The sequence below is a fragment of the Tenrec ecaudatus genome, chromosome 6 (genome assembly GCF_050624435.1).
Source record: "Tenrec ecaudatus isolate mTenEca1 chromosome 6, mTenEca1.hap1, whole genome shotgun sequence".
NCBI classification, from domain to species: domain Eukaryota; kingdom Metazoa; phylum Chordata; class Mammalia; order Afrosoricida; family Tenrecidae; genus Tenrec; species Tenrec ecaudatus.
The window spans coordinates 136,827,214-136,971,392 of NC_134535.1; the positions used below are offsets into that span (position 1 = coordinate 136,827,214).

The 144,179-nt window shown below is 41.2% G+C and overlaps 1 protein-coding gene across 1 annotated transcript; it reads right to left on the minus strand.

Annotated features, from left to right (window-relative positions):
* Positions 1-9,675: 9,675 nt before the first annotated feature.
* Positions 9,676-106,429, minus strand: LOC142451692 (thyrotropin-releasing hormone-degrading ectoenzyme-like). The gene is made up of 2 exons (XM_075553394.1): positions 105,531-106,429; positions 9,676-10,325 (listed from the first exon to the last, which is right to left on the minus strand). The coding sequence occupies exons 1-2, from the start codon at positions 106,427-106,429 to the stop codon at positions 10,262-10,264; spliced, it is 963 nt and encodes a 320-aa protein (XP_075409509.1). The 3' UTR covers positions 9,676-10,261.
* Between the last annotated feature and the right edge of the window lie 37,750 nt (positions 106,430-144,179).

Below are 144,179 nucleotides of genomic sequence, written 5' to 3' on the forward strand. Positions count from 1 at the left end.
TGAGAATGATGAGGGCAACGAATGTATAAGTGTGCTTTGCACAATTGATGTATGTATGGATTGTGATAAGAGTTATATGAGCCCCAATAAAATTGTTTTTTTTAATGTGCTGAAAAACTCGGCTTATACACAAGTATATATGGTAAATGGTATTCAGTATTTGTACATTCCAATAGCTAAGCAAAAGCAGAAAAAATATATACGGAGGAAGAAAAAACACACTGAAAGGATCACAAATAATCACTATAATATGCATAATCAAGTATTATAAATCTATTACCTCCAATTAAAAACAACAATACAGCCACTGATACAGGGAGAAGACCCAATCACAGAGTAAGTATGGAACTGTAACCACGCTACCGGATGAGAGACAGTAAGCGTGCCTACCTTCAAGGAGAAGGACTGTCGTTGTCATCAGTGCTGTCAGCATGAAGACATAGATACATCTGTGACAACTTGAGAAACTACACAAGCTAACCTCTCTCATTTACAAAAATTCAAAAGGTACTATATCTCATAATTTGTCTATTATAGGAAAGTAAATCGATCAACATACTATATAAAACCAAATGTATAAAGTGAAATCTATGAGCTTTCCCTAGTACACAACATGAAAACTGATCTCCCATCTACTTCTATCTCTTCTTCTCATTCAATTCCCCTCTCTTTTTCTGGACTTAAGTAAAATGAAGGCTGCTTTTAATAGGTATTTCATGTTCTGGATATATAGTACAATGAGTCACTGTTCATAGCCTGGCTAGCAGGTAATTGTACCGTACATTTGTACCGTACACGTTGGTACTTAATTACATCCCATATTGTGTAAGTCTCTAATTCACACATTCCTATAAATATCTCATTGCTTCCTCATCAAAACCACAATCTCCCTGAAGGCAGATATTCTTGTTACAAAATACCAGTTCTTCCTCTAAGATGGCACCTCTGTGCCAGGTGGGTAATGGATCTTCATAAAAGCATAAAGTGTTGAAAAGAAGTAATCGAGCATACGCTTTAGAGAACTTCTTGATATACAGATTTTGAGCAGCACCAAAAGGAAACTGAAAACTATCAGTCTATAATTAATTGAAATTTAAACAGGGTGAATAACAAAATATTCCAATAAAATTCTGACTCACTTTATCTATCACTGAATTAATTATGAAATGTCCATGAAGAAATCACACTTGAAATACTCAAATATATCTTCGGAGATAAAATTAGGAGCTATCATATGTGCACTTTTAGCTAGTTAAGTTTCCAGTTTTTCTATAAAGAACATGTATTGCCTTTAAGGAACTAAAACAACAATAACAACAAAGGAAAAAGTCTTGTATTATTCCTGAGAACAGATCATGGAGTTTGAAATTCCAGATCCAAGTGTGTAATCTGAGTACTTTACTTCATCACCAAATGCCTAGTTTTCTTCATCTGGAAAATGAGAATATAAGAGGGACTATCTCCTAAGGCCATAGTAAAACACTAAATGGGTCAAAATGTTCCATGTCCTAAGGAGTGACTCATATATAGTAAAAGTGATATAAGTATTTGTTGTTGTTATTTTTAGTATGTCTTTGGGATAGGAGGAAAGAGGACAATTTCATTCTTCAAATTTCTACAACACATCCTTTTAAGAAGCACTCCATGCCTCTGAGGGTTCTCATGAAGATAAAATATAAATAAGATAGCTTGCTGTATTGTATCAAGTAGATGATACACTTTTAATTATAATTGAACAGCTAGAAATAGAAAAGATCTGCCAATCTCATATAAATAGATTACCTACAGATAGGTTAATTATCAAATTTAGAGATTTAAAACCAAATCCTCACATGGTGAACACCAATTACATAATTCTCCTCTGGGGTCTCTCCTGGATAAACCGCATGAGGAGAAAATTCAAACCCTTGGGGGTATGTTAACAGATGAGACCACAATAGAAAAACAGACTGCTCAGTACTACAATTGAAAAAGAACTTGGGAAAGAAGGAAAAGAGAGGAGAGAAGGCATTGCAGAGTTTATAATCGAGAAATAAAAATTACTTTTAAGATTTTTAAAATTTTAATATTTGTTAATAGAAAATTTTATTTTAAGGTCATTGGTCATATAATACCCTTACATGCACATTTCGCCTCCATAGCTTAAGTAAAATCAGGTCAACTAGTAGTTTATTATTGGCTCAATTGGTCTAAAATTTGACTTTCTAATGGAAAGTAGCAAGCTCCTTATTCCTCTGGGATTTGGTTGGGGAAAGCAAGTTAAGGCAGCTCTCAGCTCTCAGCTCTGCAGAAGCAGCCTTTGTCCACCAGAGATAAGTATTATCAGAACATAAGCCTTTCTTCCCCTCCTCCTCTTAGAAAATCACTGGGAATTCCTAGAAACCCATTGTCTATAGCCATGCCCCACATCCATTGTCTCTTCAACACATCTATCAGGTATTTGTTGCCAACATCCCCTGCAACTTGTCAAAGTCACTGTGACAGGTAAGTCGCGCCTCATCTTGGCTGGGTCAGGATTCTCAATACGTTCCCAGTAATCCTCCACGATGTGATCTAACACAGCACAACAATTCCCATCTTGGGGTCTGCTTGTGAGTAGACAAGCACAGGTGAGAACATAAAGGCGGGATGCAACCTCCTGACTTAGGTCACAGCCCTCATGCAATGGGAAGGAGGTTTCTTTGGGGAATGTGTCCTACTACTCATGTACTGGTCAGTTGAGGCTGTGGGAAACTGCCTCGCTTTTTGATGGTGGGGATCCAACATCTGGCTCATCAACCCCTGGGGTTCTTTGGACTTCAACCAAAGACCCACTATCTACATTAATGACCCTCGACGTCACCAATAGTTTGCCATTTGGCCTTCTGTGCATGGATTTTATGAACTCTGCAGCCACAAGCCTGACCTCGGACCTCAGACTCATCCTCCTCTGTAGTCATTGACCTTTCTGTCTTCTTTCTTTCTGTGTAATCAGTCACTATAGTTAGGCAAGTCAGGAGAAGCCCCCAGCTTAACATCTGATCCATGCACTTGAGCTAGACTGAACTTACCCATGTCTACAATTGTATGAGGCATTGTCTTGATATCAATTTATCTCTTTATAAGTGTCCCTAGTTTTGCTTCTTTATCTGTAACACAGTCAGTAATTACCTTAACGTTGCTAAAGTTAATTCTCAGTCAGTCCGCCTGTAACATGATGTGTCAGAATTGTCTGCTCCTATTTGAGATACTCTCTAGACATTGTCTATTCCTGGTTTCCTCAGCACCTCTATTAGCAGCTTTGCAGTTGCTGGAATCCACTCAAGGGCATGTAGATGATAGCCTCAGATGACTGATCTCTGTCAGTGCTGCCTTGTCCCATTCTCTTTTCTACCTTCTTTCACCACCAGGGTGAGTGCACGAAGCTTCACATTTCATTAGATACTGACAAATGTATATCTCAAGCCAAACCACTCAGTCAACTCCAGTTTCAAATCCAACATCTGTTTAAATTTCTAGCAGATATAAAATGTCTACCTAAATGTTTAATAGATATGTCAGTCTCTAAGTGATCTCCTTCTTGGACAGACGATCTTTTGTCTCAGCAAATGGAAATTCCACCCTTCTCATTCTTCAGCCCTGGTGCCAAAGTGACTTGCTTGTGGAGCTAACCACAAAATCAGCAGTTCTAATCCATCACCCACACCGAGGAGAAAGGATGACGTTTTCTGCTCCCACAAAGGTTTACAGCCTCAGACACCCAAAGGGACAGTTACACTCTATCCTACAGAGTCACTGAATTGGAATTGACTCAGGGTCAGTGAGTTTATTGATATATTTATGGTTCTTTCCTCAAAACCTTAGAGTTGGTGCCTTGATTTCTCTCTCTTTCACACCTCATACATCTTCGTCAACAAATTCCAAATGGTTCTGCTACCAACCAGAATTGTTCTACTCCTGTCTATGCCACTGTTAACAGCCTACACTAAGTGGCCATCATTTTGGGCCTGAATTTTAACTGCTTTTCATGCCTCTGCCCTTTCCACCTACAACAAAGTTCTTTTATGTGAACCACTGCTGACATTTTCAGATGAACAGTTGGCCTCACGATGTAAAATGTTTAGCAGCACCTCTGGCTTCTAAATGTCAATATCATCTCTCCGCATTTGGGACCATTGCAAATGTCCCCAATACCTCCGAATGTTTTGGTTTTTGGATGGGGCAACAAATTTACCCATGATTAAGAACCAATACTATATAGCATGTCTTATCCAAGCCATGGGTCACCTCAAATACACATGAAAGTTGGATAGTGAATAAAGCCACAGAAGAATCGATGCAATTGAACAATGGTGCTGGCAAACAATATGGAAAGTACCATGAGCTGCCAGAAGAACAAACAAAGCTCTCTTCTAAGAGATGGACAGCAATGATGACTGTGTCCCATTTGAGGGGATCAAATAACAAAACTGTAGTAAGCAGAAACATTTGATGGTGTAAGATATGGCAATTTAATAATAATAATATATAATAAGGTTTCCTGGGGGGTAGGGAGGGCTAAGGAGGGGATAAAGGGGATCTGATATCAACAAGTTCACGGAGAACATGTTTTGAAAATGATGGTGGCAGCAACTGTACAAATATGCTTGATCTAATTGAAATATAAATTTTTATAATATCTATAAGAGCTACCAATTTTTAAAAAATAGAATACAGCTAGAATGCTGCTCAGAAGTGTGTGAGGCAAGACTTCATCTCATGTACTTTGGACATGCTACCAGGAGAGATTAACCCATGCCAAAGGAAATTATGTTTAATAGAGGGTCAAAGAAAAGGAGGAAGAACCCCCAACATCATGGACTGACATAGTGTCTGTAACAACGGGCTCAAAAATAATAAATGATGGCGAGGATGACATAGGAATGGGCCGTGATTCACTTTGTTGTCCAGTAGAATAAAATAACGAGGGAGGTGCTCTCAGCCATCCAAACAGATGAGTTTGAAAATGTTTCCAAGAATGGAATCACAGATTTGACTAATGTATTAAGTATAATGGATAATACTTTGAAGGTTAAAAGGTTGTTTTGTAAAAAAATTTAAATGCATAGCTTAGAAAAAAAAAACCTGGGTTATTTTTGGATACCCGCTTGAATGTTGTCATCAAGTCGGTGCTGCACAGTAACCCTATGCACATCGGAACAAAGCACTCGTCTCCATCCCAGCGTCACGCCTGTCCTTCACTTTGAGCTCACTGTTGCAGTCACTGCCAATCCCTCTCTCTCATTGAGGGCCTTCCTTCTTTACATTGCTGCTCCACTTTACCAAGCATGATGGACTTCTCCAGGGACCGGTCTCTGCTGATAATAAGTTCCAAGTATGTGAGACAAGGTCTTACCATCTTTCCTCTAAAGAGCGTCTGGCCGTCCTTCACCAAGATAGACCAGTTTGCTCTTTTGGCAGTCCGTGGGACTTTCATTCTTCTTTGCCAACACCGTAGCTCAAATGCAGAGAATCTTCTTCTGCTTCCTTATCCAATATCCAACTTTCACACGCACAAAAAGTCACTGAAATACCATGGTTTCTGTCCGCTGTACCTCAGTCCTCAAAGTGACCTTCTTACTTTCCAATACTTGAAAGAAATTTTATGCAACAGATTTACATAATTCAATGTGTTGCTTCATTTCTTGAGTGCTGTTTCCATGAGTGTTGATGATGAATCCCAGCAAGACGAAATGCTTGCCAACTACAATCTTTCTGTTTTTCCTGATGTTACCTATTAGTCCAGTTTTGAGAATCTTGGTTTTCTTTACATTGAGTTGTAATCCATACTGAGGCTGAAATCCTTGATTTTTAACAACTAGAGCTTTAAGTCCTCCTGTCTTTCAGCCAGCAAGGTGTGTCATCTGCATATTGAAGGTTGTTAATAAGCCTGCCTCCCAATCCTGATGCTGAGTTCTTCACATAATCCCGTTTCTCTGATGATTTGCTGTGCAAACAAATTGAGTAAGTAGGACAAGAGGATTCAATTCTGACACACGCTTTTACTGAATTTTAAACCAAGTAGTAGTCCCTTGCTCTGTGCACACAATGTCCTCTGGATCCATGTACAGGTTTCACATGAGCATAATAGGTAGTTCCTGTTCTTCTCAAGGTAATCCATAGTTTGCAGTGATTCATACAGTGGAATCCCTTCACATAGTGAATGAAACACGCTGCACAACAGCTGGTCTTCTCTGTGTTAAGCCAAATCCATCTGATTTCAGCAATGATATCTTTTGTTCAATATCCTCTATTGAATCTGGCCTGAACCTCTGGCAGCTCCAAATCAATGAACTACTGCAACTGTTGTTTACTACTTCAGCAAAATATTGCTTGCATCTGATATCAAGGATAATTTTCTTATTCTGTTGAGTCACATTTATTTGGAATGATTATAAATATGGATTTCTTCCAGTCAGTTGACAAAGCAGCCATCTTCCAAATTTCTAGAGGAGTGCTACCAGTGGTTCATCACTTTGTTGAAACATTTCAATTGATATTCTATCGATTCCTGAAACCTTGTTTTTGGCTAATACTTTCAGGACAGCTTGGATCTATTCCTTCAGTGTCATTAGTTCTTAGTCACATGCTACATCTTGAAATGGACAAATGTTGATTAGTGTGGTTCAATGACTGTGTATTCCTTCTTTCAATGCTTTCTCCATCATTCAATATTTTGCAGATAGAATCTTTCAAGATTGAAACTGAAGGCTTGACTTTTTTAATAATGAGTTATTTCAGTTAAAGATATGCCAACTATGTTCTTTCTTTTTGGTGTTCTAACTCTAAGTCTTTGCACATTTAATCATAATAATTTATTTTGTCTTCTCAAGCTGTCCTTTGAAATTTTCTGTTCATCTCTTTGTGTCCATCATTTCTTCCATGTATTGGGCTAATTTTTCTACTACCCTAAGTCCTTTGCTCAAAAACCATTTTCCCAATGGTGTCTTCTGTGATTTCCCATTTAAAAACCTCAACACCTTATTAGACATAACCAAACACTTATTAGCAATGGTTAGGGTGACATAGGTAATTCATGAAGGCGATGTTCTAAGGCCTACTTTGGTGAGTAGAGATTGAGGCCTGAAAAACTCATGTGGCCATCTAGGGTACAATTACTGGTCTCCTTTGCTCCCCCACTGGGAGGAGAGAAGACTGATAAAAATAGAAACTCTCATGGAAACAATTAGTCTAATAGTTGTATGGGGCATGCACACATCAGCCTTCACATCCATGAAACACAAAGCACTAGGTGGCGCCTGGCTACCACTTCCACCTGCTATGGAAAGGCTTACACAGAAGGCTCGGGTAGAGCAGAGGAGAATACAGTACAGATTCCAGAATCACAAAAGAGACCGGGCTCACAGGCTGGAGAGAGACTGGTGGCACCCTGAAGTCTATGATCCTTAGTCACTCCTCAGGTCTGTAACTGGACTCACCCTTGTAGTTCACGTTTCAGTCACACATCAGACAGGTCTCAAAGAGGGATAACAGCGCTAGTGTGGTAGGCACACCTGAGTATAATCAACCAATTAAGACCCAAAGGGCAGCATTTCCCCAAGGACAAATTTCAGAGCATTCGAAAAGAAGCATGGATGGGAACGGGTAACAGAAAGGAAGTACATATGTGATGGTACATGAGATGAAACAAAATGTGTTTAATTGTTGAAAAAAACTGATGATCTGCTCTGTAAACCGTCACCCAATTCACAACAAAATCAATTTACAAAAAGAAAAAAGTAAAACAAGTAAAAATATGAGCTTCATCTACAGTGCCACACACACACACTTTCTATTCATCCTTTCTGCCTTTGCTAACCCCAAGGTCAGCAGTTCAAAATCACCAGCCACTCCATGGGAAAAAGATGAGGTTTTCCATTCCTGTAAGGAGCTCCAGTCTAGGAAACCCACAGGGGCATTCTACCCTATCCTACAAGGTCGCTGTGAGTCTGCATCAATCTTATGGCATTGAGTTGTTTTTGTTTTGTCTTTTAATCTGTAGCTGATAGGCTATATATTTTACTTAATGATTTAACTTGCCTCAAATTAATAGGTTTTAAATATTAGTATAGAATGAAGTTTTGCATTTTTTATCCACAACTCTATGGCTATCAGAAAGTTAAGTGTCTACAACAGGTGAGTGACCCAACGAACACCTGCAGAGGAAATGAGAGGAGGAGGGAAGGTCGAAGAGAGGGCAGGAAGGGAAGATAGGTAAGGGAAGAGAGGATGGGTGAAATAGACTCTATAGTAAGACAGCCACAGCGAATACCCAAAACGAGTCTGCCTGGGTCATTCATAAAAACCGAGTTGATTCCAAAATATTCCTTTTTTGAAAATACAATTCACAATGTATAACAAAAGCTAAGACTTTGTCAAACTACTTCTGCTTTTACCAAACTTTATGTAGGATTTTATATAGAAAATGTACTTATAATGTCATTAACAGACATATGAAAATATCTATAGAATGCATAGAAACTGAGAGAAATTTTACAAAGCACATGGGCTGTGATATCTTCCCAAGATAACACTGACTGTGCCGGGGTAAAGTCAAATCATTCCATGCCATACACCCTAAAGTATGTTAGCGAGTCACCATCACAGTGAACAGCGTCCATTTCTACAGAGAAAGCGTACATGGTTCGGCTGGGAGTGAAGCAGAGGAGCAGAAATGCTCCCTGCTGCAAGCTGACAGTTACATGGGACCCCTGAAGTTTTAAATTGAGTTCCTCTGCTAATTACCGGCCTGAAAGAGACAAAGAATGATCCACATTTTATTCTCTGCTGAACTTGCAACAAGCACTCGTGAATGGGACATTAGGGTCAAGCTGGGAAGCTCCAGTTTGTTTGACCGAGTACAGAGCATGGTGTCACCTCCCGCGCAAATAAGGTCAGGTACACCTCCCTGCCTTGGGTTCCCACCAGGGAGATGTCAGTGTAACCGGGGCTAACTGAGGACTTGAGAGAGAGGATAAAACAAAAACGCAAACAAAACAGAAAACAAAAAATCACGTTGCCTATGGATTTGAAGTTCTGTGTTTTAAAATGAATTCAAATGTGTACAATCTCATTCTTTTCCATCACATGCTACACCTAGTGGTAAGAGTGTCAACTATTCTGTCTATTTTCTAAACAGCTCATTGTATGACCAGTAAAGCTACACAGCAGGCAGGTACTTTAATGAAACAGGCCTATTCTCTGGGGACAAGAACCTGTGGTTGAAACGCTAGCACTGTGATCATGAAAGCACTTTGTTCTTGCCAATGAGCAATACTTTTGATGTGGATCCTGATCAAAAATCCCCTTGGGAAGGAAAAACGTGTAGCGGTGGGGAGGGGGGAACAAAGGAGTGTTGTGATGTGAGATTTCAAAACAGATTTTCTCAGAAGAAAAAATACCTTCAGCATTCAAAATGGGTATGCATTCTACCTTTCTGGAAAGTCATAGAATGACGTTGCCAAAGCAGCCTCATTGAAGTTAAAGTAATAAAAGTAATTAATTTATTCATTCAACCAACAGTGTTGAGTATACTACTTTCGTGCATGGAAGAAACATAAGAACACTCGAGAACACAATCCCATGACCAGTGCAATTTCTTTCTCTCTTCTCTTTATTTAACTTACTATAACTCGGCATCCAACATGTGGCTGAATGAAAAAAACCTAGGGGCAGCTTACACACTGTAGCCCGGCATGTGAGAGTTAGGAAACAAGCACTAATCAATGGGCACCTCCTCATAGTGTCACAGTGAAGACTTTGGGGAATCACAGAGAATGTGTTTGACATCCCAGCTCCTTCATTTAATGGCTGTCTGCAGGAATAGGAAACTTCATGGTCTCAATTTCCTTAATATAAAAAATAATCGTGTAGCAGTGCCTACTGTACACAGTAGTTAAGAACATGAAGTGTGACACTGCCAAGAACCTTTTACGCATGTTTTTAACAAAGTAGAATTATTTTGGCTATCTTTTAAAATGCTAAACCTACATCAGTTCTTAAATAATTATACACATACTTTGTGGCAAGAATCCAGAAGCACCAAACTTTATTTTACCTCTTGTGAAATCATAGCCTCTAAAAATATAACCCTTAGACTGTTCATGCGTCCTAAGCATCTTAACCAATAAACTCCACCTTCAAGGAGCCCTTCTGAAAAAATAAACAAGAAAATTCTTACCGAGTTTTGGCAAAGAATAGGGCACTTTAAAGTAGTCTTCATAAAACTCAATTAGTCTCTTTGTTATATGGAGGGCGTAGTGCCCGGATCCTCTTCTGATGGCGTCGGGTCTTGCATACAACCGCACCTAAAACATATGCAGACGCAGCACTTTAGCCTTTTGGTCTCAAGTTGTATCTATCGTGCAAATATGAACCTACACAAATTACTTCAAGGACTACAAAAACTAAACAATATCCTTTGTCCATTATATCAAGGCACTTTGTAATTGAAAGAATCAAACTACAACAATTGAAGTAACCAAGGTGAGCAAGTTACAATTTCCTCCCTTTGCAAGACGACAAAGAGAACAATTCTATACCTTGCTTCAAAATAAATATTCAAAGTGATCACTTATGTGCGCCTGTTAGAGATTTGAAGGTATGGTGGATTAATATAATGGGTCCCTAACGATGCTGAAAATAGTCAGGATACGGTGGCTCAGCAGGAGAGAAAATTCATGGTTTGTTAAAGACATATTATAACAAACTTTGAAAGTATTACTGAGCAGGGCAGAAATATAATTTATGCCCCCTTCTTTTCTTTGGAAAAAACCTGTCTTGTTCCCAATCTGCAAACCAGGGATAGAAAATTCTTGCCTGGACATCAACAATCCTCATTCTGGTGGGCACTCTGCAAGTGCTCCTGGCTCAAACCCAGCTGAACATCATTCATATTCCAGCACAATCTGGACCCTTAATATGGATTTTAAATCAAGCACTGTATATTATCTAGTCCTCAGCCAAGAAGGATCCTAAGGCAAGTAACATAAAACTGAACAAAACTAACAATTGTACAGAAAAGGCTAAAATGAGATTAGTTTCCATAAAGCTTTCATAAAGCTATCCAGCATCCTTCTTTCCAAAGGCTAAGTCTATTTTTCACAGATGTGGTCCCTAATCCTCATATCAATTGTGTGAATAAGAAATGTGTATTTTGTACAGCAGTGGAGAGCAGTGTCCTGGGAGTTGGATTTTAGTCCAACTCTGCCACTAAGAACGTGGGATGCTGGTGAGCAAATTACTTAACCTGCTTGGGTCTCAAATGTTCTCATTTATAAAATAAAGGTGTTTGCCACCAGATAGTTCTACAGTGTTTTTCAATTCTAAAACACCTATTCCCAATCCCATTTTACAGATAAAAGGATTTATTATTTTCTTACTGGTGATTTTCCCAAATCAGTATAAAATATTTTATTTAGTATATGTAAATGGATATTTATGTTCATAAAGACTACAAAGGAAAACTGTAGTCCATGTGTAATGGTTAGATCTTATACTAACTTGGTACTTTTGTGGAGGCAGGGGTGGAGTCAAACCTGTCAATCATGTAGTCGCCTAGTGACGCCTCCTTGGGGGCGTGGCTTTTTATAAGCGAACAGCAAGAACTTCTTTCTCAAGCCCGCCGCCTTCCCTGCTTGCCAAGATTGTGTCTGCCTCTAGCGTCAGCCCCATGTGGACTGCAGACCCTGCATGTTTCAACACCCTGCCATTTCCCACCAACCCTGGATCCACAGGACTCTGCGCCCACCTGTGATCCCCCTGCTTCCGCTAAAGGTACTTGTTCTGTTTCATCCGCCTGCCTCAGCTGGGATGCATTCTTGATGTGAAATTGTTTCTTGATATCAAGGGTTTTTTTTTTTTCTGATTTCAAATCCATAAACAATCTATGTCATTGGTTTTGTTTCTTTAGACACCCTAGCCTACCCCATCGCAATATAACACATGATTGTACAGGTGACTCTTTACCATCTATATTAAAAGGAGAGAGAAGGGAAAACCAAAGCAGCTGCTCTTAAGTCAATTCTGAAGCAGCAGCTCGATATGTCCCAGAGCAGACCCGCTCCATAGAAGTGTATCACGGTAATTCGTCTGGAAGTCGTTCCTCGGGACTTCCTTCAACAGAATTTCTGGGTAGGGGTGAGCCAATCGCAAACTATCTGTACAGTCAAGATATAAGTACAATCTAAAAGCCTAGAAAATCGAGGAAAACACATTTTGACTTTAGCTTGAAAGACCTATAATTCAATACCAGATTTACTGACTAACACATTTCCAACAAAAATGGCTGACAGAAATATAACCTCTTCCATCAATCAATTCCACAAATCAGTCAAGATATCTGCAATGAATTCAATAACAATTAACTACTAAAATGATGAAGCTGCTTCTCATGCAGCAACTAAGTTAGATATAAAATTGGGTCCAGTCACCACAGATTTAGTCGGCAGCGGTAGAAAGCCGACACTCTCAGGAAAGCCCATCTGAAAGAGCAGCACATGCCACTCTTGACACTCGGGGAGATGCAGTCATTCCGAGTCCCTGCTGTGCCTGGCATCAACTATTCTGTATACATTCGGTATTTTAGGTGGAATTCCCAAGAGATAGGCCACAAGACAAGTAGGGTGTGTGGGTGATCAGGAAAGAGGCGTGCCCAGGAGATACCTCCGAGGGAATAGGCAAAGCAGCATCCAGAAACGTGAGAATCCAAGCGAGGCTGCAATTTCAGGTGAAATCTGGAGCACAGACTGACCCACAAGGGCCTCGATGATCTGGAAAGTGTGTCCTGCGTGATTGGCTGGCTCCCATGAGCCTGGACCAGGCCTCATTGGCTGCTCAGTGCTAAGGACGGGCATAAAACCTCAGGCACTTCCTGTTCTTGAGACAGCTGGGCAAGGAGCTCCCCTAGTCAATTGCTCTTGTTTTGGGACTCTCAGGTGTGAGCAGTTAGGAGTAAAATCACTAAAACGGAGCAATAGGGACATCAAATAGGGAAGGGGATCTAGCCTATACAACAGCAACTGTCATAGAAACTAATTCACTGTCAACAGATATTTAATTAGCACGTGCTCGGTGCCATAATAATCCGAGAAGTGGTGGACTGCTCACAAAAAGGTCAGTGGTTCAAAGCCACCAGCTAACTGAGAGGTCACCACTTCAAACTCACACTTCAGGAGCAGCATGAGGCCATCTGTTTCCATTGAGGTTTACAGCCTCGGAAATTCTAAGGGACACTGCCTGCCTCTCTGTCCCGCAGGGTCACTATGAATCAGAATTACTCAATGGCAGTTGGTTTAGTTTTTTGATTATTTTTAATAGGGATGAAAAAGACTACAGGAGGAGCAGGTGTGCATGTGTGTGTGAGAGATTGAGAGAGAGAAATGACTCAATGGCAGTGGGTGTTTTGTTCTTTGGGGGGAATTTTGTACCATGGTCAAGGCTAAGTATTTTTTATTTAATGATGAAGAAAACATGGTCTCTAGTTAAATGAGGTACAAAGCATTAAGGTACAAAGATCAGAGATAATATAATCATCATTATTAAAAAGCTTAACATATATTCAGTAATTTAGTATTTGTATTTTTTAGTTACATTATTTTCATATCAACTTGAAGATATGAAAATGTAGGGGTGGAGTCCAGTCTGTCAATCAGGTCACAGCCTGATGATGCCTCCTGTTGGGCATGGTCTTCTCATATGAAGGATCCTGGGCTCTCTCTCTCTCTCTCTCTCTCTCTCTCTCTCTCTCTCTCTCTCGCTCTCGCTCTCGCTCTCGCTCTCGCTCTCGCTCTCGCTCTCGCTCTCGCTCGCTCTCTCTTTTTCTCTTCCCTCTGCCTTTACCCTCCTGCTGGCAAGCCACTCAGAGACCTTCCAGAGCCCTGTGATGCTTCTACCACCATTTGATCCACAAGACTTGTCACCTACCAGCCTGTGATCTTCCTGCATTTTGCATCATGGCTTGCAGCTGTGTGAGTCTGAAGAGGAATTTATGGACTAAGATCAGACTTACAGACTAGTATTGGACATAAGGACTTTATCAGGACTATACTGGGATATTTTATTTATGCAGAATTACTTCTTGATATAAAGCTCTCTCTTACACATATATGAGTGTCCTTGGAATCCACTCTGTCCAGCAAACACATTGTACAAGTAACATTTTCCTGTGATATAAATGGCAAATGTATCATGAGAAAAATATATAGCTTTCAGAAGGTTTGAAATGAAGTAACTAATAAATTCAAGTTAAAACTATAACTAGGACCACTACAAAATGACAGAGTAAGGGTCACTGATTTTAATCTTAAGCACCATCACCGATTTTGGTAAAAATGCAGCTATTTCTATCAATCAACTCCACCAGTCTGTCAAGCTATCTGCAGGACCAGACAAGAAAAGCATGATTGAGTCAATCTGGTTGTTAAGAATTGATGGAAATGATCCAATTCCAGGTGAGGAAATAAGACATAGAAGCAGTGTCTTCATTTATTCATTCCAACATGTATTGCATGCCTGCTGTGTACCAGGCACTTTACGGGAGCCTACAAATAAAACAAGACCACAGAGTGCGTAGCCCTCGAGGTCTGAAGTTTGAACTCACCAGCCGCTCCAATGGAAAAAAGATAAGTTTTTGGTTCCTGTAAAGATTTACAGCCTTGGAAACCAAAAGTGGCAATTCTGCTCTGTCCTATAAGGTCAGTGTGAGTCAGAATTGACTAGATTCATACCATGCACTTCATAGCAGTGCCTAGATGTTGATAAGTAATGGCATGGATTAAGTTGTGTATCCTCAAAAGATGGGTGAGCTTGGCTGGATCATGATTTCCTGTATTGTGATTTTATTACTCCCCCACTTCGTGATCTTCTATGTATAGCTGAAGCTGGACTAGGTCATGGTGATGAGGATTATGTTATGTTTGTTATGTCACCGAGGCAGGATTCAGTGGGAGGCAACAGCCCTAGTCAAGATAAGGCCCCTCGTCCAGTGTCAGGAGAATCCTCCGGGGAGATAAGAAGAGAGAGAGAGGACCCTCCCCACCACAGTGAAAGAAAAGCCAGCAGAGTGTGTCTTTTTCACCGGGATCCCTGCCCTGAGAGCCTAGATTCAGGGAAAGAGGGATGTCCATACAGATGGAAATCTCCAAGGAATGCCAAGCCCACAGATGCTGAGGGCAGACAAGGACTTTGTCTTAGAGTCAACAGAGGAAGAAAGCCTTCCCCTAGATCTGGCATTTTGAGTTCTGACTTCTAGCCCTGAAACCATGAGAAAATAAACGAACTTGTCAAAGCCATCCCGGTGCTTAAGCTGTGTTGTAGCACCACTACTCTTCACGGCATCTTAAATGACACACAGATTAACAGCAAAAGGACAATATGAACATCAAAAGGGCATCTTTTGCTTTTCCTCTCATTCCAACAGATCAACTGATTAATCTCTTGTCCAAGGCCAAGTCCTTATTCCATCCCCTTTTACTTGAACAAAGACGTCACTGCCAAAATGCCTTCCCCGTTTCCTGCATCACCAACTGATGCCTGCCTCCTGGATCATTCTCCTCGGTAGGCACATACTCTGTTTTGTCTCCTTTGTTAAAATTAAAAACCGAAAAACCCTTAACCTCTGTTCCTCCAATTATTGTCCCATATTTCCATTCCCTTTTATATCAATGATACTCAAAAGAGTTTCCTATATTATAATAAACAACATAAAATGTAATATGAACCAGCATGAAAGTGGGCATATAATATAGAGACAATTATAAATGGGGTGTTTTGAAACGTATATCCCCTGCTTTTAAGTTGCTCATGAACTACAACCAGGCTTTTTTTTTTTTTTTTAATTTTAACAATTTATTGGGGCTCATACAATTCTTTTCACAGTTCATTAACCAGGCTTTTATACCCAGAAAACCAACACTAAATCCAATGTCACTGAGTTGATTCCAACTCCATGTTGGGTTTCCAAGGCTGTAAATCTTCAAGGGTGCAGAAAGCCTCAACTTGCCTCCATGAAGCAGTTGATGCGTTTGAAGCCCTGACACTGTGGTTGGTAGTCAGCCCAAAGCACCACCTGGGCCCCCAACAGTCTACCAGAACTAGACGCACCAAAAGTACCCTACTAATGACTTCACAATGCATGCTTGCCCTGTCAGCAGTGCTTGGGACAGGCGATCATGTGTTCTCTTTGAAACACTTTTGTTATTTGACTTCTATTCCCACTTAAGCACTCCCAAGTTTGGCTGGCTCCTCCTCTTTCTTCCCTCAATGGTAGAGAGATCCGGATTGCAAGCCATAGGCTTCTTCCACAGGCTGTCTACACTTAAGATCTTGCTAATCATATATCATATCTAGTTTTCAGATATTAAAACTGAAGACTTTCCCTACAATTTCAGATTTGTAAATGCAGCTGCCAACTGATACCTCCACTCAAATATCTATCAGTCATATTAAAACCAAACCTTGATACCTTGATATCTGTCTCTCTCTCTCTCTCTCTCTCTCTCTCTCTCTCTCTCTCTCTCTCTCTCTCTCTCTCACACACACACACACACACACACACACACACACACACACACACATCCTGCTTCTCCTATAGTCTGTTTCATCCTGTTTAAAACTAATCCAAAAAACAAAGCAGCCACTGTTGAATCAATTCTGACTCATCGTGACACTGTAGGACAGAGTCAAACTACTTCCAGGATCTCCAAGACTGTGAACTGTACATGCTGACAGAAAAAAAACGCATCTCCTCTGTCCCTGGGAGTAGCAGGTCAGCTCCCACTGCAGACCTACCTAAAAGGCTTATTAGTGTTGTGCTTAACCATAGTTAAGTGCATGCAGCAGGACAATGGTACACTTACCCACTCTATGACATTTCAAAGTTTGCATAGACTGGCAATAGAAAATAATAAAAGAAATCTGCATGCAACTTTCAGATATGTCTCTTATGAAAGGCATTTAAAACAATCAGGCAGATAGCCGTGAATCTAAACCAGCCAAAGACCATAAGCTGGAGCTCTTCTGACCCCAGCACTTTAGTAACAATGAAGATAAATCACAGCGTCAGTAAAGGGAGATAGAATGCATGTCAGTCTTGGCTCCATGGAAAAGACATATGAGACACACTCGGGGAAACTAAATTTACACAGTCTCCAGAATGAGCATCAAGGAGGGAAGCTGATCACACTCTATAAATACCACCAAGGTAACACCATAAATAATTAAGGAGAGGAAATATTCGTCATCTCTGAAGGAGCTCTAAAAATGAAGTTTTAGATTTACTTCTCTATTCCCACTTCTTGGCATCAAAACAGCTTTGTGTTGAGAGTTGGTTGCTCCTGCCCAGGACATATTGGCGCAGAAGAGTTGACATGTGGCTATAGTTACTCAGCCCTGCATAAGAAGAAGGACTCTCCTTTGTCCCACAGACCATACAGCTCAGACCCCCCAGCAGTGGAGGGATTAGACCTCTGCCAATCAACACTTCTGAAGCATGCCTCTAACCACCCCAGGGAGCCAGTGTCCAACCCTCCTAAACACAAGAAAAAGAAATTGGATTTGTGGCTTCTCAAAAAGTTAAAAATGAGGGGTCATAGGGAAGAGATGAGTCAGTCAGGGTGCAGTGTGGCACCAATGAAACACACAACTTTTCTCTAGTTCTTTGGTGTTTCCTTCACCCCACTATCATGACCTCAATTCTACCTTACAAATTGGATTAGACCAGAGCATGCCAACTGCTATAGATAAAAGCCCCAAACACAGGGAATCCAGGATAGATAAACCCTCAGGGCCAACAATGAGAGTGGCGATACCAGGAGGATTAGGGGATAGTGGGGGAAGAAAGGGGGAATCAATCACAATGATCAACAAGAACCCCCTCCAAGGGGGACAAATAATGGAAAAGTGGGTGAGGAATGATGGGGGACAAGGTAAGATATGGAAATAATAATCTATAACTTATCAAGGGTTTGTGAGGGTGGGTGCGGAGGGGAGGTAGGGGAAGAAATGGGGAGCTGATATCAGGGGTTCAATTGGGAATAGAATGCCTTGAGAATGATGGTGGCGGCATATGTGCAAATGTGCTTGGCACACTGGATGAATGTATGGATCGTGATAAGGGATGTAAGAGTCCCCAATAAAAGTATTTTAAAAAATGCAATGACCACATAAGACAGCAATTCCACTCCTAGGCATATGTTCAAAAAATTAAAAGCAGGACACTGATACTTATATACCAATGTTCATTGTAGCATTAGTCATAATAGTAAAAACTCGAAACAACCAAAATGCCTGTCAACAAATGAATGGATAAGCAAAATGTCTGTGCATACCTATGAAATCTGCTGTCATCTACGCTGGCTCATGGGGACCCCGTGGATGTCAGAGGGGAAGTTTGTTCCATAGAGTTTTCCATGGCTGAAATTTTACAGAAATAGACTGGCAGGGTTTTCTTCTGCAGAGTTTCTTGATAATTTCAGACAGCCAGCCTTGTAATTATTAACTGACAACTATGTGTCTCACCCAAAGAAGGTACACACATACGATGGAATATTACTTACTCCATACACATAAATGAAGTTAACATACACATACTACAATAGATGAACTTAGAAAGCATTCTGCAAAGTGAAATAACCCAGAGAGAAAATGACAGGTGTTGCACAATCCCACCTAAATAAGCAATAAAGTAGGCAAATGTACAGCGTAGAATGTATATCAGTGGTCCTCAGGCTCAGAGGGGGGGGAAGGAAAGTAAGGACTTAATGTGCACTGAGCTCCAGGTGACCAACGTTTTAGAATAGCACTGCCCACAACTATCCAAAGGAAGAAACACAGTAACAGTGGGTCTACTGCATGTATGTATGTATGTATATATATGTATATATGTATATATATTCTATTTGCTCAAATGAGTGCTCACCATGTAATAACATGGCATTTAGCAACCTGTAAAGTATAGGTAAAACATCTAGAGATTTCATTAAAGTGCAATTCTAAGTAGGTCTGAGGGGATTAGATGTGAAAGTTGAGAACAAAGAAAAATCAGTTTAAAAATATGACTTTGGTCATAGAAAAAATGCTGAATATTGTTTGATAAAACATTTCAAGACCAATTACCTATTCATTGAAATGCCTTTTTTAAACAGAATAAACTATACACATGGAAATGGTTGGTTAGAATACACAAGAATCAATCAACTTTATCTGTGTAAAGACAAGATGGAAAAAGTTCAATTTCATTAGACAAAACAACGTCAAGGAACAGCCATGAAAAGAGATCATCAATGGCTCATATGCAAGTTCAAGTTGAAGCTGAAAAAAGAAATCCATGAAAGCCAAAATAGAGCGTGGATTTAAAAGGCCATCTCAAAAATAGATAGGACACATTAGACCAGATGAGTTGTGGGATCATATCAAGGATACCATACATTGAGTCTCTCTCGGCCCGCTGAGGGCCGCTCTGGCCGGTGCTTCGCCCCGGCGCCTCCGTGCGCTCGGCCAACGGCCTCCGAGAGCGCCCCCCCGAGCGCCCCGGGAGCCAGCGGGCGGCGGCCCTCGCCAGGGACCCTCCAGCGGGCCCAGGGCCCCTTTTGTTCCCCGTAGGACTTTTTGGAAAAGAACTTAAACGAATGGTTTCCATGAGGGGGCTTCAGAAAAGTCGTAAGCTTGAATTCAGAGATGATGGAGTTTTTCCATTTTTTTTAAGCACCCTCATGTACATAAAAACCTTGAACTAAGACCACACCATATATGCTAAAAAAAAAAACAACAAAACTGGAGGGTGTTTTTTGGGAACCAAGTGGCTCTAAATCCAACACATGCCCTTTGAAGCAAGTTAAAGGATTTACTATGAAGCCCAGAAGCAGATAGTGCCAAGTAGCAGGCAGTAGTAGTTACCCATTTGGTGAGTGGGGCAGCATTTCCTTCCCCCACTGCTGCTGAGATGGCGGAAATCAGTCGCATCCAGTATGAGATGGAATACACCGAAGGTATCAGTCAGCGAATGAGGGTCCCAGAGAAGTTAAAAGTAGCACCGCCGAATTCTGACCTAGAACAAGGATTTCAAGACGGCTCTCCAAATGCTAGTGTGATAATGCAGGTCCCAGAGAGGATTGTTGTGGCAGGAAATAATGAAGACATTCCATTTTCAAGACCAGCAGATCTTGACCTTATTCAATCAACTCCCTTTAAGCCTCTGGCACTGAAAACACCACCGCGTGTTCTTACACTAAGTGAAAGACCGCTAGACTTCCTAGACTTAGAAAGACCTGTACCAACGCCTCAAAATGAAGAAGTGAAATGTCGATTGATGACAAACCTCGTCCTGGATGTGTGTCAGCTTCCCAAACAGACGAAAATGATGACAAAATCTGTGCACTTGTGCTCAAAGACTAATGACAGACCATTGAAGAGATGGGGACGTTATCTGAGCTCAGTTCAGCAAATTGTAACGGAAGATTTAGGAATGAGAAGGGACGCTGCAAAGTTTGTTCCATGGGTTCTGACTGACCAGGGAAAAGAGCCGTGGAAACATGCCTGTGCTCTGAAAGAACAACTCTGAAATGCCCCCAACATTTTTCTCCAAGGTCATTACTGGTAAACAGACATGGTGCTATTCTTTATACCCCGAAACCAAACACCAGTCAAGCCAATGGAAGACGCATTGTCACCTTGCCCAAAAAAAAGTTCATCAAGTGAAATCAAAGATCAAGACGATTCTCATTTGTTTTTGTTTTTTGGATATAATGGGGGATAGTGCATTTGGAGTTCATTCCACTACGTCAAACTGTTAATCACACTTTCTGTTTAGAGGTTGTGAAAGATCTCGTAATGTTGTGTGACAGAAGTCTGATCTGTGGCAGAAGGGACACTGCTTTTGCCACCATGACAATACACTTGCTCATGTAGCCATCTCATTGTGCCAGGTTTTGCCAAAAAGGGCATGCCTCTCTTCCCCACACACCTTACTCACCTGACTTTGCTCCGGGCAACTTCTTTTTGTTTCTGTGAATGCAGAGGGACATGAATGGACAGTAATTTGATGACATAGAGAGGTGAGGACAAAAGCGAGGGAGGCGCTATCAGCCATCCAAATAGATGGGTTTGAAAAATGTTTCCAAGAATGGAATCGCAGATTTTACAAATGTGTTAAGTGTAATGGAGAGTACTCTGAAGGTGATAGAGTTGCTTTGTAAAAATATTTGAATACATAGCTTTGAAAAAAAAAAAAAGGATACCATACATTAAAAAGGCAAAGTCAGAAAAATTTTTAAAAATTAAAAACAGAGGGGACCCGGAAATGTGCTTTGGGGCACAGAATGGTAGCTAAAGCCAATAGAGAGATGCTGAATCAAAAGAGTTACACAGAAGGTTTCAAAACCTAGAGGTTGTTATCATGAAAAATTCAAACACCTGGAAATAAACAACTAAGAAGGAAAAACATACCCAATATTTTTCAAGTTGAAAGAACTGAAAAGGAAAGGGTTCAGTCATAATATTGAAAGATTCGGCAAAACAAGAGGGAAACCCTACAAAAGATGGCTTTCCAGAATGGCTGTTACAATGGGCTCATCCATGACAATTATGGAGATGGTGCAAGACCAGATAGTGTTCTGCTACATATAGTGTTGTAATAAATCAAAGATGACCTGGCAATATCACACCAACATCATAGACCAGATACTGAACAACAAAAATATAATCAAGAACTGACAGCACTAAGAAACTAATGACACACCCATTCAGAAGTTTCAATAAATGGCTCCAACCCTGGACACACTCACACATCTGTTTAGAAGATGGCTATCTGTTTGGAAGATAGTAACCAGACTAAAGCCTGAAAAGATGCCTATTTGTTCCCATTCCAAAGAAAGGTGAGCCAATTGAATACCAGGCTTTTCAAAAGTTTGTGAAAAAGAAAAGAGATTAGGAAAATGAATTTCCACTAACTTTTTAAAGCCCCCTTGTACCTACATTATCAAAAAATATCTTTAATATTGAATTGTCTTAGCGTTCTCTATTTTACTTCTCTAGATTCCAATATCCATTGAAGTGGCTACACAGCAACTCAGAGACCAAATCCACGATTAAATGATTTATTAAAGAAGTTAACAAATTGTAATGCCCATAAGAGGTGCTCAGGGTAGTTGCTAACCAGGACATGTGTGTGACAAAGTCACAGGTCTGTTAATACGGCCAAATTGGCGTACCCTTTTGCTGTAACCCTCAATCCAAAGGCAGTCAGCTCAAGCTCTATGGATCAGCAACCCAGCTCTTTTAAGAACCCAGAGGTGCCCCACTGGAGAAGTCTGCCTCCTGAACAACAGCCCTAATCTCAGCTCGGAAACCCAGCCCTCCCCTCTCATGCTCTAGCTCCTGGTGTGACAGCTGCCCCTCTGCTGCGATAACTGTCATCTGGATCCAGAAGGACCCTATGCAGTCATCTCTGGTCCACTCTTGCGTCCTGCTGATAAGGACATCCCTACTCTTCCTTCTCAGGTGATACACAGCAGGATGGCACTCCCAGGAATCCTGTTTTCAATGACTCACAAGTGAATCTGATCAGTATTATCCCCACCTTCTTACCAGACCCATGCATGGAAAGGTTGTTTATGGGAGTTAGAGACTTTGGCCAGAAGAACCACATTAAATCATTCAGTGCCCCTTCGAGTATCACATGCAGTTAAAGCTTTACTGAAGATAATTCAACCATGGCTGCAGCAGTGAGTGGACAGAAAGCTGCCAAAGCTCAAGCTGCGTCCCAAAGACGATGCTGAATTAGAGACGCCATTGGGGGAGTCGGGGGATCCTGGCAAGAAGCAGAGAAGACCAGAAGCTTATTTACCTGTATTTTATTGACTACACAGAAGCATTTGACTGTGAGCATCCTAACAAATTATGGAGAACACTGCAAACAATGACCACTGCAGAACACTTCACTGAAGGCATGCAGAAGCTGTCAGAGACCACAAGGCAACTGTTAGAACAGAACAACGGAATGCTGTGAGGTTTAGAGCAGAAGGGAAATGTGTCTGGGTTGTGTCTATTCCATCTGTGTCCTGAGCAAGTAATCTGAGATTCTGGATGTTTTAAAGAATATGGCGTCAGGACTGGAAGTAGATTGACAACCTGCAATATATAAATGAGATAAGCTTGCTTGCTGAAAGTGAAGAGGACTTGGAACACTTCCTAATGAAGATCAGAGTGTAGCCTTCAGCAGACTGCAAATCCATGTGAAGAAAACAATGGACCCAAGTCAACATCATGATAAACTGAGAAAAGATTCATGTTCTCAAGGCTTTCATTTTATTTGTACCGATAATCAATGTCCATCGGAGCATCAATCAAAAAATCAAATGATCTATTACATTGGGGCAATCTTTTGAAAAAAGAGTTCTTTAAAGTGCTAAAGAGCTAACTTTGAGGACTAAGGTGTGCCTGACTCAAGCCATATTCTTTTCCATTAGCTCGTGTATGTAAAAACCGAGCAATAAATAAGAATTGATGCCTATAAATCATGGTGTTGGTGAAGGATACTGAAAGAACCATGGACTTCCAGAACAAAAACAAGTTTGCCTCAGAAGAAGTACAGGCAGAATGCTCTTTAGATGCAAGGATGAAAAGGCTTTGTCTCGCGTACTCTGGACATGTGATCCAGAAGGTCCGGTCCCTGGTCAACACAGACCGATTCTCACAGAAGTCTACACAGTGGGTTCCAAGATAACAGTGTTTCAGGGTAACCCAGAACTGGACTGCGTTTCACCTGTTGTACATAGGTTGCTCTGTGCTCCATTAAATTGGCAACCCACAATACCAACAACAGATCCGGGAAAGACTTTGAGAGTCTGTTTTTCTTAGTGCTCCTAAATGATCCTGAGGCTGCCGTGTTATGGGCCACTCTTTAATAGTAAGCATCGGAGGAGTTGAGAGTTTTGTGGGAGAGACAGGCACAGAGAGATAAAACTAATCTAACGACACGGCAACAAATAATAGAATTCGCCCTAGTAATGAAAAGAGTGAGGGGTTTGGTTGCTAACTGAAAGGGCGGTAGTTTGAACCCACCCCATTGTTCCACAAAAGAACTACCAGGCCATTTGCTCTATAAAGACGACAGACAACGCTGTATGGACAGCTTTACGGGGTCCCGTGAGGTCCTTGTGGGTCACAATTGACTCAGTAGCACATAACAAGCACAGCAACAACATATTATAGGTCACTAACTAAGCCTGAGGAAGTGCAGTTTCCCAGAGAAGAAAACTCTTCATTCAGTTCTGAAAAATGATGTTATTAAAGATCTTGAAAGGACGCTCAAGAAATTCTCGTGACATTTCCATTCACAGATAGTTAATATGACTAAGTTGAGGAATAAGAGGGATTCAATTAGATCCTGATTGACGTTGGTTGGCCTGGGATTTTACAGTGACTGAACAGAAGACAGTATGGAGCAGAACAGCACGGGCTTTCAAATCAGGTAACATCTCTGAACGAATGTTTCCCATGGGGAAATGGGCACAATAAAACCTGTCTCTGGGGTTGTAGAAGGTATAACAAATGTGAGCTCTTAACATGTGTCACGCTCTCTCCCCTTTTATTGGCATCTAAAATCAATGGCAACTCCAACCTCACCATAAATGCTCTCCCCACCCTCCATCCTTTATAGTTACTTTCATTTCTGATTGCTCTAAATGTGCTTATGTCTCTAAAAAAACACTGAATTTGCAAATTTTCTGTCTTCTAGGGAAAAATGAGTTAAATGTATTATTCCACTTGCTCACTGTTATTATTCTTTAAATAATAGTTCATAAGCCTATTCCTCAAAATAAGTAAAGATGTGGTCATCGTATATCTGCCTTAAGTTTTTCAAGGGAGCTTGGATTTCAAATATTCTGCCCACTCATTAAATAATGATCACCAATTTTTGGTTTAAAAAATGGCTACCACTGACATAAAACAGAGCATAATAAATTGCCACCATGGGTCCGCAGAAGGGTTTTACTAAAAAAAATTTTTTTTAATAATCTCATTCTAATGTTTGTCTTCAATTCCTAACATATAAGGTATGATGGGGCAAACCTCCATGATTACCATATTATCCCTGTACTCAGATTGTGTATAATCTGGGGGTTGGGGGGTGAGTCTGCAAAACCGGTTGCCACAATGTTGGAATTGGTCTGCATAATACCAAACCCAAAACCAAACTCACTGCTATTGAGTCTATTCCAGCTCACAGTGACCCTACAAGGACAGGGTAGAACTGTCACTGTGCATTTCACAGACCCTAACTCTTTATGGGAGAAGGAAGCCCCTTCTTTCGCTTACAGAGTGGCTGTTGGTTTCAAACTGCTGACCTGGTAGTTAGCAACAAATGGATTACCCTTATGCCACCAGGGCACCTTCTTGTGTGCTGAAGGCAGTTATTTCTTCCAGTGACCCACAGACAACACTTGACTCTCTTATTTTGGTTTCCATCTTCTGCTTGCCAGCCAAACAAAGAAAGTCTAGGCATTCTGCTCCCCATTTCTCTCCCATTCTACATGGAACAAAGTATTGTGATCTTAGTTAGAAGTTTGTTTCATGTTGCCTCTTGCAGTGCATAAATCCAGGCAATTATGTGATGGCCTTGCTGTTCCCTTGGTGCATTCTCTTCATACTTGCAGCGTTGGCCTGGTAGTGGCGAATTCCCAGAGCATTTGGTTGCGGAAAATATCGTGATTTTCCACACTTGTTTTTAAGTGACATCTTTCTGGGTAGAGGATTCTTAGTTAGAGATCATTTTTGTTTAATAATTTATACATTTTGTTCCATTGTCTAAAATTGCTGGGGGGTATGTACACTGATTCTATGAATGCTTCTCAGTAAGTTACACTGATCTTTGTCTCTTGCTGCTTTCCGAATTCTTTTGCTTTGGTTTTGAAGAGTTTTATTAGAAGACGGCTGGGAGTTAATCTTTGTCTCTTTTGGTTGACATCCATGGATTGTGTTTGGTTGCAGTTGGTTTGGGCGGGGTGACTGGTTGTGGTTGGGTAGTTGGGCGGTTGTGGCTGTTGGTTGTTGTTGTTGGCTGTGGTGTAAATTCCACTCAGAGTGACCTGTGTACAACAGAAGGACACACTGCCTGGTCTTCCACTGTCCTCACAATTGTTCTTTTCAAGGTCATTGTTGCAGTCACTGTGTCAGTTAATCTCTGTGAGGGCCTTCTGCTTTTTCACTGTGCCGACACGAGTCCGTAAGTCCCTCATTGGACTCATGCAGTCACATGCCATGATGCAGAATGCAAGAAGATCACAGGCCGGTGGGTGCAAAGTCTCGTGGTTCCAATGGCCGTGGATCCGAGAGTTCTCATAGTGACTCACCAGCAGGAAGGTGAAAGGAAAGAGAAAGAGGCGCCGGTCTCCAGGCAGCCATTTATTTCATCGCACCTCCTAAGGAGGTCATCAAGTTGCAACCTGGCTGGCAGGCTATCCTCCACCCACATCTTCTTACAGGAGCCAGGTACAAACAAAAAAAAACCCCCCTAACTATCACATTGTGCTTTTTCAGGAACCAGTCTCTACTGGTGACATGTTCAGAGTACACAAAACTAAGTCTCGCCATTCTCACATCAATAAAACACAAGTAAACTACTGGTAAGGATGTTTTCTTTCATCTAAGATCCAGCAACATCAATGTCATCCCTCCTCTGATTCCTGCTCAAAGTTCTGCTCATGTAGCTTCTCGTATTTGTTTCTCTGTTCAGTTCTGATCATCTCTATGGTTATCGCTTGAAAAATAATATCTATGTCTTTACTATTACTATAGAGTTCTGGAATGTCTATATTAGACTGATTCCTAATTAAATCAAATATTACCTTTTCTTTTGTTTCTTGTTCTTGAGGCTTGTTATTTTGTCTTTTAATTCACTCATTCTACAGTTTGTCTGTTGACCTCTACTATGGTCTCTCTCCTATTATATTACTACTTTGCCTTGTTTTCCAATTTTCTTTCCTTTTTAAGTTTCAGTTTCCTTGTTGAATCTCTCATTTTGTTCCTCCATTTTCTTTTTTAACCATTTCACTAGCATATAATTCACATATAATACAATAATTCAATCATATTTTTTAAAAGTAATACAATCATCACCACAATCAATTTCAGAACATTTACCTCGTGTATCCATTGTCATTAGCTCGCCATTTCCCTACAACCTCCCCCACTGTGCCATGAGGAAACCATTCATCCAATTACTTACTTGATATATTTCTATCTCAGTCGAAATATTAAAAAACCTTGTTGTATTTAGTTTAGTTTAAATTTGTTCTAATTTTAAAAGGCTCAAAAGAGAGATCAAGTGGTAAGGTGATACATTTTTAACCTAATTGTATCTTTAATAATCCACTTTCCAATACACTCCTTCCATTGTTTTCTGTGACTTTTGCTTCCTCCAAACACATTTAGCACCACGGTCTGAAAGTGATTGATTCTTGGCAGTAGTCTGACCTCATAGGATAAAATCTCTCTCCTCCATGCTTTTCTTTTGATTGATCCTTCTCTTGTAATTCTGCGTGCTTTACTATTTTTAGTTAAACCTTGGTCATTTTCCTATTTCTTTTTTAACTTTAAATGTCATACTCTAGTTTTCGGTGGGAACTGTCTCTGATTGACTGACCTGGTAGCACCAAGGTCAAATAACCAGGTGCCAATCAAAAGACTGGGGTCCACACTCAACAGCCTCTGCGTGGGGAAAGACCCCTGCCTTGGAAACCAGCGGGGTGCTGCACTCTGTCCACAGGTCCCTGTGTATCCGAATCAAGAGAGCAGCCATGGACTAGCTATCTTTTCCTGAAAGAAGTCATTATTCAGTGCTGATTCAGTTCCGGATGCTTGAATTCAGAAAGACAACAGGTATATATGGAAATGGCGGGAATATTTAGCTGCCTGGACTGTGATGTAAGCAACAGGGCTTGACTTTCCAGGGCAAAGACTAGAGGGCTCTTTCTTTCCCTCATGGGTGCCCCTTTACCCTCCTGAGTACCCCTTTACAGGCTCTCCGATGGTGTCTCACAGTAGACCAAAAGCTGGCTCCTTCTCTCTGTGTCAGTAACGGTGTGGACTCTTCCCCCGACCCTGCTGCTTGCAGTTCCTCCCTGTCCTGCTGTCCATTTGTCTCGAACCTCAGCAAGATTCAAGTGTTCTCTCGTAGCGGCACAGCCTCCTGTTAACCCCTCTCAGGTTCAAGGCCTATGAATTCCTATCACCAATCCACACTGCTTTAACATACCAGGTGACAGCTTATTCAGGTGAGTTTCTCTTTGATGTCCCTTCTCTGGAGGACTGCCCAATCCCAGCTCAAAATGGCTGTGAAGAAGGAGTCATACAACGTTAGTGGGAAGGTTCTCTCGGCTGCTTTGCCATCGCTGGTCCTCATCGTCCCTGCTGCTGGAGTCACCCCAACTCCCAGGTTCTTAGCTGCAGCCCAGAATTCTGGGGCTTCCATCCATGCTGTATTTATTCACTGTTCGTTGAACAGGGTCACATTAGAGTTAGCCTGCCACCAACAAGGTTGGCAGTTCAAACCCACCAGATCTCCACAGGAGAAAGTTGAGACCGTTTCTATAAAGATTGACAGCCTCAGAAAACCTACATAAGATTGAGTCAGAGCGACTCAAGGGCGGTGGGTGGGTGGTTGCACTGAGCCGGTTTCTGGGGAATGAACAGGGGCACGCGCGCACTGCTTCTTCCTCCTCATTCTCTTTGCACTCGCTCTGCTTTTATGCTTCTTAACTCAATTCAATGAACAGTTTTAATTTTCTAAAAGCCGAACTATAGATAATGGTTACATAGGTGCTGTTATCATGAAACCCCAAAAGTTATTATACTTTCAAAATTTTGCAATTTTTCACAAAAGACTTCAAAATACCAACAAAAAAGGCGCTGAAATAAAATATCTCTAGATGCCAGAATCATTTCATATGTATATGTGCTCATCAGTTTATCTGGATTTCATATCTGTAGTCCAAAAAATTAATTCCTCATAAAGTAAATATAAAATGTCATTTAGGGCTGTGCAGTCTTAATGTTCCCTAAACTTTCTTGCCAGAGCACAGATGTCGTCCTCGGCAGAATATAAAGTCAACACTCTATGACTGGCAAGCTCTAAGCAACACATAGTCACAATAACAGAATCTGAGTGGGAGTGGATTTGGAAATACACAGTTCTTGTACCTGTTCTATCATGAAGAATCAGAGTGAACCTTATAACTACACCCTAAGTCATTTTTACTAAGGCAAAATTCTGGCAAGAAAGGAAAAATCTACAAATGAGCAAAGTGCCGACTGAGGCAATCAGGATGACGAATGATTTGCTGAACAACAAACGTTACAGAGATTTCTGCTCTCTGTGAGCATCGGAATGTGATTATTTTATACCAGACCCCTTGGGATACAATCCACGCTGGAGAGGCGGAGCGAACGACCTCAGTTCTCCTTCTCCTTTACAAAGATTAGAAGAAGAGAAAATAATTAGGAAAACCGTCCAGAGGCCTCTGTAAACCCAGAATTGTACCCATTCCACTAGATAAAAAAATCAAAGGTTGACTTTAGTCTCCAAACAACTGAACCATAAAACACTATTTCTCTATGTGCATCAACACTTGTGTTTGAATTATCCAATGTAATATTTTCATTTTTTTATTTATAAAAAAACCTGTTCCTAAAGGAAAATTTTTCCAATATTGTCTATTCAAAATATGATGTAAATAAACAATGAACAAGATACATTTCAGCTATACCTCAGTGCAAAATCACTGACCCTAAAAAATGGTATGAAGATATTTTTATCCCTATTTCCCATCACTTGAAGTATATTTAGGCTACATGGACAAGAGGGTCAGACATGGTTCACTAAGGACACAAACGGAGCTAATCATTAATGCTTGTGAATTTCCCCATTACCTGGGCCCTTCAATCTATATCCTTCTGCTTTTAATGCCTAGAGCAAGAATGCTTTAGTACCACACTACTGTTTTAACCTTCTTAATGTCACAAATTCCAGAGACTTTCCAAATTGCCTTGTTTCCTAAGTGGATCTGAATTATGTTCACTCTGATTCTCATTCACTGCCACTGAGTCGACTCCAACACATAATGGCATTCTAGGACAGGGTGGAGCTGTCCCTGTCCCTGGGAGTTTCTAGGACTGAAGCCTTCACGGGAATAGTAACTTTCAGCTTTCTCCTGTGGACCTGCAGCCCTTGTGGTTAGCATCCCAATGTGTAATCATCTTTGATTCATTCTCTTCTAATTCAAATTCCTATGATTTAACATTCTCTCATTCAGATAACTTTCTATCTGCTAAAACTTTCTTTCTGATAAACACAGAGCAAAACTCAACCTGGGGCTATTGATTCGGACTAACAGTGATGGAGGACAGTTGCTCCACGGGGTTTCCAAGGTGGAAAGATTTACAGAAACAGACTGCTTCGTCTTTCTCCTGTGGAGCAACTGCATGGCTTGAACTATAAGCGCCACCAATGTGCCGCCAGGTTCAGGACAGCACCAATATATTTGGTAAATATTCAGACAATCTACAGTTTCTGGTGTAATTTGTATTAGGTGTATCCGTGATTCCAATAATCTTCATTCTGCTCAGAGTTCAACTAAAATGCTTTGCTCTGAAGTAGGTGCTGAGGAAGAGATAAAAAAGGAAGGTGTGTAATTAACGGTGGTCCAAGACTGCCGCATACTTACTATTTTAATGTCCTCTTTTCATGATTATGACATGCATTAATCTGGTAGCCCTGGTTATGCTGTGAGGAATGAATATTATTGAAAATTTACCCTGGTGCCAACCTCCATTGAGTATGTAGTGTCCAGTCACGTAAGAGTTCAACATGTGCAAATCAACAATTTATGTACTGTTGGTCTTAGCTAGCCTATACTTGAGTAATTTCCTTTGCTCGATGGTGTTTTTGATTCTAGTGAACAAATGAATGACACTATTAATAGATTTGTCTGATGCCCCTGTTCTGTATCATAAAATGATAACGATGTCTCTAAGGTGAACCAGAGACATGTATTAACCATAGAGACATGAATGGATCTGGAGCTTGCACTTAATGCCAGCCCGGATCTAAGAACAATTAGCTTTTATGACATGGCCCCGCTGGATGCTCATCCACATGAAGAGATCACTGAAGATAAGGATGTAAGAGCAAAGTGTGGTAAAAACGAAAAAACTAGATAGTGTCTGGCAATCAGAAAGACTCACATCTGGAGTCTTAAAGGCTTGTCTTCAAACAAGCAGTCATGTAAGTAAGTGGCCAACGAAGTCCACATAGAAGAAGCAAACCAGACTGTGTGATTCAAAAAAATGGTAAGCAATAAAACTCAAATCTTTCTAAAGGTGTTCCCTCCCCTCCTGGTCTCAGAGCCAAGTTCTGAACACCTGCCTGGTTTGCAGAAGGCTGTGCTGAGAGTAGAAGTCCAAATCCACTTGCAGAGCCCACGTGTGGAATAAGCTTCTCCTGAGTCCCCTCTGACCATAGTCAAGGGATATGAATAGACTTGTTATCCGACAAAGAGCATCGTAAGGTTGATTATGGTGGGTATATTTAGGTTAAAATGTAATATCTTATCATTTGATTACCCTTTTGACACATTGTCCAGTTTTTTCAGTTTGTTTTTTTTTTAAGTGAAGAGACAATATTCATGGACAGAGCTGCCAGTGAATCCTCTCAGAGCACAGATCAGGGCTGTGAACAGCCTTATGCTCATCCAGAGTGCAATGGGAAATAGGTCAGCGCAGATGAAGCTCACTTAAAATGGTCATTTAAAACACCTTATCATTTGAGCTCCTTTGTGTTCTAGTTCTATTTTCTATCCCCTTTTCAACTGAAGTTTTTCTCTGTTTTCCTTTGTTATTGTTGTTAGCTTTGGCGGTGTTGTTTTGTATGTTTTTCTGCATATGAAATCTAGGATATACAAATCTATAGACACAGTATTAATAGTTTCTTGAGGGTACGGCTGGAGAGGCTGGGGCAAATGGGAAGCTAATGACAATGAGTACAACAAAAAAGAAAATATTTTAAAACGGTGATGAGGATTGTACAACTCCTCTTAAGATGGCTGAATTACTGAAGGGTATGATATGTGCATTATATGCCAATAAAACTGTTCAAAAAAAATTAAAAACAGATAAAGCAAATTATTTAAAGGAAAAAAAGATAATTGACGTGCTCCCCTAGAACTAGCAAAGTAAACAGAAACAAATGCGGCTGTGAAGAAAGTAAAGCCTTTGACTACGGTCATTACTTCCTTGAACCGAACATCTCCAGGAACAGATCAAGTCTTTTTACCTGCAGACCACATGGTGGGTTCAGTCTGTGACCTTTGGTTAACAGTGAGCACTTAACCACTACACCACCAGGGCTCTTTCCTGTGTGTGCTGCTGCTAGACGCTGCTGAGGCAACTCTACACCCAACAGAACGGAACACTGCCCAGTCTTGTTCCATCGTCGCGTGTTTGCTGTTTGAGCCCATTGATGCAGTCACTGTGTAAATCCACCTTGTTCGGGTCGTCCTCTTTGCCACTGACTCACTGCTTTACAAAAACGATGCCCTTTTCCAGGGACTGGTCTCTTCTGATAACATGCCCAACGTCCATGAGATGAAGGCCTAAGGAGGATTATGGCTACTCTTCTTCCAGGACAAACGTGTACGTTCTTCTGGCCGTCCATGGTACTCTCAATATTCTTCAGCAATATCAAAAGTCAAAGGCATCAATCTTCTGTCCTCATCATTCAGCTTTCACATGCATGGGACCCACCTGAAATGACCATCGCTTAGACCGCAAAGTCACGCCTTAGACCTCAAAATGAAACTTTAAAGTGGTCGTGTGCAGATTCACCAATGCAAGCAATATGTCATTAGATTTCTTGATTGTTGCTTCCATGAATATTAATTGTGTATCCAAGTAAAATGAAATCCTTGACAACTTCTTTCTTTTCTCTACTTATGATTTTTCCTGTTTGTGAGTATTTTTGTCTTTCTTTTTTATAATTTCATTTCATTATAATTAACGTACAGTTCAATAACTCAGCCACGTGAAGGTTTGTGCAGTCCTGACAACAGTCAATTTTGGAACCTTTCCTTCCTTCTCGTTCCCATTGTTGTTGACTCCCTATTCCATCCCACAGCCCCTTCCCTTGCCCCCGGCAACCATCAGTCTACTGCAGGGCGTTGTCTTCCTTTACCAGTGAACATTTTCAAGTCCTCTACGCTCTCAGCAAGCAATGTTGCGTCATCTGCATATCAAGAGTTGTTCATGAGTCTTCCTCCAATCCTGATGGCAAGTTTTTCTTCTTAGAGTCCAGGTTCTCAACTTATTTGCTCAGCATACAGATTGAAACTTGAGGGTTGATCAAATCATTTCTGCATCCAATTTCCCATGCTGGCCATCAAGGTCACCCACATTTAACTCCGCATCCCTATCCCCTTGCATTGTTCTACACCATTCCCTTAGCTGGGGCCATGTTTCTCACCGCACTTATCTATTGAACTGCCCGTTCATCTCTCGAGCATTTCACACCTGCTCCCTTTCCCACTTACACTCGCTCAAGTCCTACCTCCTCCATAAAGTCTTGCCCAGTTTCTTCAGTCATACCAGACATTATTCTGCCCCTCAGGAAATGTGTACCTCATCAGTCTTTGAGGGCACTCTAAGAGAGCAAAATGCATGGGAAGCATCTCAGATCAGAGACATTTAGTCTATTTAGGAGCAAAGTCATGAAATGCGCTCTATTGGTGTAAAAAGTTCCCTGCGAGTTCAATGTCTTGTATTTGCACTGTCCATGCAGAGTAAAGAAATGTAACCATCCGAGCGTTTTTCATTCCTTGCGTGGGCTATACGGGCAGGTGAACTCTTTTAAGTATTTTCTTTTTTATTTTAAAAGACACTCAAAATTCTGAGGTGTGGTACTTACAACAAGGGTTTTAGAGACCAGCACTTAAAGATCAATCGGCTTCCTACTTATTAGATCGATAGCTTTGGCCAAGTCCTATAGCTTCTGTAAAGCCAAGAGGCTCTGTTGAAAGGAGCACATGATACCTCACAAAGCCATTATAAATAGTAAATGAGATAAAATACATGCGAGCTGCCTACAGAATACATGCTGCATATAAACTCCTCAAATGTTAACCTGGCTACGACAACCACAGACAAGTTTATGTAGGCAATGGTTCTCCACATACACTCCTGAGAGATGCAGTGGCAGCATCACCTGGGAACCATCTAAAAAGGCAAACCCCCAGGCCCCATCCCAGACTTTCTGAATTAAAAGCCCTGGGAGTGGAACCAAAGAATCTATGTTGGGAAAAGCCCTCCAGATAAATCTACTACACACTAAATACTGCCCCAGAAAATCACCAAGTTGTAAGAATTAGATCATATGTGTAAACCGCTTCGCTTAGTGACAAGCAAAGAGATACTAGCTAAATGGTTCCTATTATTTTTATTAAGATATATTTAATCTAAAAGTGCTTTCACTCTACTTCTGAACACATGTCCTGGCCTGTATATCAGTAACTCTCTAGTTGATTCAGTTACCTCGCTGCCTAATTACCAACCTTTGAGGCTGCTCCAAACTGCTGCTCACAAACGATATCCAATTGCCTGCCTAGGAACACCCCTGGGTCTAATTACAGCACCTGACCTCTGGCTGTAGGCGCATGACCATCAGCTAGCCCATCACAGGGGCGAGCACCAGTGGCCTCAGAATGGTGCTCACGCAGCTCCAGGCTGGACACCTCCTCTCGTACCCTTAATGTCACCACCCTACGTACACGACATGCAGGGTTCTGGATTGCTCGGATTTGTTGAGGTTTAGATTTTATTTTGTCTTTGCTTTTATTTTTTGAGGATTAGGGGCCTGAGTTGGGGAGAGTTGCTTTTGTTTCCTTAACAGCCGAATAGTAAAACTTTTCCATAAAAACTGTGTATTGCTCAAGGCCAGACCGTTAAGCAGCTGGGGCATTTTTGGGCACTGCCTGTTACTGATTTTATTTCTTTTTCACTGCACTTGCAAGCAAGTCATTTATCTTTAAGTTAGCAAGCAAGAAATGGGAAATAAAAGAAATATGTTTTATTTAAAGCAGTGTTTGGGGTTTGGAATGATGGGGGAAATGACATGGCCTACGCTGATTTCATTTTCATTCCACTGCACTGACAGCAAAACCATTTATCTTTTCTACAGCCCCACTTCCATCTCTCCTCTTTCCCTCCTGTTTCCCTTGTCTGTCCCCTCCACACCCTACTCTTGTCGCACCAGTGTTCTTGAATTTTGATGAGACCAAACTGGGGGAAAGCAGGACAAGTGATTCCTTTGGGTAACAAGCCCCAAGCTATCCGTCTCCTCTGTGATAAACAGATGGAATAAATAAAACATTATTTCAAGGCATAAATCAGAAGAGAACTTCCTTTTTCCATCCAAATGGAACAAATGATAATCAGAGAGACTGTTCCACTCACTCCCACTACTTATTTTCCTTTAAAATGGAGATGCAACATGCTACCAACTAGCGCTGCACCCTATGATGTAGCTGTAAAGCACAACAGAAACAACGTACAATAGCCTCAAAAACTGATGTTCTTTGATAAGTTCTATATGCTTTGTTTTAATGTAATACACTTTCTTATCATGGAATTGGTAGGTAAAGGTAGGCATTACCAACCTGTAAGGAAAAATGGGTTCAATGTTTTACTATAATTACAGTCACTCTGATTTCCCACTCTGCTTGAGTCATACCCAATATGTATTTCTAAATCAAATGGTATTTTCATAATTTTAAAAACTTGAATATCTTTATTTTTATTAATTGAAGCCTCTAAGGATTTATCTGACCTAGATGGACTCTGTCCTTGTTTTTTATTTAACCTTTAACCTCCCATAATCCCCTCTGCTGGCTTCAGCAGAGTTGACAACGGTCTCTAGTTTCCTATCAGACTTCCAATCAGTCAACTGTGAGTAGGGAAATATGGGCTAGCACCTCAAAGCCTAACAAAAGACAAGAATCTGGTGAGCTTTCCATAAATATTTTTGAAATGTGAACTTTATAAAAGAACTTTGAAACTAGTATTCATATTTTCATATATATTTCCAGTGACATAAAATTAGGATGTCAGAAATTATATATATGATATAAATATATATACATACATACATTTCTTACTGTCAGTTGATTATGACTCATATATAGATGCATATATAATTAAGGTTTTAAAATACACTAGATATTATTAAACATGCTCATACAAATTATAAGCTACATCAATAGCAAAAACTCTAGAGATTGTGCCACTTGAAAAACCGTAGTATAGCAATGCAAGCAAGTCAGAAAGAAGGACAATTTTCCTCTCTGTAAAATTACTTCATCCCACTTACAATCTCATCTTGCCTGGTTAAACTATTTCAACAAATTTATCTCTCACCCAGACCACTTATGATTCATGTGTAGTACCATTTCTCTCTAAAATATAACATGGTGAAAATTTAATAAAATTTCACAAGTATCTAGGGTAAAGATTGTCTGTTTGCCTATGAAAGTCTCCAGGTCATAAAAGTAAAAAGTATTCTCCTATTGTGTCTGTCCATAATTACAATGAACTAAATCACTGATAATCTAAAAGAAAATATACAAATATCTCTGTAACAACACTTTAGTGCCAGCATTTGCAAAGAAAATGAGTGGAACGTTGTTTCTGAAAAGAATATCGATCAAACTTAAATTTGACCCATTAATGTGTAATAAGTGACCCTACTTCAGAAAAGAAATTCCAAATTAGGAAATTACTTGGAACGCGTCAGTAACACTCAGCTTCTATTTTAAATCTCCTTGAGTCTGCACCCCACCCAATCAGTGACTGCCTTCACAGGAATTTAATTTTAGTAGGTGTCCATATGAGGTGATCCAAGAAGTTCATGGAAATTTTATATTATTTTTCACTTCCATTTTGTCAAAAAACTTTTTGAAGCCTCCTTATACACAGCATCACAAAAGCATACTATAATCATATCAAATTCAGAATGGAATTTGCGAGATTGGGTTGGAGTATTTCGGCTTCGAATGATATAATTCATAACCTGACATTGTTCAAACCTAGTAGAGCAGTTTTTTCCTCTCTGATACCCCTGGGTAATTTACAATGTATGTCAATATGCAAAAACCAGAGTGCCTGGTGTTGATTAGGCAAAAGCCAAAACACGCACAATTACTAAAACTGGGCTGCTTGCCCTGCATACACTCCTAGCAAGAAAACTGATGAGAAAACGTGTGGGAGACTAGCAGAAAGGGAAGTCTGAGCAGAACGAATTCCCCAAACAATCTTTTGAAAGTCAAAGCTATATCTTTTATATTTCACCCTGATAGGTAATCAAATAGCTTAGGTGTTAATTTTATGTGTTACATTTTCTTTCTTTCTACTATTAATCCGATAAAAGAGAATAACTGCTAAAAGCTAGCTTCATCTTGGATTTAAGGAGCTTTAAAAGGAAAATAAATAGTGTTAACAATGGCAAGGGGGTGGAGATTGTACGATATGTCTTCATTGTGGTCTCAGCAGTTTCCCACACTGGCAATTTCATGATGGGTAGACGTTGAATTCTGAGAAGAAATATCTCTGGTAAGTGTGTTCTAATAGGTGATCAAAAAAATAATGACAATTTCCCAAAGACTAATAATTTTAGAATATCACTCGTGCACATAACCTAATTACTTTTGTTAACAGCACGGGTTAATGGTATAAGAACAATCGTTCATTCTTTCACTCACTCACTTGCCTGACCAGCACTACTTATTTTTTCAGAAACTCTCCTACCCCTGTGAGGGTCCCACCCTCCAGTTCACATCATATTCTCACTTCCTCAATAGAAGTCTTAATGTGAATTAAGGAGAAATACGGACACTGCCCCTGACTCCCTCCCCTCCGAACTCTATTCCCTCTAATTAAAATCTGTTTCTTTAAGGTCTCCACCTTCTTGCACCTCCTCTCACTGGACACATCTGGTCAGTGCACATTATGAAACATCTTTGCCTCTGTAAGCGGGGAAATGAATAAGGCTCCTCCGAAGGAGCGATCCCACCCCTCGCGTGTCAGTTTGAGATAATGGACGACTCACCGGTGGCTGTGACGCTGTACTTTAAATGCAGCCAGGGCCACCAAAGGAAACGCATTTCAGCGAGCGTTCCCACACAGAGACCCCAAAGCAGAAATCAGGTATTAGCCACTGACCACTATAACGAGGGGAACACTGTTAGCTGCGTACCTGAAGGGGACCAGGCTCCCACTGCTGAGGGATTAAGAACACTGCTCGCTAAAGTGCCAGAAGCTGAGCCCCTCACCTTGGAAGGCCCTCAAAATAAGATAAGGAAGAGCTGCCTTCTCAAGGCAGAGTCCACCATAATAATGTGGATAGAGGAAAGCTTTGGGAAACTTCATTTACAGACAGAGCATCAAAATAAGAAGGAGCTACAAATATCAATTAATAACTAGAACATAGAATGTACAGAGTGTGGGATATAAAAAAGACTTCTCCCCAGCTTTGTCTCCCCCAAAGATATGCCAGACATTAGAGGCTGTTTGCAGGCACATGGTGGGAGGTCAGATGCTTAAGAGATATCCGCCCTGAAGGCATTCAGCCATCAGACTACTGTCTGGTCCCACCACAGGTGGGGCTCACTCCCTGCTGTTAGGGACAATGGAATGCTTCCCCTGAAAGCTTGGAGTCTGCAGCTCAAGGGCAATCAAGGTTAGCCCACCATCATGAGTCTAGGATCTGCCCATCTTGTCACATGTGTACCCCCAATAACTCCCCTTCCTATTGTGCGTATACCCCTAGATTGTCTCCCTCATTACTGTAGTACCTATAGTACAACCCTTTCCTGTGACATATGTCTTTACCTGTAATTAGGGGGCTTGCACACCCCCAAAAGATATATAAGCCTTGGTTAGTAATAAATCTTCCTCCTGCCCTCTCTGCCCGCGCTGTGCATGGACCTGGCTGTTGAGATCATGGCCATCCAGGAGGTGAGCATGCTACCAAGAAATGTGTCTGATTTCTTTATTTTACTCTCTCCCATCTCTCCCATTTCTCTATGACTTTATTATAATCTTTATATAGCTCAACAGTACAACTGTGCTTACTGAACCCATGATTATTTGTGGGGGGCTGGCTTCCCCCACAACAGAGTATGAATCTAGTAAAGTTGAAAGTCACCAAAAATGAAATGGAACACACAGAGATCAATATCCTACATATTCGTGAGCTGAATGGAATGGTTTTGATCAGTTTGAATCAGGTAGTGATTTGGCTATGGGAAGTGGGATAGTGTCAAACTCATCATCAAAGAGAATACTTGAAGCGCTCCCTTGAAGAACAATGTTGTCCGTGATAAAATATTATCTATACATCTACAGGAAGTCCTGTTAATACAACTTGTATCCAAATTTACAAACTAACACTAAAGCTACTGGTGAAGACATTGAAGAACTGTACCAATTTCTTCAGTATGAAACTGAACAAATATGCTATCAAGATGCCATCACAGTTATTGGCAATTGCAATGCAAAAGCTGGCAACAAAGAAAAAGGGGCAGTCATTGGGAACTATGACCCTGCTGACAGAAACAGTAACAGAATTTTGCAAGAACAATGACTCCTTAAGGATCTCTGTAGGCATGGTGGGCTATGCATTGAGCTTCAAACCACAAGGTCAGTGGTTCAAACACACCAGCAGCCCTGAAAGATAAAGATGAAGTTGTCTTACTCCTATAGAGATTTAGTCTCAGAAATCCAAAGGGGCAGTTCTACTCTATCCTACAGGGTTACTATGGACTTGAGTTAACAAATTCTGCAATGCAAATACCTTGTTCAACAACATAAACTGTGACTTGTACACATGGATCTCAACAGGTAGAGTACACAGGGATCAAAGGGACCACATTTTGAAGTTGGAGAAATGCAATATCAGCAGCCAAAGTGAAGCCATGAGCCAACTGTGGAACAGATCACCAATTGCTCACACACAAGTTCAAGTTGAAACTAAAGAAAATGAAAACAAATTGACATCGCTAAAATACAACTTTGAGTATATCCCATCTGAATTTCAAGAATACCTGTGGAACAGATATGCTCCATAGAAAACTAATGAGAGAAAATCTGTCATCTGTAGGTTGACATGAAGCTCATACATGAAGAAAACAAAAGGTGTTTAAAAGACAGGAAGCAAAAAGAGATCAAAATCCATATCAGAATAGACTCTAAAGCTAACTCCTGAACATATACAGCTATAGAAAACTGCAGAGAGGATAAAGTAAGAGCTTAAGGTGACCAAAATGAAGATGGAAGTTATCAAATAAAACCATAAGTACCACATGGAAGTAAAACTTTGCCAAAGATAATTCAACAATAGTCAATGCAGCATATTGACAGGTACCAGGCAGAATTTCAAGCTGGATTCAGAAGAGGACATGCAACAAGACTAACAATGACAGAAGATCCCAGAAAGATGTTTACTTGTGTTTTATTGATGGACTATGCAGAGTCATGAAGCTGTGTGCATCATAACAAACTCTGGGTAACATTGAGAATAACGGGAATTCCAAAATGCTGATATCATAGTGCTTATGCAAAGCCTGTACATGGACTAAGAGGCAGCCATAGGAACATGAATGGATGTACACATTGGTTTAAAATCAAACAAGGTGTGTGTTAGGGTTGTATCCTTCACTATACTTATGCAATAGCATGCTGATCAAAAGATCTGTGAAGCTGCATGATATAAAGAAGAAATTGGCATCAAGATTGTAGGAAGGCATACTAAGAACCTGTGATATGCAGATTATACAACCTTACCTGCTGAAGGTGAGGAGGAGGAAGAATTTGCTGATTAAGATGAAGGACAGTCGCTTTTTAGTATAGGTTGCAATTCAATGCAAAGAAAACAAAAATACTCACAACTGGACCAATGGGTAACATCACAATAAACAGGGGAAAGATCAGTGTTTGCAAAAATTTTATTTTGTTGGTTTTTTCCCCCAAAAACCATTTTATTGGGGGCTAATATATTGTCATCCCATAGTTCAATCACATGGCGCAATACTGTACAACTGCTACCACAATCAGGTTCAAAACATTCGCTTCCTTCTTGAACTCTGACATCATCTCTCTCTCTTCTCCCATCACCCTCAATCATACTCCCAGAAACCCTTATTCTGCCTGCTGTCTCTATAGGTTCATCATTCCTGGATCTGATCAACAGAAAAATGTAACAAAAATTCAAGATAATTACCCCCAAAGACAAATTGCATCTAAAATAAAACCCAGTATAAAAACACAGACGCACACACAACACAGAAAATATTGAAAACCAGATCAGGCCCAACATTCATCACAGGAGCTTACCCTCAATGATAAAATACATCGAAGATAAACCCCGTAATGAAAAAAAGAAAGAAACTACAGAAAATGATGAAAACCAGATCAGGCTTAACAGAGGGGAAATCAGCTGCCAAGGTTTTCACTGCTCAAGTTAGGTTATCATTTTGATCTCCCTAGAGTCATCTTGCCATGCCCTTGGTTTGGCAACCAGTTTCGTCCCATCCCTCAATTATGGATCTAGGGAATCAAGGAAGACTTATTTCCTATGTAGAACTCACAAACGTATCTTGGGCGCCCCCCATCACTCATAGCCTTCTGCAAACTAATGTCTCACAATTTAGGTTCTGATATTGTTGACCTCCTTTGGCTTCAGATGATATGGTTTATAATCCTTTGGTGGTCACTGATATTGGTGTACTTCTAAGTGGATTTAGTTGACATCTCACTTAGATGGCTGCTTATTTGGAAACAATCCTTTAAGACTTCTGATGTTATCTTTTTTCTGATAGTAAAGCACCATCTAATTTCTTCACCACACTTTGATATAGCATTCATATATCCTCGGTTCCCTATCAAGCAGGGCCATGATGTAAGCACTAATTGTTCTCTATAGGATATCGTATGAACCCAAAATCTATTTCTGGATGTATGGATTTTTATCTGCATTTGGCTCCCTTTAGAGACCGCATTGTCAATTTATGTTAGAGAGTCTTATTGATCACCTCCTTGAGGCAAAAAGATCTTCTGTTAATATTGTCATTGATTAGCCCCTGGTACCTAATTTTTTTTAAATAGAGATATCGGTCCAATGTAGACTAACTCCCTATCGCAGGACCTGAATTATTCGCTTGTACAGAATCAATCGTTTCATGGCTGGACGCTACTTATACAAACAATGGGAGTTGGCTGCCAGGGAAAACTTAAAATAATACTCACTGAGAATGTCAGTCACAGGTTTGCTAGAATGATATATATCTTCCTATAGCATATGGGGCATTGATGTGGTAAGACAATGATTGTCAGCCTACTGACTGTTCAATAATCTTGGTATAGCTGCCTTCTGTTTAGTAACCAGGAAATTTAGTGAAATATTTCATTAGGCAAATCTGCCACACAAAACTACTTTAAGGTGTCGAAGAGCAAGCAGGTCACTTTGAAGACTAAGGTGTGCCTGACCAGGCCCTGGTGTTTTCAATTTCCTCATATGCAAGTGAAAATTCGACAATGAATAAGGGAGATGGAAGAATTGATGCATTTTAATTAATATGTTGGAGAAGAATACTGAAAGTATTGTGGACTGTGAGAAGAACAAATAAATATGTATTCAAAGAAGTACAGCCAAATTGTTCCTTAGATACTCTAGTGGTCTTCTACTTGACCAGAAGTGCTGTTCTATTCCATAACTCGACCAGTTCAAATCAAACTAGTCTTAAAATGATCAGTTCATATCACTAAGGTCTTCATTGGTTAATGTTTGTATCGGGCCTTTCTTCCTACTCTGTCTTAGTCTACAAGCGCTGCTAAACCTATTCACTGCGGATGACCCAGTTGGTACTTGAAAGACCAGAGGCATAGCTTCTAGGATCACTGCAACACGCAGCCATCAGAGCACAGCAAACTAACAATCGGGTGGAGGTCTAAATCAGGGTGTTTACATCGGGAATTCCAGTTCAACCCACTGCTGATAATTTCAACATCCATCTCACGTACACTGAATCAGAATCTACATTTTAATAGGGTCTAAAAGAATCACATGAATATCTTGTCCAACTATAGAGTCAGTTTCAATTTATCTGGAGAAAAAAAGGAAATTTTCAACAGGAGGTTAACCAGAAAAAATAGGTTGGAAGATTTTATTTAAATTACATCCATATACACTTCACATAACAATATTAATAAAGATGGCTTTCATCAGTAACAAGGAACAATTTGACACCCAGACTGACATTTGTTTTTAATGGTCAGCAAGAATACATTTTCTCCCTCCAAAACTAGACAATTATTTTCTTGTATGCACTGCATCCAATATTGAGCCTGTAGTCCCATAACCAAGAATCAAATATTCTGTAAATGGCAAAATGCATGTTACAATAATTAGTTATATACTCGTGTATAAACCAAATTTTTCAGCACATTTTTTATGCAGTTTTTGTGGTAAAATTAGGTGCCTCAGTTGTTAATCAGGTCAGCTTATACTCAAGTATATACGGTAGTTAAGGCAAATAAAATGTACCATTAAAAAGAACTGGCAGTCATATTTTCAATTTCACTAAATAATCCTTCATTTCAAAGTAATTACATTTATCCTTATAGAACCTCGACATCGGAGGTTCTCAAACTGTGGGTTGCGACCCATTTGGAGGTCGAATGACCCTTTCACAGGGTTCGCCCGATTCATAAGAGTAGCAAAATTACAGTTATGAAGTAGCAACAAAAATAATGAGGAACTACATCAAAGGGCCGTGGCGTTAGGAAGGTTGAGAACCACTGCTCTAAATAGAAAGATTGACTTGACTAACAGTCTGACGTGGTGGAATGAACTCCAAATGCACTACAAGTCAATGTTTCAATCTGTTTGGGAAGTTAATGGATGTCCAGAATGAGTTTTGTCATCAATAGACATTTCACCTTTTTTTTGAAACAAGGAAAACACTCATACGCTTGAGTTTTTCCCATAGTGCTATCCTGTAAGCTGTGTTCAACATCGCAACAGTTTCTGTGTCATTTTTCCCGAGCAGGAAACAAAACTTCACAGCCACAAGCTGTTCACTTAAATCAACCATCACAAGAAATGAGGTTTGAGAGAAACTGGTTTTATGAAAAAAATCCACTGAGACCATAGAGAACCTCCCCAGGTGACACCACTGGATACACTAACTCAGAGAGAGTTGCTCAATGCTTGCCCAGTGGGGAAAACACATACTAAGAAAGCTCTGCCAGCCCAATTCTGGTTTTAGGGGGTATCCCTTTGTATATGACATGATTTGAAATCAAGAAAGGTGTGTGTCAAGAGTTGGGTCTTCTCACCTCACTTGTTCAATCTGTAAACTGAGCAAATAATTAAGGCCCCTGGATTGCATGGAGAAGAATATGGCATCAGGATTGGAGAAAGGCTTATTAACACCTATGATATTCAGATGATACAACCTTGCATACTGAAAATGAAGTCCAAGGACTGCAGCCTACACTATGCATTACAACTCAGTGTCAAGGAAACAGAAATCCTCACATCTAGTCCAATAGGCAACATCATGATAAAAGAACATTGAAGTTGCCAGGGGTTTCATCTTGCTTGGATCCATAATCAACATTGAGGGCAGCTTAGTCAAGAGATCAAATGCCACATTGCATTGAGTAAATACGCAGCTCAAGTTCTATTTAAAGTGTGAAAAGCAAGGCTGCTATTTTGAAGAATAAGGTGCCCCAGCGCCATGCCATGATCTTCTTCATTTGCTTCATAGGCATGTGAATGTTGAACAATGAATAAGGAAGACTGAAGAAGAATCTGCACATTGGAATTGTAGTGCTGGGGAAGAATATTGAAGGTACCGTGGACTGCTAACTGGACAAACAAATCTGCCTTGGAAGAAGCACAGCCAGAGTGCTCTTTAGAGGCAGGGATGGTCAGACTTCGTCTCAAGTATTTTGGCTATGTTATCAGGAAAGACAAGATCCTGCCACAGGGCATCCTACTCAGTAGAGATGCATAAATAAATTAATTAAATAAAGCCCTCAATAAGATGGATTGGCACAGTGGCTGGCAACAATGGGCACACAAAGGAACGGCGGTGAGGCTGGAGCAGGACCCGGTAGTGTGTCGTTCTGTTGTACAAACCGTTGCTCTGAGTCAAAACTGGCCTCATTTCATGTAACAACATCAGGCCTCTTCTGAGACTTGCCATTCCAATGCTTTGACCATGTTTTTACCAATGCCTGTTCGCATTCTAGATCCCACTAAATTTTAAAAGTCGAGTATCTTTTACTTCATCACCAAGTTTGGACCCATCCAAAACAGTGCGAAAGGCACTACAAGTGATATAAGTAAAACATTCTTCTCTATTACTTTTTCCTCTCCAGCAAAAAAGGATTGTTGATTGCTGTACTTTTCTTATTAGCATAGTTACTCTACTCTTAAAAATACAAAATTCTGTTTACAAAAACAAAATCACCCTTGTTTTCTTTCTTCACAAAAGTTATTTGATCAACAGAAATGTTCATTTGTTTTACAGGCTTTCTTTCCTATTTTCCCCCTGAGATTTGAGTAGAAACATACAGATATATAAATCTCTCAAGATGAAGTCTAAATCTCTTTAGTGGACAGTACTTGAAATTATGTAAAAAAAATAGTTTGGAGAAAAAATGGTGACTATGTGCAAATAAAACTGGATAAACAGGCTTAAATGGAAAAAGATAACATTTAAATTGGAATTAAACCATTTTTATAACAATGTGATGTTGTGAAGTCAACATAAAAATAGGTGTGAAAATTTCTTTGTTTATTTTTTGTACCAAAGACTGGTAAAATGACTATGGGCAATGTGTGATCTGGGAAAAACAAAATCAGTGGCAGAGATGAGTCATGGGGTCTGCGGTAAATACCCTGCCGCCAGTGTGACTCGCCCACTCTGTCTATTCTCTCATCCTCTGTCAACCAGACTCCCCACCACCCTCATTTTTCTGTGTTTATGTTTTTCTGATAAATTTTTTCTTGCAGAATACCCATCATAACAAACCCAACCTCTCTCAACACCATGACGCCTTTTAGCTGCAACTCCATGTGGCTTATTTAAAATTTACGATGAAGCAATGTGATTGGCCCAGTACACTTTTTTGACCCATGTCATGCTATTAGCCATCATAGTCAATTATTTTAAAATGGTTTCCTTTGGGTCAGATTTTGACAGATAGCTCAGTTATTTATTTGTGTACCTGGGCAATAGGATGGGTTTGGGATCACCTGGAACAAACCTGTTTGTAGTTTGTATAAGCACAGCGCCTTCAGAACCGACAGCAAGTAAGTTGTTGTTTTGTTCTAGCAATTCATACAATATTCATTACAAATGGTTTTCAACCTTATTCAAACCCAACATAAAGAGTCGACAGGAGCGGTGTGTGTTTTTAATGCGAAAAATTCTGCTTCTCACCAGATGACTCTAACAAGCTACTCTCTGCCCTCCTCCTCCTCTAGGCTGGAAAGCACGGCTCCATAGGCTCTAATTGATCTCGTTACATCATCTCCGATCTTTGTGTTTCAATTTCAGTATGTTCTCTTACAACTGGTGGTGACCTTCCTCACTATAAGTACTATGCTTTCTATAGAAACATTTTTGTAACCGAATTTCTTTTTCCCTTCTCCTAGCGCATGGGGAAACACAAGTGGTAATATTTTCACAGACAAATATAATTGTAAGAATAGAACTCTGAAAATCTTCATTTACGCCATCCTTTTAAAGATTAAAAATGAAACCTGAGAAACTGACAATGGCTAATTTGTTAGGAGGCAAAGATTAGCACTAGGTCGGCAAGGGCTCCAAACAGTGCTCGTGTATTTCCAGCATCCATTGCTGATGGTACCAGCCCTGGAGAACCCAGGTCCTAGAGCTCACTTAAAGGAGTGCTAGGGACACAGGTTAATGCTCTCAGGTGGTGACCGAAACACAGAATCCATCAGCTTCTTTGCAGGAGAGATGTGGCAATCAGCTTCCATAAAGAGCACAGGATTGGAGACACAAAGGTGCAATTCTACTCTGTCCTAACGGGTCATGTGAGTCGGAATCAACTCAAGGGCAACAGGTTTTTAAAACTCACTCCCAGCTTAGTGTGTGGCGATTACAGAAAATCTTGATCTACTTTTTTTTTTGAGACATACCTGATAAATTCAAGCTCAAAAGCTCATTTATAATTTATCATATGGTGATTACTGACGTTTTCAGATATCCCTTTTAATTCTAAAGTAGTGATAACAAGTCTAATACATGGTGGAAATTAGTCTATTATCTGGTGTTCATATATTTATATATAATCTGGGTAATGTGCTAGTTTCTCAATTTCATTTTTTGATATCTTACCCCGGGGACCTACTATAATAAGATAAGCAGCCAACAGTCCTTTGATGTTCCTGGAATACAGTCCCTAGGAATACCTGTTGTTTGATATCAGCATGTTACCACAACTAGGCAGAAGACAGCAACACCTAACAAAACTGTACATTATTCACAAATAATTATTTATAAATACTGCTTCCTTTGTATGCTGCATGAATATATTAATTGTGCATTTAAAAATATACCTTTGTAATGCATTCATAGTAAAAAGTGCCTTTTAGAAACAAATTTGAATATTTTTAGAACACCATGTATAGAATTTAATGAATATTCACCAGAGAAATGCTTTGTAACACTTAAAAAATAGATGTGCGTTTGCTTTCTACAAAGAACTTAAAAATTTATTCCTTTTTGGGTCCGTGTTGCCTCACACATGAGCCGAATTTCAGAAATACTTTCTGTAACTGAGGTCATGACCTAGTAACCACAACTTATCCTGTCCTCCCTGAACAGTGTTCACCAATATATGTATTTTTAAAATTTTGAATTAATTACCAAAAACTATATTGGGAAGACTTTTTTAAAGGTTTTTTTTCTGCCTTCTCTTTAAAAACAAAACCATTCCCATGTATGCCTGGTAACCACGAGGAGTCACTGACTCGTGGCTGCTGGCTGTATCTGACATTAACCCACCTCCTGCCACTGTGCTGACTTAGACTCACAGTCATCCTCCAGTCAGTTTCCAAGATTGTGTGTGTGTTTATGCGACAAGATGACCTCAGCTGTCTTTGGCTGGTGGGTTTGAACTGAGAAGCTGGAAGTTAGCAGTCCAATGCTTACCTACCGGCCCCACTTGCGCTCCTTGTACAGGACATACAGAAACACGCATCAACGATCTTCCACTGAGTTGACTCCCTCTCGCGGCAAGCCTCCCTGTGTGTGCTATAGTGGAATGATGTCCCACAAGTTTATTTCAAGGGTAGATTGCTAGCCCTTTCATCGGGGGTGTTACTTGGTGGACCTTCACTGCCAACCTTGTGGTTGGCAGCCAAGATCATTAACTATTTGCTTTACCCAGGAACTCCTACAGAACAGGGCAGATGGTTCTTCTAAGTATTGTTTCTCTGCTACTTGCTGTTACCCCTGATGTTGCAGTGAGTTTTCTATTCTAATATTGAGAGAAGTACTTCTTTTACTAATGCCTCCATCGATGATGAGAAAAAGGCAGAGAATCACAGGATTCGTTTTCTTGACCCCTGATCGTTCACATTGGTGTTAAGTTGGTGGCTCCTGTTCTAACGCTGTGACAGATACTCTTCTAAGAAGTGAAAATCAAAACTTGGATAACAATATTACCTCTAGCTCTTTGCAGTTTACAGAGGATTATGCATTATCCAGTGTAATCTTTGCAATAAAGGAAAAGTAGGTAGAACAGATATTTTTATTCTCATTCTACCGAGAAATTCAAAGCTCACACAGATTAAGTAGCTGTGTAAGGCCACACAGCTATTAAAAGACCAAGAAGGATGAAATCCTTCTGATTTCAAATCCATAGCTTTTCCTAACACAATCTACACATGAGTTACACAGCTAACTCATTTTTCTTGCATATAGCATTTTAAAATACTTTTTTACTGTTCATGAGATGGAGATTTACAGCAGAAATCGGTTTTATACTCAATTCTTACACACTTTGTTGCAATTCCCCCCAAGGTACTCTCACGTACACCATTGTCTTCCTGTGTGTCCTATTTCCATTCCTCTTCATTCCCCGTCAGCTAAGCTTTGCCTTGAGTATTTCCTGTTGCTCTTAAATGGTTGATGATTCTAACAAAGGAGTTCAGTTCAAAACACACAGAAGGACTAAGGGCCATAATCACGGGGGTTCCACCTGTATCTATCCAACCATTAGAAAGCCTGATCTTTTTTTAAGATTTTTAGTTTTGTTCGACATTTTTCTCCTGCTCCATCCAGGACCAAACATAATCCTTTTCAGGGCAGTTGGCAGTGGTGGTGGGCAACATCTAGTTCTTCTGCTCTCAGAATTATAGTGACTGATGTCTGCATGGTTCGTTAGTCCATTGGACTAATGGTTTCTCTTGATTTTCATCACTCTTCTTTCCTCAGGTGAGGAGACCCCAAGATTTGCACCTTAGATGGATGCTGATAGTGTTTATGACCCCAGTCACTACTCACCTTAGTAGGATGTAGAACATTGTCTTTGTCATGCCAATTGACCATGGTATCTCCCAAGACTACCTTCTTGAGAGAGCAGGTCCATTCCCTGAGGTTGTTTGGTTATGTCTAAAAAGTTTTGATAGCTTGATCCCCTGTACACTCAGCCACATTCATTTCTGTCATTGAATTCAAGGTAAAATCACATATACAAATAACCTCTGTCAAATCTCTGTATGTACATGGGCTTACTTCCCCCTCCACCTCCCATAGCTGTTCAGCCTTTGTGTCTACACAAGCATGTACTTGTAGATCTCCATGATTGCACGATGGTGTCTATAGTAGTATTTGCCTCTGGTTCCTTTTAACTCTAGAAAACCTCTTACCCTGCTTCCATTATTCTTTAATATATATATATCTTTGTAATAAAGATAAAACTCCCATCTTATGAAATTAGGATGTTTCTTACATATGCCACACAAAAGAGCCCATTTCAGTGGAATAAAGAGACGGTTTGTCAGGTCCTTGTTAGTGCTTTTACAATGACATGTGTGTAAGCCTGTGCAAAGGAGCCCTGGTGGCACAATGGTTTCCAGCTTAGCTTCCAACGAAAATATCTGTAGCATGCAATACTCCCCGGTCCCCACAGTGGCTCCACGGAAGAAAACGCTTCCAACGAAAATATCTGTAGCATGCAATACTCCCTGGTCCCCACAGTGGCTCCACGGAAGAAAACGCCAGATATCTGCTTCCATACAGATTGAGCCTACGAGACAGCTCTACTCTGTCACGTGGAACACACAACACCTATAAGTAGCAACAAAACTGTTGTGTAGGTACACATACACACTCAGGTATTTATAGGACAAACAAGAATGTAAGCGCCTTACCATCTTCCGAGTACCTTACTCGAGTAATGAGACTAAAGAGAACTGAGAAAAGGTGTGTAACAGGAAGTAAAAAGAGGAGAGAATAAAGCCAGAATTTTGATTAGCACTATAATTACTGTTATTGGTAACAGATACTTCATTCAGAACCATATGCTTTCCTCTGAGTTTCCCAGTGACTAACTCAAAGAAGGAAATAACAGCAGCTACATAATTCACCATCAAGGGAGGGGGGCGGTGAATATTCAAGAGAAGTAGAGCACTTCCCGTCATTGATCACTGGAAGTTACTTTTCTCCCAGAGTCCTCATGTAGTCTACCTAGTACACTATCGAGAACCAGATTATTCACAAAACCAAAAGTGAATTAAAAAATAAACCATGGTTCCTTGCCAGTTCCTTATAACATCTCTCAGTAAAAATTGGTTGCACCCTGCCAAATCATGGTTTGTAGAAGCAACCTTATTAAGAACCAAAGTAATACGGTCCATTACTCAGCAAACCTGATGGCCATAGATGGATGGAAGGACAGATGTGTAGACAGATATATAAAATTATCTAAGGGACTATCTAGAAGAACACCTTATGTTTTTCCATCTAAGCATTTGTGAAAGTATCATGCAGAATTATTCAAAGTTAAAAGCCCCAGACAAGATTTTCTTGGCATAAGAATGTTCTGTTTTGCATCCCTTGCAGAGGGGTAGTGGGGAGGAGATGAGTCACTCAGGGTTCAATGTAGCAACAATGAAACTCACAACCTTCCTCTAGTTCTTAAACGCTTCCTCCCCCCAACTATCATGATCCCAATTCTACCTTGCAAACCTGGTTAGACCAAAGGATGCACAGCGGTACAGATGGGAACTGGAAACACAGGAAATCCAGGACAGATTAACCCCTCAGGACCAAGGGTGAGAGAGGCGATACTAGGAGAAAAGGGGGTAGAAAGGGGGAACCAATCACAGGGATCTACATATAACCTCCTCTCTGGGCGATGGGCAACAGAAAAGTGGGTGAAGGGAGACACCAGGCAGTGTAAGATAAAATAAAACAATAATTTATATATTATTAAGGGTTCATGAAGGTGGGGGAAGCGGGGGAAGGGAAAGAGAAGGAGAAAAAGGAAAATGAGGAACTGATTCTAGGAACCCAAGCGGAAAGCAAATGTTGAGAATGATGAGGGCAATGAGTGTATAAGTGTGCTTTGCACAATTGATGTATGTGTGGATTGTGATAAGAGTTGTATGAGCCCCAATAAAATGATTTTTTTTAAAAAAAGAATGTTCCATTTTGTTGACAAAAAGCAAATCCATCATTTTTGACAGTCTGCTGATTGTTTGGTATTATATATGAGATCATGGAAACCTCCTCCCTCAGACCTGCAGAGAGCAAAGGGGGGAGGGGGGCAAGGATGAAATGAGTGGCACTTCTCACCTGTGGACAGTTAGGCCCTCTCTAAGACAGCAGAAAGCACAGTGGTTAGCACGCCTGGCCTGTCCCTGAGTTTCGGTTATGTATCACCAGCAGCTGCTGAACATCTCCAGCTGGCTATCATTCTTGCCCTTTAATCTTCCTTGCGATTCCTGTGTTCCAGATCTATTGTGAGAATCTCACCTCCCACCGCACATTTGGGGATAAACATAGGGAGACTGTCGTATAGCCTCTTCTTGTCTTCGCGCCACCATCTGAGGCCGAGTCTTGTCTAACGTCCGTTTGGATTGCCTCTCTCAGAGCCTACTTCTAGCACCCTGGCCGAGCAGTCAACCAGCTCTCCTAAGCATTTCCTTCCTCATGCCTTTGGTTCCAATTCTGATGGAGTAATATTTCCAAAATAATAGAAACGATTATAATTACTGAAATTTTACTATCTCCCAGACATGATTCTAACTACATATATTATCATCCCATATATTCCATCATAACTCCATGAACTAATCCTATTTTCAGAAAAGGAAACGGAGGCATAATGAGTCTAAATAGCTTGCCAAAGCTCACTCAGCTAAGACAGTGGAGTCTGAATACATAGCTTGCACCACTAAAATCTGGCTGAAGAGACACCCCGGACTGGCCCTCACAGCACAGCTGCAGTGTTGTCCTGTGGGCACAAACAGTCCCAGGGAACACCAACATCACCCAAGGTCACTATGACTTTGATGAAGGGAGAGCAAAGCCAAGTCTACTTCATAATCCTGCCTAAGCATATAAAAAAACAGATGTATCGTGTACTCCGTTAAAAAATGCCAACCACACCCTCTCCCAGCTAATATGAATAATTTCTGCTTTTTCTGAGACCAATCACAGTGTCAGATTTCTTTCAGCACTCCTACTAAATCCAATTTATAAAATTACCAAATTACAGAATTACCTCTGGTTCCTGATAACATCCTTTGACCTACCCTGAATCACCAAATCATATCTTAACTTTTTCTAACATACTCTACAGTAAGAATAAGTCCAGGTTATTCCATTGCAGACGCATTATTTATGGGCTTTGGTTAAAGGATATTGGTGTCACTGTGCAGTACTGATTCTCCTGTTTCCCCCCTGATAAAAGTCCTATAATCACTACAAATTACCTATATGGAAAAGCTCACACTCATTAGCAGGAAAACCCCGTCCTCCTCGTTCTTGTCCATGCCTCACGTCCTTTATTTTTATTCCCCCTTTAAAATCATTTTATTTGGGGCTCTAACAATTCTTATCACAATCCATACATACAACCATCGTGTCAAGCACATTTGCACATTTGTTGCCATCATCATTCTCAAAACATTTGCTTTCTACTTGAGTCCTTGATATCAGCTCATTTTCTTTTTCTCCTTCCCCATCCCCCTCCCTCATGAACCTTTGATAATTTTTTTTCATGTCTTACACTCTCCAACATCTCCCTTTACCCACTTTTCTGTTGCCCATCCCCCAGGAAGGAGGTTATATGTAGATCCTAATGATTCGTCCACCCTTTCTACCCCACCTTACCCTTCCCCTCCTGATATCACTACTCTCATTATTAGACCTGAGGGGTTTATCTATTCTGAATTCCCTGTGTTTCCAGTTACCAGTGTACATCCTCTGGTCTAGCCAGATTTATAAGGTAGAATTTGGATCATGATAGGGACGGGGGGAGGAAGCATTAAGAACTAGAGGACGGGAGCCATTAGAGGGGCCCGAGGGCTCGGTCCCCCATACCAGCTACGTGGACAACTGCCATTCCCCCCAGAAGAATTTACTTTATTTCCCCATTGTCATATAGAAATATATTTATATATGTACATGCTTTTATTGAGACCTTTATAAATGCCCTTTGCCTTCTAGCTCTTTCCTCTATTTCCTTTACTTTCCACTTGTCCCACTATCATGCTCAGCCTTCATTTGGGTTTCAGTAATTCCTCTGGGTTACATTGCCTTTGATCAAGCCCTACCAGGCCGCCTACACTTTCCTTGCCATTGATTTTTGATCACTTGTTGTTCCCTTGTCCTTGGTTTGTTAACACCCACTTCCTTTCCCCCACCTCCTCCTTTCCCATGTCCCACCCCCACCCCACCGGAACCCTGGATCCTGTTGTTTTCTCCTCCGGATTGTTCATCCCACCTATCTTATCTAGATAGACCTATAGAGATAATATGCACAAAAAATAAGAACAACAAAAAACCCAATGACCAAAAAGACAAAAGCCTATAAATAGTTCAAGGTCTGTGTTTTGGTACCCCCTCTGGACTTCCTTGCTCTGCTCACCTTGCTGTTCTGTTGCACACCCTTAGTGTTTTGCCTCGGTGTGGTGGGGTCAGGTTGGGCACAATTCCCACACTGTGTCTCCAGTGTTGCCCCCCGTAGAGCTATGTGTCAGTGAGGGATGTCGTGTGTCATAGTGGGCCCGGCCATATGTTCCTCTCTGTGCATTGGCTGCTCTGAGCAGGAATATTGTCCTCGGGGCTTGGTGGGTCAGGATGTGCTCCCCATTCTTTTCCTCCCCCTCCGTTTACTCCCTCCGTTTACTCCCTCCGTTTACTCCCTCTCCCTGAGCTGTAGATCCAATAGAGAGGTCTGAAGGACCAGCCCCAATCCCAACTAGGTGGGCAGCCCTCCCTCTCCCCAGAAGAATTTCCTTCAGAGGCCAGCACTGAAGGCTCAGTTCTACCATGTGCTTTCTCCTGCTATCCTACCCCATGCCCATCTTGAGCTGTAGCTGTGCTCCCCACATCGTGCCATGCCTCCGCAAAAGCACCTGTTCTACTTTGCATGGTTCTTGCACATTCGACCTACAACTGTCTCACTACCCTGAAGACTTACATGCACTGATTGCTCCCATGCTTCCATTATAATGTACAGCCATTGTACAAAAGTTCACATTTAAGCAGTCACTTTCTCTGTTTGTATCTCTAGTGCCACAGAATACAAGCTACAGGAAGGCTGAGGTTATGCCTTAGCATGTTTTAAGAAAGTAGAGTTGAACACACATGGAACTTGAAGATAAGAAAGCAGCCTAAATTTTGCTTTACCACTTAGAAGTTGCATTGTAGGCAACTAGCTTCAGCTTTCTGAGGCTCAATTTCCTCACACTAAGGAATGACAATACCTTCTAGGATTGTTCTGAAGACCAGAGTACATAGTAGTGTCAACACTCAAGGTGTGTTTAATGAATTTAATAGGATAGGACATGTCATAACTGCACACACTTCTTTTAATGTCTGCTATACACAAATATTTTCATTAAAAATAAATGAATACATCCTACCCTGTCAGAAGTGAGTCTTGATCCTGTATGAACGATCCAAGAAAAGCATGTAGCTTGCATGTGAGAAACTTGAACGATCACTGACTTAGAAATGCACACTACACAACTAGCGCGAAGCTACTTGATGCCACGCACTCTTGCTTCGTTAATGAGCTGTGGTATGTTCGTAATAAAAGGAGACTTGCTGGCACACTGATTGAGGCATTCATTGTTGCTAACCAAAAGGTCAGGGATTCGAACAGCCAGCTGTTCTTCAGAGGAAAGAGGGGCCATCGTCTGCCATAAGGTTTCTCAAAGAATTTCCCCTAGAGCAACCCTTGCTAGTCTCGAGCAGGGGCAGAATCTTGGGAGGCAAAACGTCCCGCTCATTCTTCGAGGGTGTCAAAGGTATTCCTTGAGAATTTACTGAGAAATCTTTACCTCATTCACCCAACAGCCTGAGCTTGCCTCTTCAGGCTTCCTTTTGTTCAACAGGGAAATTCATCTGAGTCCCTGGAGGATGGCAAATCTGCCATTTGGGCATGGTGTAAAGCAAGAGTGCAGAATTTTTCAGGAATGGGTTACAGAGAGGAAAACCAAAGCCCGCATGGAAGAAGCACACCAGCCTGTGTGATCACTAGGTGTCAAAGGGATCAGGTATCAGGCATCATCAGAACAAAAAATTATATCATAATGAATACGGGGGGGTTGTGCGGGTTGGAGCCCCAAAGTCCATGTTTAGGCCACTGGACATCCCCTTACCAAAGGGTTTCAGGGAGGAGACGAGCCAGTCAGGGTGCAATGTAGCAACAATGAAACATACAACTTTCCTCTAGTTCCTAAATGCTTCCCCCACAACCCACCCCCCACTATCATGATCCCAATTCTACCTTACAAATCCGGCTAGACCAGAGGATGTACACTGGTACAGATAGGAAGTGGAAACACAGGGAATCCAGGGCGGATGATCCCTTCAGGACCAGTGGTGTGAGTGGCGATACAGGGAGGGCATTGGGAGGGTGAGTTGGAAAGGGAGAACCGATTACAAGGATGTGTACATTACCTCCTCCCTGGGGAACAGACAACAGAAAAGTGGGTGAAGGGAGACGTTGGACAAGGCAAGACATGACAAAATAATAATTTATAAATTTTCAAGGGTTCATGAGGGACAGGGGAGTAAGGAGGGAGGGAGAAAAGGAGGAACCGATACCAGGGGCTTAGGTGGAGAGCAAATGTTTTGAGAATGATGAGGACAATGAATGTACAAATGTTCTTTACACAATTGATGTATGTGTGGATTATGATAAGAGCTGTATGAGCCCCTAATAAAATGATTAAAAAAGGAAAAGAAAGTATGTAGACCTAGATGGAGAATCTGTTGAAAAGTAATACCTGCACCTTTAGATTTTTTTAAGAAAGGCCACTATTAATTTTAGCAATACTTTTTGACTTAATAATACTTCAAAAAATAGTTTATTTTGAAAATTGGTATCCCCAAGTGCCTTGTGGTCTTTCCAGGCCCCATTAATCCAGCAAAGTCATATAACAAACCCATGACTCAGAATTAAAGCCCAGAAGCCTTATCTCCATGCCAGGGTTCTGGATTTATGTGTGTATAAGGCTATTCAAAAAACATATATACCAGTGTCTTCTCAAGGAAAAAGTTCCTTGGATCTGTACATTGAGAAGCTGGGATGGAAAGTGTTCAGTGGAGCTTGGTTTTGGCCCTATCCCAGCTTTTGCGCTGGCTCGCTGGCAGAACATCCTCCGAATCTGCGAAAATTTGCAAATCAAGGCCAGGCTTCAATCTGCAGCTGGCACAACGCATTTCTGTTTGAAATGGATTTCAGTTGCAGTTTTTTCTGACTAAACTACACATCAAAGGGGGAAAAATGAATGCTTATCCGTTAAAATGACCATGGTGCCAAAGCCACACAATGCAATTAAAACCCTGCGGGCAAGGAGGCTGCATGGCAACAACATGGCAGCACCAGCTCCCGTTTTCCGCCAGCGCCGAAAGCCTACTCAGAGACAGCCATGGGTAAAATGGTGCCATGCTGCCCTCCCTAACTAGAGCACCCAAGGCTGACCAGCAGGAAGGCCAGGCCCCTTGGCAGCCACAGACCCAGTCCCTGCTTCCTGCTGCCAACCGCACTCCAGCAGTTCAGCAGCTGTGCCTCCGAGAGGCCTTGGTTCGCAGATCATCTGCTCAGGTACAGGGAGGCAAAGCAGGAAGTAGTTTTCCAGCTACATGCCCTATATCCCACAGCTCTTTGCTGTTTTAAGTATTTAGGTAGCAGGAAGGCTAGGACTGTGCATAACTAGACGCTGATTAAAATGCACAAGACATCATAAATTATGGTGCAGATGGCTACCTAAACACAGCACACGCACACACACAGCACACACCACACACACACCACACACACACACACTCCATAAAAATCTAAAGTATATGTGGACTTTACAAAATCTAAACTACTCATTCCATAAAACATTACCACCTTGAGGAACTTGTGGAACACCTATAAATTTGCTTATTTTTTCCCGAGAAAATTAGTAGGAAGCAGCCAGTAGCTATCATATTGAAATACTTCCTAACAGCACCAAAGTTGAAGGTAGAAGTTTATCTTGCTCGTGTAGAATATACAAATGAAAGATCTGGGAGTTAGTTGCTGAGAATAACTTGTCACTTAAAAAATATATAAAAGTAAAATGCAGTTTTCCTTTAAATATAACTAAAGTTATTCTTTACTAAAGCTAAAAGCAAAATACCCTATATAAAATTTAAGGCTCTATCTCAATATAAATCTATCAATATGCCTGCTGTCTTCTATGTCTAGCACTACTACAATAGAAATATCACAAGTGGGTGGCCACGGCAAACAGAAATTGTGTGAAAATTCACAGGTTAAGAGGTGAGGAGTCAGCGCTGGAGGAGGGATTTTCTTTGTGTTGGTTCTGTGGACGGCCCTGTCCCTTCAGCTAGCCTCCTGGTTTCTTGCAGATCTCCACGTGGCTCAGCTTCAGTCTAGTCCCATCTCTACTAGCTTGCTTCTTTAATTGCGTCTGTATATCAAAAGAGACTGACTGAAATACCACCTACATAAAGCCCTCGTCATAAACATCGTAACAGAGACAGCCCGCCCCCAAGTGGAATTACACCTACAGGCATGGAGGTTAGGAATTACAGCATATGTTTTGGAGAGACGTCATTCAATCCATAACACCTGCCTGAGCATTTCACTTTTATCTAGGGCGCACCAAATTAATTTGGTAAACTTGCGATGAATACATCACTTATATTAACAGGTATTTGTGGTTCATTGACTGCAAACTTGCCACCAAGCTGAGCATGGGCATTCAATGCAACGTCTTTAGTAGCTTTTCAAAAAGTAGCCCCATTTCTAATCCCAATTCTCAATTCCCGTATCAGTTGCGCCACATCTGAAGAAAGAACACAACACCAAAGGGGAAAAAAATTAAGATCACAGTTACCAGGCATCTTGATATATTAAATCTCTTGCATGTGTTTTATTCATTTGCTAGAACTCAGATATAAGTGCCACCTGCTGCTCCTTTGAGGGCCAAACACTTAAACTGCACAGAACTACACACCATGGACACATCAAGCCTCGAACTATCAGTACTGCTTAGCATTTGAAGCAGTGTGAGTTTATGCAAGTAAAATTAATTTCATATTCATACTCTTGTCTCTGCAATAAATGCTGCCATAAGTTGAAGTTTTATACGGCAAATAGTATATATGAATGCTTCATTCCCAGTGCATTTAGTTTGAGAAATAAGTGCAATTTATAAGGCAGTTGTATTCCTTTTTTTTCTCTTTTTTAAAAGGAAGGCCTGGTGTTCTAATGTTTAGCTACATGTGATAAAAAAAAAAATCAAGCACTGTGAAGGGACTGAGAACTCTATCTGGCTGTCAAACTCCCCTGTTCGCCTGTCACAATTCCATAAACGCTGACGTCCCAGTCACAGACTCTCTCACTCACGGGGGGTGCTGTACTCACAGTGTCTGTGTCACACCGGAAGAATCCCAAATTTAGGAAGTCCCCAATTTTATAGAGAGCTGCACACAAACCTGCTAACCTCTCTGCACAGAATCTATTTGGATCAAGGAAAAAATCTCCCCTGTGCCTCAAAGGCAGAACTGTTCCTAGCTTCTAAAGCTGTTTGCTGGGCAAACACCCCTGAAAAGATAGTCCAGAACAACAATGGTCACAAGACGTGGAGAATTCCCATGGGAACTGTCACCCGACCCCCACACTAGCAGTTCTCAGCTACATGCTATATACTTTCTGAAATATGTTTTTTCTAAAATCTTCCACGCTTTACCTAAAAATAAAGGTTTGAACTAGCGCTGGAAGCACATTTTTTCCCCCAGTGATAAAATGGAACAAAGTTTGCTGTTGACAAAAAATAAAAAATTCCCCTTTGATGATAGAATTAATAACCTTACCACTATTATAGTTTATTTGCCTAATACCATTCTTAAAATGTTCACTTCAACATCTAATGTACATTACATTTTTTCCCAAAATACGCATCTATATTAGTAGTCACTTCATCAGGTGTTCTATAAGGCAAATAAAATATGAAAATTCTAAGAAGCAGCCAAATGGTTTGGCCATTGGAAAGAACAGATACATTGCCTTGTTCCCTGATACAGTTGTTTGAAATTATACATATATCCTGCCAGAAATAATACAATTGTCAAGCTGAACAGCTAAGTCCAAAGTTGAATGCTTCTAATCTAATAAAATTAACCAATGGCTTACATCACAGGAGTGAAACATTCCAAGGGGATAAAACAAGAAAGGAGAGATAGAGGGAGGGAAAACACTTCTTCCTTCTCAAAATTTAAGAAAAGTTTGTTTCAAGACCCACAAAAACATCCTACAAATCCCTTCAGGTATGTAGGCAGTCTCCAGGTCACCCAGGTCTGACTTGGCTGCAGCCTGTACTGAAGGGCCAGCCCTGTGTTGCCTACTAAAAATGAGAGGAAATGGATTGTAGTCACAAGGGATGGTACTTTGCAATGCACATCAAAACATTATTATTAAGTATTATTGTATTGTGTTAAGGATGTTTTAATATATCCCAGGGTACTTCTTTAATGATTTTTATTCATAGAAATATTACACACACACACACAAAGGCAAACATTTGACCGACCTAACTATTGTAACTTACAAAAGAAAAGAAAGAAGCAGGATTGAAAATCTTTCATAAGTCAAGGCCTGCCCAGAATGACAAGAGAAGGAGGAAGGTGGGGAGCGGGTCTTTAAAATAAATTTTAAAATTTTTAAAGAGAGAGAAGGAGGAAGAAGAAAAATAATGCAGAAAAAAATACTTCACAATATTCCTGGACCCAATCTTTCTTCATTTGCTTAAAAAACGGAATGGTCACCTCATAGATTTTCAATGACATAACCATAGAAAGTTAACAGACTGATAACCTTCTTGAGACTTTATTAAAGTTTAAGTGGGTAATAAAGCCCAAGCTGGTACATTTGCGACCTACCGGAAAATGAGTTCACCTGCTCTTGTGAGTGAAGTTACGGGAAATAGTCATAGGCCAACAAAATTACCTTTTTAACACCCACCACACTGTTACATAACAACCAAAGCATCATTTGTTGTATTCTTTATTTTTTTATTATTTTTAAAGCAATGGCTGAGTGCTCTTGGATCATAATTAATAGTAGGCTGCAGAAGTTCTGGTCATTACTTTACAGGAAATGTCTGACCTAAGGTCATCATATTTATTATGAGTTGTTCTAACCTCCTAAATATAGAAAATGAAAAAGCAATTCCTGTTATTTGCTGAACACTTGTACATAATCATAAAGTTGATGCTCTGTGAACAATATCAATGCATTTAGCTAGTAGATAAATGGACCAAAGGAATGACACTGAAGCGTCACCACACAGCATACAGGGAAATCAACGAGGGGAGGCACATTGACTGTGGTCTTTGAAGGTGGTATCTGGCTTGACTGGCTGCATGGCCCTCGAAAGGCTCTGCTTACTTTATGTATGTAGAAAATAGGAATCACAAAGCCCCCTTTAAGGGTTTCTGTCCGGCTTGTAAGATGTATTTAAAGCATCCATAAGTGCGCATGTGGCAGAAACTTAAATACTTGTTAGTATTGTCTTTCCACCTATTTGCATCTATGATAATGCTACAATCTAAAATAGAAGATTATATAATTATCCCAATTTATCAGGATATGAAACTTCCTAGGATGGAGGTACTAAGTGATTTGAAGCTCTACTCGTAAGGAGGTAAGTAATGAGTTTCCTTCTCACCCATGTGTGTGGGAAGAATTTCTATTGCCCATCAATTGACCCTTTTGTAGTCAATTTAGTGTTCTCCAGCTGTATTGCTGGCCATCTACCAAAATGTGTGGAGCAACAGTAGCACTCCAAATTGGTCAGTGTAACAGATACAACAGCACTGATGCTGATGTTATTATTATTCTCCTTTTCATACAGATCAACTGACTTCTCCCCAGCAGTAAAGCTATTTCCTTAGTTCCATTACCATGTCAGCAGTCAACAGGGTTGACTGAGAGGCAACTGAGAAAAGAAACCTCCTCCTTTCTCTGATTTTCAGCAACTGTGCTGCCCTCTAAAAATCCCATCCCATCAGCCTCTCGGGCGATAAATGAGGCCTGGGCCCTGGGGCTCATTAGCACCATCCTTTACCACCTGCCTCGAACCACTCACAAACATGGACACAGCACTCATACACCCACGCATGCCTCCATGGGTAAATTTGGACATACAGGCAGTACCAGGTAACAAAATTCCCACGTAGCGACGAATCCTACTGACCCTTTAATGCAGTGGTTCTCAACCTTCTTAATGCCACAACCCTTTAACACAGTTCTGCATGTGGTAGTGAGCCCCAAAACAAAACTATTTTCATTGCTGCTTTATAATTGTCATTTTGCTACTGTTATGAATCAGGCAACCCGTGTGAAAGGGTCATTCAACACCCACTCCCAAAGGAGTATGACCCACAGGTTGAGAACCACTGCTTTCATGTTATGTGAATTCATCCTAACTTTGAAACAATTGAACCAACCACTACATGCAATTAATTAGCCATCACAACCACTTCAACTTTCAAATCAATGAAAATAATAAGAAGAATTTCTTGCACTTGAAAAAAAAAATCCAAGATCATCAAGTCAATTCCAACTCATCAGAAAGAGTAGAACTCTGCATTTGGGTTCCCAAGTCTTTGCAGGAATAAAGTCTCATCTTTCTCCAGTGGACCGATGGGGGGGTTGAGCTGCTAACGTTGTGGTGATCAGCTCAACATGTCACCCATTCTGCCACCAGGGCAGGGCTCTTCTTGCACTGAAGTAAGAGGACACAAGAACTACACCACTTGTTCTGACAAACTTACAAACTTCACAGAACTTCACATATTTGATATAAATGGAATCCTGGAACAAATAAAAGGGCAGGGAAAGAAAAAAGATCCGTGGTTCCCATGGCCTGAGCGTTGGGCAAAGAGACGAAGCGCAGAGGCACGAAGGCCCGTTGGGGAGTGATGAGCTTGTGCTATATCTTGATTGTGTTAGTGGATACATGATTGCTCACATTTTTCAAAATCCAGAGAACTTTCACCTTAAAAGGATAAATATGATGATATGCAAATTACATATGAATAAATCTGACTTAAAAATAAAACAGCTCACTGGAGAAAGGAAAAGAAAGTAGGGGAACCCACACTAACAGCAAATGCTATAATTTATCCTCCAATGGTGCTCCATGAAGTTAATACACAGAGTTACCACAAATCTTTAAAAGAACTTGCAACATTTTGTACCTGAATGAATTCTTGGGCTGTATGCTATTAGAGGTTGGGATCGACTGAAATTGGTATTGCCGAGGCACTGTCAAATTCCAACGCCACGTGCTGAAGGAAAGAAAGGGACTGAGCACCACAAGAACAGCAAAACTTTCTGTTAATGAGAAATTTAAACGGTTGCCTTCTTTTCTTGCCAATAAAATATTTCTTCGAGGCTGCAGGTTAAAAATATAATTGCATAAATACATAATCAATATTGGTTCACTGCCATCGAGTCAATTCTGACTCATAATGATTCCAGAAGACAGGGTCGAACCTGCCCCCTGTGGTTTCCTAACCTGTAACTCTTCACAGTAGTAGAAAGCCTCATCTTTCTCCCAAGGAGCAGCTGGTGGTTTCATACCACTGATCTTGCATTTAGCAGCCCAACTCCTAACCCACCATGCTATCAGTTGCCTTGAAGTCAGTTATGACTCATGCTGAGCCCATGTATGTCAGTAGAGCTGTTCTCTAATGAATGTCCATTGGCTGATTTTTTCCAGAAGTGAATTGTCTGGTCTCTCTTTCGAGGAGCTTCTAGGTAGACACAAACCTCCAACCTTTCTGTAAACAACTGAGCTCTCGATCATTTGGAAAACCCAGGGACCACATGATCATAATAAAAATCTACAGACTATTTTTAATCTCAACACTGCTCTACATTTATAGCCTTGCCTAGCCTATAACATGTTCATATTCATTACTTTACAGAATTCCTGTGTAATCGGACACACAATTAACACTAAAAATTGTGTTATTATTTGTATATACCACAAGCATATATAGTATATCATTCCATTGTCACTCAACTACGTTCAGGTAAGTTAATTTAACCTACAACACAGCTGACGTAAGCAAATAGCACTGAATGGACAGCTTTCACACTGGCTTTGAATTTAGATATGAGATTTGAACTCAAGTTTTCTGACTCTTAATGGTAATAGAGCCCCCGTGGCACAATTCACCACAGAATATTTGTGTAAACAGCATATCCCATATGTGATAGGCATACATGCTACTCCAACCAATGTACGCATTTTATCCATTTTTAAAAGGATACTGGAGCGTATTGCACATGAACTAGAATAAGGTCACCTCTTTTACAGTCAGTTAATAGCTGACTTTAAGCAATGCTTCTATCTTGAAAGAAAAATAATCAAGGCAGTATGCTTTATGTAAAACAGTAGACAAATAGATCAGTAAAATAGCATTTAAATAGACCAACACAAATCTAGTCTATTGATCTTTCAAAAGTGTGCAAAGACAATCCAATAAAGAAATGACGGGCTGTATAATAAATGCACTGGATTAACAAAACAACAGCATGCCCCAAATATCTGAACACTAGCCTTACATCCTTCAAAAAACTACTTTAAAACAGAGCACTGACCAAATTGCAAAATGTAAAATTATAAAAGTTCGAGAAGAAAATGGGAAAATCTATAAGATGTACACCTGATAAAGGATTTATATCCAAAAAAATACACAAGAATTACTAAAATTCAACAATAAGAACTCAAACGGCCCAATTACAAAATGGGTTAAAATATCTGAGAAGGCACTTCACCGGAAAGGGACACAGGGCATAAGGAAAACGCTCAGTATCAAATGTCAATTGTTGTTGGGTGTCGTGGGTCAGACCTGATACACAGGACAACAGAACAAAGCACTGTTGTGTCCTGAATCCAGGAGATTCCCTGCACAGGGATCTCACATCCAAACAATAGGCTCAGCTCCATCCTTCCTCCTGCCTTTCAGAGGGCTCATTTTAAATGCAGCAGGATGGCATTCCAGGGAATCCTGCTCACAGTTACAGGGAATTCTCAGTCTCTTCCCTCACCTTCATACGAGAGCCATGCAGAAAAGGGTCCTTAGAAACTTTGGGGTTTTGTTTTCTTAACATTGAGGTGTAATCCTTGTTGAAGAGGAGTCTAGCCCATAGCTTCCCAGATTGATTTGGCCTGCCACTGGCTTTTAAAAAAATTACTCAGCACCATCCTCGCAATTAAAAACTTACTTATAGAGCCCATACTCCAGCATGTCTGGATTGTTACAAAGCCCTTCAGGGACATATCACCCACTTGCTGTCAGCAAGTGAGCCTGTGTCACCTGAATCCCACAGGTGTGACTGGCTCTTCCTACCATCTTGAGGCCACAGTTGTCTTCATAAACTCCAGCTGCTCAGCTTCTTTGCACAACGCGAAGACTGGATAAGCACGAAGAAAGGACACAACCCTGACACACCCTTTCCTGGATCTGAAACCACGCAGGACCCTGTGCGTTCAAATGACCACCTTTATGTCTACATACAACCTTGGCTTGACTAAAACGGAGAGTACAAGAAAGCCCATGTTTCTAAATCACATACATTATTTATTACGATTCTAATGAATCATGGTTTAATGCCTTTGCATATTTAATAAAACACAAATAATCATCGTTCTGGTGATTTCTGCTTTCTGTAAATACCCACCTGACACTAGCAATGATACCTCAGAGTCTACAACCACATCCTCTTCTGAGTCCAGCTAGAAATTCTAGCAGCGCCCTGTCAGTGTAAAATGATCTTCAGCAAAATCTCACCTGCATGGAATATTAATGATATTGTTCAATATTTGCTGTGTTCCTTGGATTCACCATTCTTTGGAATGGCACTGACACGTATCTCTTTGCGTTCCAAATTACTTGGCACAGAGTCGTAAGTGCTTCAGCATAGTATCCGCTAGTTGACACATTTCAATTGGTACTTCCTCAATTCCCAGAGCCTTGTTTGTCACAGTGCCTTCACTGCAGCTTGCATTTCTCCCAGTAATACCACCGATTCTTGGTCACACGCTGTCTCTTGAAATAGGTCAACTAATTCCTTCGGTCCGGTGATGCCATGTGTTCCTTCGATCTTCTTTTGAGGCTCACTGCATCACTGAATAGTTCGCCCTTAATGGGTGCAGGGTGTTGGTAAGTGCCCCCATGTGAGTTCCAAATCACAGCCACCTTATTTACAAGAGAAGGCCCCACTGCCCGGTCCTTCACATCACCACACTGGTTGACTTGAGCAAATCCATCTTGCTAAAGATCTTCCTCTTTTCAACTAACTTCACCAAGTATGACGCCCTTCTCCAGGGCTGGTTTCCCCTGATTATACGTCCAAAGCATGAGAGATCAGGTCTTAACCCCTAGCTTCCAAGAAGCATTATGATGTACTTTATTGGACAAATGGGCTGGGGGTGGTGCTGGGGGGGACCTCTGACCCAGTATTTTCAATGATATCATGTGAAAGGAAATGTTGGACAGTAAATAAGGAAAACTGAGAAATGATATCTATGATTATGGTGTTGGTGAAGAATACTGAATAGCTTCTGGACTGCCAAAAAATTGAAAAAAAAAAAAAAAGGTCTTAGCGGAAGTACAACGTGACTGATCCTTGGAGGAAAGGACTGTGAGCTGTCTCCCATACTTCGCACAGGCTGTGCAGGCACAGCAGTCCCAAGAGAAGGACATGACACTGCAGGGGAAGTTGAGGGCTGCAGATGCAATGACAGGAAAGGGGCAGGGGCTACAGCACCTGCCTCAAACAGCAGCAGTTGTGAGAAGGATGCAGAGTGGGGCAGCATTTCACTCTCGTGTACATAGGCTTGCTACGTTGGGGCTGAGTCAATGGCACGCAAGAACCTAACAACATGCCTTGTAGTTGGTGACTGGATGAACTATGGAACATAAAGTCAATTTCAACATGTGGCAACTCAGAGCTCAACCCCTTCTGAGGGTTTTCACGCCTGTTACCCTTCTTTGGAGGGGCTGTTGGGTAAGTTCCAGAAACAACTCTTCCAGTTAAGAGTTTAGGATTTAACTCTTTGTGCTACACAAAAACTCCAGTCCAGCCACGAGACGGAATATTATTCAGCAATACAAAGAAATGATCTAGCAAGCTATGGAAATATATGGGTGGACCTAAAATGCATATGAACTGTATGATTCCAACTCTATGACACCCTAGAGAAGTCTAGTCTCTAGAACCAGTTTAAAAAAAAATAGTGGTTTCTAGGGACTCAAGGGGAAGAAGAAAGGAAATAGGCAAAAGGAGTGTTAGGGCAGTGAGACTATTCTGCAGGTGATTTTGCTGGCAGTCATATGACACTGTGCATTTGTCAAAATCCATAGAACTACACAGCACAGAGTAGGAGCCTTATGTAAATGAGGTACTATACTTAATAATAATGCTGCTGTATTGGTTCTCCAGTGGTAGCAATTCTAATGCACAATGCAAGTATTAATGAAAGGAAAAACTGTATCCAAGAGACAGAAAGGGTACATGGGAGCCCTTTGTACTTCATCATTTTGCTATAAATTGAAAATGATTATAAAAATGGTATATTACAAAGATAGTTTATCATACATAAATTTCTCCATAAGATTGATTTAAAAATAAGCTGATTAAGAAAACAAAGAAAGAATGAATTGCAAAGAAGTGAATTACACTGATCAAAAGGGGTGAGAACATGAACTATGTGGCTAGACACCAAACTGAGAGGTGAGTTTCTCCATAACAAAGTCAGAAAGGGATTAATATGAAATTAGAGAAATGTTTTGTGTTACCAGAATTCAAAGAAGATGGTATCACTTAGTCCTTGTAGATGAAGTTTTTAGGTAAAAATAATAAAAATTCAGAAATGTTTTAGTGAATATTTTATGCATCACTTCTATTTTAAAAGATGAGACATAACATTAAAAATTACTTGATCTACTCCCTCAATACAAGAATACTTGCTCTATTAAACTGACATTCCATGATCCTCACCTTCCCAACACAATCACAGCAGACAAAGTAGGTGCATAAGCAAATGTGGTGAAGAAAGCTGATGGTGCCCGGCTATCAAAAGATATAGGATCTAGGCAGGGGTCCTCAAACTTTTAAAACAGAGGGCCAGTTCACTGTCCCTCAGACCCGTTGGAGGGCCAGACTATAGTCTAAAAAAAACTATGAACATATTCCTATGCATACTGCACATATCTTATTTTGAAGTAAAAAAGAGGGGGGGCGGTCAAAAACACCCAGTGGGCCGGATAAATGTCCTCAGTGGACCACATGTGACCCCACGGGCCGTAGTTTGGGGATGTCTGGTCTTGGGTCTTAAAGACTAGAAGGTAAACAAGCAGCCATCTAGCTCAGAAACAACAAAGCCCACATGGAAGAAGCACACCAGCCTGTGTGATCACAAGGTGCGGAAGGGATCACGTTATAAGGCACCAAAGAACAAAAAATCATATCATTGTGTGTTTACCTTCCTGATATGATTGCTGAAGACAAAAGGGTGCAAAAGTGGTACAGAAAGCTGATGATGCCCGCTATCAAAAGATACAGCATTTGGGGTCTTAATTTGAAGGTAAACAGCGGCCATCTAACTCAGAGGCAACAAAGGCCACATGAAAGAAGCACATCAGCCTGTGTGATCAACAGGTGTTGAAAGAATCAGATATCAGCCATCAAAGAAAAAAAATAAAATTATTGTGAATGAGAGGAAGTACAGATTGGGGGCCCAAGACACATCTGTAAGCAACTGGACATCCCCTTACAGAAGGGTCGTTGGAAGGAGATGAGCCAGTCAGGGTACAGTGTAGCAACAATGAAACACACAACTTTCCTCTACTTTCTAAATGCTTCCTCCCTCCCCTCCCCCTACCCGACTATCATGATCCCAATTCTACCTTACAAATCCAGCTAGACCAGATTTGTACACTGTACACTGGTACAGATAGGAACTGGAAACACAGGGAATCCAGGACAGATGAGGGTGGAGTAGAAAGGTGGAACCACAAGTATCTACATATAACCTCCTCCCGGGGGGATGGAAAACAGAAAAGTGGGTGAAGGGAGACGTTGGGCAGTGTAAGATATGAAAAAATAATAAAAATTATAAATTATCAAGGGTTCATGAGGGAGGAGGGAGCAGGAAGAGGGAACAAAAGAGGAGCTGATACCAAGGGCTCAAGTAGAAAGCAAATGTTTGAGAATGATGAGGGCAACAAATGTACAAATGTGCTTGAAACAATGGATGTATGAATGGATTGTGATAACAGTTGTACGAGCCCCTAATAAAATGTTTTAAAAAATCTTTTAAAAATAATTACTTGATTAAAAAACTGCAACAGCTACTAAGATAACCTGGACAGTGGCTGCTGCTTTTTGACAATACACCCCAGTGATAGCAAAGAACTGAAGACAAAGCAGCTTCTCTATTCCAGGCATTTTAGATATGTAATCTTATTTTACCTGACATGCATAAAAATGTGTTAGATGAAATGAAATTATTTATTTAACATAGTTAAGTAACACGGCTAATATGTAATTATAGCAGAATCAGTTCCAGAAAATGTCAAGCTTTAAAATCATCCTGTATGCCATACACAGCCACTAATCTAAACAAGTAGTTTGTCAGTTTACTGATGACATGATCTTTCTCAGATACCAATTGTCTGAAGAAATCATTGACAAATGCTGGACCACGCGCAATCTGTCCTTCCATTCACTGGCATGTGCATGGAGGAAAATGACCGTCAGCGTATTGCAGCCAGTACTAGAAGGGGGAGTGGGAATTGCCCTGCTCCGAGAGCCTAACCATATTCTTAACCAGCTTTCTCTCCACAGTGATGAAGATCTTCAGGAACGAAAGCAAAAAACAGAATTAGTAGAATCAGCCTTGATTCTGTTAATACCTTCAGATAGTTATTGTTAAATCTCAGAGTCGACACCATATAGAATTGAAAGCATGACAAAATGACTATGTAGGCGATAAAGAATCTGATTTTATTAATAAATACTCTGTTGTGGGTGTGCATACAATATGCAATCTGTAAAATTAATTCTCAACTGTTCAATTAATTACTGTGTTGAGCAGAGTAATTTAGTACTGTCCACTTACAGACTAAATGATCCCAATGTTAATTCAGTTGAGCTTGTTTAGACCTGTGCTCTCTGACAATGAACAACTAGCTCAGCTGTTTCCTATGTATCCCCACATTCTAAATATCTTTTTTTTTAACAATTTATTAGGGGCTCATACAACTCTTATCACAGTCCATACATATACATACATCAATTGTATAAAGCACATCTGTACATTCTTTGCCCTGGTCATTTTTTTCTCCTCTTTTCTTTTTTTACATTTTATTAGGGACTCATACAACTTTTATCACAATCCATACGTATACATACATCAATTGTATAAAGCACATCCATACATTCCCTGCCCCAATCATTCTCAAAGCATTTGCTCTCCACTTAAGCCCTTTGCATCAGGTCCTCTTTTTTTTTTCCCCTCCCACCCCTCTCCCCCCTCCCTCATGTGCCCTTGGTAATTTATACATCGTTATTTTGTCATTTCTAAATATCTTTTAAGTACAAAACAAACCTTAGAACCTTGCATTCTCAAATTTTCTTACAAACCACACGCAATATCTTATATAGACAAGTTTTAAATTCCGCCGCCTGTCTAAGTTCTGCTATCAGAGGCTGCAAAAATCACTTAGAAGACCACTCAGCTTCTATGTTTTGCCCCCCTATAGGAGGGGTTCCAAAAAGCTCATGGAAATTTTTTATTACTTTTCAACTCAATTTGTCCTTGAACTTTTCAAAGTCCTCATAGAGAGGCCCTTTCAAATGTAAACCTGGTGGGTCCCTCCTTTGTTTTTCTAAAAGCCTGAGAATTCCCATCTCCTGCAGGCTGAATAGGAAGTCCTTGCAGTAAACCTACAAGGGCCTCTCCACAGCACACGCAATCCCCCAAATCATCCTTTCCTTTGCGTCAATGCTTTCTAGTAGCACCTGAAGAACTCCAGGCAGCGTTCTGTCTGAGCCCTGTGCATATGCTGTCCCTCTGCCTGGAATCCTCTCGCCTCAGCTATCCGAAGGCTCACACCTGCAGTTCATGAAACCTTTGTTCAAGCGTTCATTCACAGTTCATTGTGATAACCACCCTATTTTAAATGGCATTGTTTTTCTTCTCAGCACACATCACCATTGAACTTACCATGTATTTTCTGTTTTGTCAATCTTCCTCGACCAGAAGACATGTAAGGTCTGTGAAGTTTTATCTGTTTATTTCACCGCTGTGTCCCCAGTGCCAGGAGAAGTGGCTGGCACGTGCTAAGATTCAAAAGGGGGTATTTGTCAAGTGAGCATGATTGTGTGATGAATAAATGACTGACAAAAACACAGAGAAGAACGCTTGCGTTCATGTCTACAACAGCTGAAATGTAAATCTAAAATAAATAAGAAACTAGGGCAAAAGTCAGCTTTACAGTTTAGTACTAGAATTTTATCTTACATGGTTTCTGCCCTGTAAAATCACTGATTTTAAAATGGTAGTATTATGCAGATTTCTAAGAAAGGGTTACTATCCTGTGACTTATACAGGTACTATTCTTAGTCCATGATGACTTTCTGACACGAAATCAAAAACAGATAGAAAAATGAATGAGTACTGTCATTCAATGTAGTCTCAGAAAATACATAAACATGGGAGTGTCAAAATCCTCCTCATTCTTCCTGAAAAACATTAAATTAAGACATTAGATTTAGTTGTCTAGTTTTGCTTTAACAGAAATACTATGACTGACTGGTTCGAGGAAACGAGAATGTATTCTCTCCTAGTTTAGAAACTAAAAGTCCAAATTCAGGGTGTCAGCCCTAGGATGAAGTTCTTACCTCCCTTCAATATCTGTAGACATGGCATCTCCGGGAGATCTCCATGTGTCTTGGCATGAATGTTTCCCTGAGCACAGGTAGCATGTTTACCAGCGTAAAGCTCAGTAGACAGAAAGGGATAGTAAAGAAGGACAAATGGAAAGAGTAAACCTAAGAAGGGTGTGGAAAGGGTGTTGTTACACTGTACACATTGCAGTCAATGTCATGCACCAAAAGGTATATGAACTATGGAAGGAAAATCCAAATTTCTCTGTAAACTGGAAGCCAAATTACAATAAAGCATCTTAGTTTTTTCTCTAAAAATAAAAGATAGTAAATTCAAAATAAATAGTACTATGGTTCTAATAAAATCTTAAACATAAAGGCTTATTGATACTCCTGTTACCAACAGAGGCCAAATTGGCTTTACATATAAATCTAAAGACTCTAAACACTGTAACTAAATTGTCCTGGGCAACTGAGGTAAGTGATAGAATTCAATAGCCTCGTCGCAAATGCCGATAGAATAGAGAGAAACTGTTTTAGCATTTCAGCACAATATTCAGCAACTATGTCCCCATAAACAAGTTGTTCAGGCCTTGAAGATTCCATTTCCTCATCTATAAAACAAGGATGCTCAAAGCAGGGACATCATGTAGTGGCTTTGCCTCTTCCTGGCACCCGTTCAGTGCTCAATAAATTACCCCCTATTATAATAATTGAATGTGCTAAGGACTGCTAACAGTCCATCAATGTCTGTTCTCTTTTGTTACTGAGCCGTAGAACCCCTCATTTTTAGCTGGACATGTGACCTTCCTAACTACAATTTACATTTCCCAACATCCCTTGAACTTCGATATGACAGAGAAGTTCTAGACAATAAGAATTAAACAGAACTGCTCTTTGTGAATTGGGGGATAGTCCTTTGGTCACAATAGGTCACTGCAGACCAAGAGGCAGGGAAAAAAGACTGTCGATGCCTCTCAATCAGAGTGTGCTTCAGAGCTTTCTAACTCAAAGGAAGCTTCAAAAAGTTCAGTCCTAAAACTTCTGTTATCTTTTGAACCTTCTTAGTGAATTGAGTAGAAGGTTACTGGGCAGATCAGTCCTCTACTCCACAAACCATGCTGCAAACCTCACAATGCATCCTGCTTCTCCCGCTTCCTCCAGACTTCCCTGTGTCCTGCTTCTCTCACCCGCTGAGCCGTGTTCTTCGCACACACTGCCCCTGAGCCCTGAGTGTCGGGTCTTCTCCCTCTCTAGTGTGACTGCTCCCCCTATGGTTCTAGCTCAACATTAAGCGTGAGAGTGAATTCATGTCCACACCTGAGGGTTACCAAGGGTCATCGGCTCATACGTTCCATCAGTCGCTATCTGACTAGTAAGCCTGGTCATACTTTTCTTTTTAGTTTTGTTCCAAAAATAAAATTACGTTATTTTCATTACATTTCCCATGAATTTCTGGAGCCCCCTTGTATGCTGTCAAAGCATATGCTCTCCTGCATCTAAAGACTCCAACGCAGCAGGTTTGGAGCTGCATCTATACGTATGAATTTGAGAGAAAAATGTCCTCAGTTTATTCTGATATATATATATGACCACCACTGTAGGGCTACTAAAACATAAGGAGGACCGAAGGCTAATCAATCATGCATTAAAAACATTGTTAAATGCAAGTTCAGACTATTCCAAAATACACCAGCAACCCCCAGAAGCAAACCAGGGTACTCTGAAAATGACAAAAGCCAGATTCGTGTACGGTAGAAGCCTGTCAGAAAAGGGAAACTCAAATCTTTTCCATTAAAATAAGACAAAAGAAAAGCTTACAGGCGTGCAGTCGATGCTGACTCCTAGCAACCCTACAGGAGAGGGCAGAGCTGCCCCTGTGAGTTTCCAAGGCTGAGACTAACTCTTTCCTCCCCAGCAACTGGTTTCAAACTGCTGACCTTGCAGTTAGCTGAGTTTCTGAGACTGTAATTTTTTACAGGAGTAGAAAGCCCTGTCTTTCTGCCACAGAGCAACTGGTGGTTTCAAGCTGCTGACCTTGCGATTAGTGGCCCAATGCATAACCACTACAGTACCAGGGCTCCTTCCGCTCAAACAAGTGACAGAAAGGTCCTAAGATTTTTCCCTGTAAAAGGAAAATACTTGTGAGACTTGGAAAAAGCAAAGCAGTAGTGTTGAGTCCCAACTCTCACGGGTTTCGCTCATAAAATGTTTACTTCTCACTTCCTTTTACTTGTATTTTCTCTTCATTTAAAATAACTATCCAATGAAAATCTGAAAACCTTTCCCTTTTAATCACTCAATTGGTTACGCCAAGCCCTTAAGTCTCTCGCGCTGTAGTCCAGATGTCCTGCCTGCAGCGCCATTTGAGTTCAAGTTTTTCTGCAGACAAAGAAGATTACCAAGGAGTAAGGTGAGTCTCGCCAACCCCTCTGTCACCTCCGAATATAGGCTGGCTGCACACCTCCACACTTTTGCAATTTAAATTCACCAAGAGCCAACGCATTTTTCTAGACTCGGGAGGGTCCTCCCGGCACATGTGGCCATCTCTGAATACACTGCTGATTATCACAGCTGCTGGCGCTGCTGGCATCTAGTGGGCAAGGAAATGCTGATCCACAGCCGGTAACGCGCCGGACAGGCCATCACAACAGCAACCACAGAATCAGTCAGGTCAACATGAGCATGGTCCTGAGATGGAGAAACTGTGTTCCAAAGAGTGCTTAAGGGTCCCTCCCCTCGACAGCTGGAGTTAGAATGCTCAGAGAATTTCATCTCTGCCTCGGAATTAACTCCATGCAGACAGACAGAAAGGGCTTGCCCTGCTTCCCGCTGCGCCTGCCTTGCAGACCTCCTACCGCAACCCGTGGGGGAGGGCAGAAGGAGCAGAAGGGACTCTGCAGACCATCCCAGCTGGAGTCTCAGCCCCACAAGTTAGAGTCACGTGGCAATGGGAACATCACTCCAATCTCCCGGAGCTTCTGTGCCCTCCTCCATAAAATATTGTAAAATAATGTGACAGAAATTTCTTCCTAACTGTTATGAAGATGAAATGAGATAACTGATGCATAATAATCAATAAAGCAAACACTAGGTATTATTTGATTAATGAAACATAAGTATTAGCCATTATTTGGTGAATAAATGATTTATTTTTGTACAGCCCCAACAGTGCAGACAATCTCTTTTCCAGCTTTCGAACTTGCTGTACAGCCCCCCACCCCCACCCCTTCTTTCAGGACAGCCGGACAACTAGCAGGATATCACTCTGCTTTACATACGGCTACTTGTCACAGGCACCTGTGCATGACTAATGCAATCATTTACCTGCTTTATTTTTGTTGTTGAAAATAAACACGGTAAAACAGCTAACTGTAAGTCAAAAAGTATTGATACTACCGTTTCCGTTCATTTGCGCATGGGTTTATTCCAAACAAAATGTATGTAAGCATGTCCTTGGATCCGTGGATGGGTACGGACAAACCCTGTCAGCAATGTCCTTGTGCTGGTCTGATCAGGGCGCCTTCATAAAGGAAAGGGAATAGAAGGTGGGGCGCTGCAAGACAGCGGCGCCCCACAGGATCTGCCGGGCCAATTAAACTCCAGACAACAAAGCCAGCTCCGAAAGTTACAGCCACTGTTTGTAAGGATCCCAGTGGGATAATCTTCATAGGTTTTCTCAAAGAAAAATGCACAATTAATTAGAGTTTACTGGGGGGGGGGGAGAAAAATGAAAACCGTATAGGTGAGAAAGGGCCAGGAAAGTTGTGCCAAGAATTTTCCCATCAAAATACACCTGCTCGGTCCTAAGAGCAGCTATTCGGGAAATCCTAGCCCATTCATCCCACAACCTCGGTCCTGGGCCTCACACTTCCCTTTGTCCTGAAAACTCACAGAACATTTGAAAGAAACCCAATTTGTATCCCTTGCGGATGCCAAAATTATCATTGACATGGTCTAAATCCAAGAGGGCAAAGGAATGCCCCTTCCTCAGGGCAGGCGAGATAGGTACAAACACTGCCTTTGGAAGTATAGATGTAGACAGAAGATATGTCAGGAAGCAATAGCTTCGCATTTTGTAAAGGTTTAATAGAGGTTTCTATGATTTTGTAGCATTACTTTTTTACGTATCCTTACATGCCACTTCCACAGTTAAAAATTACAATTCAGTGACACTGACTATATTCTTCAGGTTGCACAACCACGTTCAGCCTGCCTTTCACTGTTCCCGAAGCTTCCCATGCCACATCTCAAGGTGTGATGAGCTATTGGACCTGTCTACATAGTTCGCTGACAGAGTGCAGTGCTCGCGGCAGTTATTCCACATTAATTAAGCTACACTGAGGCCTGGACTGAAGAAGGATTCAGAAACAATTCTTTTCATGTAAAGTTGAAATGTTATCCCAGGGCGCATTCCATTTCTTCCTCCTAATCCTGACTCTCCTTCTTCCTCTGCTGTTCTTCATGAACCCCATGGCCACCAAGTCAATTCCAACCCATAGCGAGTCTATACTGCAGAACAGAGTAGCCCCTGTGGGCCTCCGAGGCTGTAAGCCTTTGGGATGGGAAGAAAGCCTACTTTTCCTGTCTTGAAGTCACTAGTGGCTGTGAGCCCCATGCTGTGATTATCAGCCCAATTCTTAGCCCACTCCAGCATCAGAGTTCCCATGGTAGGTACGTCGAAACCAGTTATTGTCACTTAGATGCCTGCTTGCAAGCTGTTTAGCACCCTGTGACAAATCAGGGACAAAACAGAAGTACCAGAACCAATGATAAGCCAATTAATTGAATGTCCTATGAAATCGTGACCCCTAAACCTTCAAATCAAAAATCAAACCCCTTGAGGTGTCTGACTCTATATAAGCAGCCTTTACGACGATTCTCCTCTTTCTCTCCTCTCTGTTCCTTTACTGCTGCTGCTATTAAAAAACAGATATACATGCATGTATCACACAACATTTGCTAATTCAACTTCTTACAAATCTCCATCTCTTTAAATACTTCGTCTCTAGTATATTACTGAGAACAAAGTGCCTTGAACCTAAGAAGATCTGATCATCCAACATATGACAGAACTTAGCTCATTTGCTCCAATAACGAGGTTGATTATCATAGGAATAATAAGCACTATGCATTTTTACAGCATTATCCACAGATGCATTATGCTGGGTATATTGTCCTCTCAATCTATGCCTCCTTCCCTTTTGCAAACTCCATCTTTAAACCTGCTCCCACAAAGCTCCCCATTTGAGCCTCCTGTGCACTTTCTCCCCTATTCCATGCACAGCTCTACCCTGTTCACTCACAAGACACACACGCACTCTGGTCTGTATAGTTGCTACACATTGAGAAAGAGCCCTTACATATCAGGCACTTGGATGGGTGCTTCGCTTCCTTGGTCTCTCTTTAAGCCTCTCAGCTGCATTACAGAGTACTTATTGTTATCCTCATCTTCGTAAGAGAAAACTAAGGTTCTAGTCCTGGTTTGGGGCTGCAAATCACAAGGTCAGTCATTCAAAACTATCAGCTGTTCCAAGAGAGAAAGATGAGGCTTTCAACTCGCTAAAGATTTACAGTCTCAGAAACTGACACGGGCAGTCCTACTTTGTCCTCTAGTACCACTCTGAGTCAAAATATACTCAATGGCAGTGAGTGAGTTTCTGGTGTCTGAGACCCAATGCTGGTTCATGGTAGAATCTGAAGTCCAACCCCACTGTGCCAAAAGCCAACGCTATTTCCACGAGCCTCTCACCAATCTACACTGGAACCTCCATGGCCCCCAGAAACCCCACAGCACTGAACAGACTCACTGTATGCTCAGTTGATTCTTTTACAGAGGACTCTTTCAGAGCCACATACTGAGCCTGGACATTGCATCTTCTGTTTCTTTGTCTCCACCACACACTTCTCCTATGTTCATATAAAGGCCTTTCTGGTAGAATTTTTCATTGTCTAATGAACTACTGAATAAATATGTAAATAAAACTCACTCTGGAAAAATAATCTGATTTTGAACAGTTAGTGTGTGTTTGCGCGCGTATGTGTATATATATATTATATACATATATGAAATTCTGTGAGAGACTTCGGCATTAATTCTAGGCATGTGTGGAAATAACCTAACTTTCAGCCTGACTTGGCATTTGAAAGATTTACATTTGATCAGAGACACATATTATAAGTTTTCCATATTAAAGAAAACCTGCCATACTTCTTCATTTTCTTTCACTGGCATGACAGGATTGCGCTGTGTTAAACTGGAAGTGGAGAGAGAGAGAAAGGAGTATCGCATTCTGACCGGCCCTCTACCTGAGGCTTCACAGACAAGAGTAGTAAGAAAAAGTATGAGATAAGGGAGGCAGGGGAAGCAAAAGGGAAAAAAAATAAACCTAACGTGCAGGGACAGTAATAATTTGCCATCCTCTCAGGAAAAATGGTCTAAAATCTGTAAGTTCTCTTTGATTCCCTTTTTACCCCTTTGTCACCGAAATCAAGGCACTCATCACGTCCACATGACTTCCCTTCAAATCGTACCTGGCCCCATTCCTAAGCGCTCTGGATGCCTCCTGAGAGACAGCGAGGGCATGGCACTGGGCTAGGGACCATGCGGTGAGTAGTAGCTAGTTTGTATACCATTTCTGGGACTGGGAATATTATCGCATGTAACAGCGCATATCTTCAAACTACAAAATGAATAAACCGGGATAACTATCCAATGAGAATCATTCCTGAAGAGAAAAATTATGAATAAAAAGAGAAGAATCAAAATGGGAAAAATCACAAGGCTTCAAGGAGGAAGTGAAACTGAAAATTTTCCCTCGAAGTTCTTGTGCCAGAATAATTCTTCCTTGTTAGACCATTTTTTAAGAAGTCTCTGCCTCTTTAACACAGTGTTTCCTGGAACTGTGGGGCATCATGAGCTGAAGCCAACGTGACAGTAAACAGCAGTGACAGTGTGTTCTTGTGATTTTTTTAGAAGACTAATGGAACAAACTGGAGACGTCAGAAGTAAACACAACCACCTATGAACAGCTGATGTTTGGCAAAGGCTGAACTACATTCAGTGGGGAAGAGGTCATCTCTTCATTAAATGGTGCTGGCAAAGCTGGGTTTCTATTTTCAGAATAATGAAACAGGACCCGTATCTCATATCACACAGAAAACCAAAACTCAAGACAGAGCAAAGACCTAAATGTAATACCTACACACTATCATACATAAATAAAAATGCACAAACACCAGACTATAAACTAGAAAACTTTAACCTCCCAAAGATTAAATATTTATGCTCATCAATAACTTTCCCCAAAAGAATAAAAAGAGAATCTAAGGTCGGGTACTATTTTTTGGCAATAACGTATCTGAAAAAATGGTCTGATCGCTAATGTTTTCAATAGAACACTTCAATCCAAAAGAAGCAAAAAGACAACCCATTTTAAAGTGAACAAGACATGTCACCAAACAAGACATCCAGGTGGCTAGCAAACATCAGAAGATGCTCAGGATCACTGGCCAGAAGGAAGATGCAGATTGAAACTACAATGACATATCATCTCACTCCAGTCAGAATAGCACTGATAAAAAAGGAGAACAATAACAAAAACAGCAACACAGAACAACAAATGCTGGAGCGGTTTGGGGAGACGGGGACTTTCAGACACTGTCAGTATGACGGGGCACAAATCAGCACACCCACTGTGAAAAAGGGAATCCACACTTCTCCGAAAGCCAGGACGAGAAATGCCATAAGAGTTAGCAATCTAACTCCTAGATGTAGATCCTAAATAAGAGGCATTACATCAATAGACAAAAGCACATCCATGTTCCCTGCAGCATCAGTCACAATAACCAAAGATGGAAACAACAAAAGAGCCCACCGAGGACGAAACATAAATAAGCAGTGGCACATACATACAACGGAATATTCTGCAATGATAATGACGAATCCACTAAACACGGGTGAATCTTGAAGAGATCATGTGAGTGAAATAAGTCAAACTCCAAAGTACAAATATTGTATGAGACTGCCATGATAAAATGTCCAGAACAGATTTAGAAACATCATTTGATCATTACCAAGGAAAGAAGGGGAATCACTTACTAGACAGCAAACAGGATGATTCTGGTGAAGAAAAAGCAATATACAACATGGAGGAAGTCGGCGCAATGTGACCAAGGCAAAGGGAGACACTGAGAACATCGTAAGCAGAAAGGACAACGGTGGTAAATGCTATGGGGCTCTAGGGGCTTCATGGGTACAAGTCGGGCTGCTGCCCCAAGGTCAGCCGTAGGCTTTCTATGGGGCAATTCGATCCTGTCCAATAGGGTGCTCTGTGGCAGTTAATTTGGCTTGGGTATGTAAATGCTGTAACATATACAATTCTGGAAGAACAGTAATATTGACCAAACATCTGTGAGTGGTTACCTTCTTAACATGTATACTAGCTAAGTGTGGGAGGGCATCTGAGAGTACACATGCATGCACGTGTAGATATCATTAGGGAAATTGGGCGTATGTATACAAATAGGGGCACTTTTGGGGAAACGTCTTAGACCTATCCAAACACCTCAGAGGACTGAGCTATTGGGTTTGAATGTTAAGGACCATCGTCTCGAGGGACATCTGGGTTAATTGGCATAACATACCTCATAAAGATAATTTTCTACATCCTCATTTGAAGAGAAGCTACTGGAGTCTGCAAAGCTTGAGACTGGCCATCACAGAAGCCTGGAGCACCAGATGGGTCACCCTGACGCAGGCTGCTGGCTGTATCCTGGGGACTCAGGCTGGGTGTCACGGGGCCTTGGGACACTGAATCCTGGACCTTTACGTCGTACGGCATGCCCCAGAGGCAGAATCAAAGAGATCCCTTGCAGGAATCCCACCTCAGACGCACCTAGAACTTGTGGACTTAAACCGGAAAATACATGTGTCCAAGGAAGCAGAAAACAGCTGTATCAATTTTGGAGAATTGTTGGCAGGTAGACAAATAAGGTCTTGCTACATCAATGCCTCATAGATTGTGCTAAGATCAAATATTGTTCTGGCAAATATGTGATGATCGTTCTGCTATATTTGGTTTTTGTTTGTTCATAGCAGGGCATACCTCAGGTGCTATGGAGTAGGGAATTAGCCTTCAGAAGAAGTGAAATAAGTTTTTCCTTTTTTTGGTAAATGAAACCCAGGAAAGTGGGGAAGGGGGATAGCAATAAAAGGGAGATAATGTCAGAGTACCCAGGAGAAATCCAATGTTTGGGAACTGATTATGGAAGCAATGGTAAAATTCTGCTTGATGAGATTAAGTGGTATGATATTTGGGTTAATTCCAAAGTAAGAATAAATTGAAAGACCACGTCAAACAAACATACATCCAGGACTGGTTTGGGCATACACTAAATCCCAGTTCCAACTTAAAAATAATTAGTTCGTACATCATGGCCATGCTCAATACTCCAATACTCGTCTCCAGGAAAGGAACATGGAGGAGACGGGTGCTATCGCAAAATGTGGTAAAGAAATTAGATGGTGCCACCTATCAGATAAAATAGCATCTGGGGTCTTAAATCTTGTCTCCAAACAAGCAGCGATCTAAGTGAGATGTCAACCAAGTCCACATGGAAGAAGCACACCATCACCAGTCACCAAAGGATTGTGAAGCATATAATCCAAATTGAAGGGAGGGCTCAGTATCAGAGCCTAAAGCCCAAGAATCTGGTTTGCCAGACGCTACGGATGACATGGGAGCCCGAGATTCATTGGTGGAACTATGCAGGAAATAAGACTCTATCCAGAATCGAGGGACAGGAGGAAAGTGGTCACTAAACGGAGGGCATTGGTGAGTTGAGTATAGAAGGTCAAAGGCAGAAGCCTGCCTGAAAAAGTTAAAACTTGTCAACAGATTCCCCCTAGGATGCACGCTGGACCTGATCTGGTCTCCAAAATCGTATGCATTGGGGATTGTATTGTTTGGCTGGGTTTCTGACTGTGCATATTCAGGGGTATCTTGGGAGTGCAGTATCATTGCAGTCACCCTCTGGAAGCTGCAGTATATGTCTTTTTCATTTTTCAGGTTATGAAAACCAGGACAGATGAACCTATATCGTCAGCAGTAGGATATGAGTTTTGTGGGGGAGGGGGCCACAGATTAGGTAAAGGGAGGCTGTTATCAAGGGGGTCCATACAGAAAAAGATTGTGTGGAAAATGACCGTGGCAGCAAGTGTACAATTCTGCTAGATGTGATTGAACTGTGGCCTGGTTTGATAGGTGTATTAATCACAATTAGTTTAGAAAGAAGACGAAAACTGAAGACTCAAGGAAGCAATTAGTAGTCCAGTCCAAAGGATGCACGGCCCACATGAGCCATAATGTGCGACCAGAGAACCAGGTGGTGCCCAGCCACCACAGTTGGCGCTGACTAGGAGCACGGAAGATGACCCTGATTAAAATGATTAAAAAGTAGGGCAAATTCAAAAACAAAAATAGAAAATACCAGCTTACTGCTCTGAAAGGTATTGGAAGACACCGCAAGGCTAGTTCCCTAAGACAGTGGTTCTCAACCTGTGGGTCCCGACCCCTTTGGGGGGTCTAACGACCCTTTCACAGGGGTTGTCCAATTCACGACAGTAGCAAAATTACAGCTATGGTTATAGTTATGAAGTAGCAATGAAAATAAGTTTTATGGTTGGGGTTCCCCACAACATGAGGAACTGTATTAAAGGGCCCCAGCATTAAGAAGGTTGAGAACCACTGCCCGAAGGCAATCTTCCAACTTGAAACTCAATACGGGGCTATAAAATAAATAACAGCCATGAAGAGCATGCTCTATATTGAGACTAATGGGGCAAAGAAGGATGGAACAGAAAAGCCAGATCAATGGAAAGGAGTACCCAAGGGGAAATTAGGAGATTTCAATTAATGTCACAGAACAATGTGTGTATGAATTAATGATTAGGAGATTATTTTGCTATGTTAATTTTCACTTAAATTAAAGTGTGTTAAAAATAATTCATTGCCATGTTAAAAAGGTATACAGGCATTCAATGAATTTGCCTTCACTCGGCCATGGGCTTTCAGGACTACAGACTTTAGTTTCTCCATATTATTTGACCCTCTACTTAGATAAAAAATAACATTTTTAAGTATTTATCTTTTTTCTTCTATGATGATCATTTCCTCCCACTTCAATATAAAAGTGTGTTTTTGGCTCCTCTACGTACTCAACTTTATTTTCTGAGTCTCCATTCTGCAACTTCTTCAGCATAGTCAAAAGTACACACCTTGGAGCTCAACTACCTGGGCCGGAACCTCACCCCTGCCACTTATGGACCACGTAACCAGGACCAAGTACCCTCACCAATCTCTCAGCGTCTTACTGTCCTCGTCTAGCAAACAGATAACGCAGGTCCTGACACAACCTGTTCACCCTCTGAGGAAAGCCTTATGATCCTTCCTCCCTTTCCTGACCCTTTCTTCTTCTCAAACACCATTCTCTGACTCGCTTTTTAACACCTCATGTTCACTCACTTCCCAGGCTTCAAGACTCTTCGGTAATCATACCGCACTCATTGACTTTCTTCTCTGTTCTTCATCATCTAGCAGTCTACTGACTTTACCTTTCTATGTGCCTTGTAAAGAAAGCCCCATGAGTGGCAGCGTGCCTATCGTGTCTTCAACTACTTCCTGAACCAATAAACATAAAATCTATATTGTCCTGCTGGTCTACACATAGTACACTCAGAGAAGACACTGGTGTCTGCTAGTCAACTGATTAAGGTTAATCAAAATTATTCCATTTCTTATCATTCAAATTCCTATATGTATGTGAACAGCTTATGAATTCTTCCCAAGCTGTTCTCTTTTTAATATGCTTAATTAAGCTAAAGTATTCCAAATATCTCAGTTCATCATTGGTTATAGTTGTTCAACTTATGTTTGTGAATAAATTAATAGCTCTCTGTGGTTTTAATATATAGGGTCAGCAATATATAATTTTATTTTAATGTCAACAGTACACATGAATAATGATTAGTTTCAAACACTGGCCAGTTCCTCCCTAAATTAAATCTAATCAGAGAACAGCAGCATCTCACAGAGCCAGTAAGTTTCCAGCCTGCCATCTGGTCTGATAAGGACATGCAGAAACATTAGTAAGTGGCAACGGCTGAGGACAGGCAGAACTGTCAGTACTTCTGATGGCTTCTTCCACACTGAATGTGCAGCTTTGTTTATCTGCTGAAATAGAAAGGCCTTCCAGGAAGATAATTCCTTGATCTTTCAGCAAATGGTTTTTCTCTTTTCTCCCCTTGGAAATTCCAGACCCAGAAATATCAAACAACCTTCCACCAAATATACTTGTAAGTCTTCCTAAAAATTAATATCCAATCCTCTAGGAATCTTTTGAACCTAGGTAATATTGAACTTTAGACTATGACTTTGCCTCATCATACACTTTATAGGATACTTACCAGAAAATTTTCTCTGTAACACAATTTGTGTCTGAGATCAGATGCAAAACTTTGGCTTTGTTTTCATGTCAGCTTTGACATGAAAGTCCACAAGGCCAATAAATCTTTTTCTTGAGCCTTAAACTAGATTAATCTAGTAGCCTTAACCAAATAGGAAAACAGATACTGGTCAGTAAGAATGGAGAAAATGAACTATTGCAAGTATGTGGGCAAAGGTGATAAGACATTGTCTATTATTCCTGTGCTTCTCCAGAAAGCTCCAGATATGATCTGAATGCCTCTCGGCACAGCCTTTTAATGGTTCCTCTCTGCTTAAAGATAAAATCCAAACTCCTTATATGACCTACAAATCCCTTTGCAATCCCGACCGTGCAGAAATAATCAACCTCATCTCTCCTCACACCCTTCTCTCTACCTGTCTCAACCCGCTGCCGTGAAGTGGAGACCAACTCCTGGCAACTGCATGTCTTGCTGAGCTCCACAGTCCACCCATCCCAGGCAGGGATGAAAAAAGACGTGGCCAAACAATCCTTTAAAGCGAAAATCTTAAAGAACTTAAAGGTAAAAAAGAAGAAAAATAAATCTGAAATTAGGAAAATAAACGCAACTGCAAAGGAAAGAAAATCAAGTCTATGAGGAGGTACTCTGAAAAAGTGAATTTTGTTTTCAAAGCTAGGTATTTAATTTTTTTACAAAACAACCTTATCACATTCTAAGTATTCTCCATTACACTTAATACATTGGCCAAATCTGCAATTCCATTCTTGGAAACATTTTTCAAGCTCATCTGTTTGGATGGCTGACAGCACCTCCTTGATTATCTTCTTCACCTTCCTACATCAGCAAATTGCTGTCCTTTCATGTCCCTCTTCATTTGCAGAAAGAAAAAGGAGTTGCACAGAGTGAGGCCCGGTGAATAAGGGGCACGAGACAAGACAGACATGCTGTTTTGTTGCCCAAAACTGGCACATTGAGATAGCTCTGTAAGTAGGAGCATTGGCATGGTGGCAAAACCGGTCCCCTTCTGCCACAAATCAGGCCTTTTCTGTTGCACCCTGCTATGCAATCTTTTCAGACCTCTAAATAGAAAGCTTGATTAACAGTCTGATCTGGTGAAATGAACTCCCAATGCACTAGCAGTCAACATTTTCATCCATTCAGGAAGTTGACAGACATCCAGAATGAGGTTTGTCATCAACTGACATTTCATCTTTTTTTTGAAATGAGAAAACAACTCATACACTTGAGTATTTCCCATAACACTGTCCTTATGAGCTGTGCTCAACATCAGAACAGCTTCTGTGTCATTTTTCCCAAGCAGGAAACAAAATTTCACAGCCGTACACTGTTCTCTTAAATCAACCGTCACAAAAAAAAAAAAATCCGAGGTTTGAGCTAAATTGCTTTTAAGAAAAAATTCCCTGTAACCAAAGAGAGCCTTCCCAGGGGACACCACTGGGTAAACTCGCTCAGAGCGAGTTGCTCCATGCTCTCCTAGCAGGAACAATGCAGACTACACGAGCTGCCCTCTGCCCAGCGCCGTTCCAGCTTTGGTACCCCTCACATTTAGATGAGCACGCGATTGCCATTAAATCATTATTTCCTGATCTAGCCAGCATGTACCCAACAAGACACAGTCGCGCTGCCCGGATAGGGCAAGATATGACAAAATAACGAGGTATAAATTACCAAGGGCACATGAGGGAGGGGAAAAAAAAAAGAGGACCTGATGCAAGGGGCTTAAGTGGAGAGCAAATGCTTTGAGAATGATTGGGGCAGGGAATGTATGGATGTGCTTTATACAATTGATGTATGTATATGTATGGATGGTGATAAGAGTTGTATGGGTCCCTAATAAAATGTAAAAAGAGAAAAGAGGAGAAAAAAATGATTAGGGCAGGGACTGTACAGATGTGCTTTATAAAATTGATGTATGTATATGCATGAACTGTGATAAGAATTGTATGAGCCCCTAATAAATTGTTAAAATTTTAAAAAAATTAAAAAAGAAAATGATTAGGGCAAAGAATGTACAGATGTGTTTTATACAATTGATGTATGTATATGTATGGATTGTGAGAAGAGTTGTATGAGCCCCTAATAAAATGTTTTTTAATAAAATAAAATAAAATACAAAAAAAGAAGCAGAGGGGCACATTTTCCACCCCAGAGTAATTGGTGGGTTCAAATTGCTGACCATGTTAGTATGTAGCCGAGTACCTAACAGTGGGCAACCAAGACTCTTTTTTTAAAACAGGATTTAAGCGAGGAGAATAATGCAGCTTTCTACTCCCATGAAGATTTACAGTCTCAGAAACCCACAGGAGCTATCTGACTCTGTCCCAAAGAGTCGCTAGGAGTTGGACTCAACTGGATGGCAGTGAGTGAGAGGGAGGACACAAACTATTCTTTAGTCTAGATATGCCGAGACTACACTAGAAGACAAGGGAACTGATGGTCCCCTCTGTAAACACCTGAAATCCTGCTGGAAGACCCCAAGGATCATTTCCCAGTTTGTACAAGGAAGGAGAATAACCTGGTTGTGCGCTATACAATCTAGCACACGCGTTATCGCGTTATCATATCTAAACACACCATAAACATGAATGCTCTACACTAATTGAACTCTTCTGTTTTGTACGTTTGATTTTCAATTCAAGCTCTTTCCCTTAGTTTCTATTCTGCTCCTCAATATATATGCTTCTAAGCCTTAAGGCTGTTGATAAATTGTGGATTATATAACAAAACCCATTATCGTTCATCACTGAAGCCACCATCAGCCGAGGCCCGCCACCAGGGGATGGCGATTTGCGGAGGCACACTCCATTACACCGATATCCCGATGGAAACCTTGGGGCTTGATGCTTGTGTCAGCGCCTCCATTAACGAAATGTTGCCTGCTTACTCCTCCCCTGTTCTGCAAATATGTCCCTCTAGTCTACCATTCCGACAGTTCTCATCCTCTGACTCCTCTTCCTTTCTGTGCCCACTGAAAACAGCTTGTTCACCTACCCTCAGAGACAGACAGGGGTGGGCACATTCCCAGCTCCCTCAATTGCTGCTTTATGCTATTCCTCTTCTACTTCATGGAAAACCTTCTCTCTTATTGGATGGAGTTCACGGCATTCACAAATCCTTTCTGCGCCAGCCCCCTGGCCGTGCATTTCTTCAAGGAGCTGAAGTCTAGCTTACAGATTTCTTATCAATCCCTTCTCAATAATACTGTCTGTTCTAATCTGACCTCTCCATGTACACTCCAGAACTCTTATCTTCATTGCCCCAATTCACCCAATTTGCAGTAGAACTTAAAATCCCTCCAGCTTACTTAGAAATCTGCTTACCTTACCTAGAAAACTCTCTATAACAATCTTCCTACCTTATCCACTTCATCTCTCTATTTCATGAAACTACAGTTTAGTCTCATGTTGACTTATATTCTTCAATCCCACCCAATCCATTTTTCACTTATGTCCCTATAGGCTCCCACTGAAGGTTGGCTTCCCTCTTTATCGTTCTTGACATTAGGACTAATTATTTCTACAACACTAATATGTTGTACTAGAAATCTTGTCCTCTAGACAACTGGCTCTGTATGTCTTGTGAATCCCCAAGGTTGAAAATCTGCATCTCCTCTCTCTCTATTTCTGGGTTAATAAAACTTGCAAATAGGCACAAGAGTGTGCTGGGTATTTCTCTCAGAAAGATGAGTTGTTAAGCATTAGGTGACCCGTGACTGCTATCTGAAAATGTCTTATAAATACAGCTCTCCCATTATCTAAATCATTTTAACTATGCTATGCATGAATACATTTTCCTACCCCTTCAAGGATAAGGGATACTTTTGAAGTCACGTTACTGTTTACACTGATGTTCCAATCAGTCTTGATCCATCGTGACCGTGCGTACAACAAAACAACACTGCCCAGTCCTGTGCCGACCTCACAGTTGCTCGTGTGTCTACACCTACTGTTGCAGCCACTGTGTCCGTCCACCTGCCCCTCCACTCAAACAAGCATGGGGCACCTTTCCAAGAACTGAGCTCTCCTGACAGCACGTCCAAAGTATGGGACTTCTCTCCGTCCTTGCCTCTAAGGGGCATTCTGGCTGTAATTCTTCCAAAACAAATCTATCTGTTCCTTTGGAAGCTCATGGTATTTTAAATATTCCTTGACAACACCACAATTCAAATGCACAGATTCTTCTTCAGTTTTCCTTTTTCAATGTCCAATTTTCACATGCATAGAAGTCGATTAAAAATCCCAATGCTTGGTTCTGGAGCACCTTCGTCACCAGAGTAACATCTTTGCTTTTCACCAATTTAAAGAGGTCTCGTGCAGCAGAGTTACTGACCACAATGCATTTCTGCTGGCTGCTTCCATAAACATCGATTGCGGAGTCGACCAACATGAAATCCTTGACAATTCGATCTTTCCTCTACTTATCAGGATGTTGCCTATTGCTCCAGTGGGAGGGTTTCGGTTGTCTTTACATCGAGTTGTGATCCAGACTGAAGGGGACAATCCATGATCTTCATCAGCAAGTGCTTCAGGTTCCCCTCCCTTTCAGCCAGCAAGGTGTGTGTCATCTGCAAGTCACAAGTCGCTAACAAGCCTTCCTCCAATGGTGATACCGCATTCTTCCTCAGCGTCTCCGTTCTTCTCCTTGGCATGCAGACTGTAAAGGTACGATGGGAGGATACAACCTTGGGGCACAACTTTCTTGATGTCAAAGCATGCAGTGTGCCCCTGTTCGTGGTCCCATGTGCTATGATCCACACAGCCAAACACTTTTGCACAGTCAACAAAACACAAGTAAACATCTTTGTGGTGTTTTCTGATTTCAGGCAAGATCCATTGACATCAGCAATGATAACCCTGGCGCTAAATCCTCTTGACAGAATTTCCAGAATTCCTGACAGAATTCCAGACAGAACTTATGGAATTCCTGGAATTTCTGGAACTCTCTGTCAATGTCCTGCTGCAACACTGTTGAATGATCTTCAACAAAATTTCACATGTAGGTGATATCAATTTTATTGCTGTATAATTTTCACATTCTGTTGGGTCTCAGTTCTTAAGAATGGGTAGAAAGATGGATTGATTCCAGTTAGTTTGCCAAGAAGCTGTCTTCCAAAATTCTCAGCATAAAGGACTAAGTGCTTCCTGTTCTTCATCAGCTTGTTGAAACATTCCAATTGGTACTCCATCAATTCCTGAAGTCTTTCAGTGCTTTCTGTGTAGCTTAAACTTCTTCCTTCAGTACCACTGGTTCTTGCTTATATACCACCTCTTGACATGATTCACTATTGACGAGTTATTTTTGGTAAAGGATTCTGCATATTATTTCCATCTTCTTTTGATGCTTCCTGTAACGTTCTGTATTTTGTCAATGGAATCTTTCAATATGACAAGTTGAGGCTTGAATTTTTCTTTAGTTATTTCAGTCTAAGATATGCTGAGGGTGTCTTTCTTTTCGGATTTCATATTTTATATTTTCTTCTCAAGTTGTCTCCTGAAAAATTCTATTTAGTTATTATACTTCTTCATTTCTTCCATTTGCTTTAGTTACTCTACAAATAGAGCAAATTTGTATGTCTCTCCAGACATCCACTTTGATTTTTTTTTCCTTCTTAGATTTTTAATGACGTTTTGTTTCTTTATAGATTTTTCTTGATGCCATTCCACTGCTCATCTGGTCTTCTGCAATTAAGGGGGCACAGCGTCAAATCTGTTGGGATATTCTCAAAATTCAGCTGCAATATACTCAAGGTCATACTTTGACTTGGGGGGACTTCTTTCAATTTTCTTCTGCTTCAACCTAAACTTAAATATGAGCAATTGATGGTCTGTTCCACAATCAGCCTCTGGCCTGGTTTAGCTGCTGATAGTCAATCAACTTTGCCATTGTCTCTTTCCACATCTATCCACAGATGTAGTCAACTTGATTTCTGTGTATTTCATCTAGAGAAGTCTACATGTCTTCAACCTTTTGTGTGTTGAAAAGAAGTTATTTTCTATTAACAAGTCTTGCAAAATTCTATCATGCGATCTCCAGTTTAGTTCTATCACCAAGACTATATTTTCCAACTACTAATCCTTCCTCTCTTTCCAACTTTTCCATTCTAATTACCATTAATTGCCATTGCATCTGGATTGCATTCTTTAATTTATTCATCACTACCTTTTGAGGTTGGTGCATAAATTTGAAAAATAGTGGTATTGGTGGGATTTGTGTGAATGTGGATCGATAGAGTCCTATCACAGACAGCACTGCACTGCACGCTATATCTTGATGTTCCTTTGGATGATGAAAGCAATGCCTTCCTTTCCTTTCGATTTTGCTGGTGGGAAATAAAATACATAATTTTCTGATTCAAAACAGCCAATATCAGACTATTTCAGCTGAACAGTGCCTAGAATATCAATCTTTTGTGCTTTTCACTTTTAATGACTTCCAATTTTCCTAGATGCATTCTTTGTACAAACCACGTTCCAAGTACTCATTTACATTCGCAACACCTTCTTCCTGTTTTGAGTGAAATGCCCCATCAGAAAACGAAGGGCCTGCAGGCTTTACTTCATCCAGGCCTGATGGTCCCCTCTACTCTGAGAAGGCAGTTCTTCACAAGTAATAGTTTTACTTCCAATGTGAGGGGCTTATCTTCCAGCATAATCTTTTGCTTTTGATTTGCTTCTGTTACTTGGGTTTTTAGTAACTGACAATGTTTTCTGCTATCCATAGTCTTTCCAGAGGCTAATCGCTCTGAAGTGGACGACAGACTAGTCCTTCAGAGTCCATTCTCAGTCTGGATCCTCTCCTGAAACTTGTTCACGCCGAGTTACCCTGCTGGTATCTGAGATGTCAGTGGCACAGCTTCCACATCACAGCCATACACAAGCCACCACAGAATGACAGACAGACAGCGAAATGGTGGCTGGAAGACAGAGTCAGCAATAGCTGGAACCATTTCTCCATTAGACATTCTATCCATCACAGAACCTGTCCTTTTCTCACCACATCCGTGAAATATACTGAGGTTTTCATAGTATGTGTGTTCTTTTTATATTCTCTAATTCCTGGACCCAGTAACCCTGGCCTTGTCATCTCACCTGTTGATAGCAATGCTGATCTCACTTGGAGCGCTAACCCTGACTCGGCACATCTCCCGCACATCCGAGGCAAGTTACTGATGATGACCCAAGGCAGGCACCCACCTCACAGATCTCTGCCTGCCAGCTCAGTGCCTATTTGGCATGACCAGCCTGTCAACAATTCTTAGAGACGATGCTCAAAAAGAACCAAACCCAAACGTATTGCCATCTGGTGAGCTCTGACAGACAGCAACCCTGCATAGTTTCTGAGACTGGAAATCTTTAGATAGCAGTACCCTCGTGTTTCTCCTGCAGAGCAGCTGGTGGGTTTGAACTACCAGCCTTATAGTTGGCAGCAAGGTAGTGACCCACCCCACAGGACCACACAGAGTCCTTTCCTAAAAAGAAAACAAAGATGATTTATGCTTCTTGATAGTGACGTCTTCAGTGTCTAGACTTTGCTGGTTCCATTTTTCCATTTGACAGTCTCCTCAGTATTCTCTCTGGAATCTCATTTCACCTACATCTTCCTGGAAAATTCCTTAGAGGCAATAATAATGAAAGTATCTGTCCTACATATTAACTACCCCAAACAGTTAGAAGCTCCTGAAATTCGGACCTCTCTGAAAGGAACTCCCCCATTCAAACACCAAGTGGACTCTCCCTAAGTACCTACCATTTTTTATACACTACGAACAACCGAACCTACAAACCTGGGTAAACAAAGGAGCCTGCCTCAAAGTGTGCAGACTTTGGCGCTCCAAAGAGGCCAGCCAAACAGCCGATGGACAGCTGTACATCTGTGGAAAAATGCATGCTCCACGTACTTTAAGAGGATCTCGGAAGATGACTAACTCTTTCTGGGTTTGTCAGGAAGTCTCTGCTTACATTCCAAGACAGGCTGCAAGCTAACACATTTCTTACTGTTTGCTTTCTTTTTCTCTCTGCGGTCATTGTTACATGTGCAATATAATCAAAACAGAAAGGCTAATGACAGAGAGACTTTTGTTATCAAACATAGATTTTTTTTCTATGACAACTGAAAAATAAGTCTAACCATATACTAACCTATTTCTCTTATTAAAATAAGACCTAAGTTCTGCTTCCAATGGGAAATAACACAGAATAACTCAATTTTTAAAAATGTACACATTATTTCTTCACTAAAACTGGCCATCAGAATGTGCCTTACAGATCATTTAAAAATATAAACATATCACACGCAACCTCCTCCCTGGGGGATGGACAACAGAAACGTGGATAAAGGGAGACGTCGGACAGTGTAAGATAAGACAAAATAATAATAATTTACAAATTATCAAGGGTTCGTGAGGTAGGAGGGAGTGGAGAGGGAGGGAAACAAATAATGAGCTGATACCAAGGGCTCAAGCAGACAGCAAATGTTTTGAGAATGATGATGGCAACAAATATAAAAATGTGCTTGACACAATGGATGGATGCATGGATTGTGAAGAGTTGTATGAGCCCCCAATAAAATGATTAAAATGTGTGCATATATATGTATATATATAAACATAAAAAAGAAATGTGCCTTACATTCGTGTGTGAATGTGCAAGTGTACACTTTCCAGGGGGTGTATTGTATACACACTACCACTGCATATTTGGTTTATGGTTTCTGTTGTAGTCAATCCAAAGTGAAAATATGTAAAATGCAAGCTTTAGGACTTGCGTTTTCTTCCTGAAGTCCTTCTTTAGAAATGTATTTCTTGAAACACCCACTCCCGTTTGCAAGGATGCAGGAAAAGATATCATGTTCTGAAAATCTCCCTTCACGTGTGTACTTTCCAGACCTAGCAACCATGGATGATCAGTAGTTCAAACACAGGCAATCAATACTCTTGTTATTAATTGGGGACTTTATAAAGGTCACTTCCTCTCTTGGAGTATGCACAGCAATATGTAAAGCCTGAAAATATGGGCAGTCATAGTTCACTGTCTGCATCGAGGAACAGAGGAAGAATGCCACCGTAAGAGAGAGAAAATGAACCAGAAACAGCATTTAGAAGGGCCTATTCTGTGAGCTAAAGTATGTCCCCAGAAAGCGATCATCAAGTCTTTTCCTCAGTATCTGTGAATGTGACCTTACTTAGAAACAGGGTCTTTGCAGATGTAATTAGTTAAAAATCCACCGCCATCCAATCAATTCTGACTGATGGTGCCCAATGGGGCAGGGTAGAGCTGCCCCCTTTGCAGTTTTAATACTTTACCTCTTGACCGCAGCAGGAAGGCACGTCGTGCTCTCAAGCAACAGCTGGTGGCTCGAACTGCTGACCATGTGGTTGACAACCCAATGTGTAGCCACTAAGCCACCAGGGCTCCTTGCAATTATTCAGATCACAACGAAGTGGGTCATAATCCATTCTAAATGAATGGTGTCCTTGAAAAAGGAGAAGCGAAGAGAAACAGAGACACACACCCAGAACTTGAAGGCAGACTGGAGTAATGTATCTTTATGAATCGGTGGAAGGACAAGGACTATTGGAAGGGAAAAAAACTAGAAGAGCCCCCCCCCTGCCCCCCCAAAAAAACACAGACTTTCCCTAGAGTCTTTGAAGGGGTATAACCTGGGGAAAGTGTAATTTCAAACTTCTAGTCTCCAGAACGGTGAGAAAGCAAATTCCTATTATTTTAGGCCACTCAGTTTAATGACCACTTGCTGCAATGGCCTAGGAAACTAACACATGCTGAAATAGGAATCATAAGTTCCCACAGCGCCCCGAGCACTAAGTTCATCCTTGATGTGGACTTCAATCACTTTCTAAAATAAATTCTCTTTTTCTTTAGCTTTGATGGAGTTTTGTTAGCTACTAATAAAAAATGTGACTAATAAAATTCTGTATAATAAGTTACAATGCAACAAATGGGTTATTTGGGTAGTGTGCTTTATGTGCCCAATGGATTGGCCAGGAAGAATGAAAACCCACATTGCCTGTGAATAGTTGGTTCAAAATGCACAACAAATGCTGATAGGAAAAAAAAAAAAGTGGTTTTGCTTTAAACAGGAGGCCTGGTGTGCTGTTGGGTAAGCATTACGCTCCTAACCTCAAAGTCAGCAATTCAAACCCACCAGCTGCTCAGAAGGACAAAGGTGAGGCTGTATGTTCCTGTAAAGATTTATAAAACCTATGAAACTCCACAGAAGGTTTCTATAGTCAGAACTGACTCACTGGCAGCAAATTTGGTGTTGGTAATTACTTTAAATTTTAAAGCCAATCTTTGCTTTCTCAACTTTTTATTTCCCTATCCAAATCCTATCAATTCCTCCTTTAAAATCCCTTCCATATCCACTTTGTTCTATGCATTTTAAGTTATAATGACTTTAGTAGTGATAATACTTAGTCTTACCTATGTGAACTCTCCTCGTGCCATAAAAGCTGCACCAGATTATCAAGAGTATAAATAAACACATGCAGCTTTGAAGGTACCCCAGTGGCACGGCAGTTAAGTGCTTAGCAGCTGGCCAACAGGTTGCCATTGGAAGCCACCACCTGCTCCACGGGAGAAAGGTGTGGCAGTCAATGCCCAGGACACTTACAGCAACAGCCTGTCCTGGTTTGACTTCGCTCGTGGATGCAGACTCACTAGCTCCCAACTGGAACGCAGAGTTTTCACACCAAAGAACACACTGGTCTCCTGAGAGCACTGGGTTGATCTAAGAGGGAAGTATAGAAATTGGATACCCAAAAAGGGAGGACAAAGTAATGACATGGCTGGCTTACAAACTTCCATGGGTATGGGAATATGTTCATAAGAATATTTTGATAGGAAACTTTTTTTGAAAAGAATATTTTGATAGGATTATGATGTAGATATTCACATACTGCAATTATTACGCATAGAATAGTTTTGTTTCTATGAGTGTATAGAATATTATGTTTAAAAAGCCTGGAATATTTTGAATTTTTTGAATTTTAGTTTTTTCCTTTTAAGCACAAATATGATTTTACTATTGTCCTTTTTAAAAAAATTATATTTGACTAAAGAATGGTATATATGTGCCAAGTTGAGGACTGTGATAGTTAGGTTTTCTTGTGTCCACATGGTTCTTGTAGGAACCTGGAGTTTAGTGTATTAATGAGGTCACAGCTTGAATGGAGGACCGAGATAAATGGCTCTGTGAGGCCAGCCTCTTCCTGTCTCTTTCTCCTTGAAGGCAGGCCATACACACTCTCCGTTTCATCTTCCTGTTGACAAGCCACTTCAAGTCATGCTGATGGCAGCCAGAGCCCAGAATGTGTCTACCACTATTGACCTACAAGACTGCACCCACCCCCACCGGCCCGTGATCTTCCTCCATTCTGCCTCACTGCATGTGGCTGCACGACTCTGAAGGGGTATTTATGGACTAGTATTCGACTTATGGTGTAGAATCAGATTTATGGACTTGATCTGTACTAGGCTGGGATGTTAGCTGGAAATATAATTACGTCTTGATATAAAGCTCTCTCTTACACTTAAAAAAATGACAGCATTGGAAATCCTAAGACAGTCTGTCTTACAAGGTTGCTCTCAGTTGGAATCAACTCAAAGCAATGAGTTTGTATTAGCTTTCTATGTAGCTTTAAATTATTCAGTGAATAAAACAAATACTCGAGTGGTCTGGTATCAAGATCCTCTATAATCTAGTTTACATCTAAACTCTTAAATGTATATATCACAAATTCATTAAAGAATTTCTGAACAGATTGATTTATAATCATCAGTGTATTATGTGCCAAATGCTGTGCTTCCGATTTCATATCCATAAAACTGAAATAAATTCATTTTTGTCAAGTCGATTCAGACTCACAGCGACCCTGTAGCATTACTCCATAGGTTTCAAAGGCTGTAAATATTGACAGAAGGAGTTGATGGGTTAGTTAGCAACCAAGACTTAAACACTGAGCCACCAGGACTCCCTTTATTTATGTAATCTCTTCTAATATTTAGAAAAACTTTTGGTAGTTTGAGAAAATTTATACAACTTCTTTGACTCTATTCTCACTGAGAGATGGAGTTTATGCCTCATCCATTGATCATGAGTCACCCTAAGCTTGAAATTAATAAAGTAATACTGACACATGGCTGCATTAGAAATGGTAATACCTTCCTAACAAGAGAGAAAAATATAGTGACAAATGCAATTCTCCATAACTATTTTATAATGCAAGGAACAAATGATGTAAATCTCTTTATACTTGTGTCTTTGGAAAATGAAATCAATAGCTAAGAAGACCAACTACCATGTGAATACCATGTGATCCCCATGCTTCAAAGACGCTCAAGTGACGGAGAGAGGCCACATGTAAACCCCTCGGCTGCCAGCCCCAGGTGAAGTCCTAATGGCATCGGGCCCTCCAGCTATAGATTATCTTGATATCCCAACACTGACACTTCCCAGCTAAGGCCCCAGACATCATGTAGCAGAGATAAATTGCTCCGTTCCAAAAACGATCTGAGTCCCTCACACAAAGAACCTGTGTGTGCCATAAAAAGTATATTATATTGTCAAGTGGTTTGCTCTACAGCAGAATCAGCCAAAGCAAATTTGTATCCATGGAGCATTGCTGTAACAAGGGCTTTTAATTAAAACATGGCCGTAGCTTCAGACATAAGAAGACTATGAGTGGAAACTGTTGATGAGGGCTTCGAGGCTAATACGATAAATGTGGGTAGAAACATAATAAAAGACAAACTTTTTGTGTGGTCACAGAAAGTTTAGCTCTACAGTTGTCTGCAGTATGCGAAAGGAGAAGAAACCCATTCCACTCTTCTTTTCTAGCCAAGGAGCTTCCAGAAAGAGTACTGACAGTGCTACCTGGCTGATCGTCAGCAGCTCTGGTAGTGTAGCGGTGACCCACTGGGGTGCTAATCACAAAGTGAGCAGTCAAAACCACTAAGCACTCTGCAGGAGACACGTGGAGCTTTCTGCTCTTCTGAAGCGTTACGGTCTCAGAAGCTCACGGGGCCAGTTCCACCCTGTCCGCAGCTGCTATGGGTCTTCATCACCTCGATAGCAGAGAGCCTGTCTGGACCTGGCTTATCACTCACTAGCCATGAAACACACACACACACACACACACACACACACACACGTTAAGAACAATCTCTACAGTTTTCAAGTAAAATGTAGCTAAACCATAAACGAGCAGGACTTTCTAGGTTTTAAATTAAAATTGTGTTTCCTTCCCAGACTACAGAGGGCTTAAGATCCTTAAAGTAAAAGCAGCCTCCGAAAAAAAATATTCAAATCAAAGGGTTAGAAAACATGATCTAGTTGGGTGAGCGGGGAGAGAAGCATTAAAGAACTAGAAGAAAGTTGTAGGTTTCATCGGTGCTGTACTGCACCCTGGCGGGCTCATCTCTTCCTTGTGAGCCTTTAATGCTTCCTCCCCTCCACTATCATGACTTCAATTCTACCTTACAAATCTGACTAGACCAGAACATATACACTGCTACAGATAAGAGCCCATAACACAGGGAATCCAGGGCAGGTAAACCCCTCAGAACCAATAATGAGACTAGAGATACCAGTTGAATACGGGGTGTGTAGGGGAGAAAAGGGAATTGATCACAAGAATCAACATACAATCCCATCCCAGGAGGACAACCAACAGAAAAGTGGGTGAAGGGAGACAGAGGACTATGTAATATATGAAAATAATAAACTATAATTTATCAAGGGTTCATGAGGGAGGGAGGGCGGGAAAAAAATGAGGAGCTGATATCAAAGGCTCAAGTAGAAAGAAAATGCTTTGAAAATGATGATGGCAACATATGTACAAATGTGCTTGACACAATGGATGGATGGATGGATTGTGATAAGAGCTGTAAGAGCCCCAATGAAAGTACTTAATAATTTTTTTTAAGTTGGCAAATTCACATTTTCCTCTTCAAAAGCAAGACTCTTTTGTAATAGATACTGCATTGAATTTAATTCCCAAACAAACAAATAAAAAAGAAAAGCTTGATCTAAAGATAATGCTAGAGTATGACTTTATTAAGACCCTAACGGGCCTTTTCAACGTGACAACAGGCTGTTGGAGTCTTTCGATTAAGCCTCTTCCAAGCCTTGTCTTTTAAATAATAGGATAGGTAAGAATTATAAGGGTCTTGTTCTACAGACCCCGAAGGTAAAGAAAGGCTCATCTCAAAGAGATTTGTGCATGTAATTTTGTCTAATCGAGTGGATACCAGTTGATACATAAAAAACCCACCATTTTTAAAAGAATTACAACTGCTTGAATTCCCAGCAATAGAAGCGAAACAATAAAACAGAAGCCTTGCTTCCCAACCCTGCACTGAAACAAACTGAGAAGGTTATTCAACACCAACCACAATCTACTGGTTGTTGTCTGCATAAGTTTTCCTGAGTTTACTGACAAATCATCAAATGGTAAACAACTTTTTTGGAGAATCAACTGAATGTTTTACAATGATCAAAGTTTTAGTACCTGAATTATATACTCATATTCTTTCATGATGTGTAAGTCAATCATAAACCTATGCTCTATCTTTCAAAATGCCACAGTTTGGATTAATAGAAATGTGGCAGTCTCTCCTGCTGACATTTATATGTCCTGCTCACAGCTCATCTTTTGCGGATAAGTAACAGTTTGATTCATTCCAACATACAACACAGTGGAATTTTAATAAAAGAAGAAAACATCTAAAGGGGAAATTATGGTCCAAATGTAAATTAAATTGCAATCAATCACATGAGGCTTATTAATTAATTCAAGAAACTCTCCTCAACAGAGGAGACCATGAGCTCTCTATTACCCCTTGTTACAAGTTCAGCTTAATTAGCAATGTGTGCCTTGAGCACTGCTCTCAGGCATTTGGATCGAATCAACAACAGCATCCAGAAAGATCAGGCAAGAAACTTAAGGAGCAGTAAGTTTATATAAATAGTGGTGGAGTGATTATGAAAAAAATAGTGAGACTGGTTATACAACTGAAGAATAAAGCCGATGTCAATGAATTGAGCAAACTGCCTTTTAAATGTAGAGAAAGGAAGATTTAGAATGAAATATAAAGGCCCCAGCAAGGAAGGTCACGTATCAGGGAGAACAACTCTCAAGGAGTCGAAAAGAGCCATAATAAAGGAATTGGCGGCAGGGGCTCAACTGAATTGGAGAACTGCCATCGGCCAGTGACGTCTGTATCCTCCTATTTTCTCCGTATTTTCATGAAAATGGCTGCTGTAATCACCGTATGCCTGTTTTATTACTGCACACTGGATGTGCAGGGGGAAACAACTTGTCTTCTGACTTGATGGTCTTCAGAGTAGAGGAAGTACACATAAGAGACAAACCCCGAGTGGCAGCTGGGCAGGGTAAGATCCTGGACCTCAAGCTTGAGCTTGAGTTGTAATAGGAGGAGGCCTATTGGTGGTTCGCTCTCTCTGAAGGGTCAGCGGAAATTCGTACAGGGGTGGATAAAATTCTTTAGGACCAGAGAGCAAATAATATACATTTAAAACACTTCCATAAGCTGTTGACCCTTTTCCTATCAAGAGGTGAGGTACACTTTCTCTTCTAATGAATCAGGGCCATCCTTAATGACCCACTTATAATTAGGAGATATTATGTATGTGATACTGAGCAACCCGTAAGGATGCCGGTAAAGGCCACAGTCTCCACCTAGTTCTTTCAGAACACCCCCCTTCGGAGCCCTGAAGTACCATGTAAGAACACAGGCCTGAAGTACCATGTAAGAACTCCCCTACAGAGCCCTGAAGTACCGTGTAAGAAAACCAGCCATTCGGAGATCACCACGTGAGTTAGAAGGCCAGGCCACACTGCGTTCCAAAGAGAGTACCCACAATGAGCAGCAGGTGAGTTCCACGAGCGTGCCAGCACCAATCCCACAGACACAACAAAAGAACCTACACGGAGTCACCTCTCATCATAGAGTGCAGGCTAGCCTGCCTCTTTCCTGTCCAAAATTCCTGATCCATTAAAGGAGAGCTTCAGTATAGCAAAGTGGTTTCTATCTGCCACTAAGCTTTGGGATGGTTTGTTTTATCACAATAGTAACCAGGAAAACAATGTAAATGAAGAATTTGTATTTCTAGTTTTAAAAATGTGAATTAAAGAGAGGTTAAGTAATTAACCCATGTTACACAGAGAAACGAAATCTAAATTCTCAGATCTATTTATAACAAGAATACTATACTTTCTCCCACAGACCTCCCCATTTCTATGACTTTTCTTTATAATATTATTTAAGTGAATACCAAATCATGTTTCTTTTATAAAGTAGATCTCTAGACTCTAACTCACAGAAATTTCTCCCTCTTCTAAACTCTCTTGGACTCATTATGTACAAGAAACTTATTCTCTACAGGTTACACTTGACAGTTAGTGAATGCTACTGTCATTAATTCACAATTAGTGAACTTGTTGATTTTCTTATTCATATTCCTCTTTTTCCTGGTCCTTATTATTGGCCTCCCTGGTGAATTATGGCCCAAGCAAGGGTTGAAAATCCAAATAGCCACTTGATTGAAAAAGGTGAAGTAGACTAGGTACAAAGATGCAGAAGTGGTCTAGATTAAGTTACACATGGAAGCAAATGTCACTTGTAAATGGGTCAATCACAAACTTAAGAAGTATAAAAGCTTCCTGACAATGTGATTTTGTTCACTTTATTTCTAGACCCTAGAGCCTATGAAACTGCCTGACTCTCACAAAGGACATTCAATAAATAACTGTTGAAGTAATAAATGAAGACAAATACTGCCAAGCTAGAATGTAAGCCCAGTGGTACAAGATTTTCCAATTTTCCAAAAGGCCAGAAATAAATACTTTTCTATGTAATCCCTCAATTTCTAAACTTTTACAGCTAATCAGAAAAATAACATTAAGCTGTTTGGGGGTTAGGTAAACAAATCGTGTCTGCAGGCTTGAAGTCTATCTGAAGGCTGCATGTCCGATCTCTGTACCAGTGGGACCTTGGACTGCTTTTTATCTTTCCGATTACTCAGGGCAGTGCCTGGTGGGGGGGGGGGAGGGAGGGAGTAGGTAGCTTAATAAGCAGGTACTGAGGATATGGCTGATGTCTCAAACGTGCCACCTTGAGGCGCTGCTGTCATTCAGCTGGGGTTGACAAAGACACTACTCAACTTCATCGCTCTCATCCCAAAGGAAGGAGTTTCATCTTCGGCTCTGTAATGGCCACCTGGATTTCACATGACTATCCCCCACTCAAGATTCTGAAGCTAAACTTTCACTCCTTCCAGCTGGTAAGGGTTGATAAATGTCATTCCTATCTGTTTCCAGTAATAAAAAAAGAAAGGCAGGAGAAAGAAAACAGATTGAATTTTCAAAGGGTGACAGAAGAAGCGAGACTGGTTTTGAAATCAGATTTCCACAGTATTAAATAAGAACTCCCTATGGCAATTTTGTTTTCCGTTTTACTGATCTTGGCATTTTTAGATTATACAAACTAAAAGTTTTTTCCAATTGACCTTTGATACTCTCTGATAGTGTGCTATTTTATTTTTCTACATAAAAATTATGAAGTCAAATTTTCAAATGTTTACTAATTACTTAGATTCTTAACTCATAAAAAGTCACATCTAAATAATTGGTGTGTCTGATTTTAAACCTTTAGCAACAAGTACAGATGAGTGGGACTGAGAACAATTTTAAGATACTTTATAGCAGTGGTTCTCAACCTGTGGGGGTCAAAGGAACCTTTCACAGGGGTCGCCCAATTCATAACGGTAGCAAACTATGATTATGAAGTAGCAACGAAAATATTGTTATGGTTGGGGGGTCACCACCAGATGAGGAACTGTCGGAAGGTGAGAACCACCGCTGCAAGGGAGCATGCCCGAAGAAAGCACCTCCGGTACCTGCCCCACGTGCTAAGTGACTCAAATCAAATCAAACACCAAATTTTGAAGACAGAGAGAAAACGAGGTGTCTTGGATTTCCTTTCACGAAATGATCTAACCTGTATAGCCTTGAAATGGCCATAAGAACATCAAAAAGCATCTAAAGATTTCTATAAAATGATTATAGATGCAAAAGAAGAACATGTTCCTCTATATCCAAAATAAAATCCCTGATGGTCCACTGCTTAAACTGCTCTGCTGCAAAGCGAGACGTCAGTGGTTCGAACCCACCAACTGCCCCGTGGAAATAAAAGACGTGGCAGTCTGCTTCTGTGAAGAGTTCAGCTTTGGAAACCTCTCGGGCGGTTCTGTTCTGTCCCATAGGGTCACTGCGAGCCAAAACCTACTCGATGGCAGTGGGCTGGGAGTAGGTATGGCCAGTATCCACTGCACTTAGAACAGTAACTACGGTCACATAGACTAGGCCACTATACTTTGATAATGGCATTAATTTCCTTTGCAACCATATTTATTTTAAACCAGGTTTCCCAGAGCTTGCCCCTGTGTCCTTTTGGAGAATGGGGTTTTTAAATGTTATTTACACTGCATTTAGGTGATAAAATTATTACTAACAAAAGTCCAACTTTGACTGAGTTCCTGCTATTAGTCTAAGTAGCCATAGTAACAGCAACAACAACAACAAGAGTTAATATCTGGAACGCTGGTATGATTTTTTTATAATAATTTACTACATTTTCATTGTCTTATCAACTCTAGCATAAACATCCAATACATGATCAAATTAACATGGCCTTAAAGAAAAAGGAACAGAACTCTTAGGAACACAGAATCCTGTAGTTCCGGGGGGGGGGGGGGGGGAGGGGGGGGCAAGAGGAGAGTTTAGCTGCATGGGCACTAGGTTAAACTTTCAACTGAGCCCTTTACATCTGTAGGGAGAACTGAAGGAGTGCATTGAAATGCAAATATGTACCAGGGGTATAAGAAATCAGTTATGGGTCAAGCAGAAACATCTGGTCTTTTTAGGAGTCCTGTTAATTTGAAAGCACTGACCAAAACAAACTCAGTTCCACCAAATATATTTTGGCATGGCTCAAAAACCAGCATTAGTTGGAGGTATTTATTTTACCGCAGCAAGATTTATCAGTAGTGATGTGCAATTTACAGTATTGATATTTTGATATAATAAGCTTTTTTCTCAGCATATGAAGATATACCTTCTATGCCTTTCCCCATATTTGATGATAGTGGGGTTTTTAATGGTTAATCTATATTCTTTATAATATATGGGAAAATGATGGAAAGGGGTTTAAATTATCCATACCTAATGCTACGATTTATCAAGTGACTAATTTATGGGAGACCTTAACTATCATGCAACTATTGAGGCATTTCGGTATTTTATTTATATAACGTGACCTCATAAAACAGAACTTTGGTGAAGTTCCCGTCTCTGAGAGACTAGCAGTTTCTCTTGAGAGTTTCCAGGCACCATAAGCTCAGGTCTAGGGATCAGAAAACCAGAGTTCAAACTCAGCTCTTCACTGACAAGCCTGGGGATCCCAAGTGCGCTGGACTGCTGAGCCTTCGTTTTTGCCGTTGTGAGAATCACTGGGGATCTCCCATCAGTCATTTCCAGCACACCTTTAATCAAGTTGTTTGCATTTTTAAGTTTGTTATGTTTCTACTACTTTGTTATTTTTTAACTCTCACCTGTTCTAGTCATTTAAGTAATCATTTGCTTTAAACGCAATGAGTCAGGGGAAGAGCAAGAATCTTATTCTTTCATTAAAATATACCTAAGAACCTCGTACTACCAGACACTTATTTATGGTAGATTATATTCCCCGCACGTGGTCGAGTGTTGTTTAACACATTTACTCATAGGCACCTAGGAGCCCTGGTGGCATGGTACTCACTCATTGGTCTGCTAAACACTAGGTCAACGGTTCGAATCAGTGCTCTGAGGAGACAGACAGACAGGGCTTTCTACTCTGGTACACAGTTACAGTCTCATGAACTCATGAACTCACAGGAGCAGTTCTACTCCGTCTACTCTGTCCTGCAGGGTCTCTGTGAGTCAGACTTGAGTCTCTGGAAGTGAATGAGTCATGGGCACCTGATGCAATACTGTGAGAGTATGGTATCATTATGGATTTATTATTGTTATTATTCCCAAGTCAGGGGATATATATGGGCTCTACCAAGCCTTGCTGCCTGAACTCAAATCCCTGCTTTGTCGGTTCATCATGTAATCACAGTCAAGATACCTGACTTCCCGATGCTCCCCTTTTCCCATCTGTCAAACTCGGGATATCAGCTCCTATCCTACAGGGCTGCTGTGGGGTTGATAGAACTTAGATAGAGGTCATCAGGTTCAGAAATATTGGCTTAGCTAAATTAAACAACTTCACCAAACCATAAAGTTTTGGAGGAACTGGTGCAATTCGCACCTGTTCTGTTGGATTCTTAAGCACAAACTCTAAACAAGTGAAGGAAAGTTTTTTAAGGCACTAATAAGTAGAATACTGACCAATCTAAAAGGCATCAAAGGCACTCGGCTTTGAAGACTAACTAGCCGTGTTTTCTCCCCCTTCACCACTAGAGACATCTCCAGGGGCAATAACTCTAGGAAAAGCCACTGGAATGACCATGCCTTGATCCTCAAACTGCAGCTCCCGGCGGCGGGGCACTCTTGGCAGCGTGTACCATGCCAACCACCCCTCCAGCCTCTCCGGCCTTGAGCTGTACTAGGCAGGGCTGTGAACTTGACGTTCTACTTTTAGAAAACTTTACGCAGCCAAAGCCCATCTTCTGCCAAGCGTTTGCCAGGGGACGAAGAGTCAGACAGGGTGGACCTGGTAAGAGGAATTTGCCAATACCTTAACGGAGAGGCTCTGCTATGTTGGCCTTAAGCGCTCAGTCATTTTCTTTAGAGGATAACTTGTTAGCCTTTTACTGTCAATCTGGCATCGCTCAAATTACACATACCCCTTAGAAAAGCAGCAGCACTGGGAGTGGGAATCTATTCTAAGGCCCAGCAAGCTTACCCCAGGAGAAGGTCCCAACTATGCAAGGGGGGCGGAATTCCCTGTTTGGCACTGAGTGAGTGAGTGAGTTTGCGGAGCAGACGGGCTTTGGGGACGGGCTTTGGGCTTTGGGGAGTAGAGGGTTTGGGCTGGTGACTTTACGCCGCCACCCCTTGCTTCCCAGAGGGAATGGGACCGAGTCTGGGGGGTGGGTGGCAGGCAGCCCAGAGGGTCCTGAGGGTCCCGCGCCGCGGGGCCCCGCCCCTCCCTACCTTCTCTCCCCGTGGAGCACATAGGAGCTGTGGAAGAAGCCCAGGAGCTCGTTTTCAATGAGGGCATTGTAGATGATCTTCAGGTTGTAATTCCTCTGGGCGTCCAAGGTCCGGTTCAGCACCACCACCAAGACCTGGGTCTGTGGGTAGAGGAAAAAGCCGGCCACGGGCACGGCCCCAGCCACGCGGTCCTCGGCCACCTGCACCTTCTCGACGGCCACCCGGGAGGCGTGCAGCACGACGTAGCGGGTGGCGTTCCGGCACGCTATCTCCACGTTCACCTCGCCGGCGAAGGTGAAGTTCTCCATGAAGGCGGTGAGCATCAGATTGTAGTGCAGCGGCTTGAGGTGGCCCGACAAGCGCAACTGGGTCCAGGGGCGCCGCGGCTCGCACTCCTCCTCCGATGGTGGCCTGGCGGACGGGGTCGCCGGCGTCGCCTGGCCGGCCGCTTCGGACGGCGCCGAGCCCTCGCCCGCGGGGTGGTTGCGCGGGGCGGCTCCCGGGAGGCTGGCGTTGCGGTCACGCGCGGGGGAGCCCGCGGGGCCGCCGTCGGCGCCGGGCGCGCCGCACTCGTCGAACCGCAAGCTGAGCAGCACGGCGAGCATGGTGACGGCGAGCAGCGCCACGAGGGACACGGCGAAGGCCAGCACGAGCCGTTTGTGCACCGTGATGTGGCGCTCCGTGGTGCGGGGTCGCACGCCCACCGAGTCCGCCCACGGGTCCGAGGGCCCCCTGCCGCCCGGCCGGGGCGCGGCGGCGGCGGCCTCCCCCATGGTGGCCTGCGAGGGTGAGCGGCTCTCCGCGGCCCCCTCCTCTGCCCTCTTCTTCTTCCTCCTCTTCTTTTTCTTCTTCTTTTCCTTCTCCTCCTCCTGCTCCCCCCGCTCGCCGTCCAGGGCCATCACGCCGCCTCCTCCGCCTCCTCCGCCGCCCTCCCCAGCACCCCCCGCGGGCGGGCGCCCCGAGCCCCCTCCGGCGCGGGCATCCGGCAGCGCACGCGGGCCCGCGGCGCGACGCCGCCTGGCAGCCGGGAGCCTCCGGCCCGCGCTCTCGCAGGACGGGCGCCGGCCCGGGGCGCGGGCCGCCCCGACTGCCCCCGGGAGCCCCGCCTCCCCCCCCGGGCCGGGCCGCCCGGGGCGGGCTCGCGGACGCGCCCAACTTGGAAGGCGCCGCCGCCGGCCGCCGGCGCGCTACTTCCTGGGCGGGGTCCGGGCGCCCCCTGCGCGGCCGCCGCTCCCGCCGGGCCCTCCCCTGCGCCGCGCTCTCCGCGGGAGCCCGTCCGCCGGCCCCGGGCTGCGAGCCACTGCGAGGCGGACGCCGAGCGAGGGTCCCGCGGGGGGGAAGTTAGGGCTCCCGCTTTCGCCCCCCACTCCGGTGTCGCCGGGGCGTTCAGTGCTCCTCCGGGTGGGCTGCGCTGGCGGCGGCGGCGGCGGCCCCGGGGCGCCCCAGACCAGCACCCCGCAGAAGGGCCCGAGAGGATGGCCAGGAGGGACCGACTGGAGCGCCGCCGCCGGAGGAAGTCCGGGAGCTTCGGAGCCCTTCCGGGAATCTGCCCTGGAGACTCCTTCTTCGCCACCCTGGACACTTTAAGCCGCGGTGGCGGCCAACGTCTCCAGCTTGCCAACCGGACAGCCAACCGCCCTCCCTGGTTTGGATGTGGCTCTGCCCTCCGCAGATGGCAAGTAAGCGCTGAGCGCCCGGCCGGGCCACCCCCTGCAGGTAGCTGGAGCTTCGGGCTGGCTTGGTATCCCCGTGGGGAGAGCTGGAGTGAGTGAGTGTGTGTGCGTGTGTGTGTGTGTGTGTGTGTGTGCGCGCGCGCGCACACAGGCTCGGGTCTATATTGCCAAAGCTACTCTAGCTGCCTTCAGGGACTGAACACCTATTACCCCACCCCCACCCCACCCGAACATCCCCCCCTCCCCTAGAAAGGCAAAGGAGGCGAGAGCGCTGGGCGGCAGGGAAGGCAGGAGAGGGGAGCGGCTGAAAGGCAGAGGCAGGCACGGGAGATTAGAGAGCTTTTCCCCGCTCTGTCACAGCAGACACCCACGGCCACAGAGGGGGTTGCTGAGCCGCCTGCAAGAACTACATTGTAAATCTTCAGCGAAACAAGCCCCGCAGCCACTCCTCTCCCGGAATCTCGAGCCCCACCGCGCTGTCCAAGGATCTGTATTGCCTTCGGAGGTGAACCCCCTGGAGGAAAAGAAGATCCTGTTGGGGAGATTTGGCCTGTCTCAGATTTCACATCAGGCTCACCAGAGGATTTGGAGAGCTGTATGTAAATTGAGATAAATTCTCCATAGACTGTCGACATATATTATACAGTATGATGTGTGCAGGTGTGCAGTACTAAATTGTGGTTAGCAAGGAAGCATTGGAGTCCTCTGGCTGTACAAGCTAGAGAGAGAATTTCCCTCCTGTGTCTTTAGAGTTGAGAAATGATAAAAACATAATACCTAAACATAACATCCAGGACCATATACTTGAGACAGAACAACAGGGTTCAGAGCCCCAATACTTCAGACTTGCTGGAGGAGTAAACAAAGCAATGCTATAATTGGTCGGCATTTTTTCCCCGCTTCACCCAGTCAAGATGACTCTTGTGCAGTTTTTCGGTGTTATCTTGAAGATTGTTACAAAAATGTGTTTGGAAATAAACTTTGTTAAGAATGGTTATAATAGGCCAATATTTATCAAGGCACGGAGCGGCGTTGGCTGGCTGTGGACACATGTCTGCACGGGGAAGTTCTGAACGGTGGTGCAGAGTTTCTATGAGTGTGCATGGGCTGTGCAGGAATAGCTCGAATTGGAAGAATATTCAGAGGACAGCCCCAATAAAATTAACATCCAGGAGGCAGGGGACTGGTGTTTAATAAAGCGAAGTGTTACTGGCTTTAGAGTCCATAAAAATAGTTTTCACAATATAAAGAGAATGAGAGAATTCCTCTTATATGTGTCTTTCAAGTCTTCAAATCCTCAAGGCATTTAAAATGAATCGATATTTATAATTAAATATAAAGTGTACTGATTATGTTCAAAATTATTTTCCTTACAAAAAGCAACATGTAGTGCTACTGCAGAGCTGAAAAGGTACGATGACCTTAAAATATGACCAAAAGACAAGAGATCAAGTACACATCAACTTTGTCCTAACAACAATTATAGAAATGCAGCCCATCGTGCTAAATCTCTTTTCCATTTTTCCCAGATGGAATACATGCCCAGTGCTATACATTCTAAATGTCCATTTAAGCTGCTTGAAAATGATGAAGAGAAAATGTTCTAGGGTGGCTTTTTAAAAGCATGTTGTATGTGGGCCGTTAGCAAAACCAAGGGAAAATGCCACATTCTGTTCAAGTTACTTTTTTCTGCTCTGTTTTTACATCGCTGTGCTCTTGCTGCCCATATGTATCTGGCTAAATGCATTGGAAGAAGCAAGGCGCAGCGTTACCTATTTTGCTTTCATAGCATCACACAGCAGGGGAACGGAATGGTGGGACCCTTCTCAGATCACCTGACCTCATGTTTTAATCTGCCAATTCAGGTTATTGATCTGAAGTCCATGGATTCATCACACGTTGATGATCAGAAAGGTCTGGAACCATTCGCTGGGGTCTGACAGCCGCCACCTAATGAAGAAGTTTACACACTCAGTATTGCTAGTCGTCATGAAAAGATGGGGCACATTTCCGTTCTTTATGCCTTTTCAATGTGTTCATGTTCTTTTCAGTGCTACAACAAGGAAACTCTCAGATATTTTGAGATAAAGAATATATATGTACCAATTAGTAAAGGCTTTACTAAATGTGACTGAATTAATAAATGATTTTTTTGAAATTCAAGTAGACTGGACATGACCTCTTAATGCACTGATTCCCCAAATGTAGCCTCACTCAATAAATTGACTATCAAGGTCAAGTGTATGGATATTTCTGCCTTTCATATCAATGTTATAAAAGCATCCTAGTGAGGTTTTGTTTGATTTTATGGTGTTGTGTTTTCTGAAAGTGTTTTAGCACCCTCACCCTCAGAAGCAGGGTCTTTGGAAAAATAGTAATATCTTCTTAGAACCTGCTATTTCTATCCTGTGTTTCTGTTAGATTGTGTGTCCAACAAAAATATCAAGAAATAATACCCTGATATTTCTACCAAGGAATATTGGTGTTATGGGCCTTCTGTGTTGTGAGCCACTGGGATAAAGACACTTTTGACTGGGCCAGTTCTGGAGCCATGCATTTCCCTAGGGAAATATCGAGCTTTCCAAGTACATGATGTTTTTTCTCAGAAACACATTTATTTGTTTGAATAATATTATGATTTTTCCAGTGAAGTCAATTTTGTGGCCCTAGTTGACTTGTAAAAATGGAAACAGTCTGAATATTTAATATTCATGAGTCCAAAGAGAAGTTATTTTTAATTAAATTTATACTTCACCTTGTCCCTGTAAATGATCAAAATGAACTGCCTTTCGTGAATGTGCTGGCTTCAGAGCAGAGACTTTATGCTTTAATTGTTTACACCTGAGCTCTTTTTGCTCTCCTTTGGAAACTGGTTTGTATGGTGAGGTGCAATTTAAGTGCCCTTGGATTCTCGGCCCCTTCAAGTGCGATTACTGCTTCTCATCCAGAAGCAGCTGTTGCTCAGGAGAAAGAGCTAGATAGAGCCCTAGTCAGCCCCAGCTGCTTACACAACCTAAATCCAGTGACTGAATGAGCTCAGTTTTGGGGGTGACTGACTGTGGAGAAGTGGGACTAGGCAAACGCTACTAGTTCTTAACTTTTATGAAAGACTTAGAAACTGATATATTACCCTCTCTGCTTTCAATAGATTTCTCAATTATCTCCATTGAGAAATGTTTAATTTTTACCTTTTTAATGGGTAAAGAGACACTATAAAATGTTTAATAGCAAATATGATATGGATTGAATTGTGCCCCCTCAAAAGAAAAGGTGGAAGCCCTCATCCTTGTATCGAAATGTGACCCTGTTTGGAAATGAGGTTTGTCACTTAGGAATGAGAGAGGACTCTGATTCCATCTGAGAGACGGTTTCTAAAAGAGGAGAGCAGGCGAGAGGATAAAGTCACTCGAGGAAGAGGGCCACCATGTAAAGATGCATTTCAAAGCCCAGTCACTGAGAAGCGCCCAGAGCCTGCGGAAACTGGAAGAGGAAAGGAAAGATCTTGCTCTAGAGCTGAGGGAGCATGGTTCTTCCAATACCCTGGATTTGAACTCCTAACCTCCACAACTAACTTCAAGACAATCTCTGTTCTTTAAGCCATCTATGTAATGGAGCAGTGGAGCAGAGAGGAAGGATCAAACCTTCCCCAAACTGGCAGTCAAACAGGGTCGATGCGTGTGCTGTGAGGGCTGAGTTCCTGCAGACCACACGCAATTGGGAACCATGCTGACATGAATATGGAGAAGCTGGCTACCGCCATGTGACAACAGAAAAATGAAAACACAAATTTGTTTGAATAATATTATGATTTTTCCGTGAAGTCAATTTTGTGGCCCTAGTTGACTTGTAAAAATGGAAACAGTCTGAATATTTAATATTCATGAGTCCAAAGAGAAGTTGTTTTTAATTAAATTTATACTTCACCTTGTCCCTGTAAATGATCAAAATGAACTGCCTTTTGTGAAATTGTGATGAAATTTTTATTTTGGAAAAATTCATATTATTGTCTGGTTTATTAATCTTTTCATATTGCACAACTTGTTGATTTCACATGTGGCGCCACTGCACCTGTCAGCAGTGGTGAGGGATTTCCACAAGAACGACCCTGGTGGGTAGAACGTTCCTCACCATCTTGAGGATGGAAAGAGAATTGGTTAAAATTAGCCCTAATATGGAAACATGGAAATGTCCATGATGTGAGTAGTTTGTCACTATAGATAAGGCCTTTGATTTAACTGGGAGTTGTCTGACTTCTGTTTGTTTTTAAAGATCTATGTGAATAGAAATTACATCTAAATGTCATTGTCTTTTGTTCCTCACATAAACATTGGTGAAACTATGGAATTGTCCCTTAATCCCTTAATGCATTAATATATTTACTTGTTGTAGGCCATTGAATCAATTTCAAGTCAAGTCAAAGCAACTCCATGGAGCCAAGTAGAACACGTGGTCGGGGTCCCTAAGCTATAATCTCTGGGGAAGCAAATCTGATTGCCAGGTCTTTTGTGGAGCAGAAGGTAGGTTTGAACTTTTCAAATAACTTTCAAGCTGTCATTACCCCACCCCCACTAGCATTGCTATAGAATTATTGAAAGTCTTCTGATTATTCTTACATCAAAACAAGGTTAAGTCTAAGCAGAAAATAGATGGGAAATGTAAGGAAAAATCTGACCAAATATCCAGGGTATTTCCCAATCAAGCATTGAAAACTATACGCACAGAAGAGATAACTGGGATCTCTGGAAAGTTATGTTTCCACCAAGGTGGGGTGTTGGGGGGTCCTAATCAAGGAGGCCTGGTGGCACAACAATTAAATGCTTCACTGCTAACAGCAAGCTCTTTGGTTCAAACCCATCCAGTAACACCACAGAAGAAAAGACCTAGGAATCTGCTCCAGTAATGCATCCGGCCTAGCAAGCCCTATCGGGCAGTTCTGCTCTGGCTTACAGGATCACTATGAGTTGGAATCAACTCAGTAACACACACAGTTGGCTATAGTCCCTGGGTAGTGCAGTTACAGATACAGCTGCTAACCAAATCACTGACAGCGAATCCTCCAGAGGCATAGCAGAAGAAAGGCCTGTTAATGTATACTACCCCCTCCACCACCACCATCCCCCCAAAAAAACATTGATGAAGCACTGTGGAGCTCAGTTCCACTCTGACACTGGATCAATGACAACGTAAAACTTCAGTGTTTGCTCTGGGTTCTTTGTTTTATAAGCTCAGGAGACAAACTCTATAAAAAGGCAAAGTATGTATTGTGGAAATCTTATATATTTATAAAGCTTGCAAGCATAATAGGCACCAGATTTTACACACAGAACAGAAATTGGGTCATTTTCTAGGGATACATTATGTTGAACTAGTCTGAACTAACTAGTCTACTAGCTGAAGAAAGGAAAACTATAAGATACCAACATATTTTTGTCATGAACTTAAGTTGTTCAAATACATAACTATGACAAGAATTAATTATATAAGAATTAGGTAATGGTAAAGGTTTATCGAGGACTTTCTCAAGCTGAAAGAACATTTCAGGCCTCCAACTGCAATGTTGAAAGATTGAATGGACAAAAAATCAACAAAACAAAGTAACAAAATAATAAGGAAGGAATCGAGAGCCAAAAAAACTGATCAACCAATGTTCAGTTCACGCCAGGAGAGAACAGCTGATCAAGAACTGACAGTACTGAAAAAAGAAGTCCAAGTTACACTGAAGGCATCAGCGAAAACAAGGCTCTGGGAATTGTGCAGTTAACAGATAGCAATTGAGCTGTTTTGTCAAACAGATAATACTGTAAGCACACATTCACCTACAGCAAGAAATGGGAAAGACAGACACCTGCTCCACTGACTGGGAAAGACTCACATCTGTGCCAGTTCCCAAGAAAGGTAATTCGGCTCACTCTGGCAACTATCCACCAATATATTAGTACAAGTAAGCTTTCACTGGAAATATCCTTAAGTGGGCATAGCAGTACATTGACAGACAACTGCCAGAGATTCAAGCTAGATTTAGAGAAAGGTGGAGAATGATGGATATTTTGGCTGATGGCAGATGGAGCTTACAGAAAAGCAGAAAATACAAATAAGAAGTCAACCTGTGTTTTATTGATTACACAAAGGCATTCAACTGTGTGGATCATAACAAATTATGGATAACTTTGCGAAGAATGGAAATTCCAAAAGACTTCATATTGCTCCTATTGAGCCTGTGTGCAGACAAAGAGGCTGTACCAGAACAAGAGGATAGCGCATCGTTTAAAATCAGGACTAAGTTACTGGAAGGGCTGTATGCTTTCATCATCCTTACTCCATCTGTGTGCTCAGCCAGTAACCTGAGAAACTGAACTCAGGATTACAGGAAGGCACGTTAACAGCCTGCTATGTGCAGATCATGGACCCTAGCTGGTTAAAAGTAAAGAAGATTGAAAGCACGTACTGATGACTAACAAAGAACGCAGCCTTCAATGTGGATTTCCCTTCGGCATCAAGAAAACACAGGCCCTCGCAGCATAAGCAACACCATGATAAAGAGAGCAGTATGGGAGTGCCAACGATCTCATTTTAACTGAGTGCACCGTCAATGTCCACGGAAGCAGCAGGCAGGGAGCCAAACGACATACCGAACTGGGAATAGCTGTTGCAAAAGACCTATGAAAGGTGTTCAAAAGGCGGGTTCCTCTTTGATGACTAAGGGGAGCCTGACCACAGCCATGGTATTTTCAGTCCCTTGTGGTCAATGAATAAAGAAAACCGAAGGAAAATTGTTACCTTTGATTGCGGTCTTGGTGAAGATCATACTGTGGCCTATAAGAAGAAGCACACCGGTCCTGGAAGAAGTGCAGCCAGAAGGCTCCCTAGAGGCAAGCATGGTGAAATGTCACCTGACGCACATTGGACATGGTATCAGGAGAGACCCGATCAATGGTAACTTCGAACTTCAGTGTAAACTAGAGAGGCAGCAAGACAATGGGAAGAACCTCAGATAAAGCGGCGCCCCAGCCGCAGCACTAATGTGAAACAGAGCAATGCTGTGAGGTGGTGCGGCATTGCTGTACATGCAGTCCCTGTGTGTCAGAACCAGCTCCGCAACTAACAACACCGAGAACTTGCCACGTGCCCTATGGTTGTTGAGCGACTTTAGAATATCTCATTTATCGTGAAAATGACCCCAACAGGATCATTGCTACCATGATCCCTATTTGAAAAAAATGAGACTGAAAGAAATTAATGTGTCTAAACTAATTTAATTAGTTGGTGACTGTCTTAGGTTTCTAAGGCTCAGATCACATCATAAACTGTGGTTAACATATTAGTACAGAAATGTTATGCCATAATTCTAGAAGCTAGAAGTCTAATTCAATGTGTAGACCAGGCCATAGCCCTTCCCCCCCCACTCCAAGTCTCTAAGACAGTGGTTCTCAACCTTCCTAAGGCTGCGACCTTTTAATACAGTCCCTCACATGTGACCCCCTCCCAACCACATAATTATTTCTGTTGCTACTTCATGGCTGTAATGTTGATACTGTTACGAACCAGGCAACCCCTTTGAAAGGGCCCTTTGATCCCCAAAAAGGTCACGACCCACAGGTTGCGAACTGCTACTCTTAAGATCTTTTGTTAAGAACCATATGGTCATATCGTTTGATGCAGAAAAGGCATTTGACAACATCCACCCCTTATTCCTGATGAAAACAATCAACAAAATGGGAATTAGATGGGAAATTTCTCAACACAATTAAGGCCATAGATTATAAACCAAAGGCCACTCTCTTCGTCAATGTAGGAAAGCGGCAAAGATCCCCGCCTAGTGAGTGGGAATCGGACAGAGACTCATCACTCTTATTATTCAACCTTGTGCTGGAATGATTAGCCAGAGCTATTGGACAGTCAAAGGAAATCAAAGAATGTGGATTGGCAAGGAAGAAGTCAAAGTCTCACTACTTGAAGATTATATGATTTTATACATAGAAAATCCCCCAAACATTCAGAAAATTGTTAGAAACAATCTGAGGAGACTCAGCAACGTGGCAGGATACAAGATTAACATACACATAATCTGATCCCTGTGTGCTAATGAGAGCAATACGGGAAGAATATGAGAAAAAGGAATCAAGTAAACAATACTAGTTACAATATCCACACAAACAATGAGACGTACTTAGGAATAAAGGATAAGCCTCACCAGAAAAACCTAGGACGTGTACAGCGAAACTATGCTTCTACAAGAAGCCGAAAGAGAACCACTTAAAGAATATTTATGAATACAATTGCAATTCAGATCCGGACTCCACATGCGTTCTTTAACGACATGAAGAAGACACTACTAACTTCATGTGGTAAGGAAAGATACCCAGGAGGTATAAAAATAAAAAATACTTAAGAAAAGCAAAGGAGGAGGCTTCGCCCTTCTGGACCTCACAACCCATTGTACAGCCACATTATCGAAAACGTCCTGGTACTGGCACAATGACACTGGTACATAGACTAGTTGAACCAAATAGAGATGCCAGAAATAAATCCTTCCACCTAAAGAAAATTTATCTTCAAAAAAGGTCCTAAAACCATCAAATGGCATTAGATAAATTAGATTTCCATTTTGTAGAAGAATGAAACAAGACCTGTCACCCCATGAACAGAAACATACTTAAGATGGATCAAAGACCTAAAAGTAAAACCCAGAGCCATAAAGTCATCGGTAAGAAATCAAGCTGAGAATAAAAATTCCATAGGACCTGGTAATCTCGCTGCTGGGTGTAAATCATAAAGAAGTAAGAGCCGTACCAGGAGCAGACATAAGCACATCCATGTTCAATGCAACACTGTAAGCTGGAACAAGAAGATGGAAAAAACCTAAGTGTAGAAGAACGGATAAAGAAACTGACACAAACACACAATAGAATAGTATGCATCACTAAAACTACCAACACCAAACCACAAATCATGTCCTGGCATATGGAACTAGAGAATATGATGATGCATGAAATTAGCCGTCACAGACGGAGAAGTGTGATATGAGACCACTCTTATAACGAGGGGGGAAACCAAGACGAGGACTTCCATGCTAAAGGGAACAGGCTTTGGAATTTGGGAGGCCATGGAGGAAAGACAAAGCAATGGGCTAGGCTGTTAACAGGTGTTTCATTAGGTGAAATGGAATAAGGCGGTCCACAAGAGGGAGAAGAGAAATCGAGTGGATGAAGGGTGAACTATTGGGACTTTGATTAGTAGTTTAAATTGTTGAATACAAAGTTAGTGATCTGAAAATTAAACACGCACCTAATTTACAATAAATATTGTTTCATGAGTTTTCAAAATTTTTAAAAAATTTAACATTTTTAAAATTGAAAAATTCACGGGTTGTCAGATGCATCCTCACATGGCTGCCCTAAGTCCGTGCTGCTCCTCTTTTACGAGAACACCAGCCACACAGGATTAGAACCCACGCTGCTCCAGGATGACCTCATGCCAACCGAGGGCGTCTGCAAGAATCCTATGTGCTAAAAAGCTACCGTCATACCTAGCAAGGGTTAGAACTGCAACATACCTTTGTGAGAGCCCTTTTCAATCAACAGCTGTGGCAATGCTCAGATTCCAAATCAGGTCATGTTGTTCTGTAACTTCTACAGGTAACCATAATGCTATCCTGTTCTCAGAAAGGTAAGCAACTGTAACAAGTCTGAGTGCATAGCTGAAACTCTTTATATAACTTATGAAGTTGGTGAGACACTGAACTAGGAGTGTAGGGCAGAACCAGACAGCTCTGAGCTCTACTCTTACTAGCGTACAGAAGTGCTACCTGGGTGTTTGTTACGTGAAGTGAATAAATAGAGAATAGTGTAGTGTGACCCTCCGCAGAATAATTATAATTTTATAAAATAATGATTATAGAAAGCACAGCATTATCCATCCTGGATTGAGAACTAAGTAGTTGAAAGAGTTGACGATAGCTTATTTTCATACTGCAGAACAAGCAGTTTATGTGCTTTACAAATCTTAACTTGTGGATGCATTAAAAATATTCCCCTTTGACCCAAGATGGTTTGACAGATCAAATTTACACGATTTGAACGGCGCCTCACCACTTTCAAACCACAGTCAGTATCTGCATAAAAGACATACTGAGTGTAAACGCACATAAAGGTGAAACACATCCTGCTTTAGTGCCTCCACGTACTCTAATCTGTAAATGTTAATCTTTCTTACAGTAATTTATCCCATCTCTTTACATTAAGAGAAAAAAATCATCACAGCCCCTTATTTGATATATAAATATAACTATACTAAGTAGAATATTAAATCTAGCTATCAGATGATCATTGTGGATAAATTGACAAAAATATGGTGAATTAGTGTAGTATTAAAATACAGCTAACATGGAAGTCATATGCCTAGGTGTGATTTTTTTAAAAGCTGATTTTGGCACACGGTGTCTTATTTTTAATATTGTAATATTAAACCCTGTTCTTGCATAGTCAGCTTCCTGGTCAAGGACATTTTAATGTCTGTGTCAGAAGCAGACTTTCTGCTAGAAAATAGTTCATGATGAACATGCAAAATAATGCTAAAAATTTAAATCACATTGTCAACTACACTAAATTCCTACCGGGATACTAGGCAAAGGAGTTGTACTTAGATGTCAGTCCACTATGTCTGTGTGAAGGTGCAGAGGTGGAGTCCAACCTATCCCTCAGGTCACAGCCTGAGGATGCCTCATTAGGGTATGGCCTTTTGCAAGCGAGGCAGGAAGAACTCCCTCTCTTGCCCTTGACTGGCCTCCTTGCTGGGACTCTGCCTGCCACCAAGGGCAGCACCCTGTGGTTCTCCAGAGAACTGTTGGCGCCCCACCTTGCTTCCGTCGACCTTGGATCCCAGTGTTCACAGGCTGATGTCCCTGCGTCCCGCTTCACTTTTCGGTGTCATCAGTCTTGGGCTACCAGAGTCTGAAGAGGACCACGGACGTTGGTTGGACTGGGCTGGAATGATTTCTTAATATATAATTTTATCTTGATAGAAAGTTCTTTTTATAAATATCTGAGTGTCACTGGTTTTGTTTCTCTAGACAACTCAGCCTAACACAGGAATGAATTATTGTGTTTTTTCCCTCTTCAAGTTTTAGGTCTGTGTGCAAATAGCATAGTTCCTTCCCTCGGAACTGAAGAGCAGCTTCTGGTTCACTCCATCTCTTTGCGCATAGTCAGTAAAGCTTGTGCATAGTCAGTAAAGGGAAACTCTTCCTTTCAGCTCATGATACCCTAATTCAGAACCCATCTTCAGTCTCAGGATTGGATACTAAGACTACACCAAATTTGTTTGAGACACACATTGTTTTCTGAGAACATTTCCACACACCCAGAAGGCACTTTTCAATGGCTTAAAAAGAAAGTAGGAATTTGGGAATGCAGAAATATTCCTGAAACTCGAACATTTAGACTTTTGGCTATGGGGTATTATTACAAATATTAAAAATCTCACTAAAAGGATCTTCAAAAAGTTCATGAAAAAATGGACTTGAGAAATAATGGAATTTTCCCAGGAATGTTTGAAAGGCCCCCAGCTCATATAATATGTTGTTACACTGATTGCCTTTTATATTAAGAAACTAAGTGCTGGGGACTATACAAAACGTAAAAGTGCAATGATCATCATTTATATGCCAAACAGTTGACCAGTTTATATCTGTACAAAGTCGTCCCTGCAAAAGGGATCCACAGAAAATGCAAACTGCTGACTCTTGAAAAATAACCAACTGTGTCATAAAATGAAGCATTTTTCCTCTCAACAGTTTGTGGGAGGGGAAAAGCAATGCACCTGAAGGAGACGATTTGTGAATTATTAAATAAAAGTTGACCCGTTCATAAAATTGGTTAATTCTCAGTATAGGATTTATTATGTAAGTCTTCCTTGTATATTCACTTTAGTCATTTTTCTCTTTAGTGCCACCTTGTGGGTTCGCCAGTAACAATAAATACGTAGTTTTTAGTCTCTGGGGTTTGGGGGAAGTTTTTGTCTTCTGCTGTGTTTAAGCTAGTCTTCATCGTGGTGTGGTAAACTCGGCCATTCGTGTCCTCAGACAGCCTCTGCACCAGAAGGTATGTGCCATACCTCTGCAACTGGCCCTTCTGGAGACCAGGATGATTTCTCAGAGATCGGCAATATTGGAGTCTATACAAAAATCGATGTTAATTTACAGGATAATCACCAAACTTATCTTGGATAACATAACTGGCCAGCTCGGACGTGATTTTTCCATAAGAAAAGTGTTTTCTCAATTCAGTATCATGATGTTTCCAACAGTGTCCCATGAGAATTGATTCTAGGTAATTCGCAGCGCTGCTTAATTCTGTTGTAGAAAAGCTCTGGTATCTGATTTCGTCGCTAAGGCAGCTTACTTCTAACATGAGATTGCATTTGCATTGAGTTATCATACTCAGGTTTTTTTTTTCAATTATGCTGCTGCTATGAGAGAAGAAGGAAAAATTCCGCACAATATATTGAATGTCTTTTTTCAGACATACAGGAAATATATATTCCCTAACACGACGGTCCTCAACCTGTGGGTTGTGACCCCTTTGGGGGGTCAAACGGCCCTTTCACAGGGGTCGCCCAATTCATAACAGTAGCAAAATAACAGTGATGAAGTAGTAACGGAAATAATTTTGTGGTTGGGGGTCACCACAATGTGGAACTGTATGAAAGGGTCGCGGCATGAGGAAGGTTGAGGGCATAACATTTTCTACATATTATAATAATCTTTTAAATTGTCAAAGAAAAATCCATGGCTTATCCTCTTTAAAAAGTGAATGTAATCCACATGTGACCTCCTCCCTGGGAGATGGACAGCAGAGAAGGGGGGAAGGGAGACTCCGGATAGGGCAAGATATGACAAAATAACAATCTGTGGATTATCAAGGGCTCCTGAGGGAGGGGGGAGCGGGGAGGGAGGGGGAAAAAAAGAGGACCTAATGCAGAGGGCTTAAGTGGAGAGCAAATGCTTTGAAAATGATTAGGGCAAAGAATGTACCGATGTGCTTTATACAATTGATGTATGTATATGTGTGGATTGTGATAAGAGTTGTATGAGCCCCTAATAAAATGTAAAAAAAAGAAAAAAAAGACAAACGTAAAAAAAAGTGAATGTGTCTGAACTTACTGCTGTGGGTGTATGTGGACACTTTTTGAAATTGTATTTTTGGAGTCATTTAAGAGAAAGTAAAAATCATGTATAGTCTGGTTACTTGGAATGTGTAAATGCTCAGAGTTGAACTCCTCCTAACCTATTAACATTTGAAGGTTGGGCCATGTATTATTCAAAAAGTAATTTTCCCTGGATCTGCAATAAGGCCTCGGACCTGACCTATAACCGGAATGTCTTAAGCTACTGGTTATCAATGCTGGAAGCACACCAACAAAACAAGAAAATGTAAGTATTTTTCTAGGCTTGCTAAAGTCTAATTACAGAACTAGGACACAGTCCAGTCAAACACTATCAGTAAGACTGCAAACCCTTCGAATATAACTCCCTACTCACCTTTGATCTTGATCAAGTCTCACACTGTGCTTCCAGAATTAATACATTGTGTTTTCCATTTCAGGAACTTTAATTGTTCCATTTTGCCCTCATTGTTTCCCACAGATTTCGTACAGGAACAAATTTAAAGATACCTTCAAATGATGTCAGTTACGTTGTTCTCGATTTATCCTGTGCTCGGAAAGTTGCTTTGAAATCCAAACCTAAAATCAAAAACCCCGGAGCTAGACTCCTATACCTTGGACCAAGAAGAGTGCTGAGCAGTTTTTCCTTCATGCTTCAACTTCAGCATTGACATTAGAAGCCTATCTTCTTTCTCGCCCTTACGACCAGCTAGGAACAGATATAAATCTCTCAGCAAATTATACCCTAAGCTTCAGAAACTGCTATGTAAGCCATCTAGAAAACCCATTGAGCAGATAGGGACTGCTGAACTGCAGTGATGAAGTTCTATTTTATTTATGGTAAATAGATACAGGAAACATATTTCATATCTTCTCTGTTACAGATTTCAAGTTGGACAGATCCTAATTGGATTACATTATAGACCAACAGACTTCTACTTTAAAGTCAAATGGCATGTATGGTCTCTGTTCAGTTCCTCTTAAAGTCTGGCTGCACAAAATATATTCCTGACATTCTTTAGCATCTTGGTTCCTTTAATCTTCCAAAGTGGAAAGTGATGAATTTTGACTTGTTCTTAAAAGCGCTAACATTCAACTAGGAAAACTCAGTAAGTGACACCTATTAATGTTCCCTTTTGTCTTCTAGACAGAAAATCAAAGCTATTTAAAGTAAAAGATACACTTAAAATCAATGTGTGCCCACAAGTTAGCATCAATGCTTACAAACCCTCTCTGTGATCATTGTGTCTTATTTGCGTATATATTACTTTATGTATCTAAATCTATGAATAAGAGAGAGGTATCATTTGATGAGAAAGGAATACATGTTTCCATAGGGTCTGAATAGAGACTCTGCTGACCTGTAGTATTATAAAATACTGCGCCACTCTTCCATTTTCAGTTTTTGCCAAGATAGCCAAATTAAACTGATGTGATAATCATCCAAATATATAATTGTAAAACCATGATTGTAGAATCATTTCTTTCTAGCTCCATGAGATTTACCTCTGGTAATTCTGTTTAATGTTCAGAATTCTATAGCAGTTCTCTTGAAATATTCTAAGCAGAAGCTATACCTTTTAGGGTATGCAAATAGTTGCTTCCCAGCAACATTATAATCTATAACCTGTATTATGACTTGAGCAGAATGAGCCCTCCGTTTTGATTGCCTATGGCTCAAAGTGTTAATGTTCTTGAACTGCCTTGTCTGTTATTAGCTAGTTGAAATTGCACTAACCATGAGAATTAATTATGGTCTGCATCTCCCCTCTCTTCAGTAGGCTTTGTCTGCACCTTCCTAGCTGAGAGGGGAGCTTCTGCTACGAAGAATGACAGACTCCCACTGCACACCTTCCCTACTGTCTGCTCCCCAACTCCAACAGTAATCCGGCCTGAGGACCTTTATATTCCGGTGTTACTTCTGAGTTCCTTAATTACTTTCCCCCAAACTGCTATGTTCTCCAGTGTTTTCTCTAGAGGGAAAAATGAAGATACATAGGCACAGGTGTAAATGTCAGACTTCATCATTTATTTATTGAAGATCACTTAAGAGCAATCTGTAATTTCTTCCATAACCTCAAAATGGGTTTCTCTCAGCCACGTAATCTCTCAGGGAAGCGTTTGTTATGAAATGATCACCTGCTTTTGCAAAGTCCCGGGAGCTTTAAGCTGAATGCCTCTCATGTACCAGTCGCTGAACAATTGACGGCATGATGACTGAGTTGGGCAGCTGCCCGTTAGGTTAGCCATTTGACACCAGCAGCCACTCCATCCAGGAAGCTGAGGCTGTCTACTGTAGCGAGTTGACGTCTCATGAACCCAGAGGACCAGTTGTATCCTACTCTACACAGGGCCACTATGACTTGGAATTGACTCGATGGTTTGGGATATAGTTAATAGGCAATAAACAGGCCAACAACCCAATAGTGATTTGACTAGAACGAGTCAGCAAACTGCGCCTCTCAAACCATATGTCGTTTTATGAGTAGGCATGTGTGGCTCTGAAGTAACAGAAAATTGTAAAGGATTTTGGATAGGGTTCAGATAATTGTGATTTCATTTGTTTGTAAAAGTATCTTTTTGGCTCTTTGATTTTTAATGGTGTGGAACAGGATTGGCTGTTCTGTCTCCACAGTTTACCAACCTCTGGACAAGAAGATCATTTCCATACCCCTTGGAGTTCAGTCCTGTACCGTCAACATCTAGAAAAATGTAGCCACTAGCCACTGTTTCTCAGAAAAGCATTACCACTTCCCTGGTACCTGTTAAGCAACTCAGAAGAAGAAGAAAATGTGCAGGGAAAAAATGTCCTGAGGAAGTCTAAAATTGTTAACAAAACCCTTCTTCCACTTTGCCTTCCCAATACACAAGATCCTGTGTGGAGTGGGGATTTTAAGTAATATTTAGAAATTACTTTTCCAACTCTCATTATAGAGTGATGTAAACCTTATGGAAAGTAGTTTGGCAAATGCTTGTCAAATTCGCCAAAGTAAACAGCTGCAGTGAGATGTTTGAGACACCTTGTATCATAAATGTTAACAGAAACCTCACTTACTAGACTGCAGGCTGTTCAGGGGTGAGGAATATGTCAAAGGGGCTTCAGGGGTTCGTAGGAAAATGGAATAAAGAGGCATGTTTATTTATGTATGCACAAAGCAAGCACTCCAGGGCATCCCAAGCCCTTAGTACATATACATTACATGAGTGAAGTCAGTAGTGCTTATCATCAGTTCCCTTGGCCTTCTGGCTCCTTCACTGCCTTTGCTTTGCCACATCCTCTCGGGATGCGTGCCTGCTGCAGGCGCTCTTCACCTCGGACGTCTACCGCCCGTCCCAAGGAACCGCCTTTGGGGGGCGATCTCATCACTAAGGTGCCTCTTCTCCAACCCCGTCAGAGATTTGGCACCAGAATATTTATTGAAAGCAGTTCCACCTATTTTGGGAGGAGACAAGCTAACAAATGACAGCATTGTCCCTGAATGAGCCAGTAAGTCAGTAGGATCTAAATTAGTATCAGATCCTCGAAGTTTCAAATTTTGAAACCAAAGTGAATGTGTTTTCCCACATGGAGGATGTGACTAGATGTTGGAACACGTTAGGCATTACAAAATGAGCTACACTTCACACGGGACTTAAACTCTGAAATAAAGACTATAAGGTAACAGGCACCTGCGGTGCAATTTACTCCTAAACAGTACCTCAGACTTACTACAATAATTGGTAAGTCAGCTTTGTGTGCCTGTTTCATTATACCAATATGTATGTTTAAATGCCACATGTAATACATAAACAATATTTTTAATTACGTTAAAATTGGGTCAATAAAACACTCAAGTAATTTGACTACCTTTCCCCCACCCCGCCATATGCTTGAAATGAACTTGTATGTCACTGAAGACTTCAAGTTCGCTTCAATGTTCATTGTTTAGCCACTCAGACCAATGTTTATTACATCTAAAGACTGGGGAGTCTGGAGGGGTTTTGTGCATTTATTTTCTCTAATGGAAACTTTTTTTTTTAACCTGCCCTCTCCTATGTATCCCCTCCCCCTTTCCCCATGCCTGTTGCTGGCCTCCTCGCGGGCATCAAGTCGTTTTTTGGTGCCCAAGCCACATTGCTCCTTTAGTTTTGCATATAACAATGGAGATTAAATATGTCAATTTGTAATATCGACAGCCTAAGATCTCTAGATTTGTCCATGTCTTTCTGTGCGTAAGAGTGTTACTGCTCCTTGTTGATGTATAAGATTCCATCGTATGAATGTACCAGAACTTGTTTAGCCATGGCTCTGGGGTTGGGGGGTTGGTTCTTTGTTTTTGCTATTGCAGAAATCGCGGCAAGAAGCATGGGTGTACTTATGTCTGTTTGTGTTTTCCTCTTAATTTCTTCGTAGAAGTTGGAGAGAGGAGAGAGATTGCTAGGTCAGGTCATAAGGGACTTGGCTTTGCGTGTGCTGATGGCCGCACGCGTCGCGCTGGCTTCCGGCACGGCGCCCCCCTCCCACCAGCAGGGTTACAGCGTTCCTCTTGCTCTGCATCCTCTGCAGCACTTCTTAATTTCTAGTTTATTGAATTTTTTGAAAAGTGATGGTGTGCGATGGAAACTCATTGCTTTCATTTGTATTTCTCTCATTGCTAATGAGCTTAACAATTCTTCATATGGTTCTTGGCCACCTCTGGGTCATCTTTGGTAATGTTTGGGGTCATGGGATGAAGTTTGGCTCTTGTTTCATTCTCCTGCAGGTGAAGATCCAGTTTTCCAGCATGATTCGTTGAAAAGCTGTCTCTCACTCATTTAATAGGTTGTAGTTTTTATTTAAAAATGGAGGTGTCTGTATATACGTGGTTCTTCTTCTGAGGTGTCTATTATCATCCATTGGTCTTCCTGCCATTGTGCCAGTCCCAGGCTGCGTGTTAGCATGGCAATAAAGTAGGTTTGAAAGGCTGGGAGTGAAAGACCCACTTAGCTTTGTGAAAAATTTGAATAGTGTCTGTGGGTGTGTGTGTTTGTCCTAGGTTCCTTTCTCTCTCATATAAATTTGGTAATTAGTTTTTCCATTTCTTTGAAAATTTGTGATGGAATTTGGATCACAAGTGCACTGACTTTGTAAAGTATTTTGAAAATGTTGATATTTTCACAACATTTAGTCTGCCTCCCTTTTTAAATAACACTGCTGCTAATTTACTATTGTAGTTGTATGATGTCAAAATAACTTGCTAATACAGAAAGCTTAATTTAAAAATATGCTCACTGGCTTACTAACCTAGGATTCATGGACTACTTCTACTTACATTTTAATGTTACATAATTTTGCTATTGCTTTGAAACCGTTGAGCCAACCTCTCCAATAAAACAAATCGCCAGACTCACTTCCATCGAGTCAACTGCTACTCGTACCAACCCTTGAGATTCTGAACCTATAAATCTTTAAGGAAGTAGAAAACCTCATCTTTCTTCCACAGATTGGTACCTTTAACTGCTGACGCGGTTAACAACCTGACACAAAGCCAACTACACAGACCTCTAACAAATTCTTCATCACAGTCGCTTGCATTTGCTGCATGTGCCACTTGAAGGCATTGGAAAGATAGCAAGCCTTTTGTTGCATTAAATCTGTGTTTCCCGAAGTAGGTAGTACATCCCCTGGGGATGCTGGACTGCTGCAAGTGATTGGAAAAGTCAGACACCTGCGCTTTATCCTGGATTGTGTGCTATTGTGGCAGGAGTTGTTTGCTTTGGTTTTGGGGGTGCTGTTTTTGGTTTGTTTTTTCCTGAACACAGGGCAGTAGGCCAAAGAAGTTTGGGAACCTATCCTTTAAACTCACTTGCTTGGGGTCTTCTCTGACTTCTAGGACCCTGTAGAACTGAAACCAGAGGGTTGCCTAGGTTGAAAATCCTTTAAAAAATAAAAAAGCAGGCTGCCGTATGTGCGTTAACATCACTGTATTTCTACTTAGGAGCCGAGCACTTTAGTCACTGCACTACCAGGGCTCCTATAGTAAACCCTTAGCCATCAAGTCTATTCCTACTCATGGTGACTATCCAGAGGGAGTAGAACTGCTCCTATGGGTTTCCAAGGGTGTAAATCTACACAGGAACCCAGTGCCTCACCTGCTCCTAGAGAATGACTGGCAGGTTAAAACGGCTGACTTGAGGGTAACAGCCCAATACACAACATATTAGGCCACCAGGCCTCTTCTTCTTGCGATAAAGTAAGGGTAAATTTTAAAAACCATATGCATCTGTTCTGAGTTGTCTACAAATGCTTAAAGATACAGAGTCTACCTGTAGTCGTAATGCCTTCCTCTCTGTCCCGCAGGAAAAGCAGTCCAGTGCTTGTCTGGGCTTGCCTAAAGAGTGCATCGGAGCTGACAAGAAGGCAATCTGGCAAAGTTCAGGACTCTAAGGAGGGATGCCTGAGCAGATCAGAGGACCAACAGCATCAGATGAATGATGACGTATGAGGACAAGGAACCAAGTCTCTTAGGAAGACACAAATATGCAAAGGGAGGACTTCAAATTAACTTTGTGGAGTCAAGCTGTAAGTGGAGGTAAAGATGTAATTTCATAGTTTTTAACAAATATAGATACAAACTCCAGATCACTAGCATCGAGTTAATTCTGATTCATAGCAACCCTAGATGACAGAGTAGAACTGCCCCTTGGGGTTTCTGAGCCTGACAATCTTTGCTGGAGCATACAGCTTCGTCTCCCTGGAGCTGCTGGTGGAGTGGAACTGCTGACCTTGTGCTTAGCAGCTCGACATGAAGCCTACTCTGCCACATGTAACTAAGACACACACCGAGAGATGGTGCGTACATCCACTAAAATAACCTGGAAGCAGCAACATTGCCGAAGCAATGAGAAGAGTTAATGGCCAAATCCTGGTTTCTAAATATCTCTCCGTACTAAAGAAATCAAGATCACTGGAGGTTCCAACGGTGGGTCAAAGCAGGAATGAAGTGAGATTTTAACATCTTGGTATGCCACGGAGTCAGTGAGCTCAAAGAACGATGTGAACATGGCCAAAGAACACAGGAGCCACCTGGAAGGTAAGACAATTGATGCAGCACAATGAAGCGAGTAATGGATAATAAATTCATGAATAAAAGAGAAATCTGTTTGTCCACACTGATATATACAAATAGAAAAGGAAATGCTTTCTTAGCTTAGAATGCCAGCTAATCAAGGTACCGGGAACTCAGCAAGAAACAACAATGATGCGAAATCTAGTGCTTTAAAGTGAGACACAACTTTACTCCGTCTTAAAGTATCTTCAGACAAAATTGTTACCAATTGCAAAAAAGAAGAAAACTTCATAGTGGAGAACCCTAATTTAAAAACACCATTTGAATCAAATGATAAAAATGAACACTTGTTCATTGTCATCAAATTGATTCCACTTGTGGGGGCCCCATGGATGCGATGGGCTCTAGGGCCTCTCAGACACAGGTTGTCCGGCCTGTTCCTCTGTGGTACTATTAGGTGGTTTTGAACCGCCAACTCTGGTTAACAGTCAGTGCAAGCCAAACCATTAAAACTCACCTAATGAGATGCAGTAAGAATGCATCCTAATTCTGGTATTCCAGGTAAAACTGCATTACCTTGACCTAACAGAATACACATCAAACAAAACTGGAGGGGGTTTCTATAATATCACTGGCCTTCACAAACGTCAGGGCCATGAACGTCAGAGAGACAGAGGAGCTACTTCAGACTGACGGAGGCTGAGAAGACATGACACCTGAGAGTAATGCGATCCTGAAGTGACCATTGTTGCTGCAAGCACATTACTGGAATAATTGGCATATTTTGAATTTGGTCTCTGGGAGAAGGTTACTGAGTTAGTTTATTGTGCCAGCCTGGCCTATAAACACATGTGGGGTTAATTGAAGGACAGAGGGATAAATGGCTCGGTGAACCTTGCCTTTAGAGTTCTCGAGTCTCTTGCTTTCTAATGGTCAGACCAATATGTAGCTGCCTTAGCCAATTCCCTGCTTCAGCTGGCAAGGCTCACTTCCTGCAAGACATCCCCAAGAAGAAGCCACATGGATCTACCCCAATGCAGCCCTGGGTGCTGGAGCACCCGTGTAGAGACCCCTGCCAGTGCTGAGACGCTACACATTCACTGACTCCGCTTTCCTCCTGCAGTCGGCGTCATAGTGTGTGTTCTGTGAGATGGAGGAGGACTTTGTGGATTGGTATTGGACATCTGGGTTAGTGGGTTAACGTTGGACTTGTGGACTTGGGCAGCACTGGGCTGGGATGTTCTCTTGATGTGCACTTAACCTGTATATGAAACTCTGTCTTATGCATGGTTGCTATGGCTTTGTTTCGCTGAAGCACCCAGACTAACGCGGTTACTGGGCAGATCATCATGCTGTGCTATTCATACAACGCTTCTATCAGGATGGAATTATTGAAAATAAAAGTCTGTTTGGCAAGCCTCTCTGCTTGCTCATCAGTATTATATTTAGGTGACCCTGTGCTGCTAGGAACAGAACATTGGTAGAGCGGCAGTAAGGAAAGCGGGAGTAAAGTGGGGGAAAAGGTGAAGCGGTCATGTGGCAGCCATCCACCGACTAATTCACAGTCAAGTTTTTGCTTTCACTCACTTTCCTGGTGTCTTGCAAGTACATTTCCACCATAAGAAAGCCTGTGTAACCATTTTAAACACCGAAAAAGACTTATTTTGAGAGTATGTTTTCCTTCCTGTTCTTCACGAATTTATTTTTAGAGACATCGTTTATTATTCTGAAAGAGGCCACGCTAAGCAGCAAATTGCTAGACCACTCTCCCAGCCCCATGAATCACCTGCGAGCACCGACGGAGGAAGGGGTAACTTGGGGCGTTAGCGTTAGCTGCTAACTACCAAGTCGGTAGTTTAAAACCACCAGCGGTTCATAGGAGAAAGATGAGCGATTCTATTCCCACAGTTACATTCCCAGAAATCCACATGGGCAGTTCTATATTGTCCTATAGGATCGTTGTGAGTCACAATGAACTTAGTCACTGAATTATGAGACAGGGAGTTTAGTTTGGTCTTCCTAGCTTTCTTCATCCCATTCATTTACCTCACAGGCCTCTTCTTCTTTATCCGTCGTTTCCTCCTCTCTTCTCTTCACCAAAACCAAAACTCACCTGCATTGAGTTGATGCTGACTCAGTGTCCAGACAGGACAGAGTAGAACTGAGAACTGAATTTTTGAGACCAACTCTTTATGGGAGTAGAAAGCTCCACCCTCCTCCCACAGAGACTGATGGTTTTGAACTGCTGACAATGCAATTAGCCCCCATCTCATAACCACTACACCACCAGGCCTCCTTTTCCCTTGACCAGAGATGTAAAAATGCTTCTGAGACTCATTCAAAGAGAGAGGCCCACCATCAACATTTCTTGACCTATACTCTATTCCAAACCCTCCCTTAAAGCTGTGAGAAGAAAGGAAATCAGGGTGGTAAGCATCCCCCCCTCCTTTTCGTTCTCTTTTGTTCGGTTTTCTAAATTTTCTCCCCTTGCAATTCAAGTCAGGGCTATAAAACAGCCTGCCACTCTGAAACACCACTTGTCAAGAATGTGAGAAATTGTTGAAAGAAAACTTTAGAAGATCTAAATTCAAACCACCTTGACTGCAATTAAAATCGCCACCATTCTTTAGTAATGACAGGTGGAGTACAAAGGAAGCAGCAATGACAGCCACAGAGCTTTCTAAGACCTGGAACAATATCCACAAATCAGGAGAAACAATAGACTCACAGTCTATCTGGTGAGATATTTTAGTTCTCGTGTTCATCTGCCTCACAGAGACTAATGGAATACACGGTTAGATAACCTGGGGCTCTCACCTGCAATCACCAACTGCCTCATCTCCATTATGGTCATGATCACCTCACATTCTCCTTAATTCCGTCTCGGTGTTAATGGCGAGAAGGAAAATGGCCATAGAAGAAGAATGGAAATCACAAATCAGGTAAGTAGTATTTGGGGCATTCTAAGAATCCCTGCCCAAGCGATCATCCCCCTGATAACTACTTGTAACCAGACCTGTTAACCGCTTTTATTGGACATTTCCTATGATGCAGTGTTCAAACCCAGCTACTGCAAGCTTATACTGTGTGACTTCATCCAGAACAGCCCCTTGGTAAGTCACACTCTGTGCTGCTGCGAATCCTGGGTCTAGTTCTTCTAGGCCAGGATCTGCAGCCCTCCTTGGGTACTCTCTGCCACAATAAAGGGGCTGGGACATGTGGCCCCATTTAAACCAATCTCTTCTCAGCATAACCTCTCTTATATTAGATCATGGGTCTTGAAACTTGTCCCAAAGTTGTCCTTCCTGGTATTTATTTACTAACTCACTCACCATATGCTTATAAGAACTTTGTGCAAAGTACTTCTCTGGGCACCGTGAACAAAACAAAAACAAAAATTTTCCCGTGTGGAGATTTCATTCTAATAGACAAAATTTTAGAATTAAAATAAATAAGTATATTATAAATGGAGCTAGACCCAGGATTTAAACTGACAGGGAAGGCCTTATATGTGAATAAACACCAGTGGTAAGTAAGGTGTGTACTTGAGGGAGTGGACAAAGCAAAAGCTTTATGACAAATTCTTCTTGTAATTGATGTAAATTTACAAAACCCAAAAAGTGACAGTGTGGAAACTATCCAAAATAATACAGGCTATCTAATGTTCAACATATGTTTCTCCCTGTCCAGAGGAAAGCATGCAGAAAATCAAAAGCACGTGGACGCAATTAGTCTGATGGACTAACAGGCCATGCAAACATCATTCTCCATGACCCTGAAACCAGAACAAGTAGAGAGCACCCAGCTAGCACTGGCAACGGCTCTAAAAGGGATCGCATTAGAAGCACCTGAGTAGAGTGGAGATGTGGAACAAAACCTGGGGTCACAGAAAGACCAGGCTTACTGGTCAGATAGAGACTAATGGAACCTCCAACACTTTCACCTTAATCACGCTTCAGGTCTGGAAACAACTCCTGCCCAGGGCTCACTATTCAGCCAAACAATAGGTCTATACAGGAACAGTAGCAGTAGAGGGGTATCCTTATCTTAGAGCAGTGGTTCTCAACTTAGCTAACTACGGGACTCTTTCATACAGGTCCTCATGTCGTGGTGACCTCCCCCCCGCACACCACCATAAAATGATTTTCGTTGCTACTTCATCACTGTAATTGTGCTACTGTGATTAATCAGGTGACTCCTGTGAAAGGGTCGTTGGATCCTCAAAGGGGTCGCCACCCACAGGTTGAGAACCGCCCAGTGAGAGCCATCAACCATCTGAGATATAAAAGGGCAGCATTGACCCAAAGACAAGCTTCAGATGGGTTAGGAAAGACTCGAAATAGGAAACAGAGGAAGTGGATAAGTGATGTCACGTGTGGAGATTACAATCAGTGAGATGAAAATCTTTGTGAATTGTTGAAGAGAAAATTGATCAGCTCTGTAAACCTTCATCCAATTCACAATACAAAGTTGAAAAATAATAATAAGCCAAGCAAAAGCCAGCTGTGATTTGGACTAGAGTGGCAGCATTTCAAGTGGTGAAAAGTAACTGAATTTTGCTAAAGAATTTCTATTGTTGCCTGTGAGGGACCTCAAGAATAATGTCAGGATATTTGGCCTGAGCAATAAGGAGGCAGAACTTAGTTACTGAAGTAGAGAAGACTGAAGGAGGACCAAGATTGAGAAAAATACAAAAATTTTGGGGTTACTCTTGTTGGTAATCAATTGATATGCGGTCTGATGGTTGCTCTTATTTGCCAGTCTGAAGAACATGGGTGAGCACAACATGAACACGGGCAGTGGAGACAGTGCGAGTGAATGAAAAATAAAAGTGGTGGGAGTAGACAAGTGGTCGAGAGAGCACAGAAACGTTTTCTTTCCGTATCGCATGGTGACATTTCTAGACGCTTAAGTAATCAACAAAAGAATTGTAACAAGACCTAACTAATGAAGATCCGTGGGACAAACAAACCAAACAAATGCAAAAAAATCCTTGATTAATGTCAAATACGAAAGAAAGGGAAGAAAAGGTTATTTAAGCAAATATGGAAGACTAGTGATGAGATGGTAACTTTTCCTTCATTGTACCAGCAGCTGCATGAAGTGGAAAGACATTGAACACTTTAAGATAAGCATTATGAACTGAGTTTTAAAAATTGCACTACTCATCTTGAATGCAAAGATAGAGGAAGAGATAAGCATAAAAGAATAGGAAAAGATAACAGCAAATATGAACTCAAAGAATTTACATGGAATTGCATTACTAATAGCAGACAAAGTATGCTGGAAAACAAGAAGGGTTTACTAACTAAAAACTTTCACTAAAAAATATTTTCCATAATAGAAGATTCAAGAACATATGAAGACAAAATCTAAATTTGCGTGAAATTGGTAACATAGCCTGAAAATACATAAAGCAAGATTTGACGGAAATAAAAAGTCAAATGGACAAACTCACAGTTCACAATGTTACATATATCTTTCAGTAATTCCAAAATAAGCAGGGAAAATATCAAGACTGCATAAGATTTAAAAGCATAATCCACAAACTTAGCCAGAAAATGGAGAACTCAGCATCCGAAGAATGCATGTCGTTCATGCCTTTCAGTACACGTGGACCAATTTGCAGAATTATGCATGCACGCGTGGGGCCGCGAACAAGTCTCCGTCAGTCAAGAGAACTGCAAAGATACGAAACAGGCAATCTCTGGATTATGACGAGTTCTGTTGCCAAATTTGTCTTGACGTCAAATGTGCATATAAGTTGAAACAGGTCTGACGTAATTATCAGTCAAGCGTCTGTCTTCGCATACAGTCTAGCGTGTGTGCATCAAAAGCCGTGGTGGCACAGGGCTCGGTGCTGCCCGGAAGACTTAGAAATCCGCTTCCATCATTATTGATGGTCTTAGAAGCCTAGTTCTACAGGGTCTCCGAGTCAAACCAAATTGACAGCAAGAGACATGTTTGGAGGCTTCTTTGTATGCATCAAAGAAATACTTCCAGACACCCTAAAACATCCTTAGCCCAAAACAATAAATAATACTAATGGTTTGGTAGGAATCATGAAGTAGCACTGATTCATTACTGAAAACCATTGTATGTACTTCAAAAGGTTAATATAATACACTTTATGAGGGATAAGTCATACTATGAGTTGTATCTAAACATACATAGTACATATTAATACAGTTAACTAACTGACATTAGATTCTTGGAAAATGCCGATAACACTTATAAAATCCTAACAAGATTAATCAAGACAAAAGACAAGGCACAAATTACAAATGTTAATATTAAATTACATCAAATGATACAATGGAAAAAACGTAAGTCAAAACATTTATAAGTTTAGATATAAAGAAAAGTCCTAAGAAAATAAAATTTATCAGATCTGACACTAAAAACCTTATATATTTACTTAAAAATCTTTGTAATAAAAAATTTCCCATAATAAATTCTTCCAAATAGCTCACGAAAAAATAAATCCAACCTTACACAAACTCAGAAAACAGATAAAAAGAGAATGCTTTCCAATTCACTTATGAGGTCAGCATAACTGTCATAATAAAATGACATGAATGTAATTTAAAAGGAAGATTATAGACCATTCTCTTTCATAAAAATAAATGCAAAAATCCTAAATCATATATTAGGCACTGTGGTGGTTATACAATCTTGTGTCAACTTGAGGATATTCAGAGTGAAAGGGTGGAGTCTAGTCTGTCCATCAGGTCACAGACTGATGATGCCTCCTTGTGGGCAAGGCCTCAGGAGGATTCGGGAACTTCCTCTCTCTGCTTCTCTTTCCTGTTGGGAGCCACATGGCTGAGACCAACTAGCACCTCAAGATACATCCACCACCACTGGGTTCACAGACTTTTCACCCACTGGCCTGTGATCTTCCTGCATTCTGCATCATTGCATGTGGCTGTGTGAGTCTGAAGAAAGACATATGGATTGGTATTGGACTTATTGTTTGAAATTGGACTAAAAGATGATCTGGACTGGAATGTTTTCTTGGTATACATTACTCTTTGATACAAAACTCTTTCAGATAGATAGATAGATAGATAGATAGATAGATAGATAGATAGATAGATAGATAGATAGATAGTCTCTAGATTTGTTTCTCCAGTCAACCCGGCATAACACTTTAATCCAGTATTTTTGGTTTTTTAAAGCATCATGATCCTAAATGGTATATTCCAGGAATGCAGTGGCGGTTTAACATTTAAAAATCAATCAACATAAAGTATCCTATCATCAGGATAAAGAAAAACAATCAGTTTAAGAAAATAATTATAGAAAAAGCATTCTACAAAACTCTAGTACTCAGAATAAAAAAAAATTTTAAACCCTTAACAAACTAGGAGTAGAAAGATACTTGTTAAACACACCAACACATATCCAGAAAAAGTGTGTGTGTGTGGGGGGGAGGAATCCTACAGCAGAAATCATAATTAATGGTGATCTATAAGAATATGCCTTTCACAATTGTGAACAATAAAAGTCATCTGTCACTCCTATAGAGTACATTGCTCTGAAGGTCCTACCCAGTGCACAACCACAATAAAAATTCATTTTAAAATTAAGGATTGGTGGAAGTACAAAGGATAAACTCGATAAAGAGCGTGGCACCCCATCAGACTTGACTGGAGGCCATGCCTAGAGGTCAAAATTCAGACCTTTATCTATTTACAGGTTTTCTTTCTTTTTTAATTTTTTTCTTTTTAAATTAATTTATTCTTTTGTGGGTCATTGGTTTTCTTTTTTGTTGTCATTGTTGGGTTCTCTTTTGTTGCTTTGTCTTGCTATGCCATGTTTCTTGGTGTCTATTATTATCTCTACAGATCTATCTAGATAAGATAGGCTGGATGAACAGTCTGGAGGAGAAAACAATTGGACCGATGGTTCCAGGGGGACATGGGCGAGGGGGAGGTGGGGATAAGTAGGTGGTATGGACCGACCCAAGTTCTCCAAAATTAGTGGTGGTATGGACCGACCCAAGTTCTCCAAAATTAGTGGTAAGGAGGGTGTGAGAGGCCTGGTAGGGATTCAGCAATGGCAATGTAACCAAGAGAAATTACTGAAACCCAAATGAAGGCTGAGCATGATAGTGGGACAGGAGGAAAGCAAAAGGAAATAGAGGAAAGAACTAGGAGACAAAGGGTATTTATAGAGGCCCAAATACAGGCATGTACATATGTAAATATATATAAGATGATGGGGAAATATATCTACGTGCATATACTTATAGGTTTAGTATTAAGACAGCAGATGGACATTGGACCTCCACTCAAGTAATTACTCAATGCAAGAACACTTTTTTCCTATTAAATTGGGATTCCATGATGCACACCTACCCGACACAATCACTGAAGACAAATTTGTGCATAAGCAAATGTGGTGAAGAAAGCTGATGGTGCCTGGCTATCAAAAGATATAGCGTCTGGGGTCTTAAAGGCTTGAAGGTGAACAAGCGGCCATCTAGCACAGAAGCAACAAAGCCCACATAGAAGAAGTACATCAGCCTGTGTGACCATGAGGTGTCTAAGGGATCAGGTATAAGGCATCAAAGAACAAAAAATCATATCATTGTAAATGAGGGTGAATGCAGAGTGGAGACCCAAAACCCATCCATAGGCAACTGGACACCCCCTAACTGAAGGGTTGTGGGGAGGAGATGAGCCACTCGGGGTGCAGGGTAGCAATGATGAAACATACAACTTTTCCTTTAATTCTTAAATGCTTCTTCCCCCCACTATCATGATCCAAATTCTACCTTACAAATCTGGATAGACCAGAGGATGTACACTGGTACAGATAGGAACTGGAAACACAGGGAATCCAGGGCAGATGATCCCTTCAGGACCAGTGCTGAGAGTGGCGATACCGGGAGGGTGGAGTGGAAATGGGCAACCAATTACAAGGATCTACATATAACCTCCTCCCTGGGGGATGGATAACAGAAAAGTGGGTGAAGGGAGACGGTGGACAGTGTAAGACATGACAAAATAATAGTAATTTATAACTTATCAAGGGTTCATGAAAGAGCAGGGAGCAGGGAGGGAGGGGGAAAATGAGCTGATATTAAGGGCTCACGTAGAAAGCAAATTTTTGAGAATGATGAGGGCAACAAATGTACAAATGTGATTGACACAATGGATGGATGTATGGATTGTGATAAGGATTGTATGAGCCCCAAATAAAATGATAAAAACATTAAGGATTGGTAAAGAGGAAATGAAAGCTTCATTGGCCACATATAGCATAACTATGTATGGACGAAATACAAATAAACCATGACAGTAAGGAAATTGAGCAATGTCACTAGAAACAAGTCAGAATTTAAAAATTCATTCAGATAATATTTAATAAAAATATATACATATATACCAATTATATATATTTCTGCAGCATGTTATATGACAGGTGAACTAGTTTGAGGTATGAAATGACATTTGGAGAAACACTTAAAATTGGTTAAAGTAACTAGAATGTAATTGAGCTGGAAGTTTTTATTAGAGTGACAGAAAAGAAATTATTGATAAATATGATTATAAAGATGGAAACATACTGTTTCGTGTAAGGTATCATCTTTCTTTTTAGCCATGATGTTAGCCATGGTCTTGGGTGGCACAGTATTACATCACAAAATGCACATATTGGATAGATAGGTCAAATATTAGGAAATATTTTAAAGTTGTATAATTCAGTATTTTAAGTTTAAAATGCTGATATTCTTATCTTAAAAAACATACACTATTAAGTAAATTTTTGTCAATTTTCTACATCAAATATATAAAACCAAAACATTCCTTTGAAATCTGCACTTCTATAGAAGGGTCTTTAAGAACAGCAAGGGCTCTATTTCTCAGTCTAGACTATGGTATTCTCTAGGAGCCAGGAGCCCCTGGAGACCTAGAGACCTGGTGTTGGGCTGTGAGCCCCATAGACCTGGTGTTGGGCTGCTAAGGACGAGGTTGGCAATTCAGATGCACTTCCCATCAGAAAGAGGAAGTGATCTGTTCCAGGAAAGATTTACGCCTCAAAAATCCAGATCGGCTCACAGTGAGGCCATATTGACTGGATGGTAGTGAGTTGTTTTGGGGGATTATTCTCTTATCGTCTCCATTGACCTTATAAGGTTCAGTGTATGTCTAATATACTCTTAAGAAAATAGGTGTATCCTAAATGATATTCTGCAATAAAATACCATGAAATTCTGGATGAAACATAACAAAACTACTTTAAAGTGATCCTTTACAATTCTAGCAGGGCTCTTTAAAAAAAAACACACACAACAAAAATACCTCCATACAATAAAAAGAAAGAGAAGGTAGAAACCAATACAGGTACATTCTTGAGCAGACAGGTACCTGGGAATAGTGCCACTTTAAAAACAAAAGTAGGTGGTGTTTAATTACCTTGCAAAACTATAGTCAATACCTGAGTATCCAACAAATGAAGTTGGAGTGGTAAACTTTATATTGAACATATGTCTTCAATGAACAGATGAATAAGATAAAATCGCTTCCACCAGAAAAAGCAAACAATGCGGCAGCTTATTCTGGGCTAGGCTTAAGTGCTGTGTGGAGGGAATGGAGATATTTTTTTCCTTAAGAATTCATAATTAAAGCCATCGTTTTATGTATGCTTGGCACAGTGCATTGAATAATGACTCCCCAGATGCCCATATCCTAATCCCAGGAAGATATGCCTATATTACTTTACATGACAAAGAGACTTTTCAGATACGATTAACCTTAAAATTATATGGGTGCATATATGTACTTGTGAAATTACTTAATCTACAAAATATTATGTGTGTCATTTATGAGTACAGGACATGGTTCTCAACTTTTATCTCTGCAATAGAAGGGTCATGGATGGAAACAGATAAGGTGAGACTCAGACATCAAATCTTCTAATCAAATAACTTCTATTTACATACTGGTTAATTATTAAAGCTAAATAACAGAAATCAAAATAATAGAAAGAATTCTGGTGAAGATAGCATTCTGTATTTTTTGACAGGATGTTTATTTCCCTGACAGATACTAAGCAACCTGGATAAAGTGCTACCAAGTAGACAGATGTAATAATTCTGAAAGAATGATCTATTTCTTAATACATGATGCAATGATTTATTGGGGATTTTGGGGGACAACTGGAGGGAGAGAGAACAAACAATAAATTCGGGAGTGGGCAAGGAGCATTAGAACGGATTGTGATCACGTGTATACAACTCTTTTTAAAATCAATTTAAATATAGGAGTGTATGATATGTGAATACTATATTAAGAAAACTGAGGGGGGGAAATGAAACCAAACTTGACTAATGGTTAACATGGGTAAAGGAGGAAGAATTGTTGCTTAGAAGTCATTGAGTTTATGTTAATGTTAGGGGAATAGTTTATGTTAATAGTTAGGGGAAGAGTTAATGTTAATGTTGGGAAAGGATATTGTGATAGTTATGCCAAACTGGCCAATGAACACCTGGGGTTAATTGAAGGGGAGAGAGATAAATGGGTCAGCGAGCCTCGCCTGTGTTGTCGCTTGCTCTCTGATAGTGGGACCAGTGTGCAGCCATAGCTAGTTCCGTGCCTCAGCTGGCAAGGCTCACTTCCTGCGAGACACCCCTGAGGAGAAGCCACATGGACCTACCCTGATGCAGCCCTGGGTGCTGGAGCAACCACGTGGAGACCCCTGCCAGCACTGAGATGCTTCCAGGCTGACTGATTTGGCTTTCCTCCTACAGTCAGCGTCATTGCATGTGTTTTGTGAGATTGAGGAGGACTTTGTAGATCAGTGTTGGACATATGGGCTAATGTCAGACTTAAGGGCTTGGACAGCACTGGGTTGGGATGCTTCCTTAATGTACATTTACCTCTTATATAAAACTCTCTTATACATATATGAGTTTCTGTGGATTTGTTTTCCCTAGTCTACCTAAACTAACTCAGATATTAATAATGATTATATAGCATGAAGAGTATAACCAATGGCACTTGATTATACACATAGAAATTGTCAAATTGGAGAATGTTTTGTAATGCATATTTTTGCCAAGGTTAAAAAAATAATTGCATGAATACCAATGAGTACAAGGAGGAAGAATATGTTTAAAATTGAATGAAGTGGTAATTCTACAACTCTTCTTGGTATGATTGGATTATTGAATTGTATGACATGTGGATAAAGAAATTACCAATAAAACTTTTAAAAGAAGAGTCTATTTCTGAGATAAAATAGAAAAAGTAGCTTTCTTCTACTCCCTCCCTCTAAGCAAAACTAAATACCCTGCAAAACACTCAAAATCATAGGAGAACTCTGAAGGTGGAAAGAAGATTATTTGGCTAGGCATCTTAGGGCTTAAAGAATAAGGTTATAATGACTTCTTAGACTTCATTATAAGTTGCTGCTGGTGTTTAATTTTTCCTGTAGCCCAGGCTGGACATTGGAAAGCCCTGCAATGCAGAACTCTCGACAGGCATAAACAAGAAAAAGATGAAAGAGGGAGAAATGTCCTGTTGCTTTGACTAATGAACTAAAATAACAAAGGGAGACAGTAGCCCAGCAGAGACAAGCCACACTCTGGCAGCAGCAGCTGATCTGTCAACAATAGGGTTGTCAGCAAGTGACTAAGCAATCCTGTCCACCCCTTGATTCACACTGGGTGACAGTAATGGGCGCAATTGCCAGTCACTTGCCACCCAGAGGGTTAATTCATCCCTTGCCTCACAAACATGATCTACCATCATCAGTATCCAGTGCGCTAACAGCTGTCCTTCCCTAAGCCAGCACGCCCATTCTGCCAAATGACAATCCCAGCAGAGACGGGGAAGGCCTGCCAGACCTCTGCCAAACCAGCATCAGAAAGTATCAAGTTAACATAGAAGATCTAAATAAACTTGAGCCTCTAAACATAATATCTAAAATGTCCACACTACAATCAAAGATTACTCATTATAGCAAAAACCTTTAAAAATCACAGCTCAACTGAGAAAATACTGACATTTCAGCAGGCACAAATTCTGAGAGGAATCAAATATTGAAACCATCTGACAAAGAATATAAGGTTGCCACCATAAATTAGACACAACAATAAAGGTTTGCTTTCTTCCAAATGAATGAAATGGAAGTTTTAAAAAGAAATTATAGAATTGAAAATTGAAATAAAATGGAGCCATCTAGTTAGTTTCAACCCATACCAACCCTATGTACAACAGAGCAAAGCAATGCCTGGTCCGGCCCCCACAATTGTTATGGTCAAGAACATCCTTGCAGCCACTGTAACAATCCATTTGGTCAAGGATCTCCCTCTTGTTTGCTGCCCCTCTACATTAAGAAGCATGTTCTTTTACAGGCAATGGTCTCTCCTGATCCAAAGAATGAGAGAAAGAGTCTCGCTATCCTCTCTTCCAAGGCACATGCTAGCTCTACTTCATCTGCTTATTCCGGTGGTAGATTATGGTACTCTCAGTATACTTTGATGGCACCATAATTAAAATGCCTGAATTCTTCTTCATTCTTCATTATTCAATGTCCAGTATTTGCATTTAAGGTGATTGAAAATACCATGGTGATTGAAAATACCATGGCTTGAGTCAGGAGCACCTTAATCCTCATAGTAACATCAATGATCTTCAACACATTAAAAAAAATCTTGTGAAACAAATTACCCATATAATGCCTTATTTTATTTCTTGACTACATCACAGATGAAGAAAACAAAAGGTCATTAAAAGATAAGAAAGAAAGAGTCGGCCAAAGTGGACGTCAGAAGAGACTGAAATTTGCTTTTGAACATAAATCACTTGAATGAAATAACAAAGTGAAACAGCTGAAAACATTTCAAAGAGCAGCTTAAGAAGATAAAATATTACGATGAAATATTTGTGCAAAACCTTGAGAAAGGCAACCCAAGAGAATTCTGAAATTTTAGAACAATGTCATTAATAATAAATACAAGTAAATTTTAAGAAGATTATTCAACAATGGTTGCAGCAATGCATAGACAGGGTGTCGCCAGGAATTCAAGACAGATACAGAGAAGGACATAGAAGAGTGACTGATCATTGCTTTCATCAGCTGGCGCTTGGCTGAAAGCAGTGAACACCAGAAAGAGACTTATCTGTGTTTTATTGACTGTATGGATCATAAAGAAATAACATTTAGAACAATGGGAATTTCAAAGCACGCCATTGGGTCCATGAGGTACCGGTAAATGGAACAAGAAGCAGTTGTTTGAACAGAACAAGGAAATACTGAATGGTTTAAAATTAGAAAAATTTATATCAAGGTTGTATGCTTTCACTATATTTGTTTCATCTATATGTTGAACAAATCTTCTGAGAACTGGATATATGAAAAAGAATCCAGCATCAGGATTATAAGAAGGCTTGTTAACCTTTAATATACAAATGACACCATCTTGTTTGCTGAAAGTGAGGAAGACGTGAAACACTTGCTGATGAAGATCAAGGTTTACAGACTTCAATATGGATTATAAGTGAATGCAAAGGAAACCAAAATCCTCACCACTATACCAGTAGATAACATGATGATAAAGAAAAATGATAGATGGGTTCAGTTATAGAGTTAGAACCAGTGGAGTAGATAAGAGCTGATTAGAATTTAGTAAACCTGTAAAGCAGAGAGAAAATATTCTGCGGGGAATGGGGGGCAGGGATGGTGGTGGCACAGAACAGACCACCAGAGTCCTGTGGGACAATAACAGATCCAACATTCACATCATCAGAGTCCCAAGAGAAAAGGAGAGCAAATACAGGACTGAAAAAGTATTCAAAGAAATAATGGTTGAAAACTCTCTAACTTTGGTAAAAGATAAATGTATGACTATATATAATAAAAGAGTAAAAATATCAAATCAATAATCTAGGATATGCTTCTCACCTAAAGAATTTTTAAAAAGAGAAAAATAAATTCAAATAGTCAGAAAGAAGGATATGATAAGGAAGATAAATCAATGAAATTGAAAACAGTAAACAATAGGGAAAATCAACAATACCAAAGACTGCTTTCTTAGAAATACAAGTAAAATAGCTAATTAACATTTAGCAAGAACAATAAAGTTTAAAAGAGTGTGCTGTAGTGTATTGCTTATTATAGCTCTTCTAGCTATCATCTGTGTAACTTTCACCAAAAGACTGGGTCTCCAACCCACAACCCGGAATAACACTCGGTCTTTGGGTTTCTGAGACTTTAAATCGTAATGGGATCAGACAAGCTCATCTTGTTCCCATGGAGACACTAGTGGGTTCCAGCTGCTGATCTTGCAATTAGCAATTCACGGAGTGACTCCCTATACCACCAGGGCTCCTTCATGATGAGGTGTAGTCTCACTGCCATCAAGGCAATGTTGACTACTAGCAACTCCCTGTGGGTTTCTGAGACGGTAACTCTTCACTGGAGTTGAAAGTCTCTCCCGTGGAGTTGCTCATGGTTTTGAACTGCTGCCTATGTGGACCAGGTAGATTGCAGCCTAAAGTATAACCACTACACCACCATGGCTCCACAAATTTAAGGTGTTTGTTATCCACCCAAGGGATTTATTAGTTGTTTTGTTTGTTTTTTATTACTAAATGTTTTTATTGGGGCTCATACAGCTCTTATCACAATCCATACATACATCAATTGAGCAAAGCACCCTTATACATTCGTTGCACTCGTCATTCTCAAAATTCGCCTTCCACTTGGGTTCCTGGAATCAGCTCAGTTTCCTAACCCCCTCTCCCCACTCCCCCCTTCTCCCTGCTCTCTTAATAGTTTATAAATAATTATTTTATCTTATCTTACACTGCCCGGCGTCTCCCCTCACCCACCTTCCCATTGCCCATCTCCCAGAGAGGAGGTTACACATAGATCTCCAAGATCGGTTCTCCCTTTCTACACCCCCTTCCCTCCCGGTGTCGCCACTCCCACCGCTGGTGTTGAGGGGTTCGTCAGTCCTAGATTCCCTGTGTTTCCAGATCCCTACTGCACCACTGTACATCCTCTGGTCTAACCAGGTCCGCAAGGTAGAATTGGGGTCATGATAATTGGGAGGGGAGGGAGCATTCAAGAACTAGAGAAAGGTTTTGAGTTTCATTGCTGCTACACTGAATTAGTATGTTAACAGTGTAAATAAGAAACATGAAACCATTGTGTGGGACCTTGCAAATAAGGAGGATGGGACCTTGACAAAGGGATTGGTTAGTTACACCATCCTGCTAAACTGAAAATGAACCACTCCAGAGATGCCACGTGGGTCCAACCACCATCAAGAAAGAAGAGCTAGGAGGGGAGGCTGACCTAGAAATCCCTGCACAGATCCACAGGGCTGTGACACCACAAATGGCAGAGCGACAGCCAAGAAAGGGCAGCAGCTGAGCTAGGGGACTGGCAGCAGACAGTGCAGTGAGCTTCCCAGCCGATAGAGCAAGAATGTTAAGGGGTTTCAAGGAGAAAGCTTGTTGGCAGAGTCTGGTGCCTCTGGACATTTATCGACAGAGCTAAAATAATTTCTAAACGTCATCTGCCAAAAGAAGTGGCTAAGAGATCAAGGAAAAGAGAGAGTTATGTCCGTGGACATGGCCGAAAAGGTGCTGTCCTGAGCATTTCTGACCCTGAACTGTATCTGTTAACTTTACTAATAAATCCCTTCATGGTGAATGTTGCCTGTGAGTTCTGTGTGGCTTTCAAAACGAACTACTGAACATAGTAGAGAAGCATAGTGTGTCTTGGGAGAGGCGATTGGTGTCAGAATTGGTAAGAAATGTGGA

Bases quoted from the DNA above. Each gene is read 5' to 3' on its own strand.
- LOC142451692 (XM_075553394.1), bottom strand. From the start codon at position 106,429: ATGGCCCTGGACGGCGAGCGGGGGGAGCAGGAGGAGGAGAAGGAAAAG. The intron at 10,326-105,530 runs GTAGGGAGGGGC...CATATGTTTTAG, and splicing joins GTGCTCCACGGGGAGAGAAG to GTGCGGTTGTATGCAAGACC.